This window comes from Tachyglossus aculeatus, chromosome 20 (assembly GCF_015852505.1).
Source record: "Tachyglossus aculeatus isolate mTacAcu1 chromosome 20, mTacAcu1.pri, whole genome shotgun sequence".
Classification (NCBI taxonomy): domain Eukaryota; kingdom Metazoa; phylum Chordata; class Mammalia; order Monotremata; family Tachyglossidae; genus Tachyglossus; species Tachyglossus aculeatus.
The window spans coordinates 30598240-30720135 of NC_052085.1; the positions used below are offsets into that span (position 1 = coordinate 30598240).

General features: G+C 48.6%; 3 protein-coding genes and 1 long non-coding RNA gene across 11 annotated transcripts; 1 reads left to right on the forward strand and 3 right to left on the reverse strand.

Annotated features, from left to right (window-relative positions):
- Window positions 1–28832: 28832 nt before the first annotated feature.
- Window positions 28833–35201, forward strand: CCDC90B (coiled-coil domain containing 90B). Of its 3 annotated transcripts, XR_005455222.1 has the most exons (10): window positions 28833–28898; window positions 31364–31486; window positions 31572–31675; window positions 31893–31994; window positions 32471–32512; window positions 32609–32680; window positions 32769–32822; window positions 32960–33074; window positions 34509–34621; window positions 34778–35201. XR_005455222.1 is itself a non-coding variant. In XM_038762001.1 (9 exons), exons 1-9 carry the CDS (start codon window positions 28838–28840, stop codon window positions 34562–34564), a joined length of 729 nt encoding a protein of 242 aa, XP_038617929.1. In that variant the 5' UTR covers window positions 28833–28837; the 3' UTR covers window positions 34565–35201. The 3 variants fall into 3 exon arrangements, 2 of the variants coding, with proteins under 2 accessions (XP_038617929.1, XP_038617930.1); XM_038762001.1 differs by having other exon boundaries at window positions 34509–35201; XM_038762002.1 differs by lacking the exon at window positions 28833–28898 and having other exon boundaries at window positions 31389–31464; window positions 34509–35201.
- Window positions 35202–35211: 10 nt separating this feature from the next.
- On the reverse strand, window positions 35212–55641 carry ANKRD42 (ankyrin repeat domain 42). Of its 2 annotated transcripts, none has more exons than XM_038762000.1 (12): window positions 55530–55641; window positions 50791–50954; window positions 48017–48124; window positions 47319–47438; window positions 46532–46667; window positions 43423–43623; window positions 41953–42078; window positions 40817–40919; window positions 38991–39166; window positions 38473–38599; window positions 37237–37381; window positions 35212–35887 (listed from the first exon to the last, which is right to left on the reverse strand). In XM_038762000.1, the coding sequence occupies exons 1-12, from the start codon at window positions 55639–55641 to the stop codon at window positions 35798–35800; spliced, it is 1608 nt and encodes a 535-aa protein (XP_038617928.1). In that variant the 3' UTR covers window positions 35212–35797. The 2 variants fall into 2 exon arrangements, with proteins under 2 accessions (XP_038617928.1, XP_038617927.1); XM_038761999.1 differs by having other exon boundaries at window positions 40817–40922.
- A 4215-nt stretch (window positions 55642–59856) lies between these two features.
- Window positions 59857–89733, reverse strand: PCF11 (PCF11 cleavage and polyadenylation factor subunit). Of its 2 annotated transcripts, XM_038762111.1 has the most exons (16): window positions 89548–89733; window positions 79439–79564; window positions 76836–77024; window positions 76226–76420; window positions 73685–74769; window positions 73368–73557; window positions 72784–73267; window positions 70485–71965; window positions 67106–67190; window positions 66865–66984; window positions 66040–66148; window positions 64479–64662; window positions 63837–63992; window positions 63351–63443; window positions 62333–62368; window positions 59857–61057 (listed from the first exon to the last, which is right to left on the reverse strand). In XM_038762111.1, the coding sequence occupies exons 1-16, from the start codon at window positions 89731–89733 to the stop codon at window positions 60842–60844; spliced, it is 4935 nt and encodes a 1644-aa protein (XP_038618039.1). In that variant the 3' UTR covers window positions 59857–60841. The 2 variants fall into 2 exon arrangements, with proteins under 2 accessions (XP_038618039.1, XP_038618038.1); XM_038762110.1 differs by lacking the exon at window positions 59857–61057 and having other exon boundaries at window positions 61552–62368.
- Window positions 89734–112469: 22736 nt separating this feature from the next.
- On the reverse strand, window positions 112470–120831 carry LOC119941181. Of its 4 annotated transcripts, none has more exons than XR_005455190.1 (5): window positions 120179–120831; window positions 119104–119781; window positions 117243–117393; window positions 113259–113571; window positions 112470–113126 (listed from the first exon to the last, which is right to left on the reverse strand). It is a non-coding gene; the product is annotated as an uncharacterized LOC119941181 (long non-coding RNA). The 4 variants fall into 4 exon arrangements; XR_005455189.1 differs by having other exon boundaries at window positions 119104–120084; XR_005455191.1 differs by having other exon boundaries at window positions 119592–120831.
- Between the last annotated feature and the right edge of the window lie 1065 nt (window positions 120832–121896).

Here is a 121896-nt window from a genome sequence, read left to right on the forward strand (position 1 = left end):
TTCTCTCCTTCTCCAGCCCAGCCCGCACCCTCCGCTCCTCTGCCACCGCTAATCTCCTCACCGTTAGGCCTCGTTCTCGCCTGTCCCGCTGTCGACCCCCGGCCCACGTCCTCCCCCTGGCCCGGGATGCCCTCCCTCCGCACATCCGCCAATTTGGCTCTCTTCCTCCCTTCAAAGCCCTACTGAGAGCTCACCTCCTCCAGGAGGCCTTCCCACACTGAGCCCCTTCCTTCCTCTCCCCCTCGTCCCCCTCTCCATCCCCCCATCTTACCTCCTTCCCCTCCCCACAGCACCTGCATATATATATATATATATATATATGTATGTACATATTTATCACTCTATTTATTTTACTTGTACATATTTACTATTCTATTTATTTTATTTTTTTAATATGTTTTGTTGTGTTGTCTGTCTCCCCCTTCTAGACTGTGAACCCGCTGTTGGGGAGGGACCGCCTCTATATGTTACCGACCTGTACTTCCCAAGCGCTTAGTGCAGTGCTCTGCACGCAGTAAGCGCTCAGTAAATACGACTGAATGAATGAATGCTTTGGACAAGCCAAAGTGAGCTTTACAACGCAGGCCACCATCCACACCCCCCAGTGTGGGATTTAGGGGGTCTGGGGGAGAGAACACAGACCCCAATCCCTCTTGGAGAGCCACAATCAGAGCAGAGAAAACACGATCCATGAAATCCACAGGCACTCCCCAAGCTTCACTCCCACGGAACAACTGCCGGCTGTACGTACTGAGCGCTATGTGCTGAGCACCACGCTAAGCGCTTGGAACTGCACAAAAGAGTTAGAAGGCACAATCCCTACCCTCAAGAGGCTTATCTTCACCAACCATGCCATTTACCAGGACAGTTAGCCCTCACAGAGTTGACGCGTTCAGATTTCCCATCACCTCCTCCACCCCCACCATCCAACAGGGAAAAATTGACTCTTGAAAACGGCAGAATGCATAGAACGAGCGATTTGGGGGAACCACAAATCCAGAAAATCCACATACACACACAGTGTCACCTGAAGCCCTGAATAACCCAGAATTGACTGTGTGTGTCGCGTTCCAGTTTTTAACAAGTATCCTTGAGGAGAAAGGGAGGGGGAATGGAGGGGCAGTGAGGTGGAGGAGGAAGTTGGGAAGGAAGAAGGGGGGAAGAGAAAGAAAGAAGGAGGGGGGAAAAGAGAAAGAAAGAAGGAAGGGGTGAAGAGAAGGAAAGAAGGAGGGGGGAAAAGAGAGAAGGAAAGAAGGAGGGGGGAAAGAGAAGGAAAGGAGGGGGAAAAGAGAAGGAAAGAAGGAGGGGGGAAAAGAGAAGGAAAGAAGGAGGGGGGAAAAGAGAAGGAAAGAAGGAGGGGGAAAGAGAAGGAAAGAAGGAGGGGGGAAGAGAAGGAAAGAAGAAGGGGGGAAGAGAAGGAAAGAAGGAGGGGGAAACAGAAGGAAAGAAGGAGGGGGAAAAAGAAGGAAAGAAGGAGGGGGGAAGAGAAGAAAAGAAGGAGGAGGGAAAAGAGAAGGAAAGGAGGGGAAAACGAGAAGGAAAGGAGGGAGGAAAAGAGAAGGAAAGAAGGAGGGAGGAAAAGAGAAGGAAAGAAGGAGGAGGGAAAAGAGAAGGAAAGAAGGAGGAGGGAAAGAGAAGGAAAGGAGGGAGGAAAGAAGGAGGGAGGGAAAGAGAAGGAAAGAAGAAGGGGGAAGAGAAGGAAAGAAGGAAGGGGAAACAGAAGGAAAGAAGGAGGGGGGAAAAGAGAAGGAAAGAAGGAGGAGGGAAAGAAGGAAAGAAGGAGGGGGGGAAAGAAGGAAAGAAGGAGGGGGAAGAGAAGGAAAGAAGGAGGAGGGAAAAGAGAAGGAAAGGAGGGGAAAACGAGAAGGAAAGGAGGGAGGAAAAGAGAAGGAAAGAAGGAGGAGGGAAAAGAGAATGAAAGAAGGAGGGGGGAAGAAGGAAAGAAGGAGGGGGGAAGAATGAAAGAAGGAGGGGGGGAAGAATGAAAGAAGGAGGGGGGAAGAATGAAAGAAGGAGGGGGGAGGGAAGGAAGGAAGGAGGGGGGAAACAAGGAAAGAAGGAGGGGGAAGAGAAGGAAAGGGGGGGAAGAGAAGGAAAGGAGGGGAAGAGAAGGAAAGAAGGAGGGGGGAAAGAGAAGGAAAGAAGGAGGGGGGAAAGAGAAGGAAAGAAGGAGGGGGAAAAGAGAAGAAAAGGAGGGGGGAAAGAGAAGGAAAGAAGGAGGGGGAAAAGAGAAGGAAAGAAGGAGGGGGGAAGAGAAGAAAAGAAGGAGGGGGGAAAGAGAAGGAAAGAAGGAGGGGGGAAAGAGAAGGAAAGAAGGAGGGGGAAAAGAGAAGAAAAGGAGGGGGGAAAGAGAAGGAAAGAAGGAGGAGAAGAGGAGGAAAGACAAGAAGAAGGGTGGAGGGGAGGCAGGAGGCTGGGGCGGCGGAAGCCCAGCTGACCAAACAGCAGCTGCCCCGTGATGGAGTCACCCCCAGGAGCCACACCAGCGACAGCTTCACAATCAAACGTCCCCTGGGCTCCGGGTCGGCCGGGTATTGGGGAGCAAGAGCCACCACACTTGGCTCCCAATTCTGGGCTCTGGGCCTGGGCAGCAGCGGTGGTCAGTAAAGGGGAGACCTTGGAAGGGACAAAAGGACCCTTTTCAAACCCGACAGCGGAGACACGGCCTTAAAAATGGGCCCCATGGCCCCTAGACAAGCCAGGAATCAATGCACGCGGCCCCACCCTTTGATCCAAACATATTAGGTTATGGATTCTAACCCCAGCTCCCCCACTTATCTGCTGTGTGACCTTGGACAAGTCATTTCACTCCTCTGGGCCTCAATTACCTCATCTGTAAAACGGGGATTGAGACTGTGAGCCCCGCAGGGGACAGGGGGCCGTGTCCAGCCCGATTTGCTCGTATCTACCCCAGCGCTTAAAATGGGGATTAAGACGGTGAACCCCGCAGGGGACAGGGGCCGTGTCCAGCCCGATTTGCTCATACCCACCCCAGCGCTTAAAATGGGGATTATAATAGGCGGTGAGCCCCGCAGGGGTCAGGGGCTGTGTCCAGCCCCATTTGCTTGTATCCACCCCAGCGCTTAGTATAGTGCCCGGCACTTAGTAAGCGCTTAGCACCATTATTATTATTTATCCAGCGCTTACTGTGTGCAGAACACTGTATTAAGCTCTGGGGAGAGGACACACACGCGTGGCAGTCCCACAACAAGCTTGAAGACCCAAAACAGTAACAAGGACAAGGCAGTCTGAACTCAAAGAAGCCCCTGCAAGGACACAGTTTCAACACCTGCAACTTTCGGCCCCCACTACACCCCAGGGATGGAGGGATGGGCCGAAGGAAGCTTACCTGACCGTCCAGAGGCGGGTCGGTTCGTGGCCCAGGAGGAGAACAGCAGTCCGGCGGTGTTGAGAGGGCGAAGCCAAGCGGGTTTCTGAGGCTGAATCCGGCTTCCTGGCTCCTCCCGGCCTCGTTGGGAGCACCTGCCGAAGAACCCAGGTGTCTGAAGGGGGTTGCTGAGAGGCCCCAGGTGTTTCCCGTAAAGACCGGAGTCATGCTGCCGGTCAAAGAGTCAGCTCTAAGACTCAATCAATCAATCGTATTTATTGAGCAGTTACTATGTGCAGAGCACTGTGCTAAGCGCTTGGGAAGTACAAATTGGCAACACATAGAGACAGTCCCTACCCAACAGTGGGCTCACAGTCTTAAAGGGGGAGACAGAGAACAGAACCAAACATACCAACAAAATAAAATAGGATAGAAATGTACAAGTAAAATAAATAAATAAATAAATAGAGTAATAAATATGTACAACCATATTTACATATTTATTACTCCAAGACTCCTCAGCCCCCCCCCCCCCCCCCCCAGTCCACCCCCAGGTGAGGGGGCACTAGGATAGAGGAGTAAACCTCGTGGAGGAGATGCTGCCAGGAGAGCCGGGAAGCTCACCAACCGGGATTTTCAAGCGCTTAGTACAGTGCTCTGCACACAGTAAGCACAGTAAGTGCTCAATAAATACGATTGATGATTTTCTGCTTAGGGAATTGGCTGGTTTTCAAAATGGTACCCCCAACTGTGCCCATCGTAGTAATGCCATCAGGGTCTCATGGTTCTTCTAGACTGTGAGCCCGCTGTTGGGTAGGGACTGTCTCTATATGTTGCCGACTTGTACTTCCCAAGCGCTTAGTACAGTGCTCTGCACACAGTAAGCGCTCAATAAATACGATTGAATGATTGATTGATTGGTCTAGTTGGAAAAAGCACGGCCCTGGAAGCCGAGGGACCTTTTCCCCCCTCTTTCTTTCCTTCTCTTTCCCCCCTCCTTCTTTCCTTCTCTTCCCCCCTCCTTCTTTCCTTCTCTTTCCCCCCTCCTTCTTTCCTTCTCTTTCCCCCCTCCTTCTTTCCTTCTCTTTCCCCTTCCTTCTTTCCTTCTCTTTCCCCTTCCTTCTTTCCTTCTCTTTCCCCTTCCTTCTTTCCTTCTCTTTCCCCTTCCTTCTTTCCTTCTCTTTCCCTCCTCCTTCTTTCTTTCTCTTCCCCCTCCTTCTTTCCCTCTCTTCCCCCCTCCTTCTTTCCCTCTCTTCCCCCCTCCTTCTTTCCCTCTCTTCCCCCCCTCCTCCTTTCCTTCTCTTTTCCCCCCTCCTCCTTTCCTTCTCTTTTCCCCCCTCCTCCTTTCCTTCTCTTTCCCCCCTCCTCCTGGGTTCTAAGGCTGCCACGTGTCAGAGAAGCAGCGTGGCTCAGCGGAAAAGAGCCCGGGCTTTGGAGTCAGAGGTCATGGGTTCGAATCCTGGCTCTGCCAATTGTCAGCTGTGTGCCTCTGGGCAAGTCACTTCACTTCTCTGGGCCTCAGTTACCTCATCTGGAAAATGGGGATGAAGACTGTGAGCCCGCCCGTGGGACAACCTGATCACCTTGTAACCTCCCCAGTGCTCAGAGCAGTGCTTTGCACATAGTAAGTGCTTAATAAATGCCATTATTATTATGTCTGTTCATATGACCTTGAGCAAATCACTTCACTGTGCCTCTGTCACCTCATCTGCGAAATGGGGATGAAATTCATTCATTCAATCCTATTTACTGAGCACTAACTGTGTGCAGAGCACTGTGAAGTACAATTCAGCAACAAATAGAGCCAATCCCTGCCTGCAACGAGCAAAATCCTACTCCCTCCTACTTAGACTGTGAGCCCCAAGTGGGACACGGACTGGATCCAACCCTTTAAACATGTATCTATCCTGGCGCTTAGACTAATGCTTGGCACTTAGCAAATACCATTATTATTATTATTTTAATCAATCAATCATATTTATTGAGCGCTTACTGTGTGCAGTGCACTGTACTAAGCACTCGGGAAGTCCAAGTTGGCAACATCTAGAGACGGTCCCTACCCAACAGCGGGCTCACAGACTAGAAGGGGGAGACAGACAAACATATTGACAAAATAAATTAAATAGAATAAATATGTACAAGTAAAAAATAGAGTAATAAATATGTACAAACATATATACAGGTGCTGCGGGGAGGGGAAGGAGGTAAGGCGGGGGGGATGGGGAGGGGGGTTTGTTAAGCACTTACTATGTACCAGGCACTGTGGTCGATTTTTTATGGTATTTTTATGGTATACTATGTGCGAGGCACTGTACTGAGCGCTGGGGTAGATACAAGCTAATCAGGTTGGACCCAAATATACCACAGGTGGGGGGCCTTGGCCTGGCGTGGAGCTAGGAGCCGAATATCACTTTGGCTCCGGGGGGCTGGAGGCCGTCCCCCTCCCTCTGTCAGCAAGACAGATCACTCCCCCGATCCCTCCCGATCACAGCCTAATTCGCAGCCCTTCAAACTTCGCAAATTTCCGTCAATACATCTTTGAACATGTTAATTGTTTTCCTCTTACCCTTGATAAGTTGGCTAAATAACAATGATAATAATAATTGTGGTATTTGTTAAGCGCTTACTAGGTGCCCAGCACTGTTCTAAGCACTGGGGGACTCCTCCCCCTCTCCATCCCCCCACCACCTTACCTCCTTCCCCTCCCCACAGCACCTGTATATATGTATATTTGTTTGTCGTCATCATCATCAATCGTATTTATTGAGCGCTATGTGCAGAGCACTGTACTAAGCGCTTGGGAAGTACAAATTGGCAACATATAGAGACAGTCCCTACCCAACAGTGGGCTCACAGTCTAAAAGGGGGAGACATGTATGTATTTATTACTCTATTTATTTATTTTATTTGTACATATTCATTCTATTTATTTTATTTTGTTAATATGTTTTGTTTTGTTCTCTGTCTCCCTCTTCTAGACTGTGAGCCCGCTGTTGGATAGGGACTGTCTCTCTAGGTTGCCAACTTGGACTTCCCAAGCGCTTAGTACAGTGCTCTGCACACAGTAAGCACTCAATAAATACGATTGATTGATTGTTGGGTACGGACTGTCTCTGTATGTTGCCAACTTGGACTTCCCAAGTGCTTAGTACAGTGCTCTGCACACAGTAAGCACTCAATAAATACGATTGATTGATTGATTGATCTGTTCTTCCAAGGGCTTAATATAGTGTACATAGCAAGCACTCATTAAATACCAATGATACTGGGGTGTATCCTTACATTTTCTCTCCAGACTGTAAGCTCCTTAGGGTGGGGATATATGTATATCTGTATATATGTATATATGGTTGTACATATTTATTACTCTATTTATTTGTTTATTTATTTTACTTGTACATTTCTATCCTATTTATTTTATTTTGTTGGTATGTTTGGTTCTGTTCTCTGTCTCCGCCTTTTAGACTGTGAGCCCACTGTTGGGTAGGGACTGTCTCTATGTGTTGCCAATTTGTACTTCCCAAGTGCTTAGTACAGTGCTCTGCACATAGTAAGCGCTCAATAAATACGATTGATTGATTGATTGATTGATTGATTGGGGATTGTGTCTACTGACTGTCTTATAAGTGCTTGGTAGAGTGCTCTGCACAACGTACACGCTCAATAAATGCCGAGTGCTCTGCCCAACGTACACACTCAATAAATGCCAAGTACTCAGCACAACGTACACGCTCAATAAATGCCACTGAAGCCCTGATTGATTGCTGTTTCCCTAGCTGTAATTTCTTTTAATGTCGGCCACCCCCAAGAGACTGTAAACTCCTTGAGGGCAGGGATCGGGTCTACCAACACTGTTGTACCCTCACGCGCTTCCGAGCGCTTAGTACAGTGCCCTGCACAAAGTAAGCACTCAATAAGTGCCACTGGTTGGAGGCGGGAGAGCAACAGATGGGAGGCAATGCTCCCACTGGGCCCAGGCCAGACTCATGTGCTGGACTCTTATCTGCACCCCATCGCCGAAAATCAATCAATCAATCAATCAATCGTATTTATTGAGCGCTTACTGTGTGCAAAGCACTGTACTAAGCGCTTGGGAAGTACAAGTTGGCAACATGGAGAGACGGTCCCTACCCAACAGTGGGCTCACAGACTAGAAGGGGGAGACAGACAACAAAACAAAACATATTAACAAAATGGAATCAATCAATCAATCAATCGTATTTATTGAGCGCTTACTGTGTGCAGAGCACTGGACTAAGCGCTTCGGAAGTACAGGTTGGCAACATCTAGAGACGGTCCCTACCCAACAGTGGGCTCACAGTCTAGAAGGGGGAGACAGAACAAAACCAAACATATCAACAAAATAAAATAAATAGAATAGATATGTACAAGTAAAATAGAGTAATAAATACGTACAAACATATATACATAAAAATAAACAGAATATGTACAAGTAAAATAAATTAAAAATCAATCAATAGTATTTATTGAGCGCTTACTGTGTGCAGAGCACTGTACTAAGCGCTTAAGTGACCTCATCTGTAAAAAGGAGATGAAGACTGTGAGCCCCACGTGGGACAACTTAATCACCCTGTATCCCCCCCAGCGCTTAGAACAGTGCTTCACACATAGTAAGCGCTTAACAAATACCATCATTATTATTATTATTAGAGACAGAAAGGGACCCAGGGGAGTCGCAGCAAGGTGTTGGGGAAGACTCCCTTAGGCAAGGGGAAATTATGACGCGATTTGTTAAGCGCTTACTATGTGGCAGGCACTGGACTAAGTGCTGGAAGTGACTCCATCGGGCTCCCAGTTCTACTTTTCTTTTTTTTCTGATGGCATTTATTAAGCGCTTACTCTGTGCAAAGCACTGTTCTAAGCGCTGGGGAGGTTACAAGGTGATCAGGTTGTCCCACGGGGGGCTCACAGTCTTCATCCCCATTTTCAAATCCCGACTCCTCCAATTGCCAGCTGTTTGACTTTGGGCAAGTCACATCTCTGTGCCTCAGTTACCTCGTCTGTAAAATGGGGATGAAGACTGTGAGCCCCCCGTGGGCCAACCTGATCACCTTGTAACCTCCCCAGCGCTTAGAACAGTGCTTTAGCACATAGTAAGCGCTTAATAAATGCCATCATTATTATTATTATGGGTTCAAATCCCGACTCCTCCAATTGTCAGCTGTTTGGGCAAGTCACATCTCTGTGCCTCAGTTACCTCGTCTGTAAAGTGGGGATTAAGACTGTGAGCCCCCCGTGGGACAATCTGATCACCTTGTAACCTCCCCAGCGCTTAGAACAGTGCTTTGCACACAGTAAGAGCTTAATAAATGCCATCGTTATTATTATGGGTTCAAATCCCGACTCCTCCAATTGTCAGCTGTTTGACTTTGGGCAAGTCACATCTCTGTGCCTCAGTTACCTCGTCTGTAAAATGGGGATTTAGACTGTGTGCCCCCCGTCTTGATCACCTTGTAACCTCCGCAGCGCTTAGAACAGTGCTTTGCACATAGTAAGCGCTTAATAAATGCCATCGTTATTATTATTATGGGTTCAAATCCCGACTCCTCCGATTGTCAGCTGTTTGACTTTGGGCAAGTCACATCTCTGTGCCTCAGTTACCTCGTCTGTAAAGTGGGGATTTAGACTGTGAGCCCCCCGTCTTGATCCCCTTGCAACCTCCCCAGCGCTTAGAACAGTGCTTTGCACATAGTAAGCGCTTAATAAATGCCATCATCATCATCATTTTCCAGATGAGGAAACTGAGGCCCAGAGAAGTGAAGTGCCTTGCCCAGAAGTGAGACCTTTGAAGGGAATAAGAGCCCTGGGAGATTCATTACCGCCCGTCCGTCCCCAGTGCTGGGCCCGAGCCCGTTCTTGGGTAAGGACCGTCTCTATATGTTGCCGATTTGTCCTTCCCAAGCGCTTAGTCCAGTGCTCTGCACACAGTAAGCGCTCAATAAATACGATTAAGTGATGAATGATGAGTTTTTTGAGCGCTTGGGAGAGTACGACACGGTGAGTCCGGCCTTTGAGGGGGCACCGAAGTGGTTTCACAGTCCAGGCCAAACTGAAGCTGTCCGGAGCAGCCCACCCACCTATCCGGCAGCCCCCTATCCTAGGAATCCACCCACTATCCCGGAGGAAGGACCTTTCATCCCTCCCGGCTCTCTCTTTTCCCTTTTCCGCTCACAAACTCTCATTCTGGTACTTATGAAGGCTCCCTCGGTACTAAGGGCCACGGTGGCTACAAGGTCATCAGAGCCCCCGTCCCCCAAAACGCTCGCCGGCTAGGGAGCGGGAGGGCGGGGATTTCCCCTTCATTTTCCAGAAAAGGCAACCGAGGCCCAGAGACGTGAAGGAACCTGCTCAAAGTCACACAGCAGGCCAAGGGCGGAGCTGAGATTAGAACCCCGGGCCTCCTGACCCCCATCATCATCATCAATCGTATTTATTGAGCGCTTACTAGGTGCAGAGCACTGTACTAAGCGCTTGGGAAGTACAAATTGGCAACATATAGAGACCCCCAGAAAGGGGCTCTTTCCCCTAGGCTTCCATTTCCACAAAGTGACTCACTTTAAGCTGCCAGATGAAAGATAAAAAACCTGTCATGATCCGCCACATTATCCCAACTACGGATTTGCATTATCACTCTCTGCGTCTGACAGCCGGCTGTCTGCCGGGGGAACAAGAGACGATTCCCTTAAATGGGAAAAATTAATGGAGGGGGGGAAAAAAAGAAAAAAACGGAGCAGATTTCATTATCTTCCACAGGGGACTAATCGCATTTTCACCACCATCTCAAGCGGGAGAGAGTAATTAGAGTTGCAGGGCCGGCTTCTCCTTCTCCCAACTTGGCCGAGCCCCCAACCGCGAGACCTAATTGATATTTAAGATCTTAATAAGGAAAGAAAATGGTTGCTGCAGGGTGTTCTGTAAGGGGAGAAAATTGGAATGGGTGGATCAATCAATCAATCGTATTTATTGAGCACTCACTGTGTGCAGAGCACTGGACTAAGCGCTTGGGAAGTACAAGTTGGCAACATATAGAGACGGTCCCTACCCAACAGTGGGTGGATGGGTGGGCAACAAGGGCTATACTAAGCACGGGGATAGATAAAAGAGGATCAGGTCCGATACAGTCCCTTAGTCCACAGCCTAAGGGGGAGGGAGAGTAGGGATCAATCAATCAATCGTATTTATTGAGCGCTTACTGTGTGCAGAGCACTGGACTAAGTGCTTGGGAAGTCCAAGTCGGCAACATCTAGAGACGGTCCCTACCCAACAGCGGGCTCACAGTCTAGAAGGGGGAGACAGGGAACCAAACATATGAACAAAATAAAACAGAATAGATATGTACAAGTAAAATCAACAGAGTAATAGAGGGATGGACTCTCCATTTTACAGATGAGGAAACTGAGGCCCAGGGAGGTTCAGTGAGTTTCCCGAGGTCACACGGCAGGCAAGCAGAGGAGCCGGGTTTTGAACCCAGGCCTTCCGCTTCGCTGCTGGCCCATGGACATTCTTGATCGACTGAGTGTATATATGTTTGTACAGATTTATTACTCTATGTATTTATTTATTTTACTTGTACCTATCTATTCTATTTATTTTATTTTGTTAGTATGTTTGGTTTTGTTCTCTGTCTCCCCCTTCTAGACTGTGAGCCCGCCGTTGGGTAGGGACCGTCTCTATATGTTGCCAGCTTGGACTTCCCAAGTGCTTAGTATAGTGCTCTGCACACAGTAAGCGCCCAATAAATACGATTGATTGATTGATTGATTGTAAGAGTGGCAGGAAAATATTGATTGATTGATTGTAAGAGCGGCAGGAAAAGATTGATTGATTGACTGAGTGATCAATTGGTCTGGCCCCTTTAGAGCGCGCGGCGGAATTGGAAATCAGCGCGTCTGCTTCCTCCCCTCTATGTGGCCCATTTTCCCGGGAACGTCGGGCAGGTTTTCCACCCGCAGTCGGTCTGCCTCGCTCTTCCCATCCGCGCCCGTCAGCGTGCCGTGACTAGAAATGACTTCATAAATTCAGGCTCGCTATCGGCTGGATCGGCCGGATTTTATTACGGCTTCAGCGGGGGCCGAGGAAGTTTTCCAGGATGAAGACGCCCGACTGGAAATCTAACGGGGGCCAGGCTGAATAGTTTACTCCCTAAGTAGGAAAACGGTATTGGATCGGCTCCTCCGGCATGATCGGGGAGCTGGGCAGAAACTGAGAAAGCGCGGAAAATTTGAAATATTGGTAACAATCAATGAAATGGTCAATGAAAATGTTTTTCACTGAAACAAAGAAAAAAAACGGAGGAGGCGGTCGACTTATTTGCGACTTCAAAGGCAACGTGCTTGTTTCCCGTTGTCTCCCTGGTGTGTAATAAGTGAGGGCTTATGAAGGCACGGGGTTAATAATAATGGCATTTATTAAGCACTTACTATGTGCAAAGCACTGTTCTAAGCGCTGGGGAGGTTACAAGGTGTTCAGGTTGTCCCCCGGGGGGCTCGCAGTCTTAATCCCCATTTTACAGATGAGGGAACTTAGGCACACAGAGAAGTGAAGTGACTTGCCCAAAGTCACACAGCTGACAAGTGGCGGAGCCGGGATTTGAACCCCTGACCTCTGGCTCCAAAGCCCGGGCTCTTTCCACTGAGTCAGGTCTCCCCTGGGCTTCTTGTGTGACCTTGGATAATAATAATAATAATAATAATAATAATAATAGCATTTGTTAAGCGCTTACAATGTGCAAAACACTGTTCTAAGCGCTGGGGAGGATACAAGGTGATCAGGTCACAGTCTTAATCCCCATTTTACAGATGAGGTAACTGAGGCACAGAGAAGTTAGGTGACTTGCCCAGAGTCACACAGCTGACAAGCGGCGGAGCCAGGATTTGAACCCATGACCCATGGGATAAGTCCCTTTATCTCTCTGGGCCTCGGTTTCCTCACCGGCATAAGGGGGATAACATCCCTGCTCTCTCTCTCTTTTAGACCAGCATGGCTCAGTGGCAAGAGCCCGGGCTTTGGAGTCAGAGGTCATGGGTTCAAATTCCGGCTCTGCCAACTGTCAGCTGTGTGACTTTGGGCAAGTCACTTCACTTCTCCATGCCTCAGTTACCTCATCTGTAAAATGGGGATTAAAACTGTGAGCCCCCCTTGGGACAACCTGATCACCTTGTAACCTCCCCAGCGCTTAGAACAGTGCTCTGTACATAGTAAGCGCTAAATAAACGCTATCATTATTATTATTATTATTATCTCTGCTCTCTCTCTCTTTTAGACCAGCATGGCTCAGTGGAAAGAGCCCGGGCTTTGGAGTCAGAGGTCATGGGTTCAAATCCCGGCTCCGCCAGCTGTCAGCTGTGTGACTTTGGGCAACTCACTTCACTTCTCCATGCCTCAGTTCCCTCATCTGTAAAATGGGGATCACAACTGTGAGCCCCCCGTGGGACAACCTGATCACCCTGTAACCTCCCCAGCGCTAAGAACAGTGCTTTGTACATAGTAAGTGCTTAATAAATGCTATTATTATTATTATTATTGTTGTTATTATTATTATTATTATTATCTCTGCTCTCTCTCTCTCTTTTAGACCAGTGTGGCTCAGTGTAAAGAGCCCGGGCTTTGGAGTCAGAGGTCATGGGTTCAAATCCCGGCTCTGCCAACTGTCAGCTGTGTGACTTTGGGCAAGTCACTTCACTTCTCCATGCCTCAGTTACCTCATCTGTAAAATGGGGATTAAAACTGTGAGCCCCCCGTGGGACAACCTGATCACCTTGTAACCTCCCCAGCGCTTAGAACAGTGCTCTGTACATGGTAAGCACTTAATAAACGCTATCATTATTATTATTATTATTATCTCTGCTCTCTCTCTCTTTTAGACCAGCATGGCTCAGTGGAAAGAGCCCGGGCTTTGGAGTCAGAGGTCATGGGTTCAAATCCCGGCTCCGCCAGCTGTCAGCTGTGTGACTTTGGGCAACTCACTTCACTTCTCCATGCCTCAGTTCCCTCATCTGTAAAATGAGGATCACAACTGTGAGCCCCCCGTGGGACAACCTGATCACCCTGTAACCTCTCCAGCGCTTAGAACAGTGCTCTGCACAGAGTAAGCGCTTAACAAATACCATCGTTATTATTATTAAGTGTGGGGCAGCGTTTAGTGCATAGAAAGTGCTTAATTAAATAATTATTACTGCCACAAATGCCACAATTATTATAATTATTGATATTGATAATAAGTATAACAATTCATTCAATCATATTTATTGAGTGCTTACTGAGTGCAGAGCACTGTACTAAGCGCTTGTATTTATATTGATAATAGTAAGTATAATAATTCATTCAATCGTATCTATTGAGCGCTTACTGAGTGCAGAGCACTGTACTAAGCGCTTGTATTTATATTGATAATAGTAAGTATAATAATTCATTCAATCGTATCTATTGAGCGCTTACTGAGTGCAGAGCGCTATACTACGCACTTGGGAAGTCCAAGTTGGCGACATATAGAGACGGTCCCTACCCTACAGTGGGCTCACAGTCGAGAAGACTTATTGTTAATAATAATTCATTCATTCATTCATTCAATAATAATAATAATGGAATAATTCATTCATTCAATAATAATAATAATGGAATAATTCACTCATTCATTCAATAATAATAATAATGTAATAATTCATTCATTCAATAATAATAATAATGGAATAATTCACTCATTCATTCAATAATAATAATAATGGAATAATTCATTCATTCAATAATAATAATAATGGAATCATTCATTCATTCATTCAATAATAATAATAATGGAATAATTCATTCATTCAATAATAATAATAATAATGGAATAATTCATTCATTCAATAATAATAATAATGGAATAATTCACTCATTCATTCAATAATAATAATAATGGAATAATTCATTCATTCAATAATAATAACAATGGAATAATCCATTCATTCATTCAATAATAATAATAATGGAATAATTCATTCATTCAATAATAATAATAATGGAATAATTCATTCATTCAATAATAATAATAATGGAATAATTCATTCATTCAATAATAATAATAATGGAATAATTCATTCTTTCGTTCATTCACTAATAATAATAATGGCATTTATTAAGCGCTTACTATGTGCAAATTCAATCGTATTTATTGAGCGCTTACGGTGTGCAGAGCACTGTACGAAGCGCTTGGGAAGTACAAATAAGAGCACATAGGAAGCGCTTAACCAATACCATCATTATTCTTCATTAAATACCCATCCCGTTTGAGCAACAGGCTCTCGTTCCCCGGCGATATTAAAAATGGTATTAAATGCCATAATGCAATTTACTCAACCAGACTTGTTCTCAATATCATGAGGCCCAGAGAGCAATTCCTTAATGCCCTCTGCTGGGGCTCTCCCCGGCTTATGAGAGACAGATTTCAGATTTTACTCTGAAACTTGCATTTGCCTTTGTATTATGGCTACATTTGCACCTCCCTACCCTGAAATGCTCCCGCTAAATCACCTCCCTGGGCTCATTTTTGAGGTAAATCCGACAACGTGTCATTTATTTATTTTATTTGTACCTATCTATTCTATTTATTTTATTTTGTTAGTATGTTTGGTTTTGTTCTCTGTCTCCCCCTTTTAGACTGTGAGCCCACTGTTGGGCAGGGACTGTCTCTATATGTTGCCAATTTGTACTTCCTAAGAGCTTAGTACAGTGCTCTGCACATAGTAAGCGCTCAATAAATACGATTGATGATGATGATGATGATGATGATTCATTCATTCAAACATATTTATTGAGCACTTACTGTGTGCAGAGCACTGTACTAAGCGCTTGGGAAGTCCAAGTTGGCAACAGCTAGGGACAGTCCCTACCCAACAGTGGGCTCCCAGTCTAAAAGGGGGAGACGGAGAACAAAACCAAACATACTAACAAAATCAAATAAATAGAATAGATATGGACAAGTAAAATAAATAAATAGAGTAATAAATCTGTAGAAACATATATACATATATACAGGTGCTGTGGGGAAGGGAAGGAGGTAAGATGGGGGGGATGGAGAGGGGGACGAGGGGGAGAGGAAGGAAGGGGCTCAGTCTGGGAAGGCCTCCTGGAGGAGGTGAGCTCTCAGCACCAAGTCAGCACCTGGTTTTCCTCTGAGCACGGGCCTGACGGGGTGGGGGGGGGGGGTCAGAGGATCTGGGTTCTAATCCCGGCTTCCCAACGTGCCTGCTGTGTGACTTTGGGCGAGTCACTTCATCATCATCATCATCAATCGTATTTATTGAGCGCTTACTGTGTGCAGAGCACTGGACTAAGCGCTTGGGAAGTCCAAGTTGGCGACATATAGAGACGGCCCCTACCCAACAGTGGGCTCACAGTCTAAAATGGGGAGACGGAGAACAAAACCAAACATACTAACAAAATCAAATAAATAGAAGAGATATGTACAAGTAAAATAAATAGATAACTGCTCTGGGCCTCAGTTCCCTCATCTGGGAAATGGGGATTAAGACTGTGAGTCCCCCTGGGGCAACCTGATCACCTTGTAACCTCCCCAGCGCTTAGGGCAGTGCTTTGCACATAGTAAGCGCTTAATAAATGCCATTATTATTATTATTATTATAACCCCGACTCCTCCACTTATCAGCTGTGTGACTTTAAGTCACTTGACTTCCCTGGGCCTCAGTTCCCTCATCTGTCAAATGGGGATGAAGACTGTGAGCCCCCCGAGGGACAACCTGATCACCTTGTATCCCCCCAGTGCTTACAACAGTGCTTTGCACATAGTAAGCGCTTAATAAATGCCATTATTATTATTATAACCCCCGACTCCTCCACTTATCAGCTGTGTGACTTTGGTTAAGTCACTTCACTTCCCTGGGCCTCACTTCCCTCATCTGTCAAATGGGGATGAAGATTGTAAGCCCCCCGAGGGACAACCTGATCACCTTGTAACCTCCCCCCCAGTGCTTAGAACAGTGCTTTGCACATAGTAAGCGCTTAACAAATACCATCATTATTATTCACTAAATACCCACCCCGTGAGCAACAGGATCTCATAGAACAGTGCTTTGCACGTAGTAAGCGCTTAATAAATGCCATCATTATTATTATCGTTATTATCATTATTATTATTATCATTATTATCATTGTTGTTATTGTTATTATTGTTATTATTATTACTATTACTATTATTATTCCCCAGAAATATTAAAAATGGCTTCTTACCTTCGGGAGAGGTTGAAGAATCCCCTTTTCCGGAGACAGCGTCCTCCACCTAGGCGGGTTTCCGTTAGGTTCTTCCTGGAAACAATCAATTCATAAATCAATCTCTGGCATTTACTGAGCGCTTACTATGCGCAGAGCACTGTACTAAGCGCTCGGGAGAATACAACACAACAGAATTAGCAGACGCGTTCCCTGCCCACAATGAGATTACAATCTAGAGGAGGCACGCATTAATATGAATAAATAGCACTGTACTCCACACTTCATTCATTCATTCAGTCGTATTTATTGAGCGCTTACTGTGTGCAGAGCACTGTACTAAGCGCTTGGGAAGTCCAAGTTGGCAACATCTAGAGACGGTCCCTACCCAACAGTGGGCTCACAGACTAGAAGGGCGAGACAGACAACAAAACATATTAACAAAATAAAATCAATCAATCATCAATTGTATTTATTGAGCACTTACTGTGTGCAGAGCACTGTACTAATCAATCATATTTATTGAGTGCTTATTGTGTGCAGAGCACTGTACTAAGCGCTTGGGAAGTACAAGTTGGCAACATATAGAGACGGTCCCTACCCAACAGCGGGCTCACAGTCTAGAAGGGGGACACAGACGACGAAACAAAACATATTAACAAAATAAAATCAATCAATCATATTTATTGAGCGCTTACTGTGTGCAGAGCACTGTACTAAGCGCTTGGGAAGTACAAGTTGGCAACAGATAGAGACGGTCCCTACCCAACAGTGGGCTCACAGTCTAGAAGGGGGAGACAGAGAACAAAACAAAACATATTAACAAAAGAAAATCCATTAATCAATCGATTGTATTTACTGAGCGCTTACTGTGTGCACAGCACTGGACTAAACGCTTGGGAAGTACAAGTTGGCAACAGATAGAGACGGTCCCTACCCAACAGTGGGCTTACAGTCTAGAAGGGGGAGACACAGAACAAAACATATTAACAAAAAATAGGATAGATATGTACAAGTAAAACAGAGTAATAAATACGTACATTTATACATAAAAATAAATAGAATATGTACAAGTAAAATAAATTAAAAAGTGACCTCATCTGTAAAAAGGAGATGAAGACTGTGAGCCCCACGTGGGACAACTTAATCACCTTGCATCCCCCCCAGCGCTTAGAACAGTGCTTTGCACAAAGTAAGCGCTTAACAAATGTCATTATTATTATTATTATTATTAGAGACAGAAAGGGACCCAGGGGAGTCGCAGCAAGGTGTTGGGGAAGACTCCCTTAGGCAAGGGGAAATTATGACGCGATTTGTTAATCAATCAATCATATTTATTGAGCGCTTACTGTGTGCAGAGCACTGTACTAAGCGCTTGGGAAGTACAAATTGGCATCACATAGAGACAGTCCCTACCCAACAGTGGGCTCACAGTCTAAGCGCTTACTATGTGGCAGGCACTGGACTAAGTGCTGGAAGTGACTCCACCGGGCTCCCAATTCTACTTTTTTTTTTTTCTGATGGCATTTATTAAGCGCTTACTCTGTGCCAAGCACTGTTCTAAGCGCTGGGGAGGTCACAAGGTGATCAGGTTGTCCCACGGGGGGGGGGGGCTCACAGTCTTCATCCCCATTGTCCAGATGAGGAAACTGAGGCCCAGAGAAGTGACTTGCCCAGCTGACACTTGGCGGAGCCGGGATTTGAACCCATGACCTCGGACTCCAAAGCCCGGGCTCTTTCCACTGAGTCACGCTGCTTCTCTTCTTCTACTTCTCTTCCTACCACCGGTCGGCTTCTTTGACCCCATGGTGGGGTTCATCTGGCCCCCCAAGCCCTACCTCCTTCCCCTCCCCACAGCACCTGTGTATATGTATGTTCAGATTTATTACTCTATTTATTTTACTTGTCCATATTTACTATTCTATTTATTTTGTTAATGCTGTGCATTTAGCTTTAATTCTATTTATTCTGACGACTGGACACCTGTCCACATGTCTTGTTTGGTTGTCCGTCTCCCCCTTCTAGACTGTGAGCCCGTTGTTGGGTAGGGACCGTCTCGATATGTCGCCTACTTGTGATAATAATGATGGCATTTATTAAGCGCTTACTATGTGCAAAGCACTGTTCTAAGCGCTGGGGAGGTTCCAAGGTGATCAGTTTGGCCCACGGGGGGCTCACAGTCTTCATCCCCATTTTTACAGATGAGGTGAATGTACTTCCCCAGGGCTTAATCCAGTGCTCTGCACACAGTAAGCGCTCAATAAATACGATTGAATGAATGAATACTAATAATAATGACATTTGTTAAGCGCTTACTATGTGCAGAGCACTGTTCTAAGCGCTGGGGGGGATACAAGGTGATCAAGTTGTCCCATGTGGGGCTCACAGTCCTAATCCCCATTTTCCAGATGAGGGAACTGAGGCTCAGAGAAGCTAAGTTGACTTGCCCAAGGTCACACAGCGGGCATGTGGCGGAGTTGGACTCGAACCCATGACCTCTGACTCCGAAGCCCGGGCTCTTTCCAATGAGCCACACAAGCAGCATGGCCTACTGGACAGAGCACGGGGGTGGGAGTCAGAAGGTCATGGGTTCTAATCCCAGCTCCGCCACTTGCCTGCTGTGTGACCCTGGGCAAGTCACTTCACTTCTCTGGGCCTCAATCCCCCTCATCTGGAAAATGGGGGTTAATAATGATAATAATAATAATGGCATTTATTAAGCGCTTACTATGTGCAGAGCACTGTTCTAAGCGCTGGGGAGGTTGCAAGGTGATCAGGTTGTCCCACGGGGGGGTTCCCCATTTTACAGATGAGGTCACTGAGGCCCAGAGAAGTGAAGTGACTTGCCCAAAGTCAACCAGCTGACAACTGGCGGAGTCGGGATTCGAACCCATGACCTCGGACTCCAAAGCCCGGGCTCTTTCCCCTGAGCCACGCTGCTTCTCTGGTTAAGACTGTGAGCTCCGTGTGGGACGGGGCTGTGTCCAACCCGATTATCTTGTAACTACCCCGGCGTTTATAACAGTGCCTGGCACCTAGTAAGCGCTTAACAAATACCAGCGCTTAGAACAGTGCTTTGCACATAGTAAGCGCTTACCAAATGCCATCATCATCATCATCATCATCCCCATTCCCTCAAACTTTTTTGGCAGAGGCGCAAGAGTCAGCAGATTACATAAATGGTGCTTGAATTGTAAGGGCTTATAAATTATAATTATAAATTATAGTAAGCGCTTACCAAATGCCATCATGATTAAATACCATCATTATTATTACCTGCAGACTCCCAGCTCTAGCCACAGAGGGTTGTTGTGGAGAAGCAGCGTGGCTCAGTGGAAAGAGCCCGGGCTTTGGAGTCCGAGGTCACGGGTTCGAATCCCCGCCCTGCCAGTTGTCAGCTGGGTGACTTTGGACTAGTCACTTCACTTCTCTGGGCCTCAGTTCCCTCGTCTGCGAAATGGGGATTAAAACTGTGAGCCCCCCCAGGGGACAACTTGATCACCTTGTAACCTCCCCCAGCGCTTAGAACAGTGCTTTGCACATAGTAAGCGCTTAACAAATGCCATCATCATCATCCCCATTCCCTCAAACTTTTTTGGCATAGGCGCAAGAGTCAGCAGATAATATAAATGATGCTTAAATTGTAAGGGCTTATAAATTATAAGTGCGTATAAATTATACGTGCTTAAATTGCCGTCTCCCAGGCTAGGGCTAGAAGGCCAAATGATCCGGCCACGGGATTCCAACCAGCTTTTTATACAAATAAACAAAAAAAAGCAAAGGATAAAACAAAAAAAAACCCATTTCTCCTGGACGTGAACAACAGAAACAAAAAAACACAAAAGGGTGAAACAAAAAACTGGTTTCCTAGGGCTAGAAGGCCAAATGATCCGGCCACGGGATTCCAACCAGCTTTTTATACAAATAAACAAAAAAAAGCAAAGGATCATCATCATCAATCGTATTTATTGAGCGCTTAATTGAGCGCTTAATAAATGCCATTATTATTATTATTTATTAGGGGAGAGTGCAATGTAACTCTTGGGAGAGGATAAAACAAAATAAAAACATTTCTCCTGGACGTGAACAACAGAAACAAAAAAACATAAAAGGATGAAACAAAAAACGGGTTTCCCCTGGACGTACAAGAAAACACAAAAGGGTGAAACAAAAAACGGGTTTCTCCTGGACGTGAGCGACAGAAACAAAAAAAACACAAAAGCGTGAAGCAAAAAATTGTTTTCTCCTGGACGTGAGCAACAGAAACAAAAAAACACAAAAGGGTGAAACAAAAAACTGGTTTCTCCTGGACGTGAGCAACAGCAACAAAAGGGTGAAGCAAAAAACTGGTTTCTCCTGGATGTGAACAACAGAAGCAAAAAAAAAGTGTAGCAAAAAACTGGTTTCTCCTAGACCTGAACAACAGAAACAAAAAAAAATGCAAAAGGGTGAAGCAAAAAATTGTTTTCTCCCGGACATGAGCAACAGAAACAAAAAAACACAAAAGGGTGAAACAAAAAACTGGTTTCTCCTGGACGTGAGCAACAGAAACAAACACAAAAAAAAACCATAAAAGGTTGAAAATGGTTTCTCCTGGATATGAGCAACAGAAACAAACACAAAAAAAATAAAAGGGTGAAGCAAAAAAATGGTTTCTCCTGGATGTGAGCAACAGAAACAAACACAAAAAAAACCATAAAAGGGTGAAGCAGAAAAATGGTTTCTCCTGGACGTGAGCAACAGAAACAAACACAAAAAAAAACCATAAAAGGGTGAAGCAAAAAAATGGTTTCTCCTGGACGTGAGCAACAGAAACAAACAAAAAAAAAACATAAAAGGGTGAAGCAAAAAAATGGTTTCTCCTGGACGTGAGCAACAAAAACAAGAGAAACCATAAAAGGGTGAAGCAAAAAACTGGTTTCTCCTGGACGTGAGCAACAGAAACAAAAGGGTGAAGCAAAAAATGGGTTTCTCCTGGACGTGAGCAACAGAAACAAAAAAAAACACAAAAGGGTGAAACAAAAAACTGGTTTCTCCTGGGCGTGAAAAACAGAAACAAAAACAAAACATAAAAGGGTGAAGCAAAAAACTGGTTTCTCCTGGACGTGAGCAGCAGAAACAAAAGGGTGAAGCAAAAAACTGGTTTCTCCTGGACGTGAACAACAGAAACAAAAGGGTGAAGCAAAAAAATGGTTTCTCCTGGACGTGAGCAACAAAAACAAGAGAAACCATAAAAGGGTGAAGCAAAAGACTGGTTTCTCCTGGACGTGAGCAACAGAAACAAAAGGGTGAAGCAAAAAACTGGTTTCTCCTGGACGTGAGCAACAGAAACAAAAAAAAAAACAACAAAAGGGTGAAACAAAAAACCGGTTTCTCCTGGGCGTGAAAAACAGAAACAAAAAAAATAATATATAAAAGGGTGAAGCAAAAAACTGGTTTCTCCTGGACGTGAGCAGCAGAAACAAAAGGGTGAAGCAAAAAACTGGTTTCTCCTGGACGTGAACAACAGAAACAAAAAAAGTGTAGCAAAAAACTGGTTTCTCCTAGACGTGAACAACAGAAACAAAAAAAATACAAAAGGGTGAAGCAAAAAATTGTTTTCTCCTGGACGTGAGCAACAGAAACAAAAAAACACAAAAGGGTGAAACAAAAAACTGGTTTCTCCTGGACGTGAGCAACAGAAACAAACACAGAAAGAACATAAAAGGGTGAAGCAAAAAAATGGTTTCTCCTGGATATGAGCAACAGAAACAAACACAAAAAAAATAAAAGGGTGAAGCAAAAAAATGGTTTCTCCTGGACGTGAGCAACAGAAACAAACAAACAAAAAAAAACCATAAAAGGGTGAAGCAAAAAAATGGTTTCTCCTGGACGTGAGCAACAGAAACAAACACAAAAAAACATAAAAGGGTGAAGCAAAAAAATGGTTTCTCCTGGATGTGAGCAACAGAAACAAACACAAAAAAAACCATAAAAGGGTGAAGCAGAAAAATGGTTTCTCCTGGACGTGAGCAACAGAAACAAACACAAAAAAAAACATAAAAGGGTGAAGCAAAAAAATGGTTTCTCCTGGATATGAGTAACAGAAACAAACACAAAAAAAATAAAAGGGTGAAGCAAAAAAAAAGGTTTCTCCTGGACGTGAGCAACAGAAACAAGAGAAACTATAAAAGGGTGAAGCAAAAAACTGGTTTCTCCTGGACATGAGCAACAGAAACAAAAGGGTGAGGCAAAAAATGGGTTTCTCCTGGACGTGAGCAGCAGAAACAAAAAAAAAACACAAAAGGGTGAAACAAAAAACTGGTTTCTCCTGGGCGTGAAAAACAGAAACAAAAACAAAACATAAAAGGGTGAAGCAAAAAACTGGTTTCTCCTGGACGTGAGCAGCAGAAACAAAAGGGTGAAGCAATAAACTGGTTTCTCCTGGACGTGAACAACAGAAACAAAAGGGTGAAGCAAAAAAATGGTTTCTCCTGGACGTGAGCAACAGAAACAAGAGAAACGATAAAAGGGTGAAGCAAAAAACTGGTTTCTCCTGGACATGAGCAACAGAAACAAAAGGGTGAGGCAAAAAATGGGTTTCTCCTGGACGTGAGCAGCAGAAACAAAAAAAAAAAACACAAAAGGGTGAAACAAAAAACTGGTTTCTCCTGGGAGTGAAAAACAGAAACAAAAAATATATATATATAAAAGGGTGAAGCAAAAAACTGGTTTCTCCTGGACGTGAGCAGCAGAAACAAAAGGGTGAAGCAAAAAACTGGTTTCTCCTGGACGTGAACAACAGAAACAAAAAAAGTGTAGCAAAAAACTGGTTTCTCCTAGACGTGAACAACAGAAACAAAAAAAATACAAAAGGGTGAAGCAAAAAATTGTTTTCTCCTGGACGTGAGCAACAGAAACAAAAAAACACAAAAGGGTGAAACAAAAAACTGGTTTCTCCTGGACGTGAGCAACAGAAACAAACACAGAAAGAACATAAAAGGGTGAAGCAAAAAAATGGTTTCTCCTGGATATGAGTAACAGAAACAAACACAAAAAAAATAAAAGGGTGAAGCAAAAAAATGGTTTCTCCTGGACGTGAGCAACAGAAACAAACACAAAAAAAACCATAAAAGGGTGAAGCAAAAAAATGGTTTCTCCTGGATGTGAGCAACGGAAACAAACACAAAAAAAACCATAAAAGGGTGAAGCAGAAAAATGGTTTTCTCCTGGACGTGAGCAACAGAAACAAACACAAAAAAAAAAACATAAAAGGGTGAAGCAAAAAAATGGTTTCTCCTGGATATGAGCAACAGAAACAAACACAAAAAAAATAAAAGGGTGAAGCAAAAAAAATGGTTTCTCCTGGACGTGAGCAACAGAAACAAGAGAAACTATAAAAGGGTGAAGCAAAAAACTGGTTTCTCCTGGACATGAGCAACAGAAACAAAAGGGTGAGGCAAAAAATGGGTTTCTCCTGGACGTGAGCAGCAGAAACAAAAAAAAAACACAAAAGGGTGAAACAAAAAACTGGTTTCTCCTGGGCGTGAAAAACAGAAACAAAAAATATATATATATAAAAGGGTGAAGCAAAAAACTGGTTTCTCCTGGACGTGAGCAGCAGAGACAAAAGGGTGAAGCAAAAAACTGGTTTCTCCTGGACGTGAGCAACAGAAACAAAAAGACACAAAAGGGTGAAACAAAAAACTGGTTTCTCCTGGACGTGAGCAACAGAAACAAACAAAAAAAAACGATAAAAGGGTGAAGCAAAAAACTTTCTCCTGGACGTGAGCAACAGAAACAAAAGGGTGAAGCAAAAAACTGGTTTCTCCTGGACATGAACAACAGAAACAAACAAAAAAAACATAAAAGGATGAAACAAAAAACAGGTTTCTCCTGGACGTGAACAACAGAAACAAAAAACATAAAAGGATGAAACAAAAAACTGGTTTCTCCTGGACGTGAGCAACAGAAACAAAAAAAACACAAAAGGGTGAAACAAAAAACTGGTTTCTCCTGGACGTGAGCAACAGAAACAAAAGGGTGAGGCAAAAAACTGTTTTCCCCTGGATGTGAGCAACAGTAACAAACAAAAAAAAACATAAAAGGGTGAAGCAAAAAACTGGTTTCTCCTGGACGTGAGCAACAGAAACAAAAAAAAACACAAAAGGGTGAAGCAAAAAACTGGTTTCTCCTGGACGTGAACAACAGAAACAAAAGGGTGAGGCAAAATACTGGTTTCTCCTGGACGTGAGCAACAGAAACAAAAAGACACAAAAAGGTGAAACAAAAAACTGGTTTCTCCTGGACGTGAGCAACAGAAACAAACCAAAAAAAACATAAAAGGGTGAAGCAAAAAACTGTTTCTCCTGGACGTGAGCAACAGAAACAGAAGGGTGAAGCAAAAAACTGGTTTCTCCTGGACGTGAACAACAGAAACATACACAAAAAAAACGTAAAAGGGTGAAGCAAAAAAATGGTTTCACCTGGACGTGAGCAACAGAAACAAAAAGACACAACAGGGTGAAGCAAAAAACTGTTTCTCCTGGACGTGAGCAACAGAAACAGAAGGGTGAAGCAAAAAACTGGTTTCTCCTGGACGTGAACAACAGAAACAAAAAAACCATAAAAGGATGAAGCAAAAAAAATGGTTTCTCCTGGACGTGAGCAACAGAACCAAAAGGGTGAAGCAAAAAACTGGTTTCTCCTGGACGTGTGCAATAGAAACCAAAAAGCATAAAAGGGTGAAGCAAAAAAAAATGGTTTCTCCTAGACGTGAGCTACAGAAACAAACAAAAACATAAAAGGGTGAAGCAAGAAACTGGTGTCTCCTGGACATGAGCAACAGAAACAAAAAAAAAAAAAACAAAAAAAGGGTGAAGCAAAAAACTGGTTTCTCCTGGACGTGAGCAACAGAGACAAACAAAACACATAAAAGGGTGAAGCAAAAAACTGGTTTCTCCTGGACGTGAGCAACAGAAACAAACAAAAATAAATAAAACACAAAAGGGGGAAGCAAAAAACTGCTTTCTACTGGACAGGAGTAAAGTTCCCTTGCAACCACTGGGTTTTTTTCCCTTACCTTTCAAGAGGAGGGGTGGTCCAGGTCAAGTTGCATGGAAAGTTGGACTCCAGGGGGGATCCTAATTTTGGGGAGGCTGGAGGGGAATGGGATTATCACGTGGGCCCGTTGAGCTGGGCCGCGTCGCCCTTTGCGGCCAGCAGGGGGCGCGAGCGGCGCGAGGTCGGCAGAAATCACGTGGGCGGAGCGCCCTTCCCGGCATGCCCCGCGCGGCCCCCCCCGCCGGACTACATTTCCCAGCCGGCTGTGCGGCAAATGGCGCCGTGACGTCACTTGGCCACGCCTCCACGTTACCCCCAGGATGGGCCTGGCTTTAATAATAACAATAATGATGATAATGTTGGTATTTGTGAAGCGCTTACTACGTGCCAAGCACTGTTCTAAGCGCTGGGGGGGATACAAGGTGATGAAGTTGTCCCATGGTGGGCTCACAGTCTTCATCCCCATTTGACAGAGGAGGGAACAGGCTCAGAGGATAATGAGAATGAGACATTTTATACGAGAGGCTGGCCCAATGAAAATAAAACTTTCAAAGTGATAATAATGATAATGATGGCATTTGTGAAGCGCTTACTATGTGCCAAGCACTGTTCTAAGCGCTTGGGGGGATACAAGGTGATGAGGTTGTCCCATGGGGGGCTCACAGTCTTCATCCCCATTTGACAGAGGAGGTAACAGGCTCAGAGAATAATGAGAATGAGACATTTTATACATGAGGCTGGCCCAATGAAAATAAAACGTTCAAAGTAATAATAATGATAATGATGGCATTTGTGAAGCGCTTACTATGTGCCAAGCACTGTTCTAAGCGCTTGGGGGGATACAAGGTGATCAGGTGGGCCCATGGGCTCACAGTCTTCATCCCCATTTGACAGAGGAGGTAACAGGCTCAAAGAATAATGAGAATGAGACACTTTATACATGAGGCTGCCCCAAAGAAAATAAAACGTTCAAAGTAATAATAATGATAATGATGGCATTTGTGAAGCGCTTACTATGTGCCAAGCACTGCTCTAAGTGCTGGGGGGACACAAGGTGATCAGGTTGTCCCATGGGGGGCTCACAGTCTTCATCCCCATTTTACAGAGGATGTAACAGGCTCAGAGAATAATAATAATGATAATGATGGCATTTGTGAAGCGCTATGGGCCAAGCACTGTTCTAAGCGCTGCGGGGGATACAAGGTGATCAGGTTGTCCCATGGGGGGCTCACAGTCTTCATCCCCATTTTACAGAGGAGGTAATAGGCTCAGAGAATAATAAGAGAATGAGACATGAGGCATCATCACAAATGCCATCATTATCATTATCATCATCATTATTATTATTAATAATAAAGATAATGATGGCATTTGTGAAGCGCTATGTGCCAAGCACTGTTCATTCATTCATTCAGTAGTATTTATTGAGCACTTACTGTGTGCAGAGCACTGTACTAAGCGCTTGGGAAGTACAAGTTGGCAACATCTAGAGACAGTCCCTACCCAACAGCAGGCTCACAGTCTAGAATGAGACATGAGGTATCATCACAAATGCCATCATTATCATTATTATTAATAATAATAATAATGATAATGATGGCATTTGTGAAGCGCTTACCATGTGGTAAGCACTGTTCTAAGCGCCAGGGGGATACAAGGTGATCAGGTTATCCCATGGGGGGTTCACAGTCTTCAGTGTGGCTCAGTGGAAAGAGCCCGGGCTTTGGAGTCAGAGGTCATAGATTCAAATCCCTGCTCCACCAAATGTCAGCTGTGTGACTTGGGCAAGTCACTTAACTTCTCTGTGCCTCAGTTACCTCATCTGGAAAATGGGGATTAAGAATGTGAGCCCCACGTGGGACAACCTGATCACCTTCTATCCTCCACAGCGCTTAGAACAGTGCTTTGCCCATATTAAGGGTTTAACAAATATCAAAATTGTTTTATTATTATTAGAATAGGGCTTTGCCCATAGTAAGCACTTAACAAATACCAAAATTATTATCATTATTATTAGAACAGGGCTTTGCCCATAGTAAGCGCTTAAAAATACCAAAATTATTATTATTATTAGAACAGAGATTTGCCCATAGTAAGCACTTAACAGATACCAAAATTATTATTATTAGAACGGGGATTTGCCCATAGTAAGCGCTTAACAAATACCAAAGTTATTTTATTAGTATTAGAACAGGGATTTGCCCATAGTAAGTGCTTAATACCAAAATTATTATTATTATTATTAGAACAGGGCTTTGTCCATAGTAAGCGCTTAAAAGATACTAAAATTATTATTATTGTTATTAGAACAGAGATTTCCCCGTAGTAAGCGCTTAATACCAAAATTATTATTATTATTATTATTAGAACAGGGCTTTATCCATAGTAAGCGTTTAAAAGATACCAAAATTATTATTATTGTTATTAGAACAGAGATTTCCCCATAGTAAGCGCTTAATACCAAAATTATTATTATTATTATTAGAACAGGGCTTTGTCCATAGTAAGCGTTTAAAAGATACCAAAATTATTATTATTGTTATTAGAACAGGGCTCTGTCCATAGTAAGTGTTTAAAAGATACCAAAATCATTATTATTGTTATTAGAACAGGGCTTTGTCCATAGTAAGCATTTAAAAGATACCAAAATCATTATTATTGTTATTAGAACAGGGATTTCCCCGTAGTAAGCGCTCAACTAATACCAAAATTATTACCATTCATTCAATCGTATCTATTGGGCGCTTGCTGTGCGCAGGGCACTGTACTAAGCGCTTGGAAAGTCCAAGTTGGCAACATCTAGAGCCTGGTCCCTACCCAACAGTGGGCTCACAGTTGTAGACAGACAACAAAACAAAACATATCAACAAAATAAAATAAATAGGTACAAGTAAAATCAATAAATAGAGTCATCATCATCATTATTATAATTAGAACAGGGCTTTGCCCGTAGTAAGCGCGTAACAAACGCAGTCATGACTATTGGCCTGGCTGAGGGAGAGGCCGGACTACATTTCCCAGGGGGCCTTGCGGCGAGAGGAAACTACATTCCCCAGGGGGCCGTGCGGCGACGGGAACTACATTTCCCAGGGGCTTGCGGAGAACGGAAACTATATTTCCCAGGGGGCCTTGCGGCGAACGGAAACTACATTTCCCAGGGGGCCTTGCGGCGAGCGGAAACTACATTTCCCAGCGGCCCTAGCGGAAGAGGCGTTGGAGGGTGGGGTGTCCCTGGAGACGATGAGGGTCGGCTGGGCTGGCCGGCTTCTCGGAGCGGTTGGCCCCCCGGCCCGGGCCAGAGGTGAGGAGAACGCGGGGGATGCCGGGATTGGGGACCCCCCCTCTCGCCCTGAACGCGGGTGACGTCATCGCCGCGGGGGATGCCGGGAGCGGGGACCCCACCTCGCCCTGAACGCGGGCGACGTCATCGTCGCGGGCGCCCCGCCCGCCGCGGGGGATGCCGGGAACGGAGGGGCTCCCCGTGGACGTGGTGACGTCATCTCTCCCCCGCGTGGCCTCTGCGGGGCGAGGACCAGCTGAGAAGTGTGATCCTTAGTAATAATCAATCAATCAATCAATCGTATTTATTGAGCGCTTACTGTGTGCAGAGCACTGTACTAAGCGCTTGGGAAGTCCAAATTGGCAACATATACAGTCCCCACCCAGCAGTGGGCTCCCAGTCTAAAAATAATAATGATGGTATTTGTTAAGCGCCTACTACGTGCAGAGCACTGTTCTAAGCACTGGGGGGGATACAAGGTGATCAGGTCGGCTCCCGAGGGGCTCACAGTCAATCAATCAATCATATTTATTGAGCGCTTACTATGTGCAGAGCACTGTACTAAGCGCTTGGGAAGTACAAATTGGCAACATATAGAGACAGTCCCTACCCAACAGTGGGCTCACAGTCTAAAAGGGGGAGACAGAGAAAATAAAAACCAAACATACTAATAGAATAAATAGAATAGATATGTACAAGTTAAATAAATAAATAAATAGAGTAATAAATACGTACAAACATATATACATCTATACAGGTGCTGTGGGGAAGGGAAGAAGGTAAGATGGGGGGGATGGAGAGGGGGACGAGGGGGAGAGTCTTCATCCCCACTTTCCAGATGAGGGAACTGAGGCCCAGAGAAGTGAAGCGACTTGCCCAAAGTCACCCAGCTGACAAGTGGCGGAGCCGGGATTTGAACCCACGGCCTCTGACTCCAAAGCCCGGGCTCTTTCCACCGAGTCACGCTGGAAGCGGGGAGATGGGGGACCAGGGCAGAAGCAGTTGAAGAGTCCAAAGTCCTAGATGTCCATTGGGTGGATGGAATGACCCAAACAGTGAAAAATGGATGGCTCAGTGGAAACAGCCCGGGCTTTGGAGTCAGAGGTCATGGGTTCAAATCCCGGCTCCACCACTTGTCAGCTGGGTGACTGTGGGCAAGTCACTTAACTTCTCCGTGCCTCAGTTCCCTCATCTATAAAGTGGGGATTAAGACTGTGAGCCCCCTGTGGGACAACCTGATCAACCTGTAACCTCCCCAGCGCTTAGAAGAGTGCTTTGCACATAGTAAGCGCTTAATAAATGCCATTAGTATTATTATTATGCATTCAATCGTATTTATTGAGTGCTTACTGTGTGCAGAGCACTGGACTAAGCGCTTGGGAAGTACAAGTTGGCAACATATAGAGACGGTCCCTACCCAACAGTGGGCTCACAGTCTAGAAAAGCACTGTTCTAAGCGCTGGGGAGGATACAAGGTGATGAGGTTGCCCCACGTGGGGCTCACAATCTTCATCCCCATTTTCCAGAGGAGGTAACGGAGGCCCAGAGAAGTGAAGTGACTTGCCCAAAGTCACACAGCTGACAAGAGGCTGACAACTGGCAGCCGTGGGACTTTGGGCAAGTCACTTCACTTCTCTGGGCCTCAGTTCCCTCACCTGGGAAATGGGGATGAAGACTGTGAGCCCCCCCGTGGGACCACCTGATCACCTTGTAATCTCCCCGGCGCTTAGAACAGTGCTTTGCACATAGTAAGCGCTTAACAAATACCATCAGCAGCAGCAGCAGCAAAAAGGGGAGGGCGGAAGCCGAGAGTACCAGCTGTGCCAAGCTCAGGAGGGTAGGGATTTGGAACTTCCTGAATCACGGAAGGGGAGGAAAAATCCTTCCCCGAGTCCCCCGTGCCAACTCCAGGCTCTGGTAATTCAGCCGAGGGGGCAGGTCAGGCTGCCGCCATCCTGTTCCTCTCCCCCTCGTCCCCCTCTCCATCCCCCCCATCTTACCTCCTTCCCTTCCCCACAGCACCTGTATATATGTTTGTACATATTTATTACTCTATTTATTTTGCTTGTCCATATCCTATTTATTTTATTTTCTTAGTATTTGGTTTTGTTCTCCGTCTCCCCCTTTTAGACCGGGAGCCCACTGTTGGGTAGGGACTGTCTCTGTATGTTGCCAACTTGGACTTCCCAAGCGCTGAGTACAGTGCTCTGCACACAGTAAGCGCTCAAGAAATACGATTGATGATGATGATGATGATATGTTGCCAACTTGGACTTCCCAAGCGCCGAGTACAGTGCTCTGCACACAGTAAGCGCTCACTAAATACGATTGATGATGATGTTCCCCTGCCCAGTAGCCATTCTCAAGCCCTAGGGAAGAGCAAGGAAGAGGTCCCCGGGCTGAAACGCCGGCTTTCCACTGAAGCATCCGTAAGCCGGGTTCCGAGGGCGGGGCGGGAATGAAGGGCCCCCCTCCGTCTCTTCCAGGCCTGGCCAGGGCCACGGCCCCCCTCAAGTCCTACGACACGCGGCAAGTGGACATCACCCCTCTGGAGCAGCGCAAGCTGACGTTCGACACCCACGCGCTGGTGAGAGAGCTGGAGACTCACGGTGAGGCCCGGCCCCGACGCCCGACGCCCCCGCCTCGTTTGCCCCTTTGGAAAGGCCGACCCCCGTCCTCCTGTCCCTCCCCCAGGCTTTGAAAAGGTCCAAGCAGAAACCATCGTGTCCGCGCTGACCGCCCTGTCGAACGTCAGCCTCGACACGATCTACAAGGAGATGGTCACCCAGGCTCAGCAGGTCAGAGGCCCGTGTCACCCCGATGCCTCCCGGCAGCCGGGCCCTCCGCCCCGACCCTTCACTAGGAAACCCATCCCTCGGGCTCCGGCCTCTTCCCTGCAGCCCCAAGGCGCCCGGTGAAAAGCGTGTAGGTCTCCTTTCGGAAAAGCCGGGGCTCCGGGACGAGGTCTCGGCCGCCGTCCCCTAAGAGACCCTTTTTGTTCGCGTCGTCTCCCAGGAAATAACCCTGCAGCAGTTAATGGCCCACTTGGACTCCATCCGCAAAGACATGGTCATCCTGGAGAAGAGCGAGTTCGCCAACCTGAGGGCCGAGAATGAGGTTGTGCCGACTGTGGAGCCGGGGAGGGGGGCTCCCGGGCGTGATATCTGCAGGGATCCAGGGTTGTGAGCGTTTTCACGCGGTTCTAGATGAGAGAGAGCGTTTGACTCGGATTTTAGTGGGCGGGAATAATCAATCGATCGTATTTATTGAGCGCTTACTGTGTGCAGAGCGCTGTACTAAGCGCTTGAATAAACGCTGCCTGGACCCCTGCCTTGGAGGGGTCACGGGTCTCCCTGCCCCAGGAACAGACTGGCTGGCGAGAACCCTTGAGCACGCTCCTTTGCTGTAATTAGCTTCCCTAATTAGTATCATAGGTGGCCATTAATCTGGACAAAACATAAATGCACGGAGCATTAAGGGGGTGGAGTTTTTTGACCTAAACTAGAAGGGTCTGGCCGAAAACCACCATCGTCAACGTCGTGGGCTCGGCAACCCACCGTTCCGTACTAACGTTACACGGTCTCTCCCGTTAGAAAATGAAAATTGAGTTGGACCAAGTTAAACAGCAGCTGATAGTAAGTAAACAAAACCCCGTCGGAGAAGACCGTACGTTTGGGGGGCAAGCGTTCGGGGGAAACGTATCCTAAAACGTGCCTCCTTTTCCTTCGAAGAACGAGACGAGTCGAATCCGAGCAGAAAACAAACTGGATATTAACCTGGAGAGGAGCAGGGTGACAGATCTGGTAATGGGGTTTCCTCGCTGCCCATCGCGGGTTTGGGGCTCTCTCCCGGCCTCGGTGTTTTCGTTCATCTCTCCCTCTTGCTCTTCAGTTTACAGATCAGGAGAAAAAACTCATGGAGGCAACCACGGAATTTACCAAAAAGGTACGCTTGCTTTGGAGGTCAGGGTGGGTCCGCGTCCTCTCCCGCCGCCCCCATCCTGGTCGCTTTCTCATTCCACCCGTATCCCGGCTAACATTATCTTCCAAAGCACGAAGAAGGGACGGTGTTTTGTATTTCAGGATACCCACACCAAAAGTGTTATTTCGGAGACGAGTAACAAAATAGATACCGAAATTGCTTCTTTAAAGACGCTGATGGAATCCAATAAACTCGAGACCATTCGTTACCTGGCAGGTAGGTGTGCGTGATTTCGGGTGCCTTGGCGTGACGGTAAATAGTTGTCCTCCCGGCGTACCTCACTTTAGACTCAGGGCAGAGGGGGAAGGTTTGGCCTTTTTTCTCTCTCCCCCTTTAAGACTGTGAGCCCACTGTTGGGTAGGGACTGTCTCTATGTGTTGCCAGTCTGTACTTCCCAAGCGCTTAGTACAGTGCTCTGCACATAGTAAGCGCTCAATAAATACGATTGATTGATTGATTGATTTTCTGGGTGCAGGGTGGACTGGCCCCTGCCCAGCCGAATCGAAGGGTGCGTTATGGGACCGGGCGGCGAAGCAGGGAGGGGCTGGAGTGGCCGCCCCGTCCCTGGCAGCGGACTAGGTGGCACGGGCCGGTAGCTGAGGCCCAGAGCGGGCCCCGGCACGGCTCGACCAAGGTTTGGGTCCCCTGGACTGCACAGTAAGCGCTCAATAAATACGATTGATTGATTGATTGATTGGACCCTCCCCTGCTTCCGTGTAGAGAAGCCAGGGCCTCGCTCGCTCTGCAGCCCCAGAGGAGCAGGGTGGCTGCCTCTTCCTGCCCTGACTTCTCCTGTGGGCCACAGCCCCGGCCTCCAGGCCCCCAATATCAAACGTCCAACTGGTGCCCTGAGCGGCGGCTTGCCCGGTCCCCGGGGACCCTCAAAAACCTCCAATGGCTACTGATCAATCTGCGCATCAGGCAGAAACTCCTCACCCTGGGCTTCAAGGCTGTCCATCACCTCGCCCCCTCCTACCTCACCTCCCTTCTCTCCTTCTACTGCCCAGCCCGCACCCTCCGCTCCTCCACCACTAATCTCCTCACTGTACCTCGCTCTCGCCTGTCCCGCCATCGACCCCCGGCCCACGTCATCCCCCGGGCTTGGAATGCCCTCCCTCTGCCCATCCGCCAAGCTAGCTCTCTTCCTCCCTTCAAGGCCCTGCTGAGAGCTCACCTCCTCCAGGAGGCCTTCCCAGACTGAGCCCCTTCTTTCCTCTCCCCCTCGTCCCCCTCTCCATCCCCCCGTCTTCCTCCTTCCCTTCCCCACAGCACCTGTATATATGTATATTTGGTTGTACATATTTATTACTCTATTTATTTATTTATTTATTTATTTTACTTGTACATTTCTATCCTACTTATTTTATTTTGTTGGTATGTTTGGTTCTGTTCTCTGTCTCCCCCTTTTAGACTGTGAGCCCACTGTTGGGTAGGGACTGTCTCTATGTGATGCCAATTTGTACTTCCCAAGCGCTTAGTACAGTGCTCTGCACATAGTAAGCGCTCAATAAATACGATTGATTGATTGATTGATTGACCCGCTCCCGCCTCCCCCGGGGCAGGCTCCTGGGCCGCACGTGGAAAAGGCCGGCTTGAAGCGGTGCCTCTGTGCCTGTCACGTCCCATGACCTTGCTGTGTTCTCTCCCTAGCCTCCGTGTTTACCTGCCTGGCTATAGCCCTGGGCTTCTATCGCTTCTGGAAATAGCGAGGGAAGGAGCGAAAGAGCAGCCAGCGCCTTGGCCGGTCCGCGACCCCCGTGGAGGTATCGGCCGGGGCGGACCTTGACGGGCAGAACTGTAGGCCTGAGCGCCCGCGCTGGATACGCCGCAGCTAGGGTGGGCAGGAGGGGCCAAAGGGGTGGGGGCACATCTGCCGTGGCTGGAATAGCTGCAAAAAGAAGCTTCCATCTTATTGTCAGGCGACGCACACAGCCCCCAAAGGCCCGCCGGGGGCCTTTACATCACAGGCCCGCTCCCCTGCCGATTTCAAGACCCAAAAGTTCACACTTTCTTGTGGGCCTGTGGCCTCCGGGCTCCACCCAAGCTCCATCGGTGGCTTGCGACGTTTATATCCAACCGCTGTCTCCACTCCTCCTGGGCTGCTCGCAGTCGAGGATTCAAAGAACTGTGAGGGGGGAACCTCCTGGGCGTCCGCTTCCCCGGCGTCTAACCGAGACGTGGGCAGTGACCCAACTCTGCCCCATCCACCGAGCTCTCAATCGGGGGTTCCCTCGGTTGGCGGGGGTGGGCATCAATCCAGGAGTTCTCCATCTCGTGTGCTCTGTGCGCGGGCTGCCTACCGGCGCTAGTTATTCTTAGTAAAATAAACGATTGTTACACGCACAACAGCCAGCCTCCAAAGTGACTTATTTAATGGCTCCTCTTAGAATTTCATGGGTTCTCGTCACTCGAGGTGGCTTTCCCACCCGGGGGCTTCGGTGCACGGCTCGGTTGCCGAATGCTCTTCCTCTGCCGGCCACCACCTCCTCCTCATCATCATCGATCGTATTTACTGAGCGCTTACTATGTGCAGAGCGCTGTACTAAGCGCTTGGGAAGTACAGATTGGCAACACAATGATGACCTCAGGGGGCCATCCGGAGCACGGCGGGACAGAGACGGTCTTCCGAAGGCTCCGGGGCCAAGTCCGACAGCTGGGATCTAACGGGCGGAAAACCAAGCCGGGAATATACCCCTCGCAAGTTCACCTCCAACCTCACGATTCCGATTATTTAACCGCCTAAACAGGGATTGGAGGGTGAACCCGATTTTAACTCCCCAAAGCGTGAGCAGTAGCTTCGGTCCTGCTTGAGACATTCAAGCATCCATTCCTGCTACTTCACGCGATACGCCGGCGCGGCACGACAGACAGGTATAGCTAGAGATACGAAACTGGGAGAGCCGTTGGGTTTGCTTTTTGACCAGGTTGTCCCTCTCCCGTCAGCACCTCCACACAAACACTCCGGGAGGCGTCGGCTTTTTCTTCCCTCTCCTCTTCTCCGGGCTCGAACGGGGGCCGGGCTGGCCCTCCTGCGGAGATGAGGGAGAGGGGACCGGCTCGGCGAAACCACCCCGGAAAGCCGGCAAGGGTGTGACTCGCTGTTAAACCTGCCTCTCCGGTCTGAGGGTTTCAGAGACAATATCACGGGCTCCAGCTCCTCTCTCCACCCCCGGGAGAGTCTGCGGGGCCCCGCACCCCATTTGAAGAAGCCTGAGTCACCACCACCCCCTCATCTCGGAGGCTTTAATTTGCTCCCCCTTGGGCTGCGGCCCCCGGGAGTCTTCAGCCACGTCTTCCTCCTCCTCCTCCGGGAGCGGGCGGGGACGGAGAAATGAAAATCCAGGAGCCCAGACCTTCTCTGGAGCTGTAGGATTCCTGCAACGCTCCTATGTCCCAAACCCTCCTCCCTCCCACCCGGCCAGAATCTGCTTCCCATTTACAAAGCAAAAACCATTTTCCCGACTTCTACTTCACGGTTTCCCTTCTTTCCAGGTCCAGCCCTGCTCACTCTGACCAAGTTTGCCCCTGTGCTGGCCTGGGACTGGTTGGCTCCATCTCGGGGACAGCAAAGTTCAGCCCCCTGGACTGTAAGCTCCTTAAGGGCAGGGATGGTAATTCTGTCGTACTGTACTCTCCAAGGGCTTAGTAAAGCACATAGGAACTGCTCGATAAATACCACTGATTGAGTGGGAGGGTTTGGGGGGGACAAGGCGCCATCGCCACCCAGACAGTGCCACCTCACTCTGCCTCACTCCTCGCCCAGGACGCCAGAGAGTTGAGGCCCAGCTCTATTTTCCCCCACTACCAAGTTCTAGCAAGTTTTCCCTAGTGGAAAACTGATGATCCTTTGAAAAATAACTGAGGGTATTACAGGAGATGGCAGAGGCTCCTCCTACACTTCCCAGTCCCACAAAGGCCCGTCTTCCTCCTCTACCCACAGTGTTGGCAGTGCCCAGTGCAGCAGCTTCGGGGTGGTGGTGGTGAGGACACCAAGAAACAAGAATCATGGAGCCTCACTCCTCCCAATTTGGGTGGGACGAGGGGAGAGACGGACACCCCCGTCTGCTAGGCTCGGGGGAGAGGGCAGGATGCCCCAGAACTGAGAGGGACACACCCCTGGGCCCAAGGAAGCCTGGCCGGGCCCTCGTTGTGGAAGCTCTGCTCAGTCCCTGCCCAAGAAGAACTCAGGCCTGGGCACATCCCCACCCTCGGGGCAAATGCCCAGTTTTGGGGGGGAAAATGCGAGAGGAACCTTGGGCACTGGCTCCAGGGTTTGCCACCTTCGGCATCCTTGCCCCATCTGTGCCCAAAGCAGTTCTCTGGATGAACCACGGGCACACCGATTTTGGGTTCAGAAGGACGTTACGAGGACACTGACCTCAATCCCGGCTGGGGCCACCTGACGTTTCTCCAGCGAGTCCTTGAGCCGGCGGGCCTCCGTCCGGGCCTCGCCCAGCTGACATTCCAGCTTCTCTCTCTGCAGCCGCTCGGATTCCAGCTGGAGCTGCAGTTCTTTGATTGCCCTGTCAAGGTACCCGAAAGCTCATCGTTATTCCCGAGCAATGGGTCGCCCCATGGGCTCGAAAAACCCCCACTCCCCTGGTTCCAGGTTCTCTCCCAAGCTCCCCAAATCCTCCCTGTGGGGTTAGGAAGCCCCCAACCTTCCCCAGGAAGAACAGATGCCGACTCCCGCGGGGCTGACTTTGAGCGAGGGGCCCGTTCGGAAAAGAAACCGAGCGACTGGGACACGGCGGTCGAAACCGGGTCCCTCTCAGACGGTGGATGGGTTCGGATACAAGTCCCCCCAAGGGCAGAAGGAAGACCACAAGTCCGTACAGATGCCTGATCGAAACCTGGAAGTCTCCCCATAACTGAGTCTTTGCCGACATTACCCTCCACCCACTGGGTCTGAATTTCCACTGCTCAACTGCAGGAACCCCAACCGGTTCCCTCCTGATGGAAAAAGAAAGGGCTTGTCCAGAAGGACTCAAGGATGGGCATTTGGGCCCATCGTCTGCCCCCGCTCCGGCGCGCCTGAGATGGTCGGCCACGTCCCCGAGGGGCGGGCAGGCTGAGGTAGGGGGAGGGCAGGAGGTGAGAATGGATTTTAGGGTAACTACTGCTCCTCCAGATTAAAAACTCCGAAGGATGTCGAGTGCAGTGGCCCTGGCCCGGGGAAGGGGAAGAAGGGAGGGCCCCACTGCCATCACAACTGTGGCCCCCGCTCAGATACAGGGCATGTGAGATGCTGTGAGAAGCAGCGTGGCTCAGTGGAAAGAGCCCGGGCTTTGGAGTCAGGTCATGGGTTGAGTTGTCAGCTGTGTGACTTTGGGCAAGTCACTTCACTTCTCTGGGCCTCAGTTACCTCATCTGGAAAATGGGGGTGAAGACTGTGAGCCCCCCGTGGGACAACCTGATCACCTTGTAACCTCCCCAGCGCTTAGAACAGTGCTTTGCACAAAGTAAGCACTTAATAAAGGCCATCATTATTATTATTAGATACACCAAGGTCCGTTCTGTTCCGCGCTCCGGGGCTCTGTAACAGACCCGGGCAGGGGACCCTGAGAAACGCGCTAAGCCCTACGGTAGGCACTACGGCCGCTGAAGCCGTTACCTCTCGGCCTCTCGGTTTTCTCTCTTCTGCTTGATGTCTTCCACCGATATCCCTCCGAGCTGCTTGTAGTTGCTCCGGGCGATTTCCAGAAGTCCTTCCAATTCTCCAATCTTCTTGTGAGCCCTCACTGCAAGCAATCAATCTACGGTTTTTATTGAGCACTTGGCACAGAGCGCTGTACAACAGAATTAGCAGCCATGTTCCCTGACCATAACGAGCTTATAGTCTAGACAGGACAAGCGAGATTCGGTTACAGGCCCGTGGGCATGAGGGTCCCCATCCCAGGCTGGGGGGTCCCTGCCACCTCCAGAGAGACGGGGAGCCCTGTACCCAGTCAGGGATTGTGGGGCTTAGGCCCCGTCTCGGAGTTTTATCAACTTTCAAGCCGTTGTCGACTTCAACTGGCCCGAGGACCAGCTTAGTGGCCTCAGAGGGCCGGGCCAGGGGTGGGGTGGCTATTGGGGGCTCTGAGAGCTGGCTCCGCGGGGGCCTTGGGGAAAGGCTGACAGCGCACTTACTTCGAGCTTCGGTTCTCTCAGCTTCACCGGGGTCGCAGTCCCCCTTGGCATCTGTGCTCCCTTCCACTCCGTGGCTCTTGAAAAACCTGCTGTCCTTTGCATCGATGACTTCGGGGGCCTCCTCCTCCTCCCCCTGCAGCGTCCCCAGCAGCTGCCCTGCAGCCAAGCGGGCAAACCTGGAGATAAAACCCACGCCGAAGTTCAGCATCCCGCTCTGCTCCCCCGATGCTCCAGAAGCCGGATCCCCTCCATGGACAGAGGCCGGCGCGGGGCTTAGGCGGCCGGCTTCCTTCCTGAGGAAGGAGGTGCCCACGGCATCCCAGCGCTTAGCACAGAACTTGGCATATAGTAAGCGCTTAACAGATACCACCATTTATCATTATTATTATCATTTCTGAGGGCTAAAGGCTGCCAGAATCCTTGAGTCTCCCAGGGAAGAAGGAAGACACGAGGCCCTGAGACCACTCTGTAATTTGGCCTCAACAGCCCGTGGCGTCTAGCTGGTGTGGGGTGAGTGAGCCCAGCCCATTCTGCTTGCAGGCCAGGATGTTCTAGGAGTCTTCTGCTGGTCTGTTTACTGGGCTAGCACCTTCCCGGCATCCCGTCTCCGTGCATCTAGCAGGCAGAAGTGACGGATGGATCCCACCCTTTGGACTCCACCTTTCCAGGGAACCGTGATGGGCAGCCCCCTCCTCCCCACGGCCTGGGCCAGGGCAGACTTTTACCTACTCTGTTGGTCAGTCAGTCGCGGGGCCCGAGGCAGGCCAGAGAACCCAGGAGCGCCTTATTTCAAGCCGGGCTGCTTCACCCCACGGCCCGGAGTCAGAGAGACCTTGAACCCAGACCGTGAACCCAACCGTGGGCCTGGGGGAATCGTCCCACTTGGGGGGACAAGATGACCGAAGCCATGGCTGTTTGAAAGGCTGTGACCTCTCCCGGCCCTCTGGGGGATCCCGGAGGGTGAGGGGGCTCACGTGGCCTGGGAACTTTGCTCTGAGTTTGGAGTCTGGCTCCCAGCTGGGCTCAAGAACATTGCTGCACCACAGATGAAAGAAACTCGGCTTCCACCCGCCTCCTACGGACCCGCGGGGCCGGGGCCTAGGGGGGTGGTCACACACGGGGAGGGGGAAGTGGACGGTCAGGGTCAGAAGCAGGAGAGCCCGGGGGCAAGACCAGAGGCAGCCATGGCTGTCACTCTTGCAGTGCTCAGCACTACACCCAGTGCATCGGGGAATAATAATAATAATAATAATGGCATTTATTAAGCGCTTAAGTCGGGGGGTGCCGGGGCACCCAAACCCCACAAGTTCTGCCCTTGAACTTCCTCCTCCTCCCCCCCTCCTCCCCCCTCCATCCCCCCGCCTTACCTCCTTCCCTTCCCCACATCGCCTGTATAGATGTATATATGTCTGTACTTATTTATTACTCTATTTATTTATTTTACTTGTACATATCTATTCTATTTATTTTATTTTGTTAGTATGTTTGGTTTTGTTCTCTGTCTCCCCCTTTTAGACTGTGAGCCCACTGTTGGGTAGGGACTGTCTCTAGATGTTGCCAATTTGTACTTCCCAAGCGCTTAGTACAGTGCTCTGCACGCAGTAAGCGCTCAATAAATACGATTGATGATGATGATGATGCAGAGCACTGTACTAAGCGCTTAACAGGAAGGCCTATGGGGCCGCAGAGACGGATACCCAAGGGAAGGAGAAAATTGGCTGAAGGAGGTTGTGGGGTGGGCATCGTTACCAGCGCTTAGAAGAGTGCTTTGCACAGAGTAAGCGCTTAACAAATACCAACATTATTATTATTATTATTATTATTACCTCCTGGCCACATCCCCGGGGGTTTCCTGCGCCTTGTTGGTGATATTGCAATCCGCTCCCATTGCGATGAGCCACCGCAGGCAGTCCATGTGTCCTTGCCCGGCCGCTGAGGAAGGACAGAGAGGGTTTCGTAGCGTGTCAACGCGACTGTGAGCCCGTTGGTGGGTAGGGACCGTCCCTATCTGTTGCCAACTTGTACATCCCAAGCGCTTAGTACAGTGCTCTGCACACAGTAAGCGCTCGATAAATACGATTGAGTGAATGAATGAATCTGGAAGCCCCAGGAAGCTGAGGTCAAGCCTCCGGAAGCATCTTACCTCTGTGAAGACCAGCAATTCAGAGGTCCAGTTTGGCTGCAGCTGAGCACCCCCTTGCCCCCCGCACAAAGCAACCGCGTATCCTGAGATGTTGGGGGGGACTCCTCTGGCCTCCTTCCTTGCCCCACCCAGGGCTCTCCATCCACTAGCCCCGAGAGGACGTCAGAGCCCGACTTCCCAGACCTGGAGCGGGCATCCCCTTGCCCAGGGAGCGGGGCAGGCCTGGTCCCGATCCCCAGCTCTGAAGGGAGCAGGGCCTGCAGGTCTCCCCACTTCCTCACTACAGCTGCGCTTAAGGCAAGTGCTTAGCACTGTACATCTCACCCAGTGGGAACTCAATAGATGCTGTAATAGATCAATCGTATTTATTGAGCGCTTACTAGGTGCAGAGCACTGTACTAAGCGCTTGGGAAGTACAAGTTGGCAACATATAGAGACAGTCCCTACCCAACAGTGGGCTCACAGTCTAAAATAGATGCTATAATACCGCTGCCCAGGCCCCGGGCCAGAGGCTGGCATCCTGAGGACACCCCCTCCAGGTCCCCTACTGACCTGTGTGATCCGTGCCCACTGGCCCCTTCCAGGCTGATTGGGGGGGTGGCTTTTGTGGGGGCAATCGCCTTCCCCCCCAGCTAAGTGACGCCACCGTGGAGCCGTCGCCTGAAGTCCCTTTTAGACTGTGAACCCACTGTTGGGTAGGGACTGTCTCTATATGTACTTCCCAAGCGCTTAGTACAGTGCTCTGCGCACAGTAAGCGCTCAATAAATACGACTGATTGACTGATTGATTGAAGGAGACCAGGATCGGGGCCAACCGACCTTTGTGCAACGGGGTAGATCCCAAACTGTCTCGCTCGTTAATATTGATGATTCCATTTTCCACCAACTTCCTCAGTGTCTCCAGGTCCCCCTGAAAGGCCGCCTGGTGTCCCGGGAATGTTAAACCTAAGGACGAAAGTGTCCGGGATCACACACAAACGCTCACAACTTTCCTAAGCACACAACAAGAGCCGTCTTGGTCTTTGCTAAATCACTCAAGGTAGTTCTCCATAGTCTCTCGGGGGTTCCGCTCCACTGCAAATTAGGGCCACTTATACCAGTCGGCTTTTGGTTTCATAAACAAAGACTCGTAACGAGATTATTAGCGTCACATGCCCTGCTGTCGGTCCAGGGGGAAAGAGCACAGCTCTGGGGGTTTACTATAGGGGATTCTCTTTTAACCCACGGCCCTTGAAGAACTCTGGGTCTGGGGAAAATTGCATTTACTCGCAGTTAAAAGCATCGATTCTGGGAGGATGAATGTGAGCAGCAACGATTACGATGATACCTAGGTGACTGCCAGTTCTCGGGACAAACTCTCGCACTTTATGTTTGCCGTTCATTGTTATTTGACTGTAGGAAACAATGGAGAGTTGCCCAGACACACAGGATGAGACAGTTCCAGTGCGGTCTGGTGCGGCTGAGGCAGAGGCTGGGAAGTGTGGCGGCATCACACGTGTGTGTGTGTGCACGACTCTCTCTCCATCTACGCGTGGACCGTGGTCTACCGGCCCAGCCTCCCACGGTCAGGGGGAAATGCTCCTTAATTCTTCCAGAGCTCAAGGCCCTACTGAGAGCTCACCTCCTCCAGGAGGCCTTCCCAGACTGAGCCCCTTCCTTCCTCTCCCCCTCGTCCCCCTCTCCATCCCCCCCATCTTACCTCCTTCCCTTCCCCACAGCACCTGTATATATGTTTGTACATATTTCTCTATTTATTTTACTTGTACATATCTATTCTACTTATTTTACTTTGTTAGTATGTTTGGTTTTGTTCTCCGTCTCCCCCTTTTAGACTGTGAGCCCACTGTTGGGTAGGGACTGTCTCTATATGTTGCCAACTTGTACTTCCAAAGCGCTTAGTACAGTGCTCTGCACACAGTAAGCGCTCAATAAATATGATTGATTGATTGATTGATCCTCCCCGAGCCGTCAAAGCCTTATTCAAGGCACATCTCCTCTAAGGGGCCTTCCTTTATTTCCTCTCCTTCCCCTCCTTCTGCGTCGCCCTGGCACTTGGATTTGGACCTTTTATTTCCACCCCCACCTCAGCCCCGCGGCACTTACGCCCATATCCGTAATTTATTTACCTGTCTCAACGTCTGTCTCGCCATCAAGACTGTAAGCTCCTTGTGGGCAGGGAATGGGTCTACCAACTGTTATACTGTACTCTCCCCCATGCTTAGTGCTCAATAAACACGACTGATGGCCCAGTGAAAAAACACGCGTTGGTGCAGAAGTAGGTGTACTCACTTTCCTGGTCTTCTAGTCCTCCTCTCTCGTCCCCCGCTCTCTCGATATAGCGCACGATCTCCTCTTTAAAGAATCTCTGGGCCAGGTCCTTTGCGTTCTCGCCGTGGTCGTTACGGGCGGTCAGCGCTTGGGTCACGCTGGCCATTTTACTGAGCAGAAACTTGAAACAGTGCAGGTGGCCCTCCATGGCGGCAAGATGAACTACCAACGACAGAAAAGGCCTTGGCTTCAGGGCGCTCCGTAAACGGTAAAAAAAAACTCACCACGAGGCAAAGGATTCTGCCGCTTTGCGTTCTCTAGGCTGTAAGCCCACTGTGGGCAGGGAACGTGCCTCTTATATTGTTATACTGCCCTCTCCCATGCTTAGGACAGTGCTCTGCACACAGTAAGTGTTCATTAATCTCCTCACCGCACCTCGTTCTCACCTGTCCCGCCATCGACCCCCAGCCCACGTCCTCCCCCGGGCCTGGAATGCCCCAAATCCCTCTGCCCATCGGCCAAGCTAGCTCTCTTCCTCCCTTCAAGGCCCTACTGAGAGCTCACCTCCTCCAGGAGGCCTTCCCAGACTGAGCCCCTTCCTTCCTCTCCCCCTCGTCCCCCTCTCCATCCCCCCCATCTTATCTCCTTCCCTTCCCCACAGCACCTGTATATATGTTTGTACATATTTATTACTCTATTTATTTTACTTGTACATATCTATTCTATTTATTTTATTTTGTTGGTATGTTTGGTTTTGTTCTCTGTCTCCCCCTTTTAGACCGTGAGCCCACTGTTGGGTAGGGACTGTCCCTATATGTTGCCAATTTGTACTTCCCAAGCGCTTAGTCCAGTGCTCTGCACATAGTAAGCGCTCAATAAATACGATTGATGATGATGATGATTAACTATGACTGATTGGTAGATTGATTTGAAGTGGTTGGGTTTCTTAGCTCCAGTTCAGTCCAGCCACTTCAGCAGCCGTCTAAGCAACCGGGCACTCGTGCCCCTAGGGCAAGAGAAGGAAGAAACGGCTGCCAGGGCCATTTATTTATCCCTTAGCCAGTTATTAACAATAATAATAGTAATAATAACTGGAGAAGCGGCATGGCTCAGTGGAAAGAGCCCGGGCTTTGGAGTCAGAGGTCGGGGGTTCCAATCCTGGCTCCGCCAGCTGTCAGCTGTGTGACTTTGGGCAAGTCACCTAACTTCTCTCAGCCTCAGTTCCCTCATCTGTAAAACGGGGATTAAAACTGCGAGCCCCCCTGTGGGACAACCTGATCGCCTTGTAGCCTCCCCAGCACTTAGAACGGTGCTTTGCACATAGTAAGCGTTTAATAAATGCCATCATTATTACTATTGTAACTATGGTATTTGTTAAGTGCTTACTACTTGCCAAATACTGTACTAACACTCGGATAGATACAAGGTAATCAGGTGGGGCATTTATCAGTCTCTGTCCTCCGTCTAAGGAGGAAGAACAAGTATTAATCAATCAATCAATCAATCAATCGTATTTATTGAGCGCTTACTATGTGCAGAGCACTGTACTAAGCGCTTGGGAAGTACAAATTGGCATCACATAGAGACAGTCCCTACCCAACAGTGGGCTCACAGTCTAAAAGGGGGAGGTAAGTACTATTATTAGTATTAAATATTATTAGTATTAAATAGTATTATTAGTATTAGTATTAGTATTAAATAGTATTATTAGTATTAAATAGTATTAAATATTAAAGTATTACAATCCCATTTTCAGGAAATGGAGGACCGGAAGAGTGAAATGACTTTTCCAGTGTCACACAGCAGGCAACTGGTGGATAGGAACCCGGTTCCTCTAATTCCCAAGCCCGGGCTCTTTCCTCTTGGGCTTCCTGCTCGGGTGCTGGTCATTTTGTGATATTTAACTCCAAGAACTGTGGGCTTGGGTTGCTTCCCACAGAGGCCTTCCTCCTGGGCCACCCTGGCGATGTTCGGCATGAGGGTGGTGAGCTTCCTCGCCCGCTTGTTAACCCGGTGACACAGAATGACGTGCTGTTTGTCCCTCCTTTTTATGGCATTTGCTAAGCGCTTATTACACGCCAGGCACCATTCTAAGCGCCGGGGTAGATATGAGCTAATCAGGTTGGACACAGTCCCTGTCCCACACGGGGCTCACAGTCTTAATCCCCCTTTTACAGAGGAGGCAACTGAGGTGCCGGAAAACGAAGTAACCCGCCCAAGGACACCCAGCTGAAAAGTGGCAGGGTCAGGATTATCATCATCATCAACATCAATCGTATTTATTGAGCGCTTGCTGTGTGCAGAGCACTGTACTAAGCGCTTGAGACGTCCAAGTTGGCAACATATAGAGACAGTCCCTACCCAACAGTGGGCTCGCAGTCTGAAAGGGGGAGACGGAGAACAAAACCAAACATACTAACAAAATCAAATAAATGGGATATGTACAAGTAAAATAGAGTAATAAATCTGTACAAACATATCTACATATATACAGGTGCTGTGGGGAAGGGAAGGAGGATGGAGAGGGGGACGAGGGGGAGAGGAAGGGAGGGGCTCAGTCTGGGAAGGCCTCCTGGAGGAGGTGAGCTCTCAGTAGGGCCTCGGTAGGATTAGAACTCGGGTCCTTCTTACTCTCAGGCCCGTGCACTATGCCAGTCAGGACCTGGCAGATGGTAGGAACCTGATAAATACCATAACTAACTAACCGGAGGTTCTAGCAGCCGGGAGGGAGACCCGCGGCCGGGAAACTTCCTGGCACACTCTACGGCTACAGAAGAGGAGACGGAAGGAAAAAAGAAAGAAAGACGGGGACCTCTCCATCACTGCCTGGAGCTCCCTGGAGATTCGCGGACCACCTTCCTCTTTCTCCTCTCTTCTTCTGCTCTTTCACACGCTTCCTAGGGCAGTTACCCTCAAGCAAAGGATGAACCGGGGTCCCGGGGGAGGCTCAGAGCTTGGGGAGATGGTCGGAGGAAGAGACGGAGGCGGGAAGGCTGGAGTCCAGGAGCGTGCAGGGAATGCGCTTTCCCCCAAGCCGGAGCGCGGTCGGCCGTGAACAAAGCAGCCCCCCGACTTTATCCGTCCCGATCCCGAGGAGCTGCCCGGAAGGCGGGGGGAGGCCGGCCCGTACCTGGGAGGTTTCCATCCTGATCCACGTCGTCCACGCCAGCACCCCAGCGGACGAGCAGCTGGAGGCAGCCCAGCCGCCCGTGGAAGGCAGCGTAGTGCACGGGGGTCCGGGCGCTCCGGTCAGGCACGTTGGGGTCCTGGAGGGAACGGTCACCCTTCCTCAGTTTCTCAGCCTCGGGGTAGACCGATCCACTCGGCGGCCGATAAGCTGAAGGACTCATGCCAGACTGAAAATGGCAGAGAAGCAGCGGGCCTGGTGGATAGAGCATGGGCCTGGGACTCAGGGTTCTAATCCTGACTCTGCCATTTGTCTGCTGTGTGTAATAATAATAATAATAATAATAATAATAATGTTGGCATTTGTTAAGCGCTTACTATGTGCAAAGCACTGTTCTAAGCGCTGGGGGGGATACAAAGTACCCCCCCAGCGCTCGGGCAGCCTCGGGCAAGTCACTTCTCCTAGCCTCAGTTCCCTCATTTGTAAAATGGGCATTAAGACTGGGAGCCCCATGTGAGACAGGGACTGTGTTCAACCTGACGATAGTAATAATAATAGTGGCATTTATTAGGCGCTTACTACGTCTCAAGCACTGTTCTATGCGCTGATCAGTTTGGATCTACCCCAGGGCTTCGTATAGGGTCTGGAACATAGTAAGCGCTTAACAAATACTATAAAAAAAGGAAAGAAGGTGAGCGTCAGGAGACCAGTGGTGATGGGGACAGAGCCCGGGAAACACCCAGGCCCGGCTGGGGGTGGAGACGGGCAGGGTGGCATGTTCTTTCCTTACCGCTCCGGTCCGCAGGACGGTCAGCAAGGTGTAGGAGTGGCCGTGGGCAGCGGCCAGGTGGCCTGGGGTGCGGCCACGGTCATCTCTGGCCGTGGGGTTTGCTTCGCCGCCGAGCAGGGCCTAGAAGTAGACGAAAGCAGATGCCAGGCTGACGACGGAAGCAACCCCGCTTGGCTTGCCACGGAGCTATTTTCATCATCATCATCATCAATCGTATTTATTGAGCGCTTACTGGGTGCAGAGCACTGTACTAAGCGCTTGGGAAGTCCAAGTTGGCAACATCTAGAGACAGTCCCTACCCAACAGTGGGCTCACAGTCTAGAAGGGGGAGGCAGAGAACAAAACCAAACATACTAACAAAATAAAGTAAATAATTTGTAATCATTTAAAATATTTTAAAATATTTTTTTTAATTATTTAAAATAATTATTTATTTAAAATGAATAAAATCAATTATTTATTAAACAAAATAAATTATTTAAAATAAACTCTCCTCTCTCCTATTTAGGCTGTGGAACTAAGGGGCTGTCTCCGACCTGATTTGTATCTACCCCAGCGCTTAGCGCAGTAAGCGCTTAACGAACGTCACTAAAGGAAAAAATAAAGCACGGGAGGGGCGGGGGCGGTTAAAAAGGGGGCTCCCGAACGGCACCTGGGGTCCCCCCCACTCGAACCTGGGTGCAAGAGCCCCTCTTCACCTGCATGCAAGCATCCTGCCCCTTGATCGCGGCCAGGTGAGCGGCGGTCCATCCTCTCGGAGCCGTCTGGGCCACGTCAGCCCCGTGCCAGAGCAGCCAATGGAGGCACTGCATTAAAATAATCATCATCATCATCATCATCATCAATCGCATTTATTGAGCGCTTACTATGTGCAGAGCACTGTACTAAGCGCTTGGGAAGTCCAAATTGGCAACATATAGAGACAGTCCCTACCCAACAGTGGGCTCACAGTCTAAAAGGGGGAGGCAAAGACCAAACATACTAACAAAATAAAATAAACAGAATAGATACGTACAAATAAATTAAATAAATAAATAAATAGAGTCAAAAAATATGTACAAACATATATACATATATACAGGTGCTGTGGGGAAGGGAGGGAGGTAAGATGGGGGTAATAATAATAATAATAATAATAATAATAATGGTATTTGTTAAGCGCTTACTATGTGCAAACCACTAAAAGAAGGTGGAAGAGTCCAACATGGGGGGACAATCAATCAATCGCATTTATTGAGCGCTTACTGTGTGCAGAGCACTGTACTAGCACTGATCCATCTGCCCAATCACGGAGTGTAAGCTCCTTGTGGGCAGGGAATCTGTCCCTTCTCTGTCCTGTATCTTCCAAGCCCTTACCAGAGGGTGCTCAATAGACATATTTAAGACTCATCGTCATCATCAATCGGATTTATTGAGCGCTTACTGCGTGCAGAGCACTGTAGTAAGCGCTTGGGAAGGACAAGTTGGCAACATCAGAGAAGCAGCGTGGCTCAGTGGAAGAGAGCCCGGGCTTTGGAGGCAGAGGTCGCGGGTTCAAACCCCAGCTCTGCCAATTGTCAGCTGTGTGACTTTGGGCAAGTCACTTCGCTTCTCTGGGCCTCAGTTCCCTCATCTGTAAAATGGGGACTAAGACTGTGAGCCCCAAAGTGGGACAACCTGATCACCCTGTAACCTCCCCAGCGCTTAGAACAGTGCTTTGCACGCAGTAGGCGCTTAATAAATGCCATTAAAAAAAAACATATAGAGACAGTCCCTACCCAACAGTGGGCTCCTGTTACTACTACTATCATCATCATCATCAACCGTATTTATTGAGTGCTTACTGTGTGCAGAGCACCCGACTAAGCGCTTGGGAAGTCCAAGTCGGCAACATCTAGAGACGGTCCCTACCCAACAATCAATCAATCAATCAATCGTATTTATTGAGCGCTTACTATGTGCAGAGCACTGTACTAAGCGCTTGGGAAGTACAAATTGGTATCACATAGAGACAGTCCCTACCCAACAGTGGGCTCACAGTCTAAAAGGGGGAGACAGAGAACAGAACCAAACATACCAACAAAATAAAATAAGTAGGATAGAAATGTACAAGTAAAATAAATAAATAAATAAATAAATAGAGTAATAAATATGTACAACCATATATACATATATACAGGTGCTGTGGGGAAGGGAAGGAGGTAAGACGGGGGGATGGAGAGGGGGACGAGGGGGAGAGGAAAGAAGGGGCTCAGTCTGGGAAGGCCTCCTGGAGGAGGTGAGCTCTCAGCAGGGCCTTGAAGGGAGGAAGAGAGCTAGCTTGGCGGATGGGCAGAGGGAGGGCATTCCAGGCCCGGGGGATGACGTGGGCCGGGGGTCGATGGCGGGACAGGCGAGAGCGAGGTACGGTGAGGAGATTAGTGGCGGAGGAGCGGAGGGTGCGGGCTGGGCAGTAGAAGGAGAGAAGGGAGGTGAGGTAGGAGGGGGCGAGGGGATGGACAGCCTTGAAGCCCAGGGTGAGGAGTTTCTGCTTGATGCGCAGATTGATCGGTAGCCATTGGAGGTTTTTGAGGAAGGGAGTAATATGTCCAGAGCGTTTCTGGACAAAGATAATCCGGGCAGCAGCATGAAGTATGGATTGAAGTGGAGAGAGACACGAGGATGGGAGATCAGAGAGAAGGCTCGTGCAGTAGTCCAGACGGGATAGGATGAGAGCTTGAATGAGCAGGGTAGCGGTTTGGATGGAGAGGAAAGGGCGGATCTTGGCAATGTTGCGGAGCTGAGACCGGCAGGTTTTGGTGACGGCTTGGATGTGAGGGGTGAATGAGAGAGCGGAGTCGAGGATGACACCAAGGTTGCGGGCTTGTGAGACGGGAAGGATGGTAGTGCCGTCAACAGAGATGGGAAAGTCAGGGAGAGGACAAGGTTTGGGAGGGAAGACAAGGAGCTCAGTCTTCGACATGTTGAGCTTTAGGTGGCGGGCGGACATCCAGATGGAGATGTCCTGAAGGCAGGAGGAGATGCGAGCCTGGAGGGAGGGGGAGAGAGCAGGGGAAGAGATGGAGATCTGGGTGTCATCAGCGTAGAGATGATAGTTGAAGCCGTGGGAGCGAATGAGGTCACCAAGGGAGTGAGTGTAGATTGAGAACAGAAGGGGACCAAGCACTGAACCTTGGGGAACCCCCACAGTAAGAGGATGGGAGGGGGAGGAGGAGCCTGCAAAAGAGACTGAGAAAGAACGACCGGAGAGATAAGAGGAGAACCAGGAGAGGACGGAGTCTGTGAAGCCAAGGTCCCTACCCAACAGTGGGCTCGCAGTCTGAAAGGGGGAGACGGAGAACAAAACCAAACATCCTAACAGAATAAAATGAATGGAATAGATACGTACAAGTAAAATAAATAAATAAATAAATAGAATAAAATAAATAAATAGAGTTTCCGGCGAACAGGATCGGAGATCCTCTGGGGGCTCCGAAAGGGCAACGGGCCTCACCTCTAGGCTTCCAGAATGGGCCGCCCAGTGTAAGGGGGTAAATTTATGGACGGGATCCACCTCGTTGACACCGGCTCCGCTCCCCACCATCGCTCCGAGCCGCTCGACGTCGCCCTTCTTCACCGCGTCGTGGATCCTGCCTGGGCGTCCCTTCTTCCCGACCACTGCGGGAAGAGGTGAGGACTTGAAGAACGTGATGGAAAGGGGGGAAACTGACCTGCTTTTTTTTTTTTAATGGCATTTATTAAGCGCTTACTATGTGCACAGCACTGTCCTGAGCGCTGGGGAATTTACAAGGTGATCGGGTTGTCCCACGTGGGGCTCACGGTCTTCATCCCCATTTTCCAGATGAGGGAACTGAGGCCCAGAGAAGCGAAGTGACTTGCCCAAAGTCACACAGTTGACAAGCGGTGGAGCCGGGATTTGAACCCATGACCTCGGACTTCAAAGCCCGGGCTTTTCCCACTGAGCCACGTGGCTCCAGCTGACCCAAGAATCACCTCTGCTTTCCAAATACTCGATTAATAATAATAATAATAATGTTGGCGTTTGTTAAGCGCTTACTATGTGCAAAGCGCTGTTCTAAGCGCTGGGGGGGGATACAAAGTGATCAGGTTGTCCCATGTGGGGTTCACAGTCTTAATCCCCATTTTACAGATGAGGGAACTGAGGCTCAGAGAAGTGAAGTGACTTGCCCAAGGTCACACAGCAGACAGGTGGAGCCGGGACTCGAACCCATGACCTCTGACTCCAAAGCCCGGGCTCTTTCCGCTGAGCCACGCTGCTTCTACTACCGGTTGATTCAGAGTTGAGCCAAGATACCCCCAAGTCAGATTCCCCGAACTGCATTATTTCACCACAGCAGCAGTGTGGCATATAGTAAGCGCTTAACAAATACTGTCATTATTATTATTATTATTAACGGAAAGGGCCCGAGCTTGGGTGTCAGAGGACGTGGGTTCTAGTCCCGGCTCCGCCACTTGTCTGCTGTGTGACCTTGGGCAAGCCGCTTAATTTCTCTGTGCCTCGGTGACCTCATCTGTAAAATGGGGATTAAGACTATGAGCCCCCCGTGGGACAACCTGATCACCTTGTAACCTCCCCGGAGCTTAGAACAGTGCATGGCACATAGTAAACGCTTAATAAACGCCACTATTATTATTATTACAGATGAGGTAACTGAGGCCCAGAGAAGTGAAGTGACTTGCCCAAAGTCACCCAGCTGACAAGTGGCGGAGCCAGGATTTGAACCCATGACCTCTGACTCCAAAGCCCGGGCTCTTTCCACTGAGCCATGCTGCTTCTCTAACAAGCTTGTAATACTAATAATAATAATGATGATTTGTTAAGTCCTATGTGCCATAGCACTGTTCTAAGTACTTTCCAAGCGCTTAGTTCGGTGCTCTGCACACAGTAATTGCTCAATAAATACTGATAATAAATAATGATGGCATCTATTAAGTGCTTACTCTATGCAAAGCACTGTTCTAAGCGCTGGGGAGGTTACAAGCTTGTAATAATAATAATAATAATAATGATGATGATTTGTTAAGCCCTTACTACGTGCCAAAGCACTGTTCTAAGGACTTTCCAAGCGCTTAGTTCGGTGCTCTGCACACAGTAAGCGCTCAATAAATAATGATAATAAATAATGATGGCATCTATTAAGTGCTTACTCTATGCAAAGCACTGTTCTAAGCGCTGGGGAGGTTACATGCTTGTAATAATAATAATAATAATAATGATGATTGGTTAAGCCCTTACTATGTGTCAAAGCACTGTTCTAAGTACTTTCCAAGCGCTTAGTTCGGTGCTCTGCACACAGTAATTGCTCAATAAATAATGATAATAAATAATGATGGCATCTATTAAGTGCTTACTCTATGCAAAGCACTGTTCTAAGCGCTGGGGAGGTTACAAGCTTGTAATAATAATAATAATAATAATGATGATTTGTTAAGCCCTTACTACGTGCCAAAGCACTGTTCTAAGGACTTTCCAAGCGCTCAGTTCAGTGCTCTGCACACAGTAATTGCTCAATAAATAATGATAATAAATAATGATGGCATTTATTAAGTGCTTACTCTATGCAAAGCACTGTTCTAAGCTCTGGGGAGGTTACAAGCTTGTAATAAAAATAATAATAATAGTAATGATGATTTGCTAAGCCCTTACTACGTGCCAAAGCACTGTTCTAAGGACTTTCCAAGCGCTCAGTTCGGTGCTCTGCACAAGTAAGCGCTTAATAAATAATAATAATAAATAATGATGGCATTTATTAAGTGCTTACTCTACGCAAAGCACTGTTCTAAGAGCTGGGGAGGTTACAAGCTTGTAATAATAATAATAATAATGATGATGATTTGTTAAGCCCTTACTATGTGCCAAAGCACTGTTCTAAGGACTTTCCAAGCGCTTAGTTTGGTGCTCTGCACACAGTAATTGCTCAATAAATAATGATAATAAATAATGATGGCATCTATTAAGTGCTTACTCTATGCAAAGCACTGTTCTAAGCGCTGGGGAGGTTACAAGCTTGTAATAATAATAATAATGATGATGATTTGTTACGCCCTTACTACGTGCCAAAGCACTGTTCTAAGTACTTTCCAAGCGCTTAGTTCGGTGCTCTGCACACAGTAAGCGCTCAATAAATAATAATAATAAATAATGATGGCATCTATTAAGTGCTTACTCTATGCAAAGCACTGTTCTAAGCGCTGGGGAGATTACAAGCTTGTAATAATAATAATAATAATAATGACGATTTGTTAAGCCCTTACTACGTGCCAAAGCACTGTTCTAAGGACTTTCCAAGCGCTTAGTTCGGTGCTCTGCACACAGTAATTGCTCAATAAATAATGATAATAAATAATGATGGCATCTATTAAGTGCTTACTCTATGCAAAGCACTGTTCTAAGCACTCGGGAGGTTACAAGCTTGTAATAATAATAATAATAATGATGATTGGTTAAGCCCTTACTACGTGCCAAAGCACTGTTCTAAGGACTTTCCAAGCGCTTAGTTCGGTTCTCTGCACACAGTAAGCGCTCAATAAATAATGATAATAAATAATGATGGCATCTATTAAGTGCTTACTCTATGCAAAGCACTGTTCTATGCGCTGGGGAGGTTACAAGCTTGTAATAATAATAATAATAATAATGATGATGATTTGTTAAGCCCTTACTACGTGCCAAAGCACTGTTCTAAGGACTTTCCAAGCGCTTAGTTCGGTGCTCTGCACACAGTAATTGCTCAATAAATAATGATAATAAATAATGATGGCATCTATTAAGTGCCTACTCTATGCAAAGCACTGTTCTAAGCGCTGGGGAGGTTACAAGCTTGTAATAATAATAGTAATAATGATGATTGGTTAAGCCCTTACTACGTGCCAAAGCACTGTTCTAAGGACTTTCCAAGCGCTTAGTTCGGTGCTCTGCACACAGTGAGCGCTCAATAAATAATAATAATAAATAATGATGGCATCTATTAAGTGCTTACTCTATGCAAAGCACTGTTCTAAGCGCTGGGGAGGTTACAAGCTTGTAATAATAATAATAATAGTAATGATGATTTGTTAAGCCCTTACTATGTGCCAAAGCACTGTTCTAATGACTTTCCAAGCGCTTAGTTCGGTGCTCTGCACACAGTAAGCGCTCAATAAATAATGATAATAAATAATGATGGCATTTATTAAGTGCTTACTCTATGCAAAGCACTGTTCTAAGCGCTGGGGTGGTTACAAGCTTGTAATTATAATAATAATAATGATGATGATTTGTTAAGCCCTTACTATGTGCCAAAGCACTGTTCTAAGGACTTTCCAAGCGCTTAGTTCGGTGCTCTGCACACAGTAATTGCTCAATAAATAATGATAATAAATAATGATGGCATCTATTAAGTGCTGACTCTATGCAAAGCACTGTTCTAAGCGCTGGGGAGGTTACAAGCTTGTAATAATAATAATAATAATGATGATTTGTTAAGCCCTTACTACGTGCCAAAGCACTGTTCTAAGTACTTTCCAAGCGCTTAGTTCGGTGCTCTGCACACAGTAATTGCTCAATAAATAATAATAATAAATAATGATGGCATTTATAAAGTGCTTACTCTATGCAAAGCACTGTTCTAAGCACTGGGGAGGTTACAAGCTTGTAATAATAATAATAATAATGATGATTTGTTAAGCCCTTACTATGTGCCAAAGCACTGTTCTAAGGACTTTCCAAGCGCTTAGTTCGGTGCTCTGCACACAGTAATTGCTCAATAAATAATGATAATAAATAATGATGGCATCTATTAAGTGCTTACTCTATGCAAAGCACTGTTCTAAGCGCTGGGGAGGTTACAAGCTTGTAATAATAATAATAATAATGATGATTTGTTAAGCCCTTACTACGCGCCAAAGCACTGTTCTAAGGCCTTTCCAAGCGCTTAGTTCGGTGCCCTGCACACAGTAAGCGCTCAATAAATACGATTCATTGATTGATTATTAATTATTATAATCCCGACTCTGCCACTTGTCTGCTGTGTGAGCTTGGGCCAGTCACTCAACTTCCCTGTGCCTCAGTTGCCTCACCCCTGAAACAGGGGTGGAGACTGTGAGACAAGTCTCCTGTATCTGCCTGTATCCGCCCCAGCGCTTAGCACAGTGCTTGGCCCAGAGTGAGGGCGTAATAGATGCCATTATTACTGTTATTTAAGGCAGGGAGAGGGCACGGGATGGACTCACGGGTGGAGGCCCAGGGTGAGGCCATGGCGGCGCTCTGAGGGGAAAGCGGTTGCCGTGGAAACGAGCGCACTTCCGGTCGGGGCGGCTTCACTTCCGGCCTGTCCTTCTCCATCACCTCAGGCTTAATGGCGGAGAAAATGGAGGCCAAAGGCGAGGAGAGGGGGACAGGGGGGAAGGAGGGAAGCAGAATTCAAATCCTTAACAAATGCCATTATTATCATTATTATTATTATAACCGTATCAACTTTCTCACCCTATTATTTAAGCACTGACTCTTCTACTTATCCACTTCTTTTAAGGGTACTTTCTAAGCCTTTACCTTGGGCCAAGCACTGTACTAAGCGCTGGGGCAGATACAGGAGACTTGATGATGATGATGGATGAATGATGGATGATGGCATTTATTAGACGCTTACTATGTGCCAAGCACCGTTCTAAGCGCCGGGGAGGTGATCAGGTTGTCCCACGGGGGGCTCTCAGTCTTCATCCCCATTTTCCAGATGAGGGAACTGAGGCCCGGAGAAGTGAAGTGACTCACCCAAAGTCACCCAGCTGACAAGTGGCGGAGCCGGGATTTGAACCCAGGACCTCTGACTCCAAAGCCCGGGCTCTTTCCACTGAGCTGGAAACATTGTCGTTTCGTAATTTGTACTTCCCAAGCGCTTAGTACAGTGCTCTGCACACAGTAAGCGCTCAATAAATACGATTGATGATGATGATGATTGTCCTAAGGGCTGGGATAGTAGATGAAAGATAATCGTCTTGCGCACAGTCCCTGTCCCACGTGGGGCTCGCAGTTTCGGTGGGAGTAGGACTCAATCCCCATTTTACAGATGAGAAAACTGATGCGTAGAAAAGTTAAGTGACTTGCCCAAAGTCGCACAGCGGCCAAGGGTTACAAATCAGGTCACCTTACTTCCAACCCCTAACTCTTTCCATTAGGCCACGCTGCTTCTATCGGCATCCACTTCTCCTTCCTATGAATCCTATCCTTCCTAGAGAAGCAGCGTGGCCCAGTGGAAAGAGCACGGGCTTTGGAGTCAGAGGTCATGGGTTCAAATCCCGGCTCCGCCACTTGTCAGCTGGGTGACTTTGGGTAAGTCAGTTCACTTCTCTGGGCCTCAGTTCCTTCATCTGTAAAATGGGGATGAAGACTGTGAGCCCCCCGTGGGACAACCTCATCACCTTGTATCCTCCCCAGCGCTTAGAACAGTGCTTTGCACATAATAATAATAATGGCATTTATTAAGTGTTATGTGCAAAGCATAATAATAATAATAATAATGGCATTTATTAAGTGCTTACTATGTGTAAAGCATAATAATAATAATGATGGCATTTATTAAGTGCTTACTATGTGCAAAGCATTGTTCTAAGCACTGGGGAGGTTACAAGGTGAGCAGGTTGTCCCACGGAGGGCTCACAGTCTTCACCCCCATTTTACAGAAGCGGTAACTGAGGCACAGAGAATAATAATGATGGCATTTGTTAAGCGCTTACTATGTGCAGAGCACTGTTCTAATAATAATAATAATGGCATTTGTTAAGCGCTTACTACGTGCAAAGCACTGTTCTAAGCGCTGGGGAGGAATACAAGGTGATCAAGTTGTCCCACGTGGGGCTCAGTCTTCATCCCCATTTTCCAGATGAGGTAACTGAGGCTTAGAGAATAATAATGATGGCATTTGTTAAGCGCTTACTACGTGCAAAGCACTGTTCTAAGCGCTGGGGGGGAATACAAGGTGATCAAGTTGTCCCACGTGGGGCTCACAGTCTTAATCCCCATTTTCCAGTTGAGGTAACTGAGGCTCAGGGAAGTGAAGTGACTTGCCCAAGGTCACACAGCAGACATGTGGCGGAGCCGGGATTCGAACCCATGACCTCTGACTCCAAAGCCCGGGCTCATTCCACTGAGCCACGTGCAAAGAAGTGACTTGCCCAAAGTCACACAGCTGACAGTCTTTTAGACTGTGAGCCCACTGTTGGGTAGGGACTCTCTCTATATGTTGCCAATTTGTACTTCCCAAGGGCTTAGTACAGTGCTCTGCACACAGTAAGCGCTCAATAAATACGATTGATGATGACAAGCGGCAGAGCCGGGATTTGAACCCATGACCTCGGACTCCAAAGCCCGGGCTCTTTCCACTGAGCCACGCTGCTTCCCTCCCCATTAGGGGAACTAACCTGAAGAGTAGGGACCCCGAGTGAGTGGGCAATTTTAATTATAAGTGAAGGGGCTGCTAGCAAGGTTGTGTTGGTCTATCTAAAATAAAAGCTCTTCGTTGTTAGTTCTGAAGGTGGTACATCATCATCATCAATCGTATTTATTGAGCGCTTACTATGTGCAGAGCACTGTACTAAGCGCTTGGGAAGTACAAATTGGCAACATACAGAGACAGTCCCTACCCAACAGTCTAAAAGGGGGAGACAGAGAACAAAACCAAACATACTAACAAAATAAAATAAATAGATAGATATGTACAAATAAGAGTAAAAAATATGTACAAACATATATACATATATACGGGTGCTGTGGGGAAGGGAAGGAGGTAAGATGGGGGGGATGGAGAGGGTACATGGGGGTCCCATGAGGTCTTAGGCGTGAGTCAGACTAGAGCGGGAAAGTAGGGCGTAATGAATCGAAATAATAATAATAATAATGATGATGATGGTATTTGTTAAGCGCTTACTATGTGCAAAGCGCTGTTCTAAGTGTCAGGTGCCTCCCCAAACCAACGCAGACGATAAAGACAGGGACGCTGGCGTGCAATCAGCCAAGCGAGTCTCCTCAAACACACGGATAAAATTCCCCGGCAGGAGGGTCACCGGCTAATTCAGGCAGTTACGTTTTTGTGGCGCGCGCACGGATGAGGATTCGACTGAGGCTGCATCCAGGACACCTTCAACTGGGATAGCCGTGGGAGTCCCCGTGAGGGACAAGGACCGTGCCCAATTCTCGCCTATGTATCCGATCCCAAAGCTTAGCAGAGTGCTCTGCACACAGTAAGTGCTTAAAAAATATCGTCTGTCCAGCCAGCTTCCCCGGAAGAGGATTCGACTGAGGCTGCGTCCAGGACACCTTCAACTGGGATAGCCATGGGAGTCCCCGTGAGGGACAAGGACCGTGTCCAATTCTCGCCTACGTATCCGATCCCAAAGCTTAGCAGAGTGCTCTGCACACAGTAAGTGCTTAAAAAACATCGTCTGTCCAGCCAGCTTCCCCGGAAGAGGATTCGACCGAGGCTGCGTCCAGGACACCTTCAACTGGGATAGCCGTGGGAGTCCCCGTGAGGGACAAGGACCGTGTCCAATTCTCGCCTATGTATCCGATCCCAAAGCTTAGCAGAGTGCTCCGCACACAGTGAGTGCTTAAAACATATCGTCTGTCCAGCCAGCTTCCCCGGAAGAGGATTCGACCGAGGCTGCGTCCAGGACATCTTCAACTGGGATAGCCGTGGGAGTCCCCGTGAGGGACAAGGACCGTGCCCAATTCTCGCCTATGTATCCGATCCCAAAGCTTAGCAGAGTGCTCTGCACACAGTAAGTGCTTAAAAAATACCGTCTGTCCAGCCAGCTTCTCCTAGCCCCCCGCCCTTTTGCTCCTCCCCATCTCCAACCGACCGACACTCTGCTGTCACACACAGACAACTGACATCCATCAAAAAAAATAAAGGGGCATAATTCAGGAATACAGACCTCTGGAAAAAACGGGCACGGGAATCGCGGGCCCAAGTCTCCTTTCCTATTTCCCAGGGATGCCAACTAATGCCCTCCCAAAAGGGACCACTTTGCCCATTTTAGTCAACTCTTTACTAACCCCTAACATCCTATATGTATATATGTTTGTTCATATTCATTACTCTATTTATTCTACTTGTACATAACTATTCTGTTTATTTTATTTTGTTAATATGTTTTGTTTTGTTCTCTGTCTCCCCCTTCTAGACTGTGAGCCCACTGTTGGGTAGGGACCGTCTTTATATGTTGCCAACTTGTACTTCCCAAACGCTTAGTCCAGTGCTCTGCACACAGTAAGCGCTCAATACGATTGATTGATTGAACTTGTACTTCCCAAGCGCTTAGTACAGTGCTCTGCACACAGTAAGCACTCAATAAATACGACCGATTGATCCTACATATGAGCACAACAGACACAACCCCCCGCAAGCCCCCACCGACCCACCCTGCAGGGGCAACTGGACGATTTTCCCGGGAATTTATGCGCCGTAGGCTGGTTGAGGTGTAATTTAGGTCAAAGCAAACATAGGCCCACGCACTCTTCAGTCACTCATGAAATAAAAGAGAAAAGGCTTCAAGGTTACTTCTTCGATCTATTTATTACACGTATGAATAGTAACATCTCATGGTATGCGATTTACCATCTAATCCAGTCAAAACCAACAAAAGAAAAAAAAAAAGATTAACCATGTTTGTTGCGAAATGAACATTCTTATCGCTTTTCCCCCTCTAACTTGAAATTGGTTCCCGCTGAATCTACACGTGAAAGTTTGATAGACTGTAAAAGGCCATTAAAATCAGCTAAGTATGCTTGTTACGCAAATGTCTGATGGCACCAATGTTCGAGATCAAAAATCACCCAGAGTCAAGAAAAAAATAGTTGCTTAATTCTTCCAAAATTAAATTTGGGGTTAAAAATTATTTTCTAAATATCAAGCAGGTCTGTGTGTGTTTGTCATGTTATGTTTTTTGTGGTTTTTTGTTTCGTTTTAATAAATGTTTTTTGGGTTTTGTTTTGTTTTTTTTTTAATGTAGACTTTCCTATCTGGTAAAGAGTCCTGCAGCCCTCGACTTGTTTCCATCCACCAGAAGGGTGATTGGTCATTTATATCACAGGAGGCCACTAGAAAAAAATGTCTCAACTGAGGTCTCTTGTTTAATTCCATTTTTACTCAATAAAAAGGTACAGAAACACTGTCTTTATTCGATGGTGTGCATAAACATTACACTCCATAGATAGCAAAAATATTTTTATTTATAATTTACAGTTCCACAAGTGAAAATTGTACTTAATGTGACATATACAATTCCGTTTTTGTTAAATTTGCACGCATCTACAGAACTTTCACACAACGAGCACCTGAAACTGTGCAGGTAGTAGGAAATGCAAATACTAAAATGTATTTATTCACCAAATTTTACCTGAGGTCCCTGCCTCAGCTGAAGAATTTATATATTTATATAGTTATGTACACACATATAAAAAGTCTTTGCCTCCTAGAACCAACCACACTACAGCAGTTCTTTCCTTTTTGCCCTTAAAAAAAAAGAAAAGAGTATCTTACTCATTTTATTTAAATGGATTCCACCGGCCCCGATTCTGTTTTTATTTCTGTAGATGTGGCTGGGCCCTCTTCTGCGCACGCTGGTGGGGTGTCACCGGGTTCTTCTTTCACTTGGGGGCTATCACAGGATTCCTGTGCTTCGCTTTTGACGATGCTCAACATCATGTTCAAGGGGTTTTCAACGGGGGTCTTGCTGGGGGATGGCGTACAGTCGAACGAAGAGGTCTGCGGACGGAGGGAGGAAAAATAAAGCCCCATCAACGTGGGAGCCGACAAGCCCGGCGCGTAACAACTAATATCACATGGAAGGGGGGGAAAAAAAGGAAAAGGGGCCGCAACGTCAGATGGAAGGAAGTCGGAGGGAAATGGAGCGGAGGTAAGTGGGGGGAGGCAGAGCTCTGGGGCGTCTCCGCGGAAGAAAATCCAAACTTTCTCAGGCCCCACCACCACCTCTTTCCCTTCCAAGGCTCCCCTTTCTAGCCATCCCTTCTTGCCCCGGAAACTTAGAATTTTCTGAAGGACCGCCATCAATCTACATGAACCCAAGAGATGCCCTCTATTCATTCATTCGATCGTATTTATTGAGCGCTTACTGTGTGCACAGCACTGGACTAAGCGCTTGGGAAGTCCAAGTTGGCAACATCTAGAGACGGTCCCTACCCAACCACGGGCTCACAGTCTAGAAGGGGGAGACGGACAACAAAACATGTGGACCGGTGTCAAGTCATCAGAACAAACAGAATTAGAGCTAAATGCACATCTTTAACAAAATAAATTGAACAGTAGATGTGTACAAGTTGTTTGATTCCGCTATACGATGGAGATAACTCTTCATATACAAACTCGCCGAGCATTTGAAGAGACCCCAACACAAGTTCTATAGGTGGGCTTTGCTCGTACTCGGTCAATAAAACGCAAATTCCTATTGCTTTCCACTTCTCACTGCCTAAGCTACTCAGGGACAGCGATATTGTCTACCAACTCCATTGTAATGTACTCTCCCAAGCACTTAGTGCAATGCCCCGCACACGATAAGCGCTCAAAATACCGCCGACCGACAGACAATGGTTGAAAGCAAAGAAATCTCTTATTTTCGCATCCAACCGATGTCTTTCCCCAACTAATTTGCCAGTAATCTACCTGCAGAAAAATGCTACGCTCTTGGCAGGGCTAAAGGAACTGACTCTGCTAGTGAATCTGAATCAACAACCCACCTGGGACTACTTTACAAAAAGAACTGCTTTTCAAATCTTCAACATATGGGCAAAAATATTTACGCCAAAAAAGGAAGATTCCCCAGGTGAAACCAAAAAAAAGACAATGAATATAGACTTGTCACCCTGCTTGCTGCCTAGTATGAAGTGCAAACTCGAAATGTGTCAGCTTTTCGGGGCCCTGTCCTATAGCTCCCGAGGCGGACGGATGCAGGATGGACCCCCAACCCCACTTTCCAACATCAACTCATTTCCAACACCACTCAGAATACACATAAACACTTACATTCTGATAGTCTTCATAACACGACGGATGATAAATCTGAAGGAAAAATGAAAAGTGACACGGTGTCAGCCAAAAAACAACTTGACCAATCGGCTGGACTACGCCCATCAAATCAAATCTTTTTAACCGGGAGGTCATCCTCATTTAAACCGATAACGCTCGCCTCCGAAGTTTTCGTTCCCGATTACCAGACCGCCCAAAAGCAAGAAGACGGAGATAGGTCTTTCAGAAGGGGAGCATAACGCTTCTAAGGGAAATGGTGAGGGGCCAGCGAAGGGTGACAAAAACGACGAGGGGGACGGAAAACAGAGGAAAGGCTTCTTCCGGGTGTGGCTGAGGAGGTTAGGTAGGGGAAATATGAAGCCGGTTTCGTGCGAAGGACTGCCGGTTCTCCAGTTCCCCCGGGGGAATATGAGGAAGTGGGTTTAAATGAAAGTTGGCGAGAGTTTGGTTGGGCAGAAGGAAGAACTTCCGGTGTGTCGGATTAACGATCGCTAAAATGGAATGAAAAGGAATAAAATGGAATAAAATGGAAAGAGGAGGCTGGGGAGTCTCCGGCCCTGGACATCTTCAAGTAGAGAACAGACTGTGTCTGTCCTAGAGGAGGTTGAAACATTCACCAGCCTGGAGGTGCCTGAGAGAGGAGGATTGGGTCCGAGGAGGCTACGGACCTTCCTTGGACCTGGATTCTAGGACTTTTCATAGTCTCAAGGTGGAGGAGTGGTGGGGAGAAAAGATGGTCATCAATCAATCGTATTTATTGAGTGCTTACTATGTGCAGAGCACTGTACTAGATAGACTTACCACCTAGTACATCTATCTGTACAGATAGATGTACTAGATTCTATCTGTACTAGATAGACTTACCATCTATCTGTCATAGATAGACTCACCATCTTCTTCTAGGAGATACGCTTCCAGTGGCTTTAGTGACACAACAGGGACCTCAACTCCACATCTTGATTTCCCTAACCAGTTTGACAGCCACATCGACCCAGGGAAATGGCTCAAAACTCACCTTTCCATCGACCCGAATGGCATTTTTTAGGTGCCACTCCTCCTCCTCCTCGTCCCAGTACTGCTCAAATTGTTCCTGGCAGATTTCACAGCTCTGCAACACGAAGCAGACAGAAAGACGGTAAGTATACAACGAAAGTCTGATCAGATTTCCCCACCAACGGGGGCCTCGGTTACAAAGATCCACAAATACTACTTTTAAAAAGTTAAAACATTCACTCCACAGAGCAAGTGTGTGCCCTGGTGGGACAGCTGGGAGTTTTCCAGTAGCCCACAGTACACATGGGGATTGCTGAGTAAAATTCAACAAAATATGAATTGTTTAAAAAGCACCTGGAGATTTTAATCCAGTGCTCTGTTCGTGAGTACGCCACGTGCCACATGAATCGGGCATAAGACTGAGACACAAAATTTAGGCTGGGCCTGTCGAGCGACCCACTCTCGGGACACAACACAAACCCGCCCTTTTTTTATTTTTATTTTTTACCTCATCTGCGCCAGCAGGTCCAGCAGGAACACTCTGAAATTCCTTCTCTTTAGCAGCTTCCTGGGTTTTCAGCACAACCTCCTCATGCACTTTTTCAAAGAACTGACTCTTTGCCCGTTCTTCCAAATCGGCGATTTCCTCGAATTCTATCCAGTCCTTCAAAAAGACAACGGACCCCAAATTTACTTCTTCGTTGAACGTTGGAGTTTTTCAGCTTTCGTTCCAACCGCCCACTGCTGACAGGATAACTTCTCTGTATCATCTTACGGCCCCCACTCAATAGTTTCCGGAGGACATCAGGAAAGTAGAAAACCTTTCCCCAACGGATTTTGAAGTGGTTCTCTTTAACTCTAAAGCCTAGTCAATACCGCAGATTCCTCACTCCCGCTGATCTGTTTTCCCAAAACATTCAGCCAGCACTGACTAGTGAGCATCAATGATTCAAACAAAAATGAGGAAGCAAATTTGCTCCTCCCCGCTACGTCACTCTGAAGACAAATTCCCCTTGTGCTGTCTAGACTGAAGGCTCCTTGAGAGCAGGCACTATGTCTTCTAACTCTATTGCACCCTACCAAGCGCCTAGCACAGCGTTCTGCACATAGCAGGGGCTCCACAAACACCGTCGATCGACGCGGTCCTTACCGTTAAACTGTAGTACCATCGTCTGTGGGTAACTTTCCTGCTGACATCCTTTTCGGTTCTATTTTGTCTGTAATGCCAGTCCAAGTGATCCGCGTACACATCCGTCTGGGACGTGGTAAACCTCATTCCACAGGAATAACACTGAATCCCCGTGTACAGTCGATTTATAACACTATCGTAACGTCTGTTCAAGAAAAGGGACGCAGAGAAATCGTTTTTGTCGAAGCCAGCCTTAAAAGGGCACAAGTGTGAATACCGAGCATTAGAGAAGCAGCCCGGCTCAGTGGAAAGAGCCCGGGCTTGGGAGTCGGAGATCGTGGGTTCGAATCCCGGCTCCGCCACTTGTCAGCTGTGTGACTTTGGGCAAGTCACTCACTTCTCTGGGCCTCAGTTACCTCATCTGTAAAATGGGGATTAAGACTGTGAGCCCCACGTGGGACAACCTGATCGCCTTGTATCCCCCCCCGCGCTTAGAACAGTGCTTTGCCCACAGTAAGCGCTTAACAAATACCATCATTATTATTATTATCAAAGTGAGAATATAGGAGACAGAGGAAAAAAAAAAAATCTCACTCAGGAATGGGATGAGCCTAGAGTTGCAGATCATCACCAATCGTATTTATTGAGCGCTTACTATGTGCAGAGCACTGTACTAAGCGCTTGGGAAGTACAAATTGGCAACATATAGAGACAGTCCCTACCCAACAGTGGGCTCACAGTCTAAAAAGTGGGCTCACAGTCTAAAAGCATCGCTGAGCATGTGCAACAGCCGCAGCTTCCCTGACCTCGAAAGACACCTCGCTCCAACCGCCTCGTTCCCTAAAGGCCCTAGGCCGGAAACCTGGGAAGGTGTGGGATCTCGGAGTAGGGAAAGGGGAAAAACACAAAGTGACGGAGACTAAAGAGAAAAGACAGAAACAGAAGCCCCAAAGCGGCTGACACAAGAATGAAACACGGCGGGCGGGGGATGCGGAAAGGGAAGAGAGAAGCATGGTCACTTCTCTGATGACAGGGGTTGGGGTCAGGGGATACAAACCCTGTGGGGTTAATCAATCGTATTTATTGAGTGCTTACTGTGTGCAGAGCACTGTACTAAGCGCTTGGGAAGTACAAGTTGGCAACGTATAGAGACGGTCCCTACCCAACAGTGGGCTCGCAGTCTAGAAGAAGGTTAAGGAAGACATCAGCTGAGGCACGCGCCCAACTGTTTGGCCCACAGCCTTATCCTATCCAGACAGGTGCGCTTGGTCAGAAGAAACCTCGCCAACAGCCACATCAGCCAAACATCATGAAAACAGGAATACTGGGAGAACACGCTGTGCGGGTTATGGTTTGGGTTTTTCTGCTTGCTTTTTTTAAAAAAAATTCAGAGAATCAGACCATGCTGAAAGGCTAAACAGAACAGGAGGATTTGGTTTGAATATGTTAAAATGCAACTACAGCAAAGGGATCCACACTCTTTTACTGAGAAGAGGAGGGCTTTGGATTTCTTGAGACCACATCATCAATCAATTTAATAGCCCAGTGAGGTAACATCAGCCCGGGTCAAAGAGAGACATACTGTTTCAGCTCTTCGACTGTGAAATTGGTGAGGTCTGGAACATCCTGATCTTCATTTGGATCGTCGTCTTCATCCTCCAGGGCCGGTTGAGTAGAAACTTCATTGACTTCTTTAAATGAAAAGGAATAAGTGTCTCAAGGTGACTTGGGAACCATTTCCACTAGCTAAACCGTGAATTAACCCGGACTGAACTGCATCATTTCGATAGCTCTTTTCCTCCCAGGGATTCGCATGAACTAGCTTAAATTTTGGGAGACTTTTTCATTTTCTCTCTTCCTTCCTCAGCCTTGAGGACATCCAGTCAGTCCATCAATGGTATTTATTGAGCGCTTAGTGTATACAGAGCACTGTATTAAGCACTTGGAAAAAAAAACAGATAATAGAAGGGTAGCCAGCCATTAAAATAGATTACATAAAGGGGGAATAGTAGAGCATACGGATATTTTAGCAAGTGCTGTGGGGTTGGGGTGAAAATCCCATCCTGGTGACCCCTGGTAGTGGGCTCTTCTTGCTCGTAGGACCCCAAAAACTGCTCGAGAAAAGGAAGGGGTGAGGCTGGCCCCTTCCCACGGAAACGCGAGGAGAGGCAGAGGGAACCACTGGGTTTTGTTACGGGGAGAGGTAGCAGACTTATGTCTGAACAAAAGTTTCTTAGGCAAATTCCCGTTGTCACTGCTTTGGAAGATGCACAATATACATATACAAAAGCTCAACGGTACAATGCATCAGTTTCAAACCTAGCCAATTCTTTCTCGTCAAGAAATGAGAAAGGAAAGACAAAACCAAGTAGCTGGCGAACGCCCGGCAGCCTAACGTGACACTTACGGGTCGAAGCAGAATCAGGCTGGGCCAACTTGAGGATTCCCGTCTTGAGCAGTTTGGAAAATAATTCATTTACATCCACCTGGCCAAGATGGTTTTCAGGGTATGCACGTGGCAGGGCCCCTTGAGACGTAAAAAGAAAGACGACCATTTTAATGAAGAGAAATTCAAAATACATAGCTGTTCTGTTTTTCTGTCAGGTTCTCTCACCGCCAGAAAACGCCCGTGTCGGGAGACTCCTTACCTGCTGGATTCTGAACAAATGCACCAGGATTTTGCGCGTGGACAGGTAAGAACTGTTGCCCAAAACCTACGGGCTGAGTCAGGACCTACAAAAGTAAACCACAGTTTAAGGGACACGAAAGCTAGATTTTTAAGTTCTCCCTACACTCCGTCTCTCCTCCTCCACCTGCAGTTACAACTTCTGACTTGCAAAACTCCCTAGTATTGCAGATTTCCTGTGCTCTACATAATCATACAAGACTTTTCTCAGGCTAGGTGAGTTTTTATTAATTTCCTCACAATATTTTATCCCCTAGAGCTATCTCTTCTGTTGTCAGGTACACAGATATACACACGTATGCAATAATACCTACATACTTCTGTTATGGGTGTCTGTGTGTGCATATATGCACGTATATATAGTGACATTTATCACTGTGCTGACTTAGGTAATTGTTGATACGCACACGCACACATACAGATAAGCAATCACCTAAATCAGCACAACAGTAAATTAGTCCACAAATGAGTCACTACAGATTAGTCTCTATAAGAAAGTAAACTCCGAATGGAGCCAGTTGGGAGAAATAAGCACGCTAAGGCCACTGTACCCAAAGAAAATTGAGAGGAAAATGAACAGCTGCGGGTCTGAAATAACTAGCGATCCCAAAATGGAGGCGGTAGAAGATTCATTTTGAAAAGGTATTTTTAAAAAAAATAGAAATTCGATCTGCAAGGACAGCGCAAAATGGGGAGGTTAAAAAATGATCCTGATCTTCCATAGATGGATAAAATGACCCTCCAGTCCACACGGCATATACGCTTCCATGGGGGAAATCGCCCAGAGGAAGGGATGGCATAATGACTGATATTCAAGGGTACCTATCTGGTTTTGGGGTAGAAAAGTCATGACCAAAGGAGATGACAGACTCTTTTGCCATGCCAGTGAAACAGGAGCCCCTGGACCTTTGGGCTCCTGCCTCCAGACACTGCGCTGGCTGAGAATTGGGCCCAAGGGAGGAACAGCAAGGGAAAGCTGGGGTCCAGGGGGGTGCAGGAAGAGAAGGGCCAACCCCCAGCGATTGATCCCGATTGGAGGCCTTTCACAGCCCTTTCTCCAGGAGCGGCAATACGGATGGGGTAAACCCAGCCCCAGAGGTCCCTGGAGCCCAGGGCCTGGGAATCGGAGGATCTGAGTTTTAAATCTCGGCTTCGACGCCGGCCTGCCGCGCCATCGCGGGAAAGTCATTTCTCGGGGCCTCGGTATCTTCCAGACCATGAGCCCACTGTTGGGTAGGGACCGTCTCCCTATGTTGCCAACTTGGACTTCCCAAGCGCTTAGTCCAGTGCTCTGCACACAGTAAGCGCTGTGAAGCAGCGTGGCTCAGTGGAAAGAGCCCGGGCTTTGGAGTCGGAGGTCACGGGTTCAAATCCCGGCTCCGCCAACTGTCAGCTGTGCGACTTTGGGCAAGTCACTTCACTTCTCTGGGCCTCAGTGACCTCATCTGCAAAATGGGGATTAAAGCTGTGAGCCCCCCGTGGGACAACCTGATCACCTTGGAACAGTGCTTTGCACATAGTAAGCGCTTAATAAATGCTATCATTATTATTATCTGGAGTCAGAGGTCATGGGTTCGAATCCAGGCTCCACCACAAGTCTGCTGTGTGACCTTGGGCAAGTCCCTTAACTTCTCTGAGCCTCAGTTACCTCATCTGCAAAAATGGGGATTAAGACTGTGAGCCCCACGTGGGACAACTTGATCACACTGTATCCCCCCCAGTGCTTAGAACGGTGCTCTGCACATAGTAAGCGCTTAACAAATGCCATCATTAATTAATACGACTGAATGAATGAATCCTCATCTGTAAAATGGGGCTTCAATTCTTGTTCCCCCTCCCAGCGTAGATCGTCGACGCTGTGTGGGACAGGGATTGAAACCAGCCAAACTGGCTCCTCTCTACCCCAGAGGTTATTACAGTGTTTGGATGAACAAATATCCCAATTATTACTATTTCCCAGACTGCCGACGGCATCCCACCACCCACGGTCCCACAGAACCAATCCTGGAGGACCTTCCCTATCCTCTAGACTGTAAGCTCGTTATGGGCAGGGGACGCGTGTGCTAATTCTATTGAACTGCACTCTCCCAAGCGCTTAGTAGGGCGCTCTGCACATAGTAAGCGCTCAAGAAATGCCACCGATTGATCCCTATCACCCACTGATGCGCTGCTGTGACCCGGGAAGGCAGAGCCAGGGAAAGTCCGTGACTGTGGTGGTGAGGAGCCCGGTTCTGAGCGGAGAGACCAGAAGGTAAGGGAAACTCCAACCGAGGCCGCTGCCGCTGGCTTCCCAGACGTCGCCCCTTCTCTGATTCCAAGGGGCTTCAGGCCAGCGGCGAGCCGCAAGACCCCAACAAGTCGGCCGTCGGTGCTCTACCCCGAGGACAGCCTCCACAAGCATTTCACCGCTATCTCCCTCTGTTGCTTTCCACCTCTATTCGTCTAATGAAAACCCCTTGTCTTCTCTCATACCCAGGCCAAAGCAAAGGCCTGTTCACCAGTTTCCCAATAAAACCCAATCCATTTAAATCGCATGAAATAACCCCGCGATCCCAAGGCTTTCCTCGAGTGGAAATGCAACAAAAAGCAGTCTTTCAATAAGACTGGTGTAATCGATGCCCACTTAACCAGAACTCTTCAAATAATCGAGGGCCTCCCTGCTGCCTCTCCCCCCTCCGAAAATCACATCCCTTTTCTGGTTTGAAGATTCCTATAAAATATTCCAATTCCAACGGCCTTTGAAGAGGCCCCGAAAATGCCTTCTAAAACTGATAAACGTTTGGTTTTCCGCCCTCACGAAGGTCAACGAGGAAAGGAAACGCCCTGTCGGTCCTCTTCGGAGAGCAACCCGGGGGAGTCCGACCGAAAGAGGGAGGGGAGGCTATTCTCCGCGCGGGGCAGCTTCACCATGAGGGGGGAAAAGATGGGATCTGGAGGATGATGAGCGAGGGATATAGGACCGTAAATGAGTTAAGAAGAACCGTACTAGCGGTAACTGTTAGGAACGTACACTTCATTTCCGGACCATATTCACGATGCCCCCTACGAGCCACCTGCCTGTCTCCTGTTCCCCCGGCCCCAGCATGCGGTTCAGAGCCGGAACTTGGGCTAAACCGGGCCGGGATAAGGGGCCGGAACCCGCGAGAGGCGGTCCAGATCAGACCCCGAAGCCCCGGAAGCCTCGCCCCAACACCCGGCTCAGACTCCCCGCTGCGGCCGTGGGAAGGGGACGCTTCGAGCTGGGATGAAGGAAGGCGTTGAGGACGCTCGGGGTCTCTCAACTCGGCCGAGCGCCAACGCTGCCCATCCGGGGGGCGGCCGGGCGGAAACGGCGGCCTTACCTGCTGAGCCGGCTGGAGGCTCCCCACTCCCAGAGGGCCGGCCAGACCGCCGAAGTTGCCGAACTGAGGGCCCGGCAGGGTCTTCTCCTCGAAAAAGTGTCCGGAGGCCCTGTTCAGGGGGAAGTTCTGCACGCCGGGGCCGGGCGGGCCGTTGAAGCTCGGCCCCCGCGGCCCGTCGAACAGCTGCTCGTGTCTCTGGAAGGGCAGGCCCTGGGCCGGGGAGAAGGCGCCGCCGGGAGGCTCGCCGAACGGGCCCGCCTGGCCGAACGCCGCCGCCGCCGCCTCCAGTCTCTGCCCGGGGTGATGGCCGTCGAAGCGCCCGCCCTGAAGTCCGAGGGCCAGGTCGAACCGGGAGGCGGGCTGGCGCGGCCCTTCGAATCGCTGCGGGACTTGCGGGTCGAACCTGGGCTGGACCGGCTGCCCCGGCGCCCTCTCGAACCTGGGCCCGGGCTGGCCGTGCATCCCGTCCAGTCTCGGCAGGAGGGACGGCTGGCCCGGCTGGCCGTCGAATCGGGCCGCGTGGCAGCCATCGAACCGGGGCCCGCTCTGTCCCAGGGGCCCCTCGAACCTCAGGCCGCCGCCTTGAACCGAGGGCCCCTCGAACCGGATCCCGGCGCCCGGCTGGACCAGGGGCCCCTCGAACCGGATCCCCCCGGCGGGCTGCCCGATGGGCCCCTCGAGCCGCAGGCCGCCGCCGAGCTGCCCGTGCGGCCCGTCGAACCTCATCCCGGCCCCGGACTGGCCGTGGGGCCCCTCGAATCTCATGCCGCCCCCTTGCTGGAGCAGCGGGCCCTCGAACCGAATCCCGGCCCCGGGCTGGCCGTGGGGTCCTTCGAACCGGAGCCCGCCGCCGGGCTGGCCGTGGGGCCCCTCGAACCGGAGCCCGCCCACGGGCTGGCCCCGGGCGCCCTCGAACCGGAGCCCGCCGACGGGCTGCCCGTGGGGTCCCTCGAATCGGAGGCTGCTCACCAGCTGACCCCGGGGGCCTTCGAACCGGAGGCCGCCGACCGCCTGCCCCACGGGCCCCTCGAACCGCAAGCCCCCGCCTCCTCCCCCCTGCCCCAGCGGGCCCTCGAACCGCAAAGGGGCTCCTCCCTGGCCCTGGGGGCCCTCGAATCGCAAGTGGCCGCCAAGCTGGCCCTGCGGTCCCTCAAATCTCATCGGGCCTCCGGCTCCCAACTGGCCGGAGGGCCCCTCAAACCGCAGGGACCCCGGCGTCGGCGGGCCGTCCAGTCTGGAGTTCAACTTGTTGGGTCCTTCGAAGAGGATCTTGGCGGGACCCTCCCCCCTGGCTACGGGTTGCCTAGGAGGCCCGTCGAACAGCGGCCTGTCTTCGGCCAGGGCCGTCAGTCTCTGATTCGTGTCGAGGCCGGCGAATCTCGACGCGGGGCTCTCCGCAAATGTTTGCTCGGAATCCTCGTACCTAGGCCTCTTCAGGGCGAAGCGATCGTTGAAGGGCGATCTCTGCTCCTCGCGAGCACCTTCGGGTGAGAGGGGAGGGAAAGGCGGAGGTTTAGGGCCCCGTCTCTAGAAAGGGGGCTACCCTCCGCAGACGCGGGCTCTCGTCCCCTCGCTTTAATAAAATAATCCGTCTCCCGTGACCCGAGCCGGACACGGCCGAGTCGCGTACTCGAGAGACCTCGGGGAGCCCCGGATTTTCACCGGTCGTCAGAAAATCTGTTATCATCAATCGTACTTATTGAGCACTTACTATGTGCAGAGCACTGTACTAAGCGCTTGGGAAGTACAAATTGGCAACATATAGAGACAGTCCCTACCCAACAGTGGGCTCACAGTCTAAAAGGGGGAGACAGAGAACAAAACCAAACATACAAACAAAATAAAATAAATAGGATAGATATGTACAGGTAAAATCAATCAATAAATAAATAAATAGCGTAATAAATATGTACAGACATATATACATATATACAGGTGCTGTGGGGAAGGGAAGGAGGTAAGATGTGGGGGGATGGAGAGGGGGACGAGGGGGAGAAGAAGGTAGGGGCTGAACAGAAGCTAACTCGGGCAATGAAGACTGCAGCAGCTTCCATGGTAGCTACCTCATCAATCGTATTTATTGAGCGCTTACTATGTGCAGAGCACTGTACTAAGCGTACCTGGCACATGGTATGATGGCACAACCCCTGTTACCTCTCCCCAGCTCGGTTTAGATTTGAGGTGTGCACGTACACACATATGCACATCATTTTTTTTAACCTCTGGATCCCCCATCGAGAAGAAAAGGAGGGTAACCGGCCACGCGATGCAGACAGGACATTTCTTTAACTTTCCTTACCTTTAGAAGAGACTTGTTCTTCGTGCCTCCTCCGACTTTCAAGGGGCGAAAGGCTCTCCCCGAAAGCCCGGCTCCCGGGAATGGGAGAGTGCCGCCTGGATCTCTCGCCGAACGGCTCTTTTCTGTCGAACTGCCCGCTCCCGCCCCGACCTGAGTGTTTGCTTTTCGCCTGCTCGCACTCTATGCCGGACAGCAGGGCGTCAGTCAGGTGGTAGTCGAAGATGTCGGGGTCCAAGAGATCCAGCCTCGGGAAGGAATGTTGAACCTGGGTCCGTTTCAACTTGGCTTTGTGCTCGTAGTAGGTGAGCTCGGCGTCGGACAGGAGAGGCTTCTTCTTCAGTCCGCCCTGACTTTCTTCGGTAGGGCTATCCCACACGTTGCACCGGTGCTTTCCTTCCTGGTACTGGAAGAGCTGGCGGATCTGGTGAGCCACCACGAGGAACTCATCCTGGGAAATCTCACCGGAGGTCAGGCGCTCGTTGGCCTGCGATGGGACGAGAGGCAAGAAAACGCAACGTTTTATAAACCAGCCCCCATCCAGAGTGACGGAAGCGGGGAGGCTGACGGGTGGGACGACGACTTACCTTCTTCAGTAATTCCCTCTTGCTGGCCAACGTTAGCTCTTTGGGAATCTGAAGATTGGCATCAACACTCAGTCGATGCTGTTGCTTCGGGGCTCGCGGCGACAGGATCCCCTTGGCGGCGGCCCAGCTCTCCCTGTGCCTCAGGTGAGGTGATTTGCCCAGTCCCTGGTGGTCTTCTCCCTGTGGCAAGCTGGGAGGAACGAAAGCGACACGTTAGCCGCCCGGCCGACCCGTGCCCCACGAACAAACCTTCCGAGGCCCCGCCCCGAGGCCTTGAAACTCTCCGAGTTGGGATCCAGCCGAACGGCGGAACTTACTTTTTGTTCTCTTCCCAGCCGGATTTCCATCTTTTGGCGGACTTGGAACCGGGCCAGTTTTCCACGTTCTCCTTTGGTTCGGAGCCCGACTTGGAAGAGTGCTGACCGGCGGCATCCTGCGGCCTCTCCTCCTGGCCCTTCTTCACCCTGCGGGGATCCCGTGCCTCTTGCTTCCCGCCCCTCTTGTTCTGGTTCCTTTCTTCCCTGGCCGCTTGGCCGAACTCTTCCGCGTGGGCCTGCTTGGCGCCGCACGGGCGGGGCTTCCCCGGTTTCGGGGTGGACGTGGGGGAGAGGCTCCTCTGTCGGCGCTTGGGCGATCGCCTCTCTCTCCGCTTTGGGGAGTGGGTGACGGGGGAGCGCGACTTTGGGGAGCGCGACCGAGACCGCTTCCTGGCGCTCGACCGGCCCGCTTTGGCCGCCACCTTCTCGGCCTCTTCCGGGCTGGCGTCCTGCTTCTGCACGACGCCGTTTATCACTTTGCTTCTCCCGCCGGCCGGCCTGTGTTCGGAGGACTTGGCGTGCTCCTCTTTGTCCTTCTTCTCGAGGTTTTTTCTCTTCTCCTTCGGCTCGTCGTCCTTGCCGTCGGGCTTATCCTGCAGGTGCTTCTTCAATCTCGGGTCTCTCTTACTTATTTCCGAGGCGCGCGGACCGTCGGGTTCCTGGTTCTTGACCTCTTTCGCGTGGGACCCTTTGTTTTTCAGGGGAGACGGGGACTTGGCGTCAAACGGGTCGGCTTCTTTCTTGGGGATTTTTTCGCCCGATTTCATTTTCTCTGGCTTCGAGGAGTTCTGTTTTTCCGTCGGGACGGCCTTGCCCGCTTTGCTCTCGGACTGGTTCATGGCGTTCGCCAGGAACTCTTTCCTGTGGCTCGGATCTTTAGCGTGAGAACAGTGCTGGCTCATCCTATTGAGACGAGGGTCCCGGTTGGTCAGCTTGACATCCTGGAGCTGGGACGACGGAGAGGGACGCTTTTTTTCCGGCGGCGCGGAAGCCTGTTGGGAAGACTTCGGTGGTACGTGTACTTTGGAGGGTGCTGGCACTGGACCCATGGTGGACGTTCCTTGCTGAACGCTAAGGGAAACGGCCTGAAATGGAAATTACGTTGTTTTACGTCAACTGGACGGCAGACGCCCCCTCGGCTGAAATCGGTTCGGGCTGAAAGGAAGCGTCGCCCCTCCCCGAGAGGACCCGAGGATAAATTCACAGACAAAAGGTGGGAGGGAAAGTTACGAGGGGAGAGAGAAACGTTTGGGTGCATCCCTGACCATAAAGATGGATGTCAAGGAAAGCAACCATCACAAAGCAACCAAAAAGTACGCTGTCGCCTGCTACGACACTCGCAGGTGCTCGGGGCTATCGGCTGACACCATTCTGGCATTTTTTAGGTGCTTCCTTATGCACAGAGCTTGCAAATCAAAAGACACAGGTCTACTACCTATTATTCATTCAATCGTATTTATTGAGCGCTTACTGTGTGCAGAGCACTGTACTAAGCACTTGAGAAGTACAAGTTGGCAATATAGAGAGACGGTCCCTACCCAACAGCGGGCTCACGGTCTAGGAGACTATTAAACACTATGCCAACCGTGAACCAAAACACAGAGCCCCTAAGCATTGGAAGTTTGGGCTACGTGGCCCTCCAGATAACATAGCTCAACCTGAACAACTAACTCTCGACTGCTTTCCAAAGTTACACGTTTTGAGGCCCAAGAGTTTTGAGGGATTGGCTCGGCCCAGTAGGTTGGCAAGTTGACGGAGAAAAGACCGCGTTCATATACCCCGGGCTCCTAATACAAAGCAAGTGCTCGATAGATTCTCGGATGACTTCCTCACCACCCATATCTGACGTTCAGGCGAGGCTTTTCTCAAGGTGTTAGCTTCCAACATGTTCCCTCAAACCTTTAGCCTCGTGGTGCGTCCAATGCAAACTGCTGAACAGTGGAGTCACACTTGTTTCAGAGAACAGAGACTCTAGAACTTTCTTCTGCACCGATAGCTCCATTTGATAATAATGAAAATGCTACTTGAGAGGTAGGCAGGAACATATGGCAAAATGGTCTCAGTTGCGGGGAGAAACCCAACTCCCAAGTTTTTCTTCGGAGTTTTCACTTAAAGGGAAAAACAAGGAGAAGTCCCGTGGCCTTGTGACAAGAGCATGGGCCTGTAAGCCATAGGACAAGGGTTCTACTCCCTTCAGCGCCTCAGTTTCTTCATCTGCAAACTGGGGACTAAAAACCCGTTCTTCTCCCTCCTGCTTAGACTGTGAACCCTACGGGAGACAGAGACTCTGTCTAACCTGATTATCTTGCATATCTACGGGGCTCGGCGCAGTGCTCGGCACATACTGAGGGCAAAAGAAAAGCCACCGATATTAAGAAGATTTCGGAGCAGGCCAAGTTTAGACAGGTCAACATGACGACAGTCAAGTCGGGGTGAGGGGAACCAAACATACCAGATGGTGATACTGCACACTAGGGCAGAGGTAAGGTTTATAAATACTACTCCTCTGGGCGTTACAAAACAGTACATCTCTCAACTTACCAGTTGGGCTTTAGTCTGCTCGAGCTCCAGCTCGAGTTTTTTCTGTTGAAGTTCCAGCAACTGTTTCTGTTTCGCCAGCAGCTGCTGCCTTATCAGTTGCTCTTTCGCCAAATTCTTCTGAATATCGGGGACAATCGGAGGTGTGGAGATGCCAGGTGAACTGACCTTTGGGCTTGGCGTTGGGGGTTCATCCGGCTACGTGGAAAGAGAATGGGAAGAGAAAAATAAGGGTGTCACAAAAAAGGAGAAGAGCCTCAAAATGATCTCTTTTCACTGAACGCTTGCACAACACCTAGAACTGAGTCACCTCTGTCCTCGGCGGCAGAGTAAATATCCAGTTATGTATTTCACACAAATGTTTCACAAGTGTTAAGAGTTGAATCCCCTTTCAGTTTTGTTATGCTACTGCAAATCTATCAACTTTGAAAGACCGCGAGTTCATACAACATGTTGCCCTAGCCTAGGCCAACCCGCCTGCAGAATGCCTGAGGCAGATCTTGCCTTTAAACTTCAACAATTAGGGGTATTACTCTTCCGTTGCGCTTTCAAAAAATCTTTTTTCAGCAGGCAATGAAAGGTCAGTGCTGTAACTTCCATAATGAAAACTTACCGATTTACTTAAAAACTTCGGGTTCACGTGGATGCTAGAAGTATTCACATTGGGGGGCAGAGGTTTAATTGGCCAAGCAGGATCTAACGAGTTGACTCTGACATCCAGGGCATAAAGTTTCTTCAAAGGGAATATTTCATCCCACGTAGAACGTAATTTAAATAAGCTTTTCCTAGTGTTTTCATCCACCTAGAAGAACAGAACAATTCTATTGCTTGTTAAGTTACTATAAAACGAGTCTTCAGCATTAAACAATCACCACGTTTGCCTGAGCTGTGGGTCAAAACCCGTCTTTTCCATTTCTTGTGGAATCAATTGGCCTCTTCTCCGTGATTACCGCGCAGCAAACCGGAAGGTTTTCAATTAGCTGAAACTGCAGGGGAAACTTGGCTAAACCAAATGTGGCCTTCAATAAGAATCTCATTTTGAGGAGTAACACACTGGTTATTTAGCATCCTCCGGAGAGCATTTTTCTGAATGTGATGAACACATACGGAGGCATTACTTGGATATTAGCCAAATTGAAACTTTCCACTGCCATTTGTGCTCATCTACCAATCAAAAGGCAAACTACAAAAGTTGCTGAAACAAACCTACTACAGGTGTCTGCATTTAAGGATTAATGCTCCACACATTTTCTCACAGGGCTATTTCATAAATCTCTATTCGGGGCCCAAGAAGAAGTTTAAAACAGTTGCTCAATAGTGCACTTTTTCGGTTCTCAATGCAACGGTTCGATTTCAACCAGTACAGTCAATTCTCCATCACCCGGGGAATGAAATCCTCCGAAACCCAAAACTTCAATGACTCAACTTCCTCTCCTTCCATGTTTCCATACACACCTGACCAACAGTTCGAGTTCGCCGGCCTAAGTTGTACCTTTTTAACTTGCCTACCCTTCTCAGTGGAAGCGTGAACGGCACACGGAGACAAAAAGCGTATAATCAAAGGGAGCAAGAGTCTCTCTCTCTCTCTGACACACACATGCGCGCGTGAACACCTACAAACTGTCATCCCCGTCTGGATCAAGAGGAGACCATCCTATTCCTCTAAGATATCACTCTATTCCAGAAAGACGCCCGTGACTTATGAACCACTGGAATCCACCAACCAGTTGCGAATGGGAATCCACAATTTCAGACCTCTCCTCAGAGTTTCCGTTTTCAAATGACACGACTATTTACAAACTGGCACTGACTTCTGGTTCGGGTTGATGAAATCACGGACTGCTGACTTGTCATGTGGCAAGTCTGCCAACTCAAGGTGGGTCCATCCACCTAAGCCTGAAGTTCCCTGTCAGCCCAAAAGTCCTATTCCTCCCTTGAATCCAGAGCAGGCTCAACCTCCCTGCCTGGATTACCACCTCCTTCGGAGCCTCAGGGAAGCAGAGTCGGCTCCCCGAGGAGGTCCTGTCAACGAAACCCAAAATCCACCTTTCAAACACAATTCAGTGCATAGTTAACAATCTCTTTCCTCTAGGAACTTAAATAAACTTTCAACAACACACCCATCTAAGCTGGCACCCTCTCAGACATCCACCACAAAGAGCAGTACTCGCCTTTTACCATCCAGACCAACCTGAACCTTTCGCCTGCCATCATCATCAATCGTATTTATTGAGCGCTTACTATGTGCAGAGCACTGCACTAAGCGCTTGGGAAGTACAAATTGGCAACATCTGTTTCTGCCAGGCACAGAAACAGATTAATGTCTGAACGTGGCTCTCGATCGCTTACGGGAGTCAGCAAAATCTAAGACCAGAACTTGTGCAAAACGAAAACTTCCATTCGAAAAATGAAGAAATCAAGGCTCCTGGGAGGACAGCTTTTTTCAGAACAGCGAGGAACACAAGCACTGGACTCCTACTAATCGGTGTTGGGGGAAGTTTAAGCTTTTTAACTAGAGAGAGGAAACACCTTAGGACGGGGCCCGCCGTGCCCCGGCCAAAAGAAAGCAATTAACAATAATAATGGTGGTATTTGTTAAGCGCTTAGTGTGCTGAGGTGGATACAAACAAATCGGGTTGGACACAGTCCTCGTCCCGCATGGGGCTCAGTCTCAATCCCCATGAGATGAGGTAAATTAAGCACGGAGAAGTTCAAGCGACTTGCCCACGGCCACACGGCAGACAAGTGCGGAGCCGGGATCAGAATCCTTGACCTTCTGACTCCCGGGGCCGTGCTCTATCCACTAAGCCACGCTGATAACGACAAAATCTGGAACAACTTCAATCTAGCTCAACTGGGAGAGGTTCGCCAGCCTTCCTAAAGCCCGCCGAAGGCAAGCACCGTCCAAAGAAAATCTGCTTCCCATTTCCCAACGGCTTTTAACCAGACCAGCTTCGTCTTCATACTGACAAAACCAACCGGGGTATCTTCTGACAAAATACTCCGCGCCGAACAGCCTGAAATTACGAAGCAAAATCCGGTTCCTGCCTCACCACAGAACACAAAAGCACTAACGTTCACCCCTTCCTCTCAAACGGCACCAGGAAAACTGCTGGTCCACTTTGCCACCAAAGAAAGCCCAACGCTGCAAGGCAAGTGTTTATTTTGGCAGGAACAAAACGTGATAAGAATACAAGTTTCTAAAAGCATATATACCTTTTCAAACACACAAATAAATGTCGCAACTAGGTTTTTAGTAAAGGCAGTAAGATATTCTCTTCCCACATTCTTCACAATGGAATCCATAAGGTACATAACAGGAAGCTTCTCAGTAGAAGGAGCCTGAATAAAAAGAAACTGAGAGAATTAGTACAAGGAAATGTCACTCAAAACTCTTTTAAAAATGAATTTCCCAACCCACAAATACAGACCTCTATTGGTTGGTACTAAATTTGATAAGGGTCCTCCAGACAACATAACAGATCACTGGCTTGACATTAATTTAACCCTTATGAGACTTGTGTTTAAGAAATTTTATGTTTCTTCTTAAATTTAACCTGGTTTTTGTTGAGCGTACAAAACAAGCTCATGACTGCCAGAAAAAAAAATGAACAAGCACGATTATTGGATGTACTCAATAGCTCTGAGCTCTCGTGAGCGGGCAGTCCTTTGTGTTGGAGGCAGGGAAGTTGGGTTGCAGGGGGAAAAAAATTTCAAAACAAAAAAACCCCAACTCTAGAACTCAAGCGTTGTTTCTGGATCCCTAACAGAGTCAAAAACGTGTGCCTAGACTTTGGTGTAAAACCAAATTTAGAGTTCTGGAAAAAATTCCAAGGAAATGAAGTGCTATATATATATATATATATGTACACACACACACACATATATATATATATATATTTTATATGTTGAATCCTAGTAGCCTTTCTTTCCAGTAAACACACATCCGGCAGACCCAGAATTACTTTACAATTCAAACCAACACAGTAAATCCCAGGTAGGCTTCAAAGCTGAAATGAGAGGCGTCCCTTAACTGCACGTGAGACACGCAACACGGTGGGGGTGGTTATTGATACAAGAAAAACGAAATCAAGTAGGTGAGTCTGGTAAGTCAGGTTGAACTTGAGACACGGCAACCGCGCGACCGATGGCCCCGAAGACGTTCTTCCCTCGCCGAGCACGCGACGAAAACGGGAGGGTTTTGGGGTTTTTTTTCCTTTTGAAACACACGGGCCGCCGGTACGAGATCGGAGCGGCAGCCACAGCGGCGTGAGGTCGACGCAGGTACAAGGTCCAAAGAAAATGAAGCGCCGTGGCCCCAATCCAATCGCAACGTCTAACCGGTCGGCTTTTAGAAGCAGAAGACACAGCAAGCTTGCAGAAAGCATCAGCAGGTACACAGACTTGTTGAAGAGCATTACAGGAAGGCACACCGTTCAAGTTACGTGTCGACCACGCTCCTCTTCCGCAGGAGCACCCCGGGGGGCGAAAACCGAGCCCCGCCCCGGGTCCCCCTCGGCCACCCCGTGCCCCCAGGTATCTCACCCCCTGAGCAACCATCACCCAGAGCTCACTGAAGCTAGGGTAGGCCCACGGTTCTCCAATACACGGCTGCCGCCTGGCTTCACAAAACCCGCTGCCCAGACAAGCGTGTGGAAGTGCTCTTGCTTTTGTTTTTTCCGGCTATTTCCCCCCCTTAACAATCGTCCGTGCTTAAGGAAGTGGTGAAGCCCTAGGTCCTAACAGTCCTGATTCGCCCCAAGGCGGTTTTAAAGGGGTCGGCCACGGCCAGGAGTTCCCAATGTCACATGTCGCAGAAAGTACAAGGGATGGGCATCTTGCTGACTTTAACCTTGGGTACCACGCCCTTTTGAAGTCAGGACACTGAGAGCTGTTAAAACTAAAGTTATCTGCTCAGTATGCTACTTCCAGAGGTATAGGGAAGGTTTGAGCGTGCTTATCACGTGTGAAGAGTCAAGTCCCAAGTTACCCTTCCCTGTCTGCATATTATGCTTTATAGCGGCAATATGCTTCCTGGGGTGGGGGTGGGGGGGTGGGGATGGGGGTAAGGGGGCAGGGGGAGGACAGGCTACAAAATAAAGGGGTACCTCTGGACTGGAGAAGCCCCACTTCAGCCAGATGGGGACTAAGTCAGCTGATTACCTTCCCCAGGACCCACCTCCGTAAAGTAATCCCCCAAATAGCATCTGTTCCTCATTCGCTTTGCTGAAATGGGGCCGGGGTGCGGGGGGAGAAGGGGAAAGAGAGGAGACGCAGCTGTCTCGATAATGAACCACCACAGGACGTGTTCTACCCAACTACTTCTCCACTTGGGGTTTCTGTGTGTAAGTCAGACTGTTGGACTTCGGATCAATACGGTTGGCTATGTTTCTGGACTTGGGATCAATACGGTTGGCTATGTTTCTGCTTTCTGAAGATTTCTACCAGCGGCAAAAGCATTTTAAAAGGGTCAGCTTTACAGACCACTTGGCTAAACCGTTCAGGACCCGAGAGGGAGACATTTTTAAAAAGTCATGTCATGCCATACTTGAAGAGCACAAAGAAAAGTAAATTTCGGAGGGTTACAGAGGATCGATTTCATCTCGAGGAACCAGGCCTTCCATAAGCCTCCAGTCCCAGCAATGTCTGCGCGTATCAGCATAGAGCAGGGATTTCCGGCCTATTTGCGACGGATTTTCCAAGCTTGCCCCACTTTAGAGCTCTGTAGTTTACAGATCAACAGTTTTGGAAAACTGCTTTACAAATAGGTCACTCCCCAGGAAAAATGTGATTTTTCACTGATCACGTTTTTTTTTAAGATGATATAAGCACGGGGCCTTCACTCGAGTGCTCACTGCTTCCCAGCCCCTTGAAAAGGACGAGCGATCCTCCTGGGAACGTGTGACACTAGACTCCGCTGGTTGCTCGAAAAGAGTGGAACCTTAGACCTAAAGAAGAACGAACCTTAGAGGTCACGTCACTCGGAGGACTTTTGTCTAAACAAAACCACGTAGAAAAAGTTGGGGGGTGGGGGGGTGGGGACAGATGCTACACTTTACAATGGGAAATAAAAAAGACAAATACATATTTTAGAGGTTTTATTCACAAACTTTATAATACCAGTCACACATTTCAAAACCATTTATTTAGGAGAAGAAGAAGAAAAAAAAGGCAGACCACTCAAGTGTTACACTAGACAGAAACCATCTCTAAACAACATGGTTTTTTGCTGTTGAAGTGGCCTTTTTGAGTGAGCTCGCTCTACTGAGAGGAGCTCCAACCTGTAACTCGGTAGTCGCTGACACGACCCGGGAGGAACTAACCCGTAAATACGGGCTTGAAGCGAGTGAGAGGCTGCTAGGAGGAGCAGCTAGGGATGGGCCTTGCCTCGGTTGAACAGCGATGTTGGCGTGCCCGCCCCCCTCTCGCCCCCCATCCTGCCCCCCGTCCCCCCCCCGCCACTCCCGCCTCCCGCTCCCCAAGAGACCCCACGAAACAGAGGTACCCAAAGCCAACCGGGAGGGTGGTGCTGAGGATGGGAAAGAGGTCCACCCCCTTCCCTGGAAAAGGGGGTGGGGAGGGGGAGAAGAGAAGGGCAAGGGAAGAGAAGCGCTCCCCTCCTCTCTTCCCCCTTTGCGTCACGTGCCTCCCGGGCACCATATTGGACTCCTACGGGCGGCCGCCCCCTTCCCCCCAACAACTCGCATCCCCCCTTTTGCGCTTCCTCCCACGTGTGCGCCTCCCAAATCGCCCTGAACGAGGGGGAGGTCTGCCTTTCACTCTGGAGCCCCCTTCCCAATCCTAAGAGCTGGGAAAACCATCCGTGCGCCCCCCTCCCACCATCCCCTGGGAGAAGCAGCGTGGCCTGGTGGCTAGAGCCTGGGCGCCGGAACGTCATGGGTTCTAATCCCGCCTCCGCCACCTGTCTGCTGGGGGGCCTTGGGCGAGCCACTTCGCTTCTCTGGGCCCTCGGTTCCCCAATCTGGAAAACGGGGGTGGAGACCGTGAGCCCCACGTGGCACAACCTGACTGCCTCGTAATGTACCCCGTCGCTTAGAACAGGGCCTGGCACGCCGTAATATCGTCGTTTATTATTACCCCGGCCCCGAGGGACGGACAACCGGGCTACCTTCTACCCACCCCATCGCTTAGAACCGTGCTTGGCACATTGTCAGCGCTTGTTAACTCCCCTCCTTATTAGTATTATTATTATTATCCCGGCCCCGAGAGACGGGGATGGTGGGGGGGGCGGACAACCAGACTACCTTCTACCCACCCCATTGCTTAGAACAGTGCTTGGCACATCGTAAAGCGCTTAACAAGTACCATTATTATTAGTATCATTACTACCCCAGCCCTAACCTATAGATGGACGGGGATCTGGGGGGGGAGGGGGGACAACATCCTGACTACCTTCTATCTACCCCACTTCTTGTCAGCTGTGTGACTTTGGACAAGTCACTTCACTTCTCTGGGCCTCAGTTCCCTCAACTGGAAAATGGGGATGAAGACTGTGAGCCGCCCCGGCGGGACAACCTCATCACCTTGAATCCCCTCCCGGCGCTTAGAACAGTGCTTTGCACATAGTAAGCGCTTAAGAAATGCCATTATTATTATTATTAGAACAGTGCTTGGCACGTCATAAGCCCTTAACAAGTACCACCCTTATTAGAATTATTATTAGCCCGGCCCCGAGGGGCGGACGGGGGACGGACAACCTGACTACCTTCTACCCATCCCAACGCTTGGAACAGAGTGTGGCACATCGGAAGCGCTTAGCAAGTACCCTCATTATTATTATTATTATTATTATTATTATTATTATTATTATTCCGGCCCCGAGAGGTGGACGGGGAGAGGAGGAAAGGGGTGGGGACTGGGGGAGGACCCTCCCTCCTTGCTTCCCTCTAGGCCCTGCCACGCTGCGTGTGGTTGGAGGCTGGGGAGGGGCAGGGGACAATAACGATGGTATTTGTTGGGTGCTTACTGTGTGCAAAGCACTGCTCTAAGCGCTGGAAACCCCCCCCACTAACACACACACACACATACATATACAGCCCTCTGCACACAGTAGGCGCTCAATAAATACGACTGAATGAACACACATACATACATACACGCACACACACACTCTCTCTCTCTCTCTCTCTCTCTCTCTCTCTCTCCCGGGGGTGGCAGGGCCTACCGAGCGGGGAAATGATGGTATTGGGCGCTTACTGTGTGCAAAGCACTGTTCTAAGTGCTGGACACCCCCCCCACACACACACATATACAGTGCTCTGCACACAGTAAGCACTCAATAAACATGATTGAATGAATATACACACATACACTTCCGGGATGGCAGGGCCTACTGATCGAGGAAACGAGAAGAATCATAGTGGCAAAGGGGGGGAGGAGCAGGGGACAATAATGACGGCATTTGTTGAGCACTTACTGTGTGCAAAGCACTGTTCTAAGCGCTGGACACACCCCCCAAATACACATACACAGTGCTCTGCACACAGTAGGCGCTCAATAAATATGATTGAATGAATATACACACGTACATTCTCTCAAAGGCAAAGGGGGGAGCAGGGCACAGTAATGACGGTATTTGTTGAGTGCTTACTGTGTGCAAAGCGCTGTTCTACGCGCTGGACACACCCCTACACACACACATACACAGTACTCTGTACACAGTAGGTGCTCAATAAATACGACTGAATGAATTTTCTCTCTCGCCCACCGATCGGGGAAACGAGAAGAATCATGGGGGGGGGGGGGGGGAGAAGACAATAATGACGGTATTTGTTGAGTGCTTACTGTGTGCAAAGCACTGTTCTAAGCGCTGAACGCCCCCCACACACATGTACAGTGCTCTGTACATAGTAGGCGCTCAATAAATACGATTGAATGAATATAAACACATACATATAAACACACACACACACTCTCTCCCCCGGGGGTGGCAGGGCCTACCGAGAGGGGAAACGAGAATAATAGTGGCGGGGGGGAGGAGGAGGAGAAAATAATGACGGTATTTGTTGGGCGTTTACTGTGTGCTAAGCGCTGTTCTAAGCGTTGGACACCCCCACACACAAATACAGTACAGTACTCTGTACACAGTAGGCGCTCAATAAACACGATTGAATGAAAATACACACGTACGTATACACACACTCTCTCCCGGGGGCGGCAGGGCCTACCGAGCGGGGAAACGAGAAGAATCATAGTGGCAAGGGCGGGGGTGTGGGGGGGGGGGGAGGGAGGAAGGAAGGAAGGAGGAGGGGTCAATAATGACGGTATTTGTTGGGCGCTTACCGTGTGGTAAGCACTGTTCTAAGCGTGGGACACCCCCCTACACACACATATACAGTGCTCCGCACACAGTAGGCGCTCAATAAATACGATTGAATGATCTCTCTCTCACACACACACAAACACACACACACACACAATCCCGGGGGCGGCAGGGCCTACCGACGGGGAAACGAGAAGGATCATAGTGGCAAGGGCGGGGGGGGCAGGGGACAGTAATGACGGTATTTGTTGAGCGCTTACTGTGTGCAAAGCGCTGTTCTAAGCGTTGGACACCCCCCCTACACACACACACACACACATATACAGTGCTCTGCACACAGTAGGCGCTCAATAAGTACGATTGAATGAATACACACACACACACACACACACACACACACACACTCTCTCTCTCTCTCTCTCTCGGCAAAGCCTAGCGAACGGGGAATCGAGAATAACAATAGTGGCAAAGGGGGGGGCAGGAGACAATAATGACGGTATTTGTTGAGCGCTCACTGTGTGCAAAGCGCTGTTCTAAGCGCTGGCCACCCCCTTATACACACACACACACACACACACACAGTGCTCTGCACACAGTAGGAGCTCAATAAATACGATTGAATGAATAAACACACACTCTCTCTCTCTCTCGCGGGTGGCAAAGCCTACCGAACGGGGAAACGAGAAGAATAATAGTGGCGGGGGCAGGGGACAGTAATGACGGTACTTGTTGAGCGCTTACTGTGTGCAAAGCGCTGTTCTAAGCGCTGGACACCCCCCTACACACACACACACTAATATACAGTACTCTACACACAGTAGGAGCTCAATAAATATGATTGAAAAGCCTGCCGAACGGGGAAACAAGAATAACAGTGGCCGGGGGGGGGGGGGGGGGGGGGGACAGTAATGACAGTATTTGTTGAGCGTTTACTGTGTGCAAAGCTCTGTTCTAAGCGCTGGACACACCCCAACACACACACACACACGTATACAGTACTCTACACACAGTAGGGGCTCAATAAATACGATTGAATGAAAACACACACACACACACACACACACTCTCTCTCTCTCTCTCAGCAAAGCCTACCGAACTGGGAAACGAGAAGAATAATAGTGGCAAGGGGGGGGGGGGGGGGCGGGGACAGTAATGACGGTATTTGTTGAGCGCTTACTGTGTGCCAAGCGCTGTTCTAAGCGCTGGACACCCCCCCCACACACACACACACAGTGCTCTGCACACAATAGGGGCTCAATAAATACGATTGAATGAATACACACACACACACACTCTCTCTCTCTCGGCAAAGCCTCCCGAACGAGGAAACGAGAAGAATAATAGTGGCAAGGGGGGTGGGGGGTGGCAGGGGACAGTAATGACGGTATTTGTTGGGCGCTTACTGTGTACAATGCGCTGTTCTAAGCGCTCAGTACAGTGCTCTGCACACTATAAACGCTCAATCCGACTGATTGATTGGACACCCCCCCTACACACACACTGTTGCGCACACACTAGGCGCTCAGTAAATACTACTGAATGAATATACACACATACACACACACACACACACACACACACTCTCTCTCTCTCTAATAAGCAAATAAAATAGACCGAATGAATACTCTCTGCCGGGGGTGTCAGGGGGCGCTCAGTAAATACTACTGAATGAATATACACACATACATACACACACACACTCTCACTCTCTCTCTCTCTCGGGGGCGCCCAATAAGCAAATAAAAGCGACTGAATGAATACACTCTCTCTGCCGGGGGTGTCAAGGGGCGCTCAATAAATAAATAAAAGCGACTGAATGAATACACTCTCTCTCTCTCTGCCGGGGGTGTCAGGGGGCGCTCAGTAAATACTACTGAATGGATATACACACATACATACACACACACACACTCTCACACTCTCTCTCTCCCGGGGGCGCCCAATAAGCAAATAAAAGAGACTGAATGAATACTCTCTCTCTGCCGGGGGTGTCAGGGGGCGCTCAATAAATAAATAAATAAATAAAAGGGACAAAATGAATACACTCTCTGTCTATGCCGGGGGTGTCAGGAGGCGCTCAGTAGATACTACTGAATGGATATACACACATACATATACATACACATACACACACACACTCTCTCTCTCTCTCTCTCTCTCTCTCTCTCTCTCTCTCTCTCTCTCCCGGGGGCGCCCAATAAGCAAATAAAAGCGACTGAATGAATACATTCTCTCTGCCGGGGGTGTCAGGGGGCGCTCAGTAAATACTACTAAATGAATATACACACACGCACGCACACACACACACACTCACTCTCTCTCTCTCGGGGGCGCCCAATAAGCAAATAAAAGAGACCGAATGAATACTCTCTCTCTGCCGGGGGTGTCGGGGGGCGCTCAATAAATAAATAAAAGCGACTGAATGAATACACTCCCTCTCTCTACCGGGGGTGTCAGAGGGCGCTCAGTAAATACTACTGAATGAATATACACACATACACACACACACACACACTCTCTCCCGGGGGCGCCCAATAAGCAAATAAAAGAGACTGAATGAATACTCTCTCTCTGCCGGGGGTGTCGGGGGGCGCTCAGTAAATAAATAAAAGAGACAGAATGAATACACTCTCTCTCTCTCTCTCTCTCTAGGCCGGGGGTGTCAGGGGGCGCTCAGTAGATACTACTGAATGGATATACACACATACATATATACACACTCTCTCTCTCTCTCTCTCTCCCCCGGGGGCGCCCAATAAGCAAATAAAAGCGACTGAATGAATACACTCTCTCTGCCGGGGGTGTCAGGGGGCGCTCAGTAAATACTACTGAGTGGATATACACACATACATACACACACTCTCCTCTCTCTCTCTCTCTCTCTCCCGGGGGCGCCCAATAAGCAAATAAAAGAGACTGAATGAATACTCTCTCTCTGCCGGGGGTGTCAGGGGGCGCTCAGTAAATAAATAAAAGCGACTGAATGAATACACTCTCTCTCTCTCTCTCTGCCGGGGGTGTCAGGGGGCGCTCAGTAAATACTACTGAATGAATATACACACATACACACACACACACACACACACACACACACTCCCTCTCTCTCTCCCTCTCTCTCTCCCGGGGGCGCCCAATAAGCAAATAAAAGAGACTGAATGAATACCCTCTCTCTGCCAGGGGTGTCAGGGGGCAATCAACAAATAAATAAATACGACTGAATGAATACACTCTCTCTCTTTCCCTCTGCCGGGGGTGTCAGGGGGCGCTCAGTAAATACTCCTGAATGAATATACACACATATACACACACACACACACACACACACACACTCTCTCTCTCTCTCTCTCTCCCGGGGGCGCCCAATAAGCAAATAAAAGCGACTGAATGAATACTCTCTCTCTGCCGGGGGTGTCAGGGGGCGCTCAGTAAATAAATAAAAGCGACTGAATGAATACACTCTCTCTCTCTCTCTCTGCCGGGGGTGTCAGGGGGCGCTCAGTAAATACTACTGAATGAATATACACACACACACACACACACACACACACACACACACACACACACACTCCCTCTCTCTCTCCCTCTCTCTCTCCCGGGGGCGCCCAATAAGCAAATAAAAGAGACTGAATGAATACCCTCTCTCTGCCAGGGGTGTCAGGGGGCAATCAACAAATAAATAAAAGCGACTGAATGAATACACTCTCTCTCTTTCCCTCTGCCGGGGGTGTCAGGGGGCGCTCAGTAAATACTCCTGAATGAATATACACACACACACACACACACACTCTCTCTCTCTCTCTCTCCCGGGGGCGCCCAATAAGCAAGTAAAAGCGACTGAATGAATACTCTCTCTCTGCCGGGGGTGTCGGGGGGCGCTCAATAAATAAATAAATAAATGTGGCTGAATGAATACACTCTCCGTGTGTGTGTGTGTGTGTCGGGGGTGTCAAGGCCTACCTACCGAGCGGGGAAACGAGAAGAGTGTCGAGGAGGGAAAGGGGGGGAGGGGAAGGAAGGGGGAGGAGGGGGGGAGTATAAAAACCTTGGCGGTTTGGGCCTCGATGAGCGAGACGATCTCCTTGGCGAAGGGCAGGTTCTCCTCGGCCAGGATGGTGAGCATGTTGATGTGCGGCTTGCTGTTGAAGGTGAGGTCTTCGAGGGACGACTGGTAATCCCGGCAGGCGTCGTCCCGGGCCCCCGCGGGGCCGGACTCGCCCGCCTCCGCCATGGCGACCGAGCCCCCCCCCCCAATCCCGGTTCTCCCAATCCCGGTTCTCCCGCTCCCGTCCCTCACCCCACCCTTCCTCCTCGTCCCGGTCCTGGCGGCCCCGGCCTTCACCGCATGCCGGCCGGGGGGGACGCGGGGGGCCGGCGCGGGGTGGGGAGGAGGAAGAAGAGGAGGAAGGGGAGGAGGAGATGGGGTCGCCGCCGCCGAGGTGCTGCCGGGGGTCGTCGAGGTGGTCGCCGCCGCCGTCGCGCTCCCCTCACGCGCGCACAAAATGGCGGCCGCGGCGGCGGCTCCGAAAATGTCTCCGCTCCCAACCGCCGCGTCGGGCCGAGTGAACGCGGCCGCCGCGGGCGACGCGGGCAGCGCGCCCTCCCATTGGCCGGCGCCCCGGAGGCGCGCCCTCCGATTGGCCGCCCGGCGCGACGTCACCGCCCCCCCCGCCCGACCGCGGCGGCGTGACGGGCGGCGGCGGGGGGGGAGCGCGCCCTCCGATTGGCCGCTCCGCCTGACGTCACCGCCCCCAACCGCCGCGTCGTACGGAAAGAACGCGGCCGCGGCGGCGGCGTGACGGGCGGGGGGGGGGAGCGCGCCCTTCGATTGGCCGCTCCGCGTGACGTCACCGACCCCAACCGCCGCGTCGTACTAAATGAACGCGGCGGTGGGGGGGACGCACACGATGGGGAGCGCGCCCTCCGAATGGCCGCTCCGCGTGACGTCACCATTCCCAACCGCCGCGTCGTATGAAAGGAACGCGGCGGCGTGACAGGGTGGCGGGAGCGTGCCCTCCTATTAGCTGCCCAGCGTGACGTCACTGCCCCCCCCACCGCCGCCGCGTCGTATTAAACGAACAGGGCCGCGGCGGCGTGACGGGCGGGGGGGGTGAGCGCGCCCTCCGAATGGCCGCTCCTTCTGACGTCACCTCCCCCAACCGCCGCGTCGTACTAAAGGAACGCAGCCGCGGCGGTGGGGGGGCGCACACGATGGGGAGCACGCCCTCCGATTGGCCGTTCCGCGTGACGTCACCGACCCCAACCGCCGCGTCGTACTAAATGAACGCGGCCGCGGTGGTGGGAGGGCTCACGCGACGCGGGGAGTGCGCCCTCCGAATGGCCGCTCCGCGTGACGTCACCGACCCCAACCGCCGCGTCGTATGAAAGGAACGCGGTGGCGTGACGGGGTGGGCGGGAGCGTGCCCTCCTATTAGCTGCCCGGTGTGACGTCACCGTCCCCCCACCGCCGCCGCGTCGTGACGAAAGGAAGAGCGCGCCCTCCGATTGGCCGGCAGCTCGGAGGCGCGCCCTCCTGTTGGCTGCCCGGCGTGACGTCAACCGCCCCAACCGCCGCGTCGTACGAAACGACCGCGGCCGCGGCGGCGTGACGGGCGGGGAGCGCCCCCTCCTATTGGCTGTTCTGCGCGACATCACCAATCCCAACCACCTAATCGAACGAAATGAACGGGAGGGGGCGCACGGGACGGTGAGCGCGCCCTCCGATTGGCCGGCGTCTCGGAGGCGCGCCCTCCTATTGGGTGCTCCGCGTGACGTCACCGCTCCCGACCGTCGCGTCGTACGAAGTGAACGCACCCTCCGATTGGCCGGCGTCTCGGAGGCGCGCCCTCCTATTGGCTGCCCGGCGTGACGTCACCGCCCCCAGCCGCCAGGTCGTATGAAATGAACGCGGCTGGGTGGGGGCGCGCGCGCCCTCCGATTGGCCGGGGGCTCGGAGGCGCGCCCTCCTATTGGCTACTTAGCGTTCCGTGTGACGTCACCACGCCCCCCCGCCGTGTAAGCGTGGGGGGCCGGCCTCCTTGGGCCGTTCATAGGTCGCCATGGCAACCGCCCTCAGGGAGGCCTTCATGGCCGACCCGCCGCCATTGCGTCTGTGGCCTGGCCTTCATTCATTCATTCATTCATTCAATCAATCGTATTTATTGAGCGCTTACTGTGTGCAGAGCACTGTACTAAGCGCTTGGGAAGTACAAGTTGGCAACACATAGAGACGGTCCCTACCCAACAGTGGGCTCACAGTCTAGAAGGGGGAGACAGAGAACAAAACAAAACATATTAACAAAATAAAATAAATAGAATAAATATGTACAAATAAAATAGAGTAATAAATACGTACAAACATATATCCATATATACAGGTGCTGTAGGGAGGGGAAGGAAGACGGGCGGATGGGGAAGGGGAGGAGGGGGAAAGGAAGGAGGGGGCTCAGTCTGGGAAGGCCTCCTGGAGGAGGTGAGCCCTCAGTATGATGTGCATTTAGCTTTAATTCTATTTATTCTGACGACTTGATACCTGTCCACATGAATTGTTTTGTTGTCTGTCTCCTCCTTCAATCAATCAATCGTATTTATTGAGCGCTTACTGTGTGCACAGCAGTGTACTAAACGCTTGGGAAGTCCAAGTTGACAACATATAGAGACAGTCCCTACCCAACAGTGGGCTCAAGGTCTAAAAGGGGGAGACAGAGAACAAAACCAAACATACTAACAAAATAAAATAAATAGAATAGATATGGACAAGTAAAATAAATAGAGTAATAAATATGTCCAAACATATATCCATATATACAGGTGCTGTGGGGAAGGGAAGGAGGTAAGATGGGGGGGATGGAGAGGGGGGCAAGGGGGAGAGGAAGGAAGGGGCCCTCGGGAGAGGCGCCGCCCTTGGGTGTCAAATACCACCATCATGGCTCTGAATGATCAGAGAAAGCAGCGTGGCTCAGTGGAAAGAGCCCGGGCTTGGGAGTCAGAGGTCATGGGTTCAAATCCCAGCTCCACCAATTGTCAGCTGGGTGACTTTGGGCAAATCACTTCACTTCTGTGGGCCTCAGTTCCCTCATCTGGAAAATGGGGATGAAGACTGTGAGCCCCCCGTGGGACAACCTGATCACCTTGTAACCTCCCCAGCGCTTAGAACAGTGCTTGGCACATAGTAAACGCTCAATAAATGCCATTATTATTATTATCAGTACATTATTTCAGAGTCTATCCTTCAAGGTAGACTTCAAGACTTACATTTTTGGAGAAGCAGCGTGGCTCAGTGGACAGAGCACGGGCTTTGGAGTCAGAGGTCGTGGGTTTGAATCCCGGCTCCGCCACATGCCTGCTGTGTGACCTTTGGGCAAGTCACTTCGCTTCTCTGAGCCTCAGTTCCCTCATCTGGAAAATGGGGATTAAGACTGTGAGCCCTGCGTGGGACAACCTGATCACCTTGTATTCCCCCCAGTGCTTAGAACAGTGCTTTGCACATAGTAAGCACTTAACAAATGTTATTATTATTATTATTATTATTATTATTATTCAAGTTAAATGAAAAATAACTTGAGGGTATAGATGTCTACTAACTCTTTTACACTTTCCCAAGTGCTTTAGTACAATGATCTGTGCTCGTTACTGTGCTCATTCAGAGAAGCAGCGTGGCTCAGTGGAAAGAGCCCAGGCTTTGGAGTCAGAGATCATGGGTTCAAATCCCGCTCCTCCAATTGTCAGCTGGGTGACTTTGGGCAAGTCCCTTCACTTCTCTGTGCCACAGTGACCTCATCTGTAAAATGGGGATGAAGACTGTGAGCCCTGCGTGGGACAACCTGATCACTTTGTAACCTTCCCAGCGCTTAGAACAGTGCTTTGCACATAGTAAGCGCTTAATAAATTCCATCATTATTATTTGTATTATTAGTAGAAAGAGCCCAAGCTTGGGAGTCAGAGGTCGTGGGTTCTAATCCTGGCTCCTCCACTTGTCAGCTGTGTGACTTTGGACAAGTCACTTCACTTCTCTGTGCCTCAGTGACCTCATCTGTAAAATGGGATGAAGACTGTGAGCCCCACGGGGGACAATCTGATCACTTTGTAACCTCCCCAGCGCTTAGAACAGTGCTTTGCGCATAGTAAGTGCTTAATAAATGCCATCATTATTATTATTTTAACCAATTGATCCAAAAGCGAGGGCTGATCTAATTCACCACCTACTACTTGGGCCAGTCTTGTTCACGGAATTGAGATCGCAAATTATATCAACATTGTTTTCTTGGTTTTGCACTTTAGATGCAGTTGAGTCTGTGAGCCCTCTCCTTTGAACAGTGCTTTGCACAGAGCAAGCGCTTAATAAATGCCATCATTATTATTATTTTAACGAATTGATCCAAAAGCGAGGGCTGATCTAATTCACCACCTACTACTTGGGTCAGTCTTGATCACGGAATTGAGATCGCAAATTAACAACATTGTTTTCTTGGTTTTGCACTTTAGATGCAGTTGAGTCTGTGAGCCCTCTCCTTTGAACAGTGCTTTGCACAGAGCAAGCGCTTAATAAATGCTTCATTATTATTATTATTATTATTATTATTATTATTATTATTATAACCAATTGATCCAAAAGCGAAGGCTGATCTAATTCACCACCTACTACTTGGGTCAGTCTTGATCACGGAATTGAGATCGCAAATTAACAACATTGTTTTCTTGGTTTTGCACTTTAGATGCAGTTGAGTCTGTGAGCCCTCTCCTTTGAACAGTGCTTTGCACAGAGCAAGCGCTTAATAAATGCCACCATTATTATTATTTTAACCAATTGATCCAAAAGCGAGGGCTAATCTAATTCACCACCTACTACTTGGGTCAGTCTTGATCACGGAATTGAGATCGCAAATTAACAACATTGTTTTCTTGGTTTTGCACTTTAGATGCAGTTGAGTCTGTGAGCCCTCTCCTTTGAACAGTGCTTTGCACTGAGCAAGCGCTTAATAAATGCTTCATTATTATTATTATTATTATTATTATTATTATTATAACCAATTGATCCAAAAGCGAAGGCTGATCTAATTCACCACCTACTACTTGGGCCAGTCTTGTTCACGGAATTGAGATCGCAAATTATATCAACATTGTTTTCTTGGTTTTGCACTTTAGATGCAGTTGAGTCTGTGAGCCCTCTCCTTTGAACAGTGCTTTGCACAGAGCAAGCGCTCAATAAATGCCACCATTATTATTATTTTAACCAATTGATCCAAAAGCGAGGGCTGATCTAATTCACCACCTACTACTTGGGTCAGTCTTGTTCACGGAACTGAGATTGCAAATTATTAACATTGTTTTCTTGGGTTTGCACTTTAGATGCAGTTGAGTCTGTGAGCCCTCTCCTTTGAACAGTGCTTTGCACAGAGCAAGCGCTTAATAAATGCCATCATTATTATTATTATTATTTGAAAGAGTTTTGCAGTTTCCAATTGAGTACCCAGCCCTTGACACCACCACAACTAAGCTGAAAACTCATCATAAATAAACTCATTTATTTATTTATTTTACTTGTACATATCTATTCTATTTATTTTATTTCGTTAGTATGTTTGGTTTTGTTCTCTGTCTCCCCCTTTTAGACCGTGAGCCCACTGTTGGGTAGGGACTGTCTCTATATGTTGCCAACTTGGACTTCCCAAGCGCTTAGTCCAGTGCTCTGCATACAGTAAGCGCTCAATAAATACGATCGAATGAGTGAAAAGAGCCTGAATCCAATCTTTCTGACTTGTGAACACTACAGCCCACTCCCCGAAAGCCTCACCACCCCCTTGAAAACTTGGCACCTAAGGGACAACCTGATCACCTTGTAACCCCCCCAGCGCTTAGAACAGTGCTTTGCACATAGTAAGTGCTTAATAAATGCCATCATTATTATTATTATAACAACCTTTGATCACCTTGTAACCCCCCCAGCGCTTAGAACAGTGCTTTGCACAGAGTAAGTGCTTAATAAATGCCATCATTATTATTATTATAACAACCTTTGCTCACCTTGTAACCCCCCCGGCGCTTAGAACAGTGCTTTGCACAGAGTAAGTGCTTAATAAATGCCATCATTATTATTATTATAACAACCTTTTTTTAGACTGTGAGCCCACTGTTGGGTAGGGACTGTTTCTATATGTTGCCAACTTGCACTTCCCAAGCGCTTAGTACAGTGCTCTGCACACAGTAATTGCTCAATAAATACAATTGATTGATTGATTGATTGATTGATTGAACCCACTGGGAAGTGCAAGGGGATCAGACTTGGATTACAGCTTTTCCGGAGTTTTTCTAGAAAAACGTTCAGGACCTGTCACCCCCTCCTCCTCAAAAAAAAAAAAAAATCCGCCTCCGCATCAAACAAATATTCCGCACCGTTGGCTCTAAAGCCCTCGACCACCTTGCCCCCTCCTACAATCAATCAATCAATCGTATTTATTGAGCGCTTACTGTGTGCAGAGCTCTGTATTAAGCGCTTGGGAAGTCCAAGTTGGCAACATATAGAGACGGTCCCTACCCAACAGCGGGTTCACAGTCTAAAAGGGGGAGACAGAGAACAAAACCAAACATACTAACAAAATAAAATAAATAGAATAGATAGGTACAAGTAAAATAAATAGAGTAATAAATATGTACAAACATATACATATATACAGGTGCTGTGGGGAAGGGAAGGAGGTAAGATGAGGGGGATGGAGAGGGGGACGAGGGGGAGAGGAAGGATTAATAAATGCCATTATTATTATTATTTTTTTTTGCCGCACCATGCTACTCCAGCCCAGCCTGCGCACTTCGCTCCTCTGGTGCTAACCACTGTGCCTCAGTTTCACCTAGCTGGCTGCTGATTCTTAGCCCGTCTCATGCCACTGTCCTGGAAAGCCCTCCCTCCTCAAATCCGGCAATCCCTCTCCCACCCTTCAAAGCCTTATTGAAGACCCATCTCTTCCAAGAGGCCTTCCCAGATTAAGCCCCTCCTTTCCTCTTCTACCATTCATTCATTCAATCGTATTTATTGAGCGCTTACTGTGTGCAGAGCACTGGACTAAGCGCTTGGGAAGTACAAGTGGGCAACGCTCCCTTCTTCGTTGCCCTGGCTTGCTCCCTTTGTCCATCCATTCATTCAATCGTGTTTATTGAGCGCTTACTGTGTGCAGAGCACTGTACTAAGCGCTTGGGAAGTACAAGTTGGCAACACTACACTACAACAGTACAAGTTGTCTTCCCCTCTCCCAGCCCCTTAGCACTTATGTCCCTATCTGTCATTTATTTATTTATATTCATAATAATAATAATGTTATTATTATCTAATAATAATAATCTATAATCTAGACTGTGAGCCCACTGTTGGGTAGGGACCGTCTCTATATGTTGCCAACTTGTACTTCCCAAGCGCTTACTACAGTGCTCTGCACACAGTAAGCGCTCAATAAATACGATTGATTTATTATGCGCTTACTACGTGCACAGCACTGTTCTAAGCGCTGGGGAGGTTACAAGGTGATCAGGTTGTCCCACGGGGGGCTCACAGTCTTAATCCCCATTTTCCAGGTGAGGTCACTGAGGCCCAGGGAAGTGAAGTGACTTGCCCAAAGTCACCCAGCTGACGATAGGCAGAGCCAGGATTTGAACCCCTGTCTCCCCCCCTCCTCTAGGCTGTAAGCTCGCTGTTTATAGTTGTGCTCTCCCAAGTGCTTAGTACAGTGCTTTGCACACAGTAAGCGCTCAGTAAATCCACCTTGTAACCGCCCCAGCGCTTAGAACAGTGCTTTGCACATAGTAATAATAACAATAATGGCATTTATTAAGTGCTTACCATGTGCAAAGCACTATTCTAAGCGCTGGGGAGGTTACAAGGTGATCAGGTTGTCCCACGGGGGGCTCACAGTCTTCATCCCCATTTTACAGATGAGGTAACTGAGGCCTAGAGAAGTGAAGTGACTTGCCCAAAGTCGCACAGCTGATAGTTGGCAGAGCGGGACTTGAACCCGTCTCCCCCCCTCCTCTAGGCTGTAAGCTCGCTGTTTATAGTTGTGCTCTCCCAAGTACTTAGTACAGTGCTTTGCACACAGTAAGCGCTCAGTAAATCCACCATGTGACCGCCCCAGCGCTTAGAACAGTGCTTTGCACATAATAATAATAATAATAATAATAATAATAATGGCATTTATTAAGCCCTTACTATGGGCAAAGCACATAATAATAATAATAATAATGGCATTTATTAAGAGCTTACTATGTGTAAAGCACTGTTCTAAGTGCTGGGGCGGATACAAAGTGATCAGGTTGTCCCACTTGGGGCTCCCAGTCTTATTCTGCATTTTCCAGATGAGGCAACTGAGGCCCAGAGAAGTGAAGTGAGTTGCCCAAAGTCCCCCAGCTGACAATTGGTGGAGCAGGGATTTGAACCCATGACTTCTGACTCCAAAGCCCGGGCTCTTTCCACTGAGCCACGCTGTATATGGACATGTCAGAGTCGAGGCACCGAGGCCTAGAGGTAAAGAGAAGCAGCGTGGCTCAGTGGAAAGAGCCCGGGCTTGGGAGCCACAGGTCATGGGTTCTAATCCCGGCTCCACCACTTGTCAGCTGGGTGACTTGGGGCAAGTCACTTAACTTCTCTGGGCCTCAGTTCCCTCATCTATAAAATGGGGATGAAGACTGTGAGCCCCCCCCCATGGGACAACCTCATCACCTTGTAACCTCCCCAGCGCTTAGAACAGTGCTTTGCACATGGTAAGCGCTTAATAAATGCCATTATTATTATTATTATTATTATTATTCTCTGGGCCTCATCCATAAAATGGGGATGAAGATTGTGAGCCCCCCCATGGGACAACCTCATCACCTTGTAACCTCCCCAGCGCTTAGAACAGTGCTTTGCACATGGTAAGCGCTTAATACATGCCATTATTATTATTATTATTATTATTATTATTATTCTCTGGGCCTCATCCATAAAATGGGGATGAAGACTGTGAGCCCCCCGTGGGACAACCTGATCACCTTGTAACCTCCCCAGCGCTTTAGAACAGTGCTTGGCACAGAGTAAGCGCTTAATAAATGCCATCATTATTATCACTATTATTATTCTCTGTGCCTCAGGTCCCTCATCTGTCAAATGGGGATTAAGACTGTGGGACAACCTGATCACCCTGTAACCTCCCCAGCGCTTAGAACAGTGCTTTGCACATAGTAAGTACTTAATAAATGCCATCATTATTATTATTATTATTCTCTGGGCCTCATCCATAAAATGGGGATTAAGACTGTGAGCCCCCCGTGGGACAACCTGATCACCTGGTATCCCCCCCCAGCGCTTAGAACAGTACTTGGCACATAGTAAGCACTTAACAAATGCGATCATTATTATTATTATTATTATTAAAGTGACTTGCCCAAGGTCACTCAGCAGGCCAATGGCAAACTAGGATTTGAACCCAGATCTGCCGACTCTCAGGCTTATGCTCTTTCCACCGGGAGACCCTGCAGATTAGCAGGTTTGCTCAGCGTTTGATTTGATTCCCATATTTACATATTCCCATATTTACATTCCCATATGTACATATTTATTCTATTTATTTTGTTAATATGTTTTGTTTTGTCGTCTGTCTCCCCCTTCTAGACGGTGAGCCCGCTGTTGGGTAGCGCCCGTCTCTAGATGTTGCCAACTTGGACTTCCCAAGCGCTTAGTACAGTGCTCTGCACACAGTAAGCGCTCAATAAATACGGGGACGCCCTCCTGAGAGCTCACCTCCTCCAGGAGGCCTTCCCACACTGAGCCCCCTTTTTCCTCTCCCCTTCCCCATCCCCCCCGCCCTACCTCCTTCCCCTCCCCACAGCACCTGTATATCCATTTATGTACATATTTATCATTCTATTTATTTTAGTTGTACATATTTACTACTCTAGTGGAAAGAGCCCGGGCTTTGGAGTCAGAGGTCATGGGTTCAAACCCCGCCCCGCCACTTGTCAGCTGGGTGACTCTGGGCAAGTCACTTCCCTTCTCTGGGCCTCAGTTCCCTCATCTGTCAAATGGGGAGTAAAACTGGGAGCCCCCCGTGGGACAACCTGATCACCTTGTAACCTCCCCAGAGCTTAGAACAGTGCTTTGCACATAGTAAGAGCTTAATAAATGCCATTATTATTATTATTATTATCTAGCTCTAATTCTATTTAATTTTGATGGATTTGACTCCTGTCTCCAAGTTTTGTTTTGTTGCCTGTCTCCCCCTTCTAGACTGTGAGCCCATTTTTGGGTAGGGACCGTCTCTATATGTTGCCGACTTGGACTTCCCAAGCGCTTAGCACAGTGCTCTACACACAGTAAGTGCTCAATAAATACGATTGAATGAATGCATACTGGACTATTCTATACTGTACTATTGAGAAGCAGCGTGGCGCAATAGAAAGAGCCCGGGCTTTGGAGTCAGAGGTCATGGGTTCAAATCCCGGCTCCGCCGATTGTCAGCTGTGTGACTTTGGGCAAGTCACTTCACTTCTCTGGGCCTCAGTTCCTCATCTGTAAAATGGGGATGAAGACTGTGAGCCCCCTCATGGGACACCCGAGAGCTCACCTCCTCCAGGAGGCCTTCCCAGACTGAGCCCCTTCCTTCCTGTCCCCCTCTCCATCCCCCCCATTTTACCTCCTTCCCTTCCCCACAACACCTGTATATATGTTTGTACATATTTATTACTCTATTTATGTATTTATTTATTTTACTTGTACATATCTATCCTATTGATTTTATTTTGTTAGTATGTTCGGTTTTGTTCTCTGTCTCCCCCTTTTAGACTGTGAGCCCACTGTTGGGTAGGGACTGTCTCTATATGTTGCCAATTTGTACTTCCCAAGCGCTTAGTACAGTGCTCTGCACATAGTAAGCGCTCAATAAATACGATTGATGATGATGATGATGGCAACCTGATCACCTTGTAACCTCCCCAGCGCTTAGAACAATGCTTTGCACGTAGTAAGCGCTAAATAAATGTCACCATTATTATTATGAATGAATTCCCAGTTGCTGATAAGTGAGAGACTCCCTTATCTAACTCTTTGGCCTTGCAAATAGCCAGTTGAGACTAGCTGAGAAGAGGGGAAGGGGGGGCCAATAAGTGGATGGGGAGGGTTGAAGAAAAAGTTAGGGATGTTAAAAGTTAAAAAAAGAAACCCCAAATCACCTTTCCTTTTGTTTTTTCAAGTCCCTACGAGCTGCGAAGAGGAAGCTAACAACAGCAGCAATAACAACAAAGCATCAAAGCATCTTTAACAAAGTGCCAAGTGCCTTTGAGTAGCTTGTCCTGGGGGGAGAACACGAGGAGCCTTTGTGGGGTAGGGACCGTCCCTCTAGGTTGCCAACTTGTCCTTCCCAAGCGCTTAGTACAGTGCCCTGCACACAGTAAGTGCTCAATAAATACGATTGAATGAATGAATGAAGAGGTTTCAGTCTAGAAGGGGAGACAGACAATTACAAGAAATTACGGATGATTTATATTAGTGCTGGGTGGCTGAGAATGGAGCCACGCTCTGCACACAGTAAGCGCTCAGTAAATGCGATTGAGTGAATGAATGAATAATCCCCATTGTACAGATGAGGGAACTGAGGCACAGAGAATAATAATAATAATAATGGCATTTATTACGCGCTTAATCTGTGCAAAGCACTGTTCTAAGCGCTGGGGAGGTTACAAGGTGATCAGGTTGTCCCACGGGGGGGCTCACAGTCTGCATCACATTTATTACTGTATTTATCTTACTTGTACATATCTATTCTATTTATTTTATTTTGTTAGTATGTTTGGTTTTGTTCTCTGTCTCCTCCTTTTAGACTGTGAGCCCACTGTTGGGTAGGGACTGTCTCTATATATGTTGCCAATTTGTACTTCCCAAGCGCTTAGTACAGTGCTCTGCACACAGTAAGCGCTCAATAAATACGATTGAGTGAATGAATGAAGAGCTTTCAGTCTAGAAGGGGAGACAGACATTTAAAAGAAATTACGGATGATTTACATTAGTGCTGTGGGGCTGAGAATGGAGCCACGCTCTGCACACAGTAAGCGCTCAGTAAATGCGATTGAGTGAATGAATGCATAATCCCCATTGTACAGATGAGGGAACTGAGGCACAGAGAATAATAATAATAATAATAATGATGGCATTTATTACGCGCTTAATCTGTGCAAAGCACTGTTCTAAGCGCTGGGGAGGTTACAAGGTGATCAGGTTGTCCCACGGGGGGGGGGCTCACAGTCTTCATCACATTTATTACTCTATCTTGTACATATCTATTCTATTTATTTTATTTTGTTAGTATGTTTGGTTTTGTTCTCTGTCTCCTCCTTTTAGACTGTGAGCCCGCTGTTGCGTAGGGACTGTCTCTATGTGTTGCCAACTTGGACTTCCCAAGCGCTTAGTACAGTGCTCTGTACACAGTAAGCGCTCAATAAATACGATTGAATGAATGAATGAATGAGGAGCTTTCAGTCTAGAAAGGGAGACAGACATTTAAAATAAATTACGGATGATTTACATTAGTGTTGCGGGGCTGAGAATGTAGCCACGCTCTGCACACAGTAAGCGCTCAAGAAATACGATTGAGTGAATGAATGAATAATCCCCATTGTACAGATGAGGGAACTGAGGCACAGAGAATAATAATAATAATAATGGCATTTATTACGCGCTTAATCTGTGCAAAGCACTGTTCTAAGCGCTGGGGAGGTTACAAGGTGATCAGGTTGTCCCACGGGGGGGGCTCACAGTCTTCAATCTTACTTGTACATATCTATTCTATTTATTTTATTTTGTTAGTATGTTTGGTTTTGTTCTCTGTCTCCTCCTTTTAGACTGTGAGCCCACTGTTGGGTAGGGACTGTCTCTATATATGTTGCCAATTTGTACTTCCCAAGCGCTTAGTACAGTGCTCTGCACACAGTAAGCGCTCAATAAATACGATTGAGTGAATGAATGAAGAGGTTTCAGTCTAGAAGGGGAGACAGACATTTAAAAGAAATTACGGATGATTTACATTAGTGCTGGGGGGCTGAGAATGGAGCCACATTCTGCACACAGTAAGCGCTCAATAAATGCGATTGAGTGAATGAATGAATAATCCCCATTGTACAGATGAGGGAACTGAGGCACAGAGAATAATAATAATAATGATAATGGCATTTATTACGCGCTTAATCTGTGCAAAGCACTGTTCTAAGCGCTGGGGAGGTTACAAGGTGATCAGGTTGTCCCACGGGGGGGGCTCACAGTCTTCAATCTTACTTGTACATATCTATTCTATTTATTTAATTTTGTTAGTATGTTTGGTTTTGTTCTCTGTCTCCTCCTTCTAGACTGTGAGCCTGCTGTTGGGTAGGGACTGTCTCTATGTGTTGCCGACTTGTACTTCCCAAGCGCTTAGTACAGTGTCCTGCACACAGTAAGCGCTCAATAAATACGATTGAATGAATGAATGAGGAGCTTTCAGTCTAGAAGGGGAGACAGACATTTAAAATAAATTACGGATGATTTACATTAGTGTTGTGGGGCTGAGAATGGAGCCACGCTCTGCACACAGTAAGCGCTCAAGAAATACGATTGAGTGAATGAATGCATAATCCCCATTTTACAGATAAGGGAACTGAGGCACAGAGAAAAATAATAATAATAATAATGGCATTTATTAAGCACTTACTCTGTGCAAAGCACTGTTCTAAGCGCTGGGGAGGTTACAAGGTGATGAGGTTGTCCCACGGGGGGGCTCACAGTCTTCATCACATTTATTACTCTATTTATTTATTGATCTTACTTGTACATATCTATTCTATTTATTTTATTTTGTTAGTATGTTTGGTTTTGTGCTCTGTCTCCTCCTTCTAGACTGTGAGCCCGCTGTTGGGTAGGGACCGTCTCTAGATGTTGCCGACTTGTACTTCCCAAGCGCTTAGTCCAGTGCTCTGCACACAGTAAGCGCTCAATAAATACGATTGATTGATTGATTCATCCCCATTTTACAGATGAGGGAATGGAGGCCCAGAGAAGTGAAGTGACTTGCCCAAAGTCACACAGTTGACAGTTGGCGGAGCTTGTACTTGTGAGAACAGTACCCGTTCTCAACTCTTATGATGATGATGGCATTTATTAAGCGCTTACTATGAGCAAAGCACTGTTCTAAGCACTGGGGAGGCTACAAGGTGATCAGGTTGTGCCACGGGGGGCCTCACAGTATTAATCCCCACTTTACAGATGAGGGAACTGAGGCCCAGAGAAGTGAAGTGACTCGCCCAAAGTCACACAGCTGACAAGTGGCGGAGCCGGGATTTGAACCCGTGACCTCTGACTCCAAAGCCCGGGCTCTTTCCACTGAGCCGCGCTTAAAGCACATACGGAGCTTGGCAAATAATAAACACTTAACAAATGCCACAATTATTAATCAATCAGTCAATCGTATTTGTTGAGCGCTTACTGTGTGCAGAGCACTGTACTAAGCGCTTGGGAAGTACAAGTTGGCAACATATAGAGACGGTCCCTACCCAACAGTGGGCTCGCAGTCTAAAAATTATTACCAAGGATAGTCCAGATAGTCTGACACCTATCCTCCCTGCGGACAGCGTATAATCAGAAATATACAGGAAAGAGGGTCACAAAATAGAAAATCACGAAAACCCTTTTTTTCTACTATCTGGAATGGCCTGTTTTGGCATTTGATGAAAATGGTGTTGTATGTATATCTGTTTCATTGTTTTTTCCTCTATAGTGTTAACTCCTGGAAGGCAGGGATTCGGCCTACTGAATCTACTGGACTCTCCCACATAATAATAAAATAATAATAATAATAATAATAATAATAATGGCATTTATTAAGCGCTTACTATGTGCAAAGCACTGTTCTAAGCGCTGGGCGCTGTTCTAAGCGCCGGATCTAGCTGGATGCTGAATATACAGTGGGTGTTCAAGAAATATTGACTGGTTGGTCTGTGCACCGATGAAGACGATCCACAATTTCCCTCCCCTAATCCAGCCCCAAGTGAAGCAAACTAGTGCTTCTCTTTCTAACCTAAATTCCTGCTGTTTCCTCTCGTTTCATGTTTTGCGGCGACAGAAAGCAGCTGGGCCTAATCTTCTGTCTAATCACATTTTGTCCATTTAAAGACAGCGATGAAATTGCCTCTCCACCTTCTCCAGGTTGAATAATCCCACTTCTCCACGTCTTATTTTTAAACTTTCTTCTCTGGCTAAGCCCTTAACAAATACCGTCGTTATTAATCCCGCTCCCTGCTCTCCCTTTTTACACAGAAGGCAGCGTGGCCTAGGAGTCAGAGGACCCAAATTCTACTCCCTGCTCCCTCACTTGTCTGCTGTGTGACCTTGGGCAAGTCACTTGATGATGATGATGATTTGTTAAGCGCTTACTATGTGCAAAGCACTGTTCTAAGCGCTGGGGAGGATACAGGGTGATGAGGCTGTCCCACTTGGGGCTCACAGTCAATCTCCATTTTACAGATGAGGGAACTGTGGCCCAGAGAAGTGACTTGCCCAAAAAGTCACCCAGCTGACAATTGGCGCAGCCGGGATTCGAACCCACGACCTCCGACTCCAAAGCCCGGGCTCTTTCCGATGAGCCACGCTGCTTCCAACCCGAGCGTTTACGCTGTGGGCAAGCCAGGTCTCACAAGTCACCCCTGATAATTAGCGCCTAGCAGGTTCGTGAGGCTATAATGTACCATGTATAAACTGTGTAAATATGTCTGTGCATAATGGATAATCTATATTTATACTTTAGTACACTCTTCTGTTCAAAAGTATCCTCAGCATATATGTATATCCTCTAAATTGTGCTCTCCCAAGCGCTTAGTGCTCCGCTCTGCACACAGTAAGCGCTCAGTAAATATGACTGGAGGCCTTCCCAGACTGAGCCCCTTCCTTCCTCTCCCCCTCGTCCCCCTCTTCATCCCCCCCATCTTACCTCCTTCCCTTCCCCACAGCACCTGTATATATGGATATATGTCTGTACATATTTATTACTCTATTTATTTATTTATTTTACTTGTACATATCTATTCTATTGATTTTATTTTGTTAGTATGTTTGGTTTTGTTCTCTGTCTCCCCCTTTTAGACTGTGAGCCCGCTGTTGGGTAGGGACTGTCTCTATATGTTGCCAACTTGTCCTTCCCAAGTGCTTAGTACAGTGCTCTGCACATAGTAAGCGCTCAATAAATACGATTGATGATGATGATGACTGAGTGGCTGCAGTGTGGGGAAGCATATTGGAAAGAACTTGGATCCGTGAGTCAGAGACCTGGGAATCTAATTTTGGCTCTGTTAATAATAATGGCATTTATTAAACACTTACTAGGTGCAAAGCACTGTTCTAAGCGCTGGGGAGGTTACAAGGTGATCAGGTTGTCCCACGGGGGGCTCACAGCTTTTATCCCCATTTTACAGATGAGGTCACTGAGGCCCAGAGAAGTTAAGTGACTTGCCCAGAGTCACCCAGCTGACAATTGGCAGAGCCGGGGTTTGAACCCGTGACCTCTGACTCCAAAGCCCGGGCTCTTTCCACTGAGCCACGCTGCTGTGTGACCTTGGGCAAGTCACTTGATTTCCCTGTGCCTGTTTCCTCATCTAATAATAATAATAATAATAATAGAGAAGCAGCGTGGCTCAGTGGAAAGAGCCCGGGCTTTGGAGTCAGAGGTCATGGGTTCAAATCCTTGCTCTGCCACTTGTCAGCTGTGTGACTTTGGGCAAGTCACTTCACTTCTTTGTGCCTCAGTGACCTCATCTGTAAAGCGGGGATTAAGACTGTGAGCCCCCCGTGGGACAACCTGATCACCTTGTAACCTCCCTAGCGCTTAGAACAGTGCTTTGAACATAGTAAGCGCTTAATAAATGCATTATTATTATTATTGTTATTAATGATGGCATTTGTTAAGCGCTTACTATGTGCAAAGCACTGTTCTAAGCGCTGGGGGGGATATAAGGTGATCAGGTTGTCCCACGTGGGGCTCACAGTCTTCATCCCCATTTTACAGATGAGGTCACTGAGGCTGGGAGAAGTTAAGTGACTTGCCCAAGGTCACAAAGCAGACATCTGTGAAATGGGGATTCAGTACCTGTTCTCCCTCCCCTCTAGGCTGAGTACCCCATGTGGAACAAGGACTGCATCTGACTTATCTTGTATCCACCACAGTGCTTGGCACATAGTAGATAGTTGAATACCACAATTCGTTCATTCAATCGTATTTATTGAGCGCTTACTGTGTGCAGAGCACTGTACTAAGCGCTTGGGAAGTACAAGTTGGCAACGTACAGGGACGGTCCCTACCCACCAGTGGGCTCACAGTCTAGAATCATTATTAATAGTAGAATTGTTTGAGCACCTCCTGGGTACAAGGCCCAACACTCAGCACCTGGGAAAACAAAACGAAAATCAGTCAATCGTATTTATTGAGCGCTTACGGTGTGCAGAGCACTGTACTAAGCGCTTGGGAAGTACAAGTTGGCAACGTATAGGGACGGTCCCTACCCACCAGTGGGCTCACAGTCTAGAATTATTATTAATAGTAGAATTGTTTGAGCACCTCCTGGGTACAAGGCCCAACACTCAGCACCTGGGAAAACAAAACGAAAATCAGTCAATCGTACTTATTGAGCGCTTACGGTGTGCAGAGCACTGTACTAAGCGCTTGGGAAGTCCAAGTTGGCAACGTATAGAGACGGTCCCTACCCAACGGTGGGCTCACAGTCTAAAATGACCCATTCGCTGTCCACAAGGAGTTTACACTCTAATGGGGGGAGCCAGGGCTGAAGGTATTTCCGGAGAGAGCAATCTTAGCTTACTCTGGCCCAGAGCCCAGCAACCATAATAATAATAATAATGATAATGATGGTATTTGTTAAGCGCTTACTATGTGCAAAGCACTGTTCTAAGCGCTGAGCACTGTTCTCACATCCATCCATTGGATGGATTGGATGGATGGATCCATCCATCCACAACCATCCATTGTGGCCCTGAGTTCAGGAGCTTCCACACTCCCTGCCACTGTTTTCCCGCGGTCCCCAGGCAGCCCCCCGTCAGACCACCTCTGAGATAGCTGCCCGGGGTGTGCTCTGCCAATCGTCAGCTGTGTGACTTTGGGCGAGTCACTTCACTTCTCTGTGCCTCAGTTACCTCATCTGTAAAATGGGGATGAAGACTGTGAGCCCCCCGTGGGACAACCTGATCACCTTGTAACCTCTCTGGCGCTAAGAACAGTATTCATTCATTCAGTCAGTCATATTTATTGAGCGCTTACTGGGTGCAGAGCACTGGACTAAGCGCTTGGGAAGTACAAGTTGGCAACACATAGAGACGGTCCCTACCCAACAGTGGGCTCGCGGTCTAGAAGTCGCCCTGGCCTCAGTACAGAGCTGAGGCCCGACATGGGGCAGACCCTCTTACCCCTGACAGGCAGCCCATTAGGGCTGCGGGGAAGGGATTCTCCAGGTCTCTGGATCGCTCGCATCAGAGATCAGATTGCCATTGGCAAGTTCCCATCATCATCATCATCATCATCAATCGTATTTATTGAGCGCTTACTATGTGCAGAGCACTGTACTAAGCACTTGGGAAATACAAATTGGCAACATATAGAGACAGTCCCTACCCAACAGTGGGCTCACAGTCTGAAAGGGGACTTCCCAGACTTCGGCCCAGTGGGTTAAGCATGGCTGTTTAATAGCCCGCTCATTCATTCATTCAATCGTATTTATTGAGCGCTTACGGTGTGCAGAGCACTGGACTAAGCGCTTGGGAAGTCCAAGTTGGCAACATCTAGAGACGGTCCCTACCCGACAGTGGGCTCGCAGTCTAGAAGGCTCAATAGCCTTTTACATCAGGGGCCAGTTTCCAGCATTACAGTGCCCGTAATTTAAGGTCCCTCTGTGAGGGTTCATGTGGCGGGGCTGGACTGTAGCTCTTTTGAGGGAACCATCATCATCATCATCAATCGTATTTATTGAGCGCTTACTGTGTGCAGAGCACTGTACTAAGCGCTTGGGAAGTCCAAGTTGGCAACATCTAGAGACGGTCCCTACCCAACAGTGGGCTCACAGTCTAAAAGGGGGGAGACAGAGAACAAAACCAAACATACTAACAAAATAAAATAAATAGAATAGATATGTACAAGTAAAATAGAGTAACAAATATGTACAAACATATATACATATATACAGGTGCTGTGGGGAAGGGAAGGAGGTAAGATGGGGGGGGGATGGAGAGGGGGACGAGGGGGAGAGGAAGGAAGGGGCTCAGTGTGGGAAGGCCTCCTGGAGGAGGTGAGCTCTCAGCAGGGCCTTGAAGGAAGGAAGACAGCGAGCTTGGCGGATGGGCAGAGGGATTGGGGGCATTCCAGGCCCGGGGGAGGACGTGGGCTGGGGGTCGATGGCGGGACAGGCAAGAGCGAGGTACGATGAGGAGATTAGCGGCAGAGGAGCGGAGGGTGCGGGCTGGGCTGGAGAAGGAGAGAAGGGAGGTGAGGTAGGAGGGGGCCAGGGGATGGATGGACAGCCTGGAAGCCCAGGGTGAGGAGTTTCTGCCTGACGCGCAGATTGATTGGTAGCCACTGGAGATTTCTGAGGAGGGGAGTAACATGCCCAGAGCGTTTCTGGACAAAGACAATCCGGGCAGCAGCATGAAGTATGGATTGAACCTCATTAGTGGAATCTCCCTTTTGATTAGCTGAGGCCTGGAGAACCCGGGTGGGTTCTGGGAGGGAGAGGATATTGTTCATTAAGGACCAGGAGGCCACAGAGAAGGTGGCAGAGGGGTGGGAGGTGTGTGTGTCTTTAAACACTTGTTTTTGTTCCTGTTGCTGGAACGCCAGTCTAAGCGTCGAGGGAGCCTAAGTCTAGTCTTTGCATCCCTGAGGGGCACTGTTGGGTAGGGACTGTCTCTATATGTTGCCAACTTGGACTTCCCAAGCGCTTAGTACAGTGCTCTGCACACAGTAAGCTCTCAATAAATACAATTGATTGATTGATTGATTGGGACTACCCTCTGTGGAGATTTAAGCCGTTCAAAGGTACTCCAACCAATCACTGGTATTTTTGGAGCACGCCCTACGTGTGGGACACTGTACTAAGCACTTGGGAGAGGTTAGAGTCAATAGACACTTAAGGAGCTTACCCTCTCGCTTGGTGGTTGTTGGGGAAATGTCCATTGCCCCCTCGTCTTGGCTCCTGAGGGCCTCACCAGTGTTGGGGGGGGAGACACCCACCTTCTCCATCCCTGTCCGCGCGGCCACTCATTCCAAGGGCTGGATGAAATAGGATAAGAGGCAGGCCTTCTACGGACGGAGCTGGTGGGATGGGGCAACGTGGTAAGGACGACTTTTCAACCCCGCCTGGAGACCCGCAGCTCTCTTCAGGCTAGGGGGGAAAACTCTCGGATCCCGTGGGAGGTCTGGGATGCATCTTGAGAGCTGTGGGGGTGAAGACGGTGGTTCTTCTAGACTGTGAGCCCACTGTTGGGCAGGGACTGTCTCTATATGTTGCCAATTTGTACTTCCCGAGCGCTCAGTCCAGTGCTCTGCACACAATAAATACGATTGATTGATTGATTTCACCCACCCCCCAACAGCTGGAACCCTCCTACGCCCTTCTGGTCTCACGCTCTCCACCGAGACAGGCCGCCTCTCCCAAGATGTACTTGACAGCTCAATTATGAATTCTGGTAATGGTGTCAGGAACAACAACGGCACCTGTGAAGGGCTTACTGCGCCGCGAAGCACAGGGGCATATACAAAGCTAGCTGAACAACATGGTAAAGGATATCGGAGAATGGCGGATTATTTTAGACCATCTTCCTCATTAGAGCCAGGCCAGAGTTTGATTTCCTCGTGGGTGGATTTGCCTTCAGGCATCACCTAGCCCAAGCCAGACCCAACTGTGTACCACATCTTCTCCTTGGATCTGAATTCCTCCCCACTCCCAACTCAGCTGGAGCCTCCCAAGAGCAGAGAAGCAGCAGCGGCAGCAAGGAGGAAACAAAAACTGCGGGTAATCCAAAACAGGGGAGGGAAATTGGGCTCACCCAGGCAGCGGCGGTGGGGAATGCTGTCGGTGGGGGGGCTAGGAAGGGCCCTGATGTGAAGCCAGCTTCCCAGCTGGGGAGTCTCACCAACTGTTTGGATTAATCTTTTAGACTGTGAGCCCACTGCTGGGTAGGGACTGTCTCTATATGTTGCCAATTTGTACTTCCCAAGCGCTTAGTACAGTGCTCTGCACATAGTCAGCGCTCAATAAATACGATTGATTAATCCCCACAGTGGGTAAATCTCCTTAATCCTCCTAGATGACCCTGAGCTCTTCCCTAGCTGCACCTAAACCGCTTTGTTTCTGTTTTAATAATACTTATTAAACGCCTACTATGTTCTAAGCACTGAGGAGGTTACAAGGTGATCAGGTTGTCCCCCGGGGGGCTCACAGTCTTCATCTCCATTTTCCAGATGAGGTCACTGAGGCCCAGAGAAGTGAAGCGACTTGCCCGAAGTCACACAGCTAAGTGGCGGAGGCAGGATTTGAGCCCACGACCTCTGCCTCCAAAGCCCATACTCTTTCCACTGAGCCACGCTGCTTCTCTGTACTGTTGTAGTGCTTAGTATAGTGCTCTGCACGCAGTAAATACGACTGACCGGCCCCCACTCTTTCCCACTGGCCCCTTCTCAATTTGCTGTCGGGTTTGTGGCTCTGGCCCTGGTGGGTCCGGGACCCCGAAGACCTGATGGATCATCATCATCAATCGTATTTATTGAGCGCTATGTGCAGAGCACTGTACTAAGCACTTGGGAAGTACAAATTGGCAACATATAGAGACAGTCCCAACCCAACAGTGGGCCCACAGTCTAAAAAGGGGGACGGATGAGACACAGCTGCCGTTGCTGCCCCGCTCTTGGCACAAACTCCCCTTTCTCACCTAGTCTAACCACAGCTAGGTCACCCACTAGCCCGACGAACCCCCAGAGGAAAGCCAGAGTCTTAGGCCTCTTGGCTAACTGGGATCAGGAACTAGAAGGGATAAACCAGGAATTGCCAAAAGGGCCAGGTCTTAGAAGCTGGAAAGACCAGAAAGAAAAAAAAAAGAGGTGAGAGGTGGAGAAAAAAAATCAGTGTGGGATGACTCATGTGGGGAGAACATATTGTTTTTCCCGAAGCCAACACTGCGAGAGGCCCGGGCCTCACAAACAAGACAAAAACACCGTGAGGCAAAACGTAGGCTCCCACGTACTCTGTGCAGGGCAACCCTCCCCGCCAAAAAGGAATCACAAGACAAATAGTTTGTCAGGAGAAAGAATAAGCCGGTTCCCGGGAGGCAACAGAAAGCCCATTAGCTAGAGAAATACGGACACTAGCAGGTCCAGGGGAGCAGGCGAGAAAGGTTGCAGGAATTGGGAAGGCAGCCAGGCTGGGAGAGGGAAGCTGGAGCCCAGATCCGAGGACGGGGTCGGCCTCCAGATGCAGGGGACTAGCAAAGACCCCAGAAGCCAAAGGAAATGGAAAAAAGCCAAGAAGCCTCAACAAGAAATCCTGTTGTGAGCAAAAATATGTACTCGAGAAGAGCTCACAGATTTCTTTCTAAGCCCAGGATACCGCCCTTCATTTTGCAAACTATTGCAACTGAGCCAGACTGCATTAAGCAGCAGTGGCTGAATGCCATCGAACCCACCTTTGGTTCCTGAAAGGCCTAAGAAAAAGTAGCATGGCTCAGTGGAAAGAGCACGGGCTTTGGAGTCAGAGGTCATGGGTTCAAATCCCAACTCCGCCAACTGTCAGCTGTGTGACTTTGGGCAAGTCACTGGGCCTCGGTTCCCTCATACGTAAAGTGGGGATTAAGACTGTGAGCCCCCCGTGGGACAACCTGATCACCTTGTAACCTCCCCAGCGCTTAGAACAGTGCTTTGCACATAGTAAGTGCTTAATAAATACCATTTTAAAAAAAGTACAGGCCCCACTGGCTTTCAACATTATGCACTTGGCTGGAAAAGTGGCTCCCTTTTCATTAGCACTAGTTATTTTAGCCATGATCTGGCTTTTCCAGATCTGTTTGCTTGGTTAGACTTGCTCCGGCCGGGCAGGTGGGAATGGTGCCAAGGCCTTTGCTGAGGCTGAGTTTGGGGGAACTTCCCTGCCACTGCACTGGGGTGGCCCCCGTTAATCCGTTTCCAGGACTGGTTTTTCTGAAGTGACAGCTCTTCAAATAACCAGTGTCAAAAATGTCCCATGAGGTCAATTAGCTTTGTACAGACGGCTAGCAACACGGACCATATGCTCCCCGAGGGCAGGGACTGAAACTACAAACTCTTTTGTACCCTCCCAAGTGCTTAGTACAGTGTTTTGCCTGGTGCAGCTGTTCAAACAATTCGATTGTCTGATTATAGCTTCCGGGTTGGATGTATGCTGTGGTTAACGTGTGCCAACTCTGTTGTGTTGTGCTCTCCCAAGTGCTTAGTAGAGTGCTCTGCACACAATAAGCACTCGGTTATCACCGTTGACTGAACAGAACCGATTCTAGAGATGAAATGGGTAATTTTCCCCTCTGAGTCAGCTACTTTCCTGGAGGGCTCGCTGAATAACCACCTAAAGAGAGACAAAAGAACAGCACGTTAGCTATGAACACCTGAAAAAGCATTTTCACTCCTTGCAAAGCCCCCAACCACCCCCATCCTCTTTGACTGCTGCTCCCTGGATCGAGAGGACACAAGTATCTACCTGCCACAGAGCAGAGACAAACAAGTTCCCAAGAAAAATATTGATGACGGGAAGTTATCCAATTTCCTTTGGGCCCCGAACCCCCGTCCATGGGCCCATGGAAGCCTGTGACCCCTCACGTGAGTTGCGAAGTGAATAAAACATGACTGCACGTCAGAAAGTGTTTGCCGTCGTTTCGAAAACTGGGCCTGATTTTCTTGCTGCCAAGAACAAACTTCCGCTCTCCGGGTAACATTTAGGCAACATTTGTCCTGTGCCGCCAGAGGAGACTCCAGTGTTATGCTGCCGGTGTAGAAGTTCAAAAGCCAGGCCCCTGGAATCAAGACAAAATAACTTTCATTAAAAAAAACGTAAAAATAATGCCCCTTCCGTTTTGAAATCAGTTTCACGTATTTTAATGGAAAGCTGTTGGCTAGTTTAGCATTATCAGTTGTCTTATAATAATAATGATGGCATTTATTAAGCGCTTACTATGTGCAAAGCACTGTTCTAAGCTGGAGGTTGCAAGGTGACCAGGTTGTCCCACGGGAGGCTCACAGTCTTCATCCCCATTTTACAGATGAGGGAACTGAGGCCCAGAGAAGTTAAGTGACTTGCCCAAAGTCACACAGCTGACAACTGGCGCAGCCACGACTTGAACCCTTGACCTTTGACTCCAAAGCCCGGGATTTCCATGGAGCCACGCTGCTTCTCAGGGATGTCAAGCCTAGAGTAAAAATCAAGCCCTCTCAAGTACCTGTATGACTAAGTTTGACTATTTTCAATCAATTTTGTAATAAAACTATATCCTGTCCAAAGTTCTATTGACGTGAGGCAATCAAAAAATGCCTCCATCATAAAGCAGCTATGCCCCCTCTTTAAAATGACAGGCTCCACTAGACTACCTTCCCACATTGATCCCAAATGTCTAGTCACTCTATTCGTCGAACAGAACTTGGAGAACATTTTATTCCCCCTTTGCCGTTACTCATTTTACCCTTAATGAGCTGCTAAAAGAAAGAGAGCTCTCATCTTACTCAGGGGAAAGAAAATGGTATTTTCTAAGCACTTACTATGTGCCGAGGGCCAGGGTGGGTAAAAGACGGAGGGTTCAGTGGCCTGCTGGGGCCACAGAACTGGTCAGTGCTACGAGTCTTGATCCAAACCTTTGCTCTTTCCTGGAATAATACGCTTGTTCACAATTCCTTAACATTTACAATTCTCCCTACGACGTATTTATGTTTCTAATTGTAGTGGTCCCAGGATTACAGTGGCTCTTCAAGAGTCCAACAAGTAGAGATCAAGGGGGATCATCATCATCAATCAATTTATTGAGCGCTTACATGTGCAGAGCACTGTACAAAGCGCTGGGGAAGTACAAATTGGCAACATATAGAGACAGTCCCTACCCAACAGTGGGCTCACAGTCTAAAAGGGGGGGATGACAGTATGAAGCTGAAGCATCGCCAGGCACTGAAACCACGGTTATCATCACTAGGTAACGTGCCCACAAATGTGCTGGGGGTGGCCCCCTGGTAGGGAAGAGGATGGCAATCTTAACAAAGAGTTTTCCTCTATCAGTTGCCGACCCTGGTCACTGTGTTGCTCTTGGGGGGGGGGCCGGCAACTGTGAGAGGTCCAGTGATCCCGAATTGCCAATTTGTACTTCCCAAGCTCTTAATACAGTGCTCTGCACATAGTAAGCACTCAATAAATACGACTGATGATGAAAGGGCTTCCAACTGCCCGGATCCAATCCCCTTCTCAAGTGGCATGGCCTGGGCTGTTCCAAAGTACTAACTTCCCTGTGCCTCAGTTACCTCACTTGTAAAATGGGGATTAAAACCGTTAGCCCCTCGTGGGACAACCTGATCGCCTTGTATCCTCCCCAGCGCTTAGAACAGTGCTTTGTACATAATAAGCGCTTAATAAATGCTATTGTTATTATTACTACTAATTCCTCCCTGGAATGTGAGAAGCAGCCGTGGGTCTATGCGAGAGAGAGGTGACAAATCCCCGCACCGTTACTCGTCTGCTATGCGGTCTTAGGTAAGTCACTTCACTTCTCCAGGCCTGTTACTTCATCTGGAAAATGGAGACGAAGACCGTGAGCTCAATGCGGGACAGGGACCGTGTCCAACCCAATTTACACAATGCACCCCAATGCTTAGTACAGTGCCTCGCGCTTAACAAATCCCGTAATTATTATCGATTTGCAATCCCACCCAATGCGGACACAGATCCAGAAGGCTGGCTGACCACCTATGACCGATCCCCGAATGTCCTTCCCTGAGGAGGGGGGCATTCCCTCCCACTCTGCCAGAACTGGCTCACTTTTTCAAACATATGGGTAGGGACTGTCTCTGTATGTTGCCAACTTGTACTTCCCAAGCGCTTAGTACGGTGCTCTGCACACAGTAAGCGCTCAATAAATACGATTGATTGATTGATATGCGGGAAAGTGTTCCCTGGAAGCCCGCCGCTTCAGTAGTGGTTAGGGCATGTGACGAGGAGTCAGGAGGCTCTGGTGCCAGTCCTGGCTCTGCTGTTTGCCATGGGACCTGGGCAAGTTATTTCACCTCCCACTTATTTCACAGTTTTTAGACTGTGAGCCCACTGTTGGGTAGGGACTGTCTCTATATGTTGCCAACTTGTACTTCCCAAGCGTTTAGTAGTGCTCTGCATACAGTAAGCGGTCAATAAATACGATTGAAGATGACCTCCCCCAGCCTGTTTCCTTATCTGTAAAATGGGGAGAAAATACCCGTTTTCCTTTCCTCTTAGATTGAACTCCACTCCAGTTTATGGGCGTACCTGGCACATATGCGCTGAACACCCTCGCTCTTTCTGATCTTACAGGTAGGAAGTGTGACAGTCCCCAACAGCGGGGCAAGAGGAAGCTGCGCTCCCCCGTCCCTTGGGGATTTGAACTACTTGACGGGGGAGGCGGGGTTCAGACTGTCGCCATCCAGGCAAACACGAGCCCCGCGGATTATTTTCAGCCCAGTGGCATTTATTAAAGTCCTTGTCAGCTTGGGTTCTTGTCAGCTTATCTTGGCTGTGTACACACTGGTTTGCTTTCAACCCTGACACTCTATCTTGGTCAAGGACTGGGTTAGTTGAGCAACTGTACTTTTGGAGATAAAGGCGAGGCAGAGTTGGCTATCACCAGCAAACTATCGCCGCGGTTCCAAATAAGGTGGACGTTGATCCAAACCACCCCAACCTCTGCCCATCCAGTGCTGTCCAGATATCTTTCACCTAGAAAACTCACTTAACCCGCAAGGCCAAAAGACTAAATCTCAGGGCACGGTGTGCACGACCCTGCATGGACCTGACTTAACAGACCCCGGAAAATTTAAATTTTTACGGCCGTGGAGGGGAGGGGGACACATTCAAAGGGTGAATGTGTCTTAGAGCAGCTTCAAGGCTGCCTGCAATTGATGTAGCAAAAAGCAACACCAACCACCCTTAGGCGGGACTGGTGAATCTCGTTCTCATAAGCTCAGAGAAGCAGCGTGGCTCAGTGGAAAGAGCCCGGGCTTTGGAGTCAGAGGTCATGGGTTCAAATCCCGGCTCTGCCACTTGTCAGCTGTGTGACTTTGAGCAAGTCTCTCAACTTCTGTGCCTCAGTTGCCTGTAAAATGGGGATGAAGATGTGAACCCCCCGTGGGACAACCTGATCACCTTGTAACCTCCCCAGCGCTTAGAACAGTGCTTTGCACATAGTAAGCGCTTAATAAATGCCATCATCATTATTATTATAAGCTCCCACTGAGACAATCGAGCTTTCACCAGCTCCCCTTTCCACTTACCAACATCGCAGGGACGAAGCAAGAATTGAAATGAGCAGCCACGCCGACCCGATGGCGCTCACTGGGAGAACGGGGTGTGAATTTGCGTGCTGTATTTTTAACACAAATCATAACTTGCATGGACCAGCCAAAACTCACTGGTGGAGCCTTTCGGCCGTGGGCCCAAATAACCTAGCCATCTTCAACTTACCCGTGCCTTAAAAAAAGGCAGTTTGTCCAACGGATGCTCAAGTGCAACCTCAACTTTCCATTCTTTTGTGCTGCGGCGCTTGTGGAGATGTTTCCTCTTCCACCGCTGAACTCACAAGCAATTAAAGGGCCAGTTTACTAGCCTCACCAACCTGCAAGAGAAAACCATTTCTCCTACTATTTGGTTAGGAAGAACCCACAGGGGAAGAGCCTCACGCATTAGGTGCACGGGAGAAAAGTGCGAAATCAGAGGAGCTGGGTCCTAATGGAAACTGGGCCGGAGTAGACTCTCCCCGGGATTCTCCCGGGAAGTAGACTTCTTTCCCTGCTGGCTTTAATTAAAGTTGACGTGGGGCACCAATTATTATCCTTTTCTATCTAAATCAAACCTAAAGGTTCGAGGCAAAGATCACAGTGTCACTGAAAAAGCATGGGGCTGAGAAGCACCTATGCTCTATGCCTGGGTGTCCGTGGCCTGCTGGGTGACCTCTGGCACTCAATTAATGGTATTTATTGAGAGGCTACTATGTACAAAGCACCATACTAGGCACAGGGGAGAGAACAATACAACAGAATTAGCAAACACATTCCCTGCCCACGAGAAGCCGCGTGGCTCAGTGGAAAAGAGCCCGGGCTTTGGAGTTCAAATCCCGGTCATGGGTTCAAATCCCGGCTCCGCCACTTGTCAGCTGTGTGACTTTAAGTCACTTCACTTCTCTGGGCCTCAGTTACCTCATCTGTAAAATGAGGATTAAGACTGTGAGCCCCCCGTGGGACAACCTGATCACCTTGTATCCCCCCCAGCGCTTAGAACAGTGCTTTGCACATAGTAAGTGCTTAATAAATGCCATTACTATTAATGGGCTTTCAGTGGCAAGTCCCGAACTCTAGGTGCCTCCACTTCCTCATCTATAAAATGGGGTTAATATCTGCCTCTCCTTAGCTCACAGGGATGCTGTGAAGGCCGAAAGGAGAAGCTGCAGATTTAATAAAGAACCCCACGCCCCAAACTCTAGGTGCCTCCACTTCCTCATCTATAAAATGGGGTTAATATCTGCCTCTCCTTAGCTCACAGGGATGCTGTGAAGGCCGAAAGGAGAAGCTGCAGATTTAACAGAGAAGCAGTGTGGCTCAGTGGAAAGAGCACGGGCTTTGGAGCCAGAGGTCATGGGTTCGAATCCTGGCTCCTCCACATGTCTGCTGTGTGACCTTGGGCGAGTCACTTAACTTCTCTGAGCCTCAGTTCCCTCATCTGTAAAATGGGGATTAAAACTGTGAGCCCCACGTGGGACAACTTGATCACCTTGTATCCCCCCAGCACTTAGAACAGTGCTTTGCACATAGTAAGTGCTTAACAAATGCCATTATTATTATTATTATAGCTTCCCCAGCTATACGATGGGGCTGGCACCTCGCTGGGAGGTTGGGAGGATAGATGCGGGGTGGGGAGGAAGGGAGGACCAGAGGAGGGTGTTGCAGGGACAGCTTTTCCAGAAGGCTAAAGCCCTCTTTCCCTGGAGCCACGGGAAATAACTGAGGTACGACAAGGATGAATGGCCAGTGGCAGTGTGTTCCAGCCTCACGCTCAGAGTCATCATCAATCGTATTTATTGAGCGCTTACTGTGTGCAGAGCACTGTACTAAGCGCTTGGGAAGTACAAGTTGGCAACATATAGAGACAGTCCCTACCCAACAGTGGGCTCACAGTCTAAAAGTGGGCTCACAGTCTAAAAGTCCCACCACAGGTGGAAGGGGAGGTAAGAGTAGCAAATCCCCCTTCCCCGAGTCCCCAACCACTCCATCTACACGAGATGCTCCTACGGATGTCTACAGGGCAGCATCAATAAAGCCCGGCTACTCACCCTGTCTTTCTAAAATGCCATCCATCGCCTCCTCTGTGCCAGAACATTCAAACCACAAGGCACAAGGGAACTCGGTATCCTTTAAGGAGCAGACTTTTCCCTCCACATGAAGACCTCCAGAACAAATCGAACCCTGCCTCAAATTCCAGAAAGGGATCACACGCATCTTCAGCCGAAAATGACAAAAGTGGTCTTTTGAGGTGAATTCCAAGGACGTCTTCGGAATACAGCCTGGAACGTTGTGTTCTCCGTGGTAAGTCACGGCTCGGAAACACGTTTCTAAGATACGTGAAGGTCAGAAACCAATACATCTCTGTAGCGGGGGTAACGCTTTCGCAGTCAGTATGTCCCAACAAAATAGAGTGTGCTACAGGGTGGGAAAGTGGAGGAATTCAGATTTTTCTCAGCGATCACTCACAGAAAGGGCTCACGCCACGGGAACAGGTGCTCCCAAGTGGGAAGGTAAGCAAGCAAATGAGGATAGTCACCTGCTCACTGGAAAGGGGCATCACTTTTCTCTTCAATTTCACCAGCTTCTTCGAACTAATGGACATCAACGCTTGTAGGGACTAGACAAGGATTCCAGCAAGTCTTCAGTAACGTTCTTTTTTCATGGTACAAACCTCTTGCATACTTGAAGTTTGTTTTCATTTATCACGGATGATGCCCACTACACCACTACGTAAAAAAGTGGGGTTATTTATTTGCGAGACCACTACTACCCACACAGCGAGTATCATGCAAACTTGAGGAGGGAGGACTTCCACAACAACACGGAAAGGAGGATGCTTACTTGGAAAAGGAGTAACATTCCAAAGGATTATCATAACAGCAGTGTGCATGCAAAAGAGTGAGAGAGAGACATACCAGGATAAATAAAAAGACTCCTGGTAATGTTTTATATCCACCTCCTAATTCTTATTTACCCACCCTGACATCAGATTCACCCGCTGATCATCAGTACAAACAATGAAGTACTTTCTGCAAAGCACAAAGAACGTTTCGCTTCTGAGAAACTTTCACCCAAGAGCTTGGGAAACAAAATTCATATTACCATTCTTTTCCCTCTACTTACCACTTTTAGGAAAACTGCTTTTTCCTGCGAAGGTTTCCAGGATCGCGGAGATCTCTAAATCCGCTCCCAGGTCTGTAACCGTGGGCGACCACCTGGATATCATTCCGCTTTACAATTAAACAAAAGCCATTTGTGTTTGTGATAACCGCACTTGAGGGAAAAAGAACACTTTAAATGTGCCACCTGCATACATTAGAAACAAATATCCTTCAGGGTAAAACAAATAATGTTTCAGGAGAGAAAGTGTATTTGTCCGACCTGGTCCCACATATCACTGCAAAGACTTGTTTTTTATTCAACTACCACGAGCCCATCCTTTCCCTCTCTCATTTGATCTGAAGAGAACTTTTGAAGAAAGGAGAAAAAGGAAGAGGAACAAAAGAGGGAAGCTTATTGGCATGCTAAGTCCCTCGGGAACCCGCAAGAGGTAGAGAGCTTTCATCCCATTTTCACAATGCTGAAGGATCCTGGAAAAGTAAAATAAAAAGGCACTATTTTAATTATACGATCAGGATAGGATGTGTTTCGGTTTAAAACAATCCCTTGCGAAATCCCAGGCTCCCAAAACCAAGCAATAATTTGACCTTAAAGTTTCCCTTAAAAACACCTAAGGGAACTGTCCACTCCATTAAAAGCACATTTCCTCCAAAAGGCCTTCCCTAACCAAACCCTTATTTCCTCTTCTCCCACTCCCTTGGCTCATTGGAAAGAGCACGGGCTTTGGAGTCAGAGGTCATGGGTTCGAGTCCCGACTCCGCCACATGTCCGCTGTGTGACCTTGGGCAAGTCACTTAACTTCTCTGAGCCTCAGTTCCCTCGTCTGTAAAATGGGGATTAAGACTGTGAGCCCCACGTGGGACAACTTGATCACCTTGTAACCCCCCCAGCGCTTAGAACAGTGCTCTGCACATAGTAAGCGCTTAACAAATGCCATTATTATTATTATTACCCCTGCACTTGGATTTTCACCCTTTATGTACACATGCATAATTTATTTATATTACTGTCTCGCCCTCTAGACTGTAAGCTTGTTGTGGACAGGGAACATGGCTACTCTGTTATACCGTTCTCTCCCAAGCACTTAGTACAGTGCTCTGCACAAAGTAAGCGCTCAATAAATACGATTGATTGCCCTGCAGACGTTAAGCGCTCAATAAATACTACTCATTGATGAAGGTTGCGCCAAGCCTAATCTGTGATGTGTTCCAATTAGCACTGAGGTTTTGTGTAGTTGGGGTCAACTCTGGGCAAAGGAGGTCCTAAAATAATAATAGTAATAATAATGTTGATTTTAAGCGCTCACTATGTGCTGTTCTAAACACTGGGGGAGGCACAAGGTAATCAGGTGGTCTCAGGTGGGGCTCACAGTCTTCATCCCCATTTGACAGATGAGATCACTGAGGCACAGAGAAGTGAAGTGACTTGCCCAAGGACAGACGGCTGACAAGTGGCGAAGCCGGGATTAGACCCCACGACCGGGCTCTTTCCACTGAGCCCTTCCAGACTGTGAGCCCGTTGTTGGGTAGGGACCGACTTGTACCTCCCAAACGCTTAGTACAGTGCTCTGCACCCAGTAAGCGCTCAATAAATACGATCGAATGAACGAATGAGCCACACTGCTTCTAAAATCACCCCATTCTGATTTGATTCTGCGGCGCACTGCTAAGGATGCTTGGGGAGGGCGGGGGAGTGGATGGAACCAGGCCCCAATTCATTCA

Coding starts and splice junctions, on each gene's coding strand:
- ANKRD42 (XM_038761999.1), bottom strand. CDS start 55,641: ATGGAGAAGGACAGGCCGGAAGTGAAGCCGCCCCGACCGGAAGTGCGC. Junction 50,955..55,529: donor CTCACCCTGGGCCTCCACCC/GTGAGTCCATCC, acceptor CTCTTCCCGCAG/TGGTCGGGAAGAAGGGACGC. Junction 38,600..38,990: donor TGAGAGAACCGAAGCTCGAA/GTAAGTGCGCTG, acceptor GATTGCTTGCAG/TGAGGGCTCACAAGAAGATT.
- CCDC90B (XM_038762001.1), top strand. CDS start 28,838: ATGAGGGTCGGCTGGGCTGGCCGGCTTCTCGGAGCGGTTGGCCCCCCG. Junction 31,995..32,470: donor ACCTGAGGGCCGAGAATGAG/GTTGTGCCGACT, acceptor CTCTCCCGTTAG/AAAATGAAAATTGAGTTGGA. Junction 32,513..32,608: donor AAGTTAAACAGCAGCTGATA/GTAAGTAAACAA, acceptor TTTCCTTCGAAG/AACGAGACGAGTCGAATCCG.
- PCF11 (XM_038762111.1), bottom strand. CDS start 89,733: ATGGCGGAGGCGGGCGAGTCCGGCCCCGCGGGGGCCCGGGACGACGCC. Junction 73,268..73,367: donor AGAGGGAATTACTGAAGAAG/GTAAGTCGTCGT, acceptor GTCCCATCGCAG/GCCAACGAGCGCCTGACCTC. Junction 66,149..66,864: donor GCCTGATTCTGCTTCGACCC/GTAAGTGTCACG, acceptor TTTCATTTAAAG/AAGTCAATGAAGTTTCTACT.